The sequence below is a fragment of the Procambarus clarkii genome, chromosome 75 (assembly GCF_040958095.1).
Source record: "Procambarus clarkii isolate CNS0578487 chromosome 75, FALCON_Pclarkii_2.0, whole genome shotgun sequence".
Lineage (NCBI taxonomy): Eukaryota > Metazoa > Arthropoda > Malacostraca > Decapoda > Cambaridae > Procambarus > Procambarus clarkii.
The window spans coordinates 26,483,480-26,598,790 of record NC_091224.1 but is presented as its reverse complement, the minus strand read 5'-3'; the positions used below and the strand labels follow the sequence as shown (position 1 = coordinate 26,598,790).

The 115,311-nt window shown below is 43.1% G+C and overlaps 3 protein-coding genes across 8 annotated transcripts in view; 2 read left to right on the top strand and 1 right to left on the bottom strand.

Annotated features, from left to right (window-relative positions):
- Positions 1-8,968: 8,968 nt before the first annotated feature.
- Positions 8,969-71,828, top strand: LOC123771614 (retinol dehydrogenase 13). Of its 4 annotated transcripts, XM_045764204.2 has the most exons (9): positions 12,626-12,763; positions 24,738-24,924; positions 35,415-35,530; positions 42,984-43,139; positions 52,612-52,716; positions 57,358-57,588; positions 70,565-70,751; positions 71,037-71,217; positions 71,690-71,828. In XM_045764204.2, exons 2-8 carry the CDS (start codon positions 24,818-24,820, stop codon positions 71,176-71,178), a joined length of 1,044 nt encoding a protein of 347 aa, XP_045620160.2. In that variant the 5' UTR covers positions 12,626-12,763; positions 24,738-24,817; the 3' UTR covers positions 71,179-71,217; positions 71,690-71,828. The 4 variants fall into 4 exon arrangements, with proteins under 4 accessions (XP_069169512.1, XP_045620160.2, XP_045620159.2 ...); XM_069313411.1 differs by lacking the exons at positions 12,626-12,763; positions 71,690-71,828 and adding an exon at positions 8,969-9,532 and having other exon boundaries at positions 71,037-71,183; XM_045764203.2 differs by lacking the exons at positions 12,626-12,763; positions 71,690-71,828 and adding an exon at positions 12,773-13,065 and having other exon boundaries at positions 71,037-71,183.
- LOC123771615 (uncharacterized) lies at positions 71,657-76,196 on the top strand. The gene has a single exon (XM_069313412.1). It carries the CDS (start codon positions 71,657-71,659, stop codon positions 72,524-72,526), a length of 870 nt encoding a protein of 289 aa, XP_069169513.1. The 3' UTR covers positions 72,527-76,196.
- Positions 76,197-89,535: 13,339 nt separating this feature from the next.
- Positions 89,536-115,311, bottom strand: part of arr (low-density lipoprotein receptor-related protein 6) — a 125,484-nt gene continuing 99,708 nt past the window's right edge. The window contains exons 23-24 of one of the 3 annotated variants that reach the window (XM_069313409.1): positions 112,297-113,327; positions 89,536-89,554 (exon numbers count right to left, since the gene is read on the bottom strand). In XM_069313409.1, the coding sequence (XP_069169510.1) occupies positions 112,312-113,327 (1,016 nt within the window). In that variant the 3' untranslated portion in view covers positions 89,536-89,554; positions 112,297-112,311. Of the gene's footprint in view, positions 89,555-103,584; positions 103,714-110,308; positions 113,328-115,311 lie in introns of those variants that run through there. The other 2 variants (XM_069313408.1, XM_045764209.2) reach the window with 2 other exon arrangements.

Here is a 115,311-nt window from a genome sequence, read left to right as displayed (position 1 = left end):
ATAATATATGCGTTTTGTTTTTAGTGCCAAATTATCTGGCAAATATACATTTGGGGATGTAGCCCAATCCTGCCTGTAGCCCAATCCTTCCTGTAGCCCAATCCTTCCTGTAGCCCAATCCTTCCTGTAGCCCAATCCTTCCTGTAGCCCAATCTTTCCTGTAACGAGAAATCTTGTGTAGTGGAGTCCTTCCACGCAAGTTAACTGCCAAAGTTGTGCTAAAGTATGTTCAAAACGACTCTATAGCTGGAAATGACCTACAAATTGTACCAGACCATTGGAGGGCAAATGTGTGACATTGGTAATAAACTAAGAAGTGTTCCTGGACTTATACCGTAGTGCAATAGATAATATGTATATAGATAATATATATTAAGTGGACTAATAATATCAATATATAATGCTGACTTTAAATGCACAATTAACTAAGTTATCCGTCCTTAGCTGGAACATTGCGTCCCTGAAAAAAGGTTCTCAGATTTACATCACAAAGTAACAACTGAACACATCGATATTGTATGTCTCCAGGAGTGCAGAGTTCCCGCAAGATCCTCACCCCCGAAATTGCCCTCATTTGTTTCTTACAACCTCAGATCCAGTAACTCTTGCATTCTATACATCAAACAATCCCTACCCCATCAACTTCTGCTAGAAAAACAAACTGTCGGTCAACAGTATCATGGAGTGAGGATCTATGTGGGCAACTCTGTTCTCAATGTATTTAATCTATATGCTCCAACAGGAAAGTTAAATTATATTGATCTTCCGGCCTGCGCTCAAGCAGAGCCAACCATCATTCTTGGTGACTACAATGCTAGACACAAGGACATTGGTGGCTCTCGCTTCAGTAACGGTAATGGGAATCAACTGCTGTCGCTACTAAATAGTCACCAAGATGTGCAGATTGTGGGTGACCTTGAACCCACGCATATTTGTGGAGGCATTCTAGACCTCTGTGTTGGTTTCAACGTCTCTCACGTCTGCTGCACATCATCTATTGTAACAGATTTGTTGTCAGATCATCACCCTAGATTGACTACTCTATGTATAGGAAATACCATCCTGTCCGGTGGGACTTTCAAACGCAAACGGGTCAGTGTTCCTCCTGCTCGACGTGAAGACTTTGTTGCTCATGTGTCAGAGTGGTACAGCACTTATGATCCCTCCACAGTCCAGACATTTAACGACGGTCTAGTACAGAGCATTCAGATGTTTGCTGACCCTTTAGGTCGGCCCCCTGCACCATCCAATAGTCGGGACGATATGAAAAGTAATAAACGCCATGCCTATTACAATGACCCCAAACTGCGTACTTTGAAACGCACTGCCAGACGAGTTGGGCTTGCATATAGGGAAACACGTACGCCAGCAATGCTCAAGCTCTTTCACAAAGCCCTAGCCAAGGCGAGGGAGCGCATGACAGAGCTCAGGCAAGATAACTGGGAAACTTTTGTTAACAGTCTCAACTCTCACACCCCCCCCCCCCTCAGCCAGGTATGGAAGGATATTAAAAGAATTAAAGGCGATAAGATCGGCCAAGTAGCACACCCTCACCCTCTACACAGAGCAAACGAGTTAGTCGATGCTTGGGCAACCACCTCTAGCTTCAATAATCTTCCCCCAGACATACAGTTCAGAGTAAATGCTGGTTAGGGAGATCGAGAAAGGCTCGTTGACTTCATGCTCCACAAGGAAGATGAATGCAACGTGCCATTTACTGAGTTTGAATTACTCGCGACCCTAAACAAAGGCAAAGCCACATCCCCCGGTGAAGATGGTATCACTTATGACATATTGCGTCTGCTCCCTTTAGTACCAGGGAATCCCCTGCTTGAGCTGTATAATATGAGCTATGTTACTGGGGAGCTTCCTAACTCTTGGACCAACAGTATAATCATTCCAATTCCCAAGCCAAATCAAGAGAATGCTTTCCGCCCAATTTCCCTTACTAGCTGCATTTGCAAAACATTCGAGAGAATGATCCTAAACCGTCTCCTCCATAGAATAAGAACCATGCTATCCCCCCAGATATATGGCTTCATGCATGGAAGGAGTGTGCATCATTGCATCACCACCTTTCTTACCCTGCACATTGAAAAGTCATATACCACCTTCCTAGATCTTAAGTCTGCCTCTGATATTGCAAATAGACATGTTATCTTGAGTGAGCTTGCAAGAATGAATATTGGTGGTCGGCTTCTTTGTTGGATCAGGGGTTACTTATCCAACAGGAAGTCATCTGTATTTTTCCAGGGGCATAGGAGTGTAACAAGAGACTTTGAACTAGGTACCCCGCAGGGTGGTGTCCTCAGTCCTACCTTATTTAATATCTTAATAAACACGCTGTTAAACTCTATACCGAGCAAACCCAACGTCCACATCATTAGCTATGCTGATGATATACACCACTGGGTATGCTGATGATATAATGATACACACCACTGGGTATGCTAACACGCAGAACACTCTTAACTCTGTATTAGACTCATGTCAGGACCTAGGTTTAATTATCTCAGCAGAGAAAACAAAGATACACAATCGGCGCCCACCCAGGCAAGGAGGAGCTGTTCGCAAGATGCAACTGTCTGATGGCTCCCAGCTTGACTATGTAAACAGATTCAAATACCTTGGCCTTGAGGTGCCACTGTATGGTCCTGTTGTATTCAGACTCTGTCGTCAGTATAAAGAGAGGCTCCGAGCTCTCAAGGCTGTTGCAGGTTATCACTCAGACTATGGGGCCAATGTCAGAATTGTCAAAATGATGTACCTTGCATACATCAGATCTTTAGTGGATTATGCTGCACCTCTCCTTGCTTTGATGCCTGACAGAAAGCTTGGAGGGCTTGAAAAATTGCAGAACGAAGCCTTGAGGATAATCCTTGGGTGCCCTCGTACCACAAAGATACTTAATATAAGAAAGGAACTTAATATTCTGAGCGTTGTTGATCGTGTTACTGAAATTAACTGTCAAATTGGTATAAAAATGCCTAGGCTAACTCATCCTAATCCTTGCACAGAAGCCCTCCAGAATTTCTTTATTGAAGATCAGCATTGTTCCAAATGGATAACAAAAACTGGAACTCAACTCAGAATGTATCAGGTTCATGATTTGTACCAAGAGAAACAACAACGGCACTTTCCTGCACCGTGGGAGGTTACACCCTTTCCAGTTTTAATCCCTCCCTTTCCACCCAAGAAGCAAATTAGAGATCAGCCCAAGCTTCGTCTTGAGGCAAAGCTCAACCCCTTAAGCCATATTGATGCTCTGTCCACAGAGCATTCTCTCTCTCAAATCATATACACTGATGGTTCCCTACACCGCACCACGGGTGCAGCTGGAAGTGCAGTTGTTCTGACAATGGGCGATGGCCTATACTTTGAGTGGGGAGTCCGTATAAACAACTGGGCCTCTACCCTTCAGACTGAACTATTTGCCTTGATCCTTGCACTGAAATGTGTACAAGTCTCCAAACTTGATACATTAATTGTAAGTGACTCCTTATCATCCTTAAATGCTCTCAACTCTTTAAGACATAACTGTAACATGCTCGTGTCTGAAGCTAGACACAAATACAACAAAATTATTAAGGATGGTAACAGAGTCCATTTCATGCGGTCTCCATCTCATGTTGGCCTCCGAATGCATGATAGAGCTGATAAGTTAGCCAAAGAATCTGCCTTTTAAGGAGCCGTTGAGTGTAACCTTGGATTGTCAATGAGCAATCTGAGAGCAGCAGTACACCGAGAACTTCAACAAGATCTTGAAGATCTGAGGTAAAGTGAAATTGACACCAGTAATTCCATCTATCATCATACTATCATGCAAGAGGAGCCACACATCTATGGATCATCCAATAAAATCAGCAGACTTCTAGATGTTACTACTGCTCGGCTTAGACTCGGTTACAAGTATCTCTGGGAATTCTCATTATCTGCTGATGTAGACCTGACCAAATGTAAACTGTGTCAACAAAATTATTCGCACACCCTCCGTCACTATGTGATGGAGTGCGAAAAGATACGTGATTTTAGAGACAATTCTATAACCAATGTTCCAGCGATGTGTAAATATTTCATTCAAAATGATCTGCTACCAGAAATTTTAGCCAAATATCCCCAGTTTGCTAACTGTAGGTAGTAACTAAGTGATTGTAACCTATCCACTGCTGCCCACTGGATGGGGGGCGGTGTGCAGGACAAACATATAAATTGTGACACTAGCTCTCCACATATGTCAGTTGCTTAATCTAGAACCTGTACTTGAGGTCGATCTCGAACCCATTGTTGATGTGACGACTTATATTAAAGTTTGTAACTAGCTTAGATTGTAACTTGCTTAGCTAAATGAATTGTGGGGTTCAGTCCCTGAGCCCATTATGTGCCTCTGTAATCCTTTCCACTACCGCCCACAAGATGGGTATGGGGTGCATAATAAATGAACTAAACTAAAACTAACTCCCACCCTACCCATCAACATTGGTGTTCCTCAGGGCAGCATACTTGGCCCTCTCCTCTTTCTCATCTACATTAATGACCTTCCAAATGCCTCCCAACACCTCAAACCAATTCTATTTGCTGACGACACAGCCTTCATTTACTCCAGTCCTGACCCCCTTGCTCTAAATGCCACAGTAAATACAGAGCTAAATAAAGTCCATCTTTGGCTAACTGCCATCAAACTCACCCTCAATATTGACAAAACTTTCTATATTTTGTTTGGCAATAAATCCTCAAATCAAATAAATCTCAGGATAAACAATACCCAAATTTGTAACAAAGTAGATGGCAAATTCCTTGGGGTTCTCATCGACCACAAGCTGAATTTCCAGGGACACATTCTAAATATATAAAAAAAAGTTTCAAAAACTGTTGGCATTCTTTCTAAGATCAGATATTATGTACCTCGCCCTGCCCTGGTGACACTCTATTACTCTCTCATCTATCCTTATCTCAACTATGGTATTTGTGCTTGGGGTTCTACTACCCAAAATCATTTACGTCCTCTAATTACTCAACACAAAGCTGCTATTAGGACAATATCCAACTCTGGCCCCAGACAGCACTCGGTACGCCTACTCAAATCTCTGAATATGTTAGATATTAAGTCACTGCACATCCTCTCATGTGTATGGGAGTGAATATATATATATATATATATATATATATATATATATATATATATATATATATATATATATATATATATATATATAATGTGCCTAAATGCCAACAGCGACTGCCCAGACAGGTACAAGAGGAGTGTTGTTAACGCATATGTCGACCGTGCTCTCAGCCACAGCTCAGAATGGAAGGAAGTCGACGAAGAACTCTGTAGGGTAAGGCAGGTCCTAGTCAATAACGGCTTCTCCAATGGTTTCGTCGAAGACATCATAAGAAGGAAAGTGAAAAGCCATGCAACCTCTGAAGAGACAACTAACACAACACCTATACCCCCTGTTAGACTATTTTACAGGAACTTCTTTTCCACAGCTCATAAAATGGAGGAAAGGGTCCTGAAAGATATTGTTAATAGAAACGTTATCCCTACAGACAAAAATCAGAGGATACAACTGACGATTTACTATAAAACCAGAAAAATGGCCAGCCTACTCATGAGAAACTCTCCAGACACAAAACAGAACGCTTTAAAAGAGACTAACGTCGTCTATGCCTTCAAATGCCCTCTTGGGGACTGTAAGCTCCAAAAAAAACAGTATATAGGCAAGACAACAACATCTCTTTCTAGGCGTTTAACGATGCATAAGCAACAGGGCTCCATTAAGGAACATATAATCTCTTCCCACAACCAAACCATCGCCAGAGAAATCCTAGTAAACAACACAGAAATCATCGATAGATACAGCTATAGCAGGCGGCTTGACGTTTGCGAGGCACTACACATCAAGAAGTCAACACCAGCAATCAACAGCCAATTATTGCACAACTATATTCTACCCACCTCAAGACTCCGCTCCAATATAGAAGCATCAAGAAATATGGACCAATAGGCTTTCTACAAACACTTCTATTCAATATCCATATATATATATATGTTTCATTGAATATGACCGCATATTCTGTATTTATTATTTTCTGGTTTAGGGCTTCTATCCCTCTAACTATTTTCTTAGCATCAGGGCTTAATTGAAATAGGAGTTCTCCAAAACTCATTTTCGTACTTTTAAGGTGAAGAAAAGAAGTGATTTACTATAGAGTGTATTACACTTATTTGTATAATTTGCACGACGTTTCGAACCTCCATGGTTCATTCTCAAGTGAACAGATCTTACAATACTAGTTGATTTTATACCCGCATTAGGTCAGGTGATAATACAATGAAGGTGAAAACATGGGGGGATACATAAGGGATAAACATAGGGGCTGCAGAAGGCTTATTGGCCCATACGAGGCATCTCCTATCTAAACACAAAGATTAATCCAGTGTAATTGGCCTGTTATGTTGGACATTGTCTTCTGTGTTGGCATCGATATGTTCTTGTCTTGTCCTTACTTACATATGCTGCTGTTTTGTCGGCTTTTCTTATTGTTACGTCTTTCAGATTTTTTAGTTGTTTCGCTGCTTCTTTGAGTCGTGGGGTTAAGATTGTAGATGAATATGTTCCTCGTTTTTTCCCTGTTTCTGCAAGTAGTTCAGCTTGAAGTGTGTCAGTGGTGATGACTTTTTTGTTGTCTTCTAGCTTATGGATATCGTCCAGAAGCATTTCGATTTCCAGGCGTTTTTGATGCATCTTTGGTTTAGATAAGAATTGACAATTTAGACCAAGATTTAAGAGGTCTCGTTGGTCCTGGGTAAGATCATAAGAAGTCAGGTTAAAGTAGCCATCTTTAGGACGAGGGATTTTTAGCTGTCCACCGTTTAGGGCTGTTAACTTACGGAGTGTCTTTGTTTCTACAAGAGTTTTATGTTGTTGTTTCAGGTTAAATAGTTCACTGTTGATGGTTTGCTTGAGTTGGATAGGGATGTCGTACTGGGTCCATTTGTTTAACAGATGCTCCGCCTGCTCTATAAAGGTTTGGAGGGCTTCCTTCTTCTTGTTTAGTTGATGCCGAATGAGCTCTTGCCTATACCTATAGGTAAACTCTGTATTGCGGACTGCTGGGTCATGTGGGTTTATATTGGTGTATACTGGCAGCAGGTTTTCTTTCAAACATGTTTCATTGAATATGACCGCATATTCTGTATTTATTATTTTCTGGTTTAGGACTTCTATCCCTCTAACTATTTTCTTAGCATCAGGGCTTAATTGAAATAGTAACGACAAGACAAGAACATATCGATGCCAACACAGAAGACAATGTCCAACATAACAGGCCAATTACACGGGATTAATCTTTGTGTTTAGATAGGAGATGCCTCGTATGGGCCAATAAGCCTTCTGCAGCCCCTATGTTTATCCCTTATGTATCCCCCCATGTTTTCACCTTCATTGTATTATCACCTGACCTAATGCGGGTATAAAATCAACTAGTATTGTAAGATCTGTTCACTTGAGAATGAACCATGGAGGTTCGAAACGTCGTGCAAATTATACAAATAAGTGTAATACACTCTATAGTAAATCACTTCTTTTCTTCACCTTAAAAGTACGAAAATGAGTTTTGGAGAACTCCTATTTCAATTAAGCCCTGATGCTAAGAAAATAGTTAGAGATTCAGATTCAGATTCAGATTCAGATGTTTATTCAGGTAAGGTATATACATACAAGTGATGTTACATTAATGGATTGATATATAGATAGAGCTAGTACATACAATGCCTAAAGCCACTATTACGCTATGCGTTTCGGGCAAGAAAACATTAATATCTAGAACTTAATACTAATTGAGCATAAAGAATAAAAGATGTTGAGAACAAATACAAATAAAGATAAAAAAAAAGGGGGAAACATGACTGAAAAAGCAGCACAAATACAATAGGTTGACAAACAGTGTTGATTAAAAAAAAAAAAAAAAAGAAAATAACAGACATGGGTTGACAATAGAGGAGTGAGGTAGATTACAGGGATAGAAGGGATAGAAGCCCTAAACCAGAAAATAATAAATACAGAATATGCGGTCATATTCAATGAAACATGTTTGAAAGAAAACCTGCTGCCAGTATACACCAATATATATATATATATATATATATATATATATATATATATATATATATATATATATATATATATATGTCGTACCTAGTAGCCAGAACGCACTTCTCAGCCTACTATGCAAGGCCCGATTTGCCTAATAAGCCAAGTTTTCCTGAATTAATATATTTTTTCTAATTTTTTCTTATGAAATGATAAAGCTACCCATTTCATTATGCATGAGGTCAATTTTTTTTATTGGAGTTAAAATTAACGTAGATATATGACCGAACCTAACCCTACCTAACCTATCTTTATAGGTTAGGTTAGGTAGCCGAAAAAGTTAGGTTAGGTCAGGTTAGGTAGACGAAAAACAATTTATGAAAACTTGGCTTATTAGGCAAATCGGGCCTTGCATAGTAGGCTGAGAAGTGCGTTCTGGCTACTATGTACGACATATATATATATATATATATATATATATATATATATATATATATATATATATATATATATATATTGTGACGGAGTTCCCCCCCTTATAATTCTCCCACGCCTGCAGTAAGAGTCATGTCTACTTTTCCCAAGCGTTCTCTACGTTGCAGGCTACAATTTGATATATGGGAGAGAGTGAAGTGTTCTCGGAGAGCCGAGAAATTTGTGAAATAGTGATATTTTGGCCTGTGGTTTAGGCCCTTTAGGGAGCCAAGATGGCGCTGGCCTCTCTGATCTCCCGCCAAAACCGTGTGACGTCAGTGGCACCGGATTGGTCACCGACAGCAATGTGGCACCGGGAGCCAATGAAAACTTCCCGTAGTAAAAGTGACGTCACGAAGGAAGGGGGTCCGGCCAGCGCGCCGGGCTGGCGCCATCAGTCAAACACGACACGTCATAGAGGTCGGACGTGCGACGAGTGGTCCTGTCTGTAGGACAGCTGTTTCCCACTACCGTGGATTTACGCGTCATCGGAAGTTCGCCAGTACTCTGAGAAGTCTTCCCTAGTTCATGTGTTGAACCAGAAGAGGGAATTGACGGTTATTTGAGCAACAAGTGCTCCAGTCAGGTACTGTGCCAGTAGCAGTGAAGCCGTGCAGTGACGTATATTGACGTCTGTGGCAATTCACCAGTTCGTGACAGCGTAGTGGCTGACAGAGCCACTGGGTAGCTGAGGAAGAGAGGACTATTTGGGGAAACCGGACGACTGTAGCTGAGACGTAGGCGACAGCCGTTGCTGGGAGAAGACGACGGCCAGGAGACCGGCTCCAACCTTCAAGAAGTCAAGGAGGAGGACGGACCTGCAGTGAGGAGGCACGGAGACGACGCGCTAAACGGTGGGACGACGAGAGGCTCTGGTAGGACACGACGACGTGTAGTGTGGGGGCGTTCCCGACACGAGGACCAGGAGCTACATCTCGACTCTCATCGGAGGATAGGGTGAAGTAGGTGGTTCTAGTTCCCTCCCCATTCCCCTTTAGTTAGCTATATTATTTGGCTATATTATCTAGCCTGAAGATTTTATATGTCGTGAGCAAGTCTCACCTATGTCACGGTAAAGCACCAGTGTACTAGACAGTACTATCAAGAGTACTTGTAATATTCATGTTGATTATTGGTGTGTACAGGCACCAGGAACCAGTGATAAATTTACTGTGTTGTGTATATCTTTCTATAGATTTTGATATGAACATTAGGTGGTAAATTACATATAAGATTATGCCAGTATTTGGAGGTTAGGCTATGTGCCCAGAAACTAATTATTTTCCATGTATTGATGATTGATTTATATACCATATATATGTCTATGTTCATTCAGTGAATAATCATTTGTGAGTACAGTGAATTATTGCGTTATCGCCCACGAGAGAAAGTACTGAAAACTCCAGTGTTAATATTTCATAATATATTGTTGGATAAATAACAATGTGAAGCCATTACAGTGAATCATTATAGCATTGATTGTAGAAAAGACTGTTTGAGCCTGAGTACAGTGTAACTGAGTAATACGGTTTATTTGTGCCAATATCGAGTGTGCGAGTTTCTAGTAATATTGGAAATTTTAAAGAAACAGCGCGCGTGAATCTAGAAAACAAGCCAAGTTCGCGCGGAGAGGCCATTGCAATCAGCTGTTCTTGACACTTGATGAGGAGGGGGAGAGTGTTGCCCTCTAGTGATCGCATAATATCCGTGGGAATTACCGGCCGAGTCAGGATCAGTTGATTTATGATTATTGTGTGGCCTTGTGACATCTTTCATACATTTTAAGTAAAATACAAAACTATCTTAGTGTTTTTATCATTCCCTCCATTGATCTTGTGGCTATATTATACTGGTAAGCATAGAGTGATAACAATAAGTACCTGCCTGATTCCTGATCTTTGAGTGTGACCTTGCCAAGGCTGCCACTGAATACACCAGTCCACTGAGGGTGTTACTGGCCACCTTAAACACCAGTTGGCGACCTTGTGATTAACCGTAGAGCCCTATTGTTGGGGAGGGCACACGACAGTCGATGTGAAGGAGTCGTGTTCTCACTCTTTCTTAATAAGAGGCCGTTAAGATTGACTAGGAGACTCTCCTGGCGTGCAGTGGCGCTGTGAGGATCGAGGGAAGACCCGCAGGGCTACGGTGAGTTACCTTGAGCATAACTATTGCTCACCCCAGAGTAAGGGTAGAGAATAATAGAGAGGTGAAACCCCCAACAATATATATATATATATATATATATATATATATATATATATATATATATATATATATATATATATATATATATAGAGAGAGAGAGAGAGATATATATATATATATATATATATATATATATATATATATATATATATATATATATATATATATATATATATATATATATATATATAGAGAGAGAGAGAGAGGGGGGGGGGGTACCACCTCTGGTGCAATTATAGGGACCCTCAGTCTCAGAGAAGGGAACACAGAGCATTCAGGGAAAAACTTGCCATTTAACTCTGATTACGTAAGATCAAAATCAAATCAAATCAAATGTTTATTTAGGTAAGGTACATACATACAAGAGATTTTACAAAGAGTGATGGATTTATAGATAGGGCTAGTACATACAATGCCTAAAGCCACTATTACGCAAAGCGTTTCGGGCATGAAAAACTTAAATGACTAAAGCTTAATACTAATTGAGCATAAAGAATAAAATGAGTTGAGAACAAATAAAAAAAGATATAAAAAAGGGGGGAACATGGCTGAAAAAGCAACACAAATACAATTCGGTCGTCAAACAGTGCCATTTAAAAAAAAAAACAGACATTGGTTGACAATAGAGGGGTAAGGCAGGTTACAGGGAATTTATTAGGTATAGCTTCGTTTTTATCTTAAACTGGTTGAGAGAGGTACAGTCTTTAACATGGTTGGGAAGGTCATTCCACATTCTGGGTCCCTTGATTTGTAGAGCATTTCTAGTTTGATTAAGTCGTACTCTAGGAATATCAAAACTATTTCTGGTGTGGTGCTCATGGGTTCTGTTTTGATTTGATATTTTTATTTGTTCTCAACACATTTTATTCTTTATACTCAATTAGTATTAAGTTTTAGTCATTAATGTTTTTCCTGCCCGAAACGCTTTGCGTAATAGTGGCTTTAGGCATTGTATGCATTTGTTACTGTTAAGTGCCTTGTATAGTGACTGTTGTGAGCCTCTTGTAATGTCACTTGTGACACCTCTTTGTGTCACTTGTGACACAAAGATTATTGATTTGTGTATTTGTGTGGGTGATTAGATATGTATGTGTATGTATATGTGTATACGTATATATATATATGTACATGTATGTATGAGGGTGTGTACATGTGTATACAACATTGATAATTTTGTAACTAGCGTCAAACATTGTTATTTGCTTAGCTAAACGAACTAGAGGGTTCAGTTCCTGAACCAATTCAATTTCTTTCTTTATTATGCACCCCATACCCATCCCGTGGGCGGTGGTGTAAAGGATTACAGAGGCACATAATCGGTTCAGGAACTGAACCCTCTAGTTCGTTTAGCTAAGCAAATAACAATGTTTGACGCTAGTTACAAAATTATCAATGTTGTATACACATGTACACACCCTCATACATACATGTACATATATATATACATATACACATATACATACACATACATATCTAATCACCTAAACCGATTATGTGTAATGTAATGTACCATTCACGCTGTCATTGCAATCAATCTGAGCTACCTATGTGCTTTAATTATACCTACAATTTTTTATCATCTTTTATTTTTTTTCTTGCCTTGTAACTGTTATCATTTTATATAAATTTTGCAAGTATTTACCTACTTAAAATTTTCTTAGATTAAGGACCTGCCCGAAACGCTGCGCGTACTAGTGGCTTTACAAGATTGTAATTACCAAATTATATATCCTCACATTCCCAATATACCTTCTTGTATATGCATAAATAAATAAATAAATAAATAAATGATGAAGTGTCATGTATATATTGAGACGAGACCAGCAGCGAACACACACCAGCGCATATACGAACGGAAGTGTTTGTATGTACGAACTTCTCAGTGAACCAAGTTGTTACTGGTGCGGTGGACGAAACTGCAGTAGACGACGTGACCCCAGTGAACCCTGACTTGACCCCGAGTGAACCCGCGTACCGACCCCGAGGTAGATGAGTTGACCAGCTAACACCATAAACACAACACACAGGGTGGCAAGTCTCCCTCTGGTCCCCAGCTGACACCATAAACACAACACACAGGGTGGCAAGTCTCCCTCTGGTCCCCAGCTGACACCATAAACACAACACACAGGGTGGCAAGTCTCCCTCTGGTCCCCAGCTGACACCATAAACACAACACAGTGTGGTAAGTTTCCCTCTGGTCCCCAGCTGACACCATAAACACAACACACAGGGTGGCAAGTCTCCCTCTGGTCCCCAGCTGACACCATAAACACAACACAGTGTGGTAAGTTTCCCTCTGGTCCCCAGCTGACACCATAAACACAACACACAAGGTGGTAAGTCTTCCTCTAACACACGCAACAAACACTTGAAACTTTATAATTTTCAACATAAACGCGTCTCCCAACATTTGTACTGGTGCAGTGTGTGATCTGAGGGTGAGTACATCTTGCCTCACCCTACCTGTGACACTAGTGTGTGTGTGATTACCTAAGTGTAGTTACAGGATGAGAGCTACGCTCATCGTGTCCCGTCGCTTCACCACTGTCGTATAACGCTTTGAAATTACTGACGGTTTTGGCCTCCACCACCTTCTCATTTAACTTGTTCCAACTGTCTACAAATCTGTTTACAAAAGTGAATTTTCTTATATTTCTCTGGTAGCTTTGTTTCGTTAGTTTAAATCTATGACCTCTTGTTCTTGAAGTTCCGGGTCTGGAATTCTTCCCTATCAATTTTATCGATTCCTGTTACTATTTTGTATGTAGTGATCATATCGTCTTTTTCTTCTGTCTTCTAGTTTTTGCATATTTAATGCCTCTAACCTCTCCTCGTAGCTCTTGTCCTTCAGTTCTGGGAGCCACTTAGTGGCATGTCTTTGCACCTTTTCCAGTTTGTTGATGTGCTTCTTTAGATATGGGCACCACACAACCGCTGCATATTCCAACTTTGGTCTAACAAAAGTTGTGAACAGTTTCTTTAGTATTTCTCCATCCATGAGTCAGTCTCCGTGGTGTAGTGGTAAGACACTCGCCTGGCGTACCGCGAGCGCTTTGTCCTGGGTTCGTATCCTGGCCGGGGAGGATTTATTGGGTGCAAATCCTTAACTGTAGCCTCTGTTTAACTCAACAGTAAAATGGGTACTTGGTTGTAAAAATGATTCTTTGTAGGGGTTGTATTACAGGGACCATAGGATTAAGAAATTGCCCGAAATGCTATGCGTACTAGTGGCTGTACAAGAATGTAACAGCTCTTGTATATATCTAAAAAAAAAAAAAAAAATGTATTTAAAAGTAATTCTGAAAATAGAAAGTGTAGCATAGGCTTCTCGCACAATGTTCTTAATGTGGTCCTCAGGTGACAGGTTTCTATCTAGAACCACCCCTAGATTTTTCTTGATCAGAATTCTTTAAAGATTTCTCATAATTTATAGGTTGTGTGGGGGCTATGTTCTCCAATTCCACATTCCATAACATGGCATTTATTCACATTAAATTTCATTTGCCAAGTAGTATTCCATATACATATTTTGTCCAGGTCTTCCTGAAGGGCATGACAATCATCTAAGTTACTTATCATCCCTATTATCTTAGTATCATCAGCAAACATGTTCATATAATTCTGTATTCCATCTGGTAGATCGTTTATGTAGACAATGAACATTACCAAGAACTGAACCCTGTTGTACTCCACTTGTGACGTTCCTCCAATCAGGTACATTGCCTCTGATTACGACCCTCATTTTTCTATTTGTTAGGAAATTTTTTCATCCATGTTAGAAGCGTACCTGTCACTCCTCCAATATTTTCCAGTTTCCAGAACAACCTCTTATGTGGAACTCTGTCTAAAGCCTTTTTTAGGTCCAGATAGATGCAGTCAACCCAACCATCTCTTTCCTGTAAAATCTCTGTGGCTCGATCATAGAAACTGAGTAAATTTGTTACACAGGATCTTCCAGATCGAAAACCATACTGTCTGTCTGATATTATATCGTTTTTCTCCAGGTATTCTACCCATTTAGTTTTAATTATTTGTTCCAATATTTTGAGTGTTACACTTGTCAATGATACAGGTCTATAATTAAGGGAATCTTCCCTGCTGCCACTTTTGTAGATAGGAACTATGTTATTCTTTTTTCCATACATCAGCTACAACTCCTGTACACAGGGATGACTGAAAAATCAGTTGAAGTGAAATGCTTAGCTCAGGTGCACATTCTCTCAGAACCCGTGGTGAAACTTCATCTGGACCAACTGCTTTGTTCTTACTTAGCTTTTTGAGCATTTGTTTCACTTCGTCTCTAGACACCTCTATGTGCTCTATGTTGTTCTCTGGAATTCTCATTGTGTCTGGTTTCCTGAATATCTCATTTTGTACAAACACACTTTGGAACTTTTTGTTTAATGTTTCACACATTTCCTTTTCATTTTCCGTGAATCTGTTTCCCATTTCCAACCTCTGAATATTATCCTTTACCTACAAATTGTTGTTTATGAATTTATAGAATAGGCCTGGTTCTGTTTTACATTTGTCTGCAATCCCTTTTTCAAAATTTCTTTCTGCCTCTCCTCACTGCCGTGTACAGTAGTTGTTTCTCGCATCTTTGTATCGCTGGTATGTTTGGGGGTTTGGCCTCTTCCTATATTGATTCCATTTTTGCGTCTTTTGGTTTCTGGCTCTCTTGCAATTTCTGTTGAACCAATCATGTTTCCTAGTTCTGCATCTCTGTTTTGATATAAATTCTGTTATATTTCCCATTGCATGCTTGTAAGGTCCCTGTTTATTTTCTCCATCTATCCTTTTATTATTAAAATTGAATTTACTGACTAACCCTTCTCGATTGTTGTTTCTCTTGGGCCTACTACCGTTATTAATGTTAGTTTGCACTTCAATGATCTTGTGGTCGGAGTATGTAATCTCTCTGATTAGCTCATCATTGTTGGTGAATATCAGTTCCAGCGTGTTTTTGTTCATAGTTGGTTCTGTAATCTGCTGATTGAGCAAGAATTTGTCACAGAATCTCGATACAGTGGTACCTCAGCTTACAAATTTATTCCGTTCCCAGAAACAGTTCGGAAGCCGAAAATTTGTAAACCAAAGCGAATTTTCCCATATGAAATTATGTACATAAACTTATTCTGTCCCACACACCCAAAAAAATAAACTTCATAGTAAATTTTATACTTACAGTAATTCACCCAAATATTCAGTACTAAAGTATGTACAAGTTATTACTTACCTTTATTGATGACTCTTATTGGCATATGGAAGAAGGTGAGGAAGGGGCGGGGGAAGGAGGAGGAGGTATTAGTGTTTGGAAGGGGCGTCCCCTTCCATTATAACATCAGGCAATGATGACTTCTCTGGGGGTGCACTCTCTGGCACATTTTGCCTGCATACCACTAGGTCCTGCCTGTGGCTCACTGCTTGATTTTCTCACTTAAAATCGATCCATAGAGGATTGTTTTCCCCTTTGTTGTAACACTTGTCTGTAGTGAGGCATCACATTGTCATTACTACATTGCCTACTACAGCATGCTCTGGGTGAGTCGTTTCAACAAAGTTTGCATTTCTTCCCATCGTCTACACAACTTCCTAATTGTTGAGGAAGGGACATTCTATACTGCCTCCTCCTTTCCTGAAGACATTTCTTCAGCTGCCTCTTATTGCTGCTCATTGTGAAGGGCTAGGAGTTCTTCGGTGGTCAGTTCTTCGCTGTGTTCCTCTGCCAATTCCTCCACATCAATACCATCCGACTCCAAACCTAATTTCCAGGCCAGAGTAACAATTTCCTCAACAATAGGCACTTCAGGTCCAGGCTCAAACACCTCAAAGTCTAGTTCTGAAACACATTCAGGCCACAATTTTCTCCAGCCAGAGACCAGAGATTTGAGTCACTTCTTGCCAGGCTTTGTCAATGAGTTTTAAAGCACTACAAATATTAAAATAGTTTTTCCAGAACTCTTTGAGGGTGAGGTGTGTAGAATGTCACTTTGAAACATATCCAGAAAAGTGCCCTTTCATAAAGTTTCTTAAAATTTTCCTAAAATTGGATATGATTTTTTGGTCCATAGGCTGAATTAGAGGAGTGGTGTTAGGAGGAAGGAACTTTATTGTAACAAAATTAAATTTGTCTAACACTGCATCTTCCAAGCCTGGAGGAGAAGCAGAGCCTTGAGTGGCAAACTTTTCTTTAGATGGAAGGGCAAACCACCTCATTTACCCACACAGTAAAAAATTGCCTTGTCACCCATGCCTTACCATTAGCCCTCCACATCACACACATTTGACTTTTCTGCACATTATTTTTTTTTTAAAACCCTTGGATTTTCAGAATGATACACAAGCAAGGGTTTAATTTTCAAATCGCCACTCGCATTTCCACACAACACAAGAGTTAGCCTATCTTTCATAGGGTTGTGTCTGGGCAATGACTTCTCTTCCTGGGTAATGTATGTCCTCTTAGGCAATCTTTCCCAGAATAGTCCTGTCTCATTACAATTAAACACTTGTTGTCGTAGGTATCCCTCACTCTCTACAAAGTCTTTAAATTCATCGATAAATCTTTCGGCCTCTGGCTTGTCTGAGCTGGCAGCCTCCCCATGCCTCATTACACTATGAATACCACTTGTTGACCAGACCACACACTAGACGATGAAGGGACGATGACATTTCGGTCCATCCTGGACCATTCTCAAGTCAATTGAGATTCTTCAGAATCCGTGGCGATTCTTGAGCCACGTTATTGAGACTCATCGCCTGCACATGAATACCACGTCTTTTTCTAAATTTCTCAAATCATCCCCTGCTTGCTTTAAAAGCTTTCGTATCTGCATCACTCGTTCCAGGGGTTTTCTTTAAAAGGTCTTCATGCAGTTGCCTTGCTTTCTCACAAATGATGGCCTCTGAAATGCTATCACCTGCTAACTCCTTGTGTATCCAAATTAATAACAACTTTTCAACATCCTCAAGTGTTTGTGTTCTTTGTTTCGTGATTGTTGATATGCCTTTTGCCAAATTAGCATTCATAATGTCCTTTTCTTAGCAATTACAGTGCATATCATTGACAGATTTCTTGTACTGCCTAGCTAGTTCAACAACCCGAGTACCATTTTTATGTTTACCAATAATCTCTTGTTTTTCCTCTATGGTCATTCTCACATGTGTTTTATTGGCTTGAACCTTACCACTGGCTTTTTTGGGACCCATGATGAGATATGTAATAATAACTTTTATGTTCAAATATACAAAAATCCGAAAAAACTTAAATTCTTTAAAAAGAATTCAGGTGCGATTGTCACTAGGCGGGAGGAATACACTACAGGAATGTAACGGTGTTACATCTTCCCTTCTCCCCGATAATAAAGTTTTTGCAACACTGCTAAAGCAAGCTAGCTGTGTGTGACAACTTTATTAACTTAAAAAATACATCCTAGCTAAACCAATATACATCATCCTACTCTAAAAATGAAATATGTAGAGAGACGTCCATTGTCTCTGGCTGGGCAACATCACTGCTTGGTCTTGTAGATAGTCCTGTGACACGTCCCTCAACACAACTGCCTCCGTCATTAATGCACCGGAACCCGCGGCCAACCAGGAAGCCGTTACTTCTTGAACTGCACACAGGACCATGGAATTCAGTTGTCCCAGCTGATCTGTAATTGGCCCTACGTCAGTCACCATGAGAGACGTACATTGGGGTTCTTCCCAGCTATAGGGACTACAAGTTTCGAGACCTCCATATAGTTGGCACCGTACAAATCCCATCCTACTTTTTTCCTCCCTGTTGCTCCAGTATGCCTCCTTCGGAGAGCCACTTCTGACAGCCACATCAAGTCCACACGACACTGGAGGAATCACTCAACAGAGCAACATGCTTGCGGGAGCGGCGGCCAGTTAAGGCAAATGGTCCTGTCTTGCAATTACGCTCCATGCAATGATGCTGACACCAGCAAGGGACACTAGAAATACACACACTAATCTCTCCCTATCTTACATACAGTATCTGTGCATGGGGTTCAACCACTGCAAATTACCTCAAACCTATCATCACTCGGCAAAAATCTGCTATTAGAACTATAACAAACTCTGTCTTCAGACAACACACAGCCCCTATAAGTCCTTTAACATGCTAAACATACACTCCACACATTCTCATGTGCTATCTACATGTACAAAACCTTGTTCCTAAATGAAAATCTTGATCTGCAGCTTTTCCTTGATAGGTGTAATAGAACCCATGAGCACCACACCACAAATAAGTCTCTGATATCCCCAGAGTCAGGCTAACTCTGTGCAAACACTCCATGCAAATAAAAGTGCCCAGTCTTTGGAACTCACTCCCTGATGACTTAAAAAATTGTCCAACCCATGCCCTGTTCAAAAGTAAACCCAAAAAGTACCTAATTTCATCCACATAGTTTCCTACCTTGTGCTTCAAACTCTCACTGTATCTTGTACTACCCACTTTCCCATTATTAGTACTCAAGTCTAATTAAGTACTTAATCTTTATCAGTGTAATCACCTCTGTCAATTTATATTGTTATATAAAACCTTGCTACAATGTACCTTTCATCTTACCTGATATGTTAGATTAAGTATCTGCCTGAAACGATGTGTTAGTGGCTTTGCAAGAATGTAAAAATATCACTAATGTAATCTCACAACCCATTGTACCTTCTTGTAAATAAAATACTATTATTGTTTTTATTATTGTTTTTATTATTATTATTAAATTTAAATGTAAAGTGTTCATTGGTCACTGCTCCCTGCACCTCCCTGAGGGGGCCAGGTTCTGGCTCATGTTCTTCGGTAGGCCAATAAAACTCCGCGACTGATGACACCTAGTAGCATGGCACTGAATCAGTATGATAACTTCAGGGAGCTTCTGGGGCTCCCTGAAGCAGAAATAAAGAAATAGAAGAAAGAAAGAAAGAAAGGGGGTAGAAATAAACTGCTACTGGGTTCAGAGAGACCTAAACCTCGAAGCTGCCAAACAAAACTATATAAACAAATTATCAAGTCTCACAATTAGAATGAGCTCGTTAGCAATACCATCCCCTCACCAGTGGAGGGGTCCTGGATCTTCAGGTCTTCCCCAACCCTCCAAGCCAGTTCTGTCACTGATGTGCATATGATTAAATGTCCAGTGTAGGGTTCCCAGGTTGTCATCAAGCCATGTAAGTCCTGCTGCTTCTAATCTAATTGCTGGCCATCTTTGGATTTTCCCCAGCAGGGGCCAATTGCCCAAGCTATATATACTATACTCATGGTCTGGGAGATGATTGCAATGTTCTACTCTGGCCATCTCACATGTCGACAGGCTGTGTTGGCCCTGTTGTTAGATTCGCCTTTATCCTTGGCTCTTCCAAAGGATGTTGCACAAATTTTATCCTCAGTTGCAGCTTTGTGCCGGCCATATTCTCATCTGTTATGTACTCGGGATTCTCTTCCTCACTGTCGGAGGTTGTCTGGTAGGGCCAGGGCTTTGCCTGCTAATGGTCAGGGTATGTACTCATTGGAGACTGCTTTTGGGTTGTATGTGCTACCAGCTGTAAGTTTTTCTACTCGTCAGCGCTGCTCTTATGCCTCTCGGAAAGACAGCTGTTCATGGTTTGCTCTTTCATGGGGCAATTGGGGACGGGTGGCTCACCTATTTAGCCGACTCCTGGTCCCACAATTTGTGGGCTTTTCAGGTTGTTTCTTGAGGCCTTTGCTGGAGTTGGTCAGTCCTTCCCTCGTCCCAGGGATTGGAGCTCACTTCATTCCATCCCAGGTTTGGACTTGGCTGGGCCTAGTGTGCAGGTCTTGGTCAGCATCGCTTTTCCTTTTTTTTTTTTTTTTTTTTATTATTTTCTACCACAGACGTGGCCACACATTTACAATGCTAACCAGCATATATACATTTTCTTCTGTCCTCCATGGACAGGGTTAGAGAAATGTTAAACATAGAGTTCAGGGGTTTATTGAACACTCAACCACAGAAGGTGATTCGGTGTTTTTAAAATGCTAAGCTAACCTACATACGTAAATACATAGATACACAGATTTACGTATGCCCTACATAAAGTGTTTGATGTGTCTTTTACATAGTGTCATTAATGTACATTCACAAAGGTGAAATGTAATTCTGATCAGCTTCCATATATACTTTATACCCATACATATACATACATATACACACACATGCATTCACATACATCTGTCTCATTTACTCTGACAGGGTGAGATAGCTGATAAAGAAACTAGTGTGCAATTAAGCACTTAATCACTGAAGGTGATGAAGGTGCTTTTACAAGCTCAGGTTATATAGTTACATCATATAACATTGAATAAATGATATATTGAATATATCGTTTTTCCTTCTTTGGCAACTTTGCTCCAGCTACAGCATCACCGTCTTCTGGTGTTGACACAGCCCTGGGTGACTCAGCAGTTATTTGAGCAGTTCTGCAGGAGTCTGAACTTTGCCTGCATGATCTTCCCACTGGGCAAGGTGTGGCTTTGGGGGTTGTTCTGGTTTCTCAGTTTTGCTGTAGCTGCAGTTGTTGAGTTTGGGGACCTGATTGCCATTTGTCAGCCTCTGACTCGCCAGCTTTCTTTTCAGGGTTCAGTTCCTTGGCACCTTTCTCCACTGTCGCTCATTATGTTTACAAACAAGTCTGCTCCGTGCTAGAGTTTCATGTCCAGCGCTCATCACACCACCCAAGGTCATTAGTTAGGACCATTACATCAGGCGCACAGTATGGTGTGCAATTTTTTGGCAGTGCAGCATGCTCTGAGAAGGGTTCAGATTCCTCCGAGCTCTGTGCTTTGGCTTCATTTGGACTGTTCCATCAGTGGTTCATTGCCTGAACTGGGGAAGGGGGGGGGGGGGCTTTCTTCGGTTCATTGCCCTTTGGAGCTGGATGCTGCGGGTAGCTTGTCTCCTGAATTCTCAGTGTTTGGTTCTTCACACTGTTGACATTCAGGGAATATCCAATGTTTTCATGAATGTTCTCAGTGAACAAATCCACAAGGGCCGTGACGAGGATTCGAACCTGCGTCCGGGAGCATCCCAGACACTGCCTTAATCGACTGAGCTACGACAGGGTTAAAAGGGTTGAAACCGAAGTTCTACTGAACTTACTGGATCCCATAGCCTCTCCGAGGCACAAACCAGGCTTTTACACAACCCCCCCTGCACCCGAGCTAAAGTTTAAAAGCCTGGTTTGTGCCTCGGAGAGGCTACGGGATCCAGTAAGTTCAGTAGAACTTCGGTTTCAACCCTTTTAACCCTGTCGTAGCTCAGTCGATTAAGGCAGTGTCTGGGATGCTCCCGGACGCAGGTTCGAATCCTCGTCACGGCCCTTGTGGATTTGTTCATTTGATGCATCACGTTAGTGTGATCTCTGTGTGTGATGAATGTTCTCTCTCACTTCCTTCCCAGTCATCATGTAGTAGCTTGTAAATGTCACCTCCTTCCAGTGTCTTTGCGAGATGTTCTGGTGTCCCGACATGAATGTCTTTGTGTCGGCTTTGAATCATCATCCGCTCTATGTAGCTTCATTTCCCAAACGTGATGCCCCCGCAGTGGATATCTGTCAACTGGACTGGTCATAGTGGGGTTTCTTTACCTCTTTTTTTTTCCCTGGTCCAGCCGTTGCTATGGGTTCTGGCTATGTTGGAGTCTTTCCAGGGACAGGTGGTCCTTCTGGCTCCTGGGTGGCTGGTTCAGCCTTGGTTTCAAATGCTGCTTGCACGGTGATGGATCTGGATCTTTTTCTGCAGCTCTATCTCTTTCAGAAGATTGGTCAGGTATGTTCCTCTCCTTTTCTGGTAAAGAATGAGTTGATGGGCTTCTAGAAAGGTCATTTGGTTGTTGATGCTTGGTTGGTTTGGTCAGGGGTGCATCATGTAATGTGCCAAGTAACAGCTCTTTGCTGCTACCCTTGTGCTACCAATTTTGCCTTAGTGGATGCCTTTTGGGTTGATCCTTCTTTCTTGGTTCTCTATTCTAGGCTCGCATTTATCAGGTCATCCACAGTTTTATTATGTCCAGTCAGCCTGTGGTCTACCCTTGTGCCCATGATGATTATAAATACAGTATAATGCTCTCGCAACTAACTTTGCTAACATATCCTGGGCTAATATTCAGGCATTGGGGTTTTGGCAGTCTAACGGTCTTGGTGGCCCAGTATTTAGTTAACGTTCCTGGGCCTCGTCATGTCTGTGTTGGCTTCTCTCTCTCGGGTGAATATTTCTTCCACTCAAATACTTGCAGTCTCTTCTCCTCTTCATTAAGTTCCTTGTCTTTCTTCTCCATTGGCAGTTAACTTTAGGAAGCCACAAGGGGCTCCTTCATTCCCTTCCTCCCATTCAGGATCATTGGAGGGTGAGTATCATCTTCACATCTGTTCCTGAACTGGCTTGGAGGGCTGAAACCCTGGGCCCTCTATTGGTGGTGGGGGGGTTAGTAATTACTTAAGTGTATTGTTGACCAGACCACACACTAGAAATTGAAGGGACGACGACGTTTCGGTCCGTCCTGGACCATTCTCAAGTCGATTGTGATGAGGACAGGTAGGGACAGGCATTAAATAGGCAAGAGAGAGCTGAGGAGGAAAGTCAGGTGTAGGGGATAGTAGTAATGAGAACTGCAGCAGGCCTATTGGCCCATACGAGGCAGCTCCTATTATAACCACCGAAGGAGATAGTAATAGGAATAAGAAGAGGATAGCAAGGGTGCGTAGAAGACAATGAACAGAAAAAGGGAGAAGAGAGAAAGAAAGGGAAAGAGAAAGAAAGAAATGGAAGGGGGAAAGCTTATGTTAAGTCACGTTTGTTAGAAAGATTAGAGCATTTGAGTATATACTGTGAAAGGGAAGAGTCCACAGCAACAAAGCCAGGACTCAAGTTCATGTTGGGTACAACATGTATTGGATTCTAATCATCCCATTGATTGGTCTTCCTCCAAAATAATCTTTCCTGCCTCTACTCTACACAGACGCCGTCTTGTAGAATCGGCTCTTATACACAATGTACCCAACATGAACTTGAGTCCTGGCTTTGTTGCTGTGGACTCTTCCCTTTCACAGTATATACTCAAATGCTCTAATCTTTCTAACAAACGTGACTTAACATAAGCTTTCCCCCTTCCATTTCTTTCTTTCTCTTTCCCTTTCTTTCTCTCTTCTCCCTTTTTCTGTTCATTGTCTTCTACGCACCCTTGCTATCCTCTTCTTATTCCTATTACTATCTCCTTCGGTGGTTATAATAGGAGCTGCCTCGTATGGGCCAATAGGCCTGCTGCAGTTCTCATTACTACTATCCCCTACACCTGACTTTCCTCCTCAGCTCTCTCTTGCCTATTTAATGCCTGTCCCTACCTGTCCTCATCACAATCGACTTGAGAATGGTCCAGGACGGACCAAAACGTCGTCGTCCCTTCAATTTCTAGTGTGTGGTCTGGTCAACATACTTCAGCCACGTTATTGTGACTCATCGCCTACTTAAGTGTAGTTTTAGATAAGAGCTACGCTCGTGGTATCCTGTCTTCCCAGTACTCTTTGTCATATAATGCTTTGAAACTGCTGACTGTTTTGGCCTCCACCACCTTCTCACTTACCACTCTGTTTGCAAAAGAGTGCTAATGAAATGCTAATTTAGAGTAATTTGATAATTTGTTTACTTTGTGGTAATTTGGCGGTTTCAAGGCTTCAGTCTCTTTGAAATCAGCAGTGGTCTGTATTGGTTCACTGCCTTTCTGGATGCTTTTCCAGTGGAGTGGCTGCTCTCTGTACCTCTATGAAGAAAGTATGGTTCTAATTCTAGTCCTTGGAAGGCAAAACAGAACTCTGCAGCTGATGTGACCTAGCAATTGGGAGGCATCTCAGCAAGATAGCTTCAGGGAGCCACCAGGGCTGATCCAGAAAGAGGTGTTACATTACATTCAAAGCTGTTATTTTTTTCAGTAACTTGGCTTTATGTTGAATGAGCCTATTAAAAGAAACCAACTAGGGCTACTGTGCTGGAATCTAGGAAGTCTTGAGCCATGGCAGTGGTTACAATCAAGATGATTAAACTTTTTGTGGCTTACTTGGAATCTGGAATCCGCTTCACAGTTGATGCTGGAGTTGCTCTTCTGAAGCAGTGGTTGAAGTGAGTTAAAAAATGTGATATGAAAATGTTTTGCCGTACTAGCTTAAAACCATGAAGGCATATTGATTTACTTTACTAAAGTTATTTACTTTAGGTTTTATCATTGTAAAGGTAGTTTTCTGTATGCAACTTAAGAGTGTCTAAAAAGTATATACTTTTACAGTTGTATTGATTAAATATCAGCATTTCTGGTGGGTGTTTCACCTGGTTAGCTCGAAGCTTACAGAACCCGACCAGGCCCTTTGAGTCATTTAGTAGTTTCAACGTATTATACAACAAAGAGTACTGGGAAGACAGGACATCATGAGCATAGCTCTCATCCTGTAACTACACGTACGTAATTATTCAGATAATTACACACACACACACACAAGGAGCACATAAAGAACATTGTGAGAGGAGTTTTTTTTTTATTATTATTTTCTACCAGAAACGTGGCCACACATTTACAATGCTAACCAGCATAAATACATTGTCTTCTGTCCTCCATAGACAGGGTTAGAGATCAGTTAAACATATAGTTCAGGGATTTATTGAACAATCAACCACAGAAGGTGATTGATTGAAGGTGATTTAAAATGCTAAGCTAACCTACATACGTAAATACATAGATACGCAGATTTACGTATGCCCTACATAAAGTGTTCGAAGTGTCATTAATGTGCATTTACAAAGGTGAAATGCAATTCTGATCAGCTTCCATATGTACTTTATACACATAAATATACATACACACACATATATACGTACATATACATGTATACATGCATATATACACACACATGCATTCACATACATTTGTCTCTTTTTTTTACTCTGACAGGGTGAGATAGCTGACAGAGAAACTAGTGTGCAATTAAGCACTTAATCACTGAAGGTGATTAAGGTGCTTTTACAAGCTCAGGTTATATAGTTACATCACATACATACATTGTATAAATGATACATTACATGGTCAATCTTGGATACAAGTCCAATATATCGTCAAGTGTTCCAGTACTCATATAGTAATTACACAGTTCAGCATACCTCAGCCCAGGAGGGCGAAAGTAAGACAATATGGGACATTCTACAATATAATGTTCAAGAGAGTGCATGTTTTCTCTTTCACAAAGTTGACACATTGTGTACTCGACATTTAGGTTTTGAGAAAGCTGCCAGATATGTCTATATCTAAGAGGAGAGGAGTGTATATCTGTGAGAGGAGTGTATGCATCGCTTTCCAACTTCAGAATTGCTTTTACATACATGGATGGAGAAATACTAAAGAAATTGTTCATGGCTTTTGTTAGACCAAAGCTGGAAAATGCAGTGGTTGTATGGTGCCCATATCTTAAGAAGCAAACTGGAAAAGGTGTAAAGACATGATACTAAGTGGCTCCCAGAACTGAAGGACAAGAGCTATGAGGAGAGGTTAGAGGCATTAAATATGCAAAAACTAGAAGACAAGAAAAAGAGGCGATATGATCACTATGTACAAAATAGTAACAGGAATCGATAAAATTGATAGGGAAGAATTCCAGAGACCTGGAACTTCAACAACAAGAGGTCATAGATTTAAACTAATGAAACAAAGCTGCCAGAGAAACATAAGAAAATTCACTTTCGCAAATAGAGTGGTAGACGGAACAAGTTGGGTGAGAAGGTGGTGGAGGCCAAAACCGTCAGTAATTTCAAAGCTTTATATGACAAAGAGTGCTGGGAAGATGGGACACCACGAGCATAGCTCTCATAATGTAACTACACTTAGATAATTACACACACAACCCCCCCCAAGAAGCAGCTTGCAACAGCTGTCTAACTCCCCAGGTACCTATTTACTGCTAGGTATCAGGGACATCAGGGTGAAAGAAACTGCCCATTTTGTTTCTGCCATTACCGGAAATTGAACTCAGACCCAAGGATTACGAGTCAAGAGCACTGTCTACTTAACCATTAGGTTCCCTACATGTGGTGCTTCCTAGCGTTCCCGCACTGGTTCTCGTAAATTCTCGGACGCCTCCGAGGACAGTACAGTACGTTGTATACATTAACCCTTAAGTTGCACAACACATCATATGAAGGGTTGAGTGACTTGCTATAAATTAAATTGCGCATCCCATTATGTTTTTTTTTTTTTTTTTTTTTTTTTTAAGATATATACTGTACAGGCATACCTCAGAATACGAGTTTAATCTGTTCCTGGAGACGCCTCGCCTTCCGAAAACTCGCATTCCGAAGTTAATTTCCCCATAAGAAATAAAGGGAAATGAATTAATCCGTTCCTGACTACCCCAAAAACCCCACATCAAACTAAATTTTTATACCTAATTTACCTAATTCATCTAAATAAACCTACAAAACTGTGTTCCAGTTATTACTTACCTTGCTGTCGAGTGCTGTAGGCGTATGGAAGATGGTGAGGAGGGGGGAGGAGGAGAGGAGTTACTGTTTGGAAGGGGAGTCCCCTTCCATAATCACATCACATAACCCCATGCCTTGTAACACTATGGATACCACTTCTCTTTCTAAATTTTTCAAACCAGCCCCTGCTTGCCTTAAACTCTTTATCTGCATCACTCGTTGCAGGGGTATTCTTTAGAAGGTCTTCGTGCAACACCCTGGCTTTCTCACAAATAATGGCCTCCGAAACACTATCACCCCTCAACTCCTTGTCGTGTATCCAAATTAATAACAACTTTTCCACTTCTTCAAGTATTTGTGGTCTTTGTGCCGTTAATGTTCTTACTCCTTTTGCCACTTTAGCACCCATAATCTTATTTTTCTTCTTAAGTATAGTGCATATTGTTGATGTGGCTTTGTTGTACTGCCTACAAAGTTCAGCAACACGTGTACCGTTCTCATGCTTCCGAATGATCTCTTGTTTCTCCTCTATTGTCATCCTCACATGAGCTTTCTGGCCTTTATCCTTACCACTGGCTTTCTTGGGACCCATGGTGAGATATATAATAACAAATTGTATAGACAAATCACCAAAAATCCAACAAAACACTGAAAATCCGCGAGAAGAATTGATGTGGGGGTAGTCACTGAGCGCGAGACAATGGTAAACTGAGGGGCGGAGGGGCGACGATCGCCGAACCACCACGCGCTAGGTCGGCCTGTACGCGTATCAACAAACTCGCGTCCCGAAGTAACCCTCGCCTTCTGAGACAAATTTTTGGAGTAAATACTGCTCGCCTTCCGAAAACCTCGCATACAGGGACAATCGCATTCCGAGGTACCACTGTACAAGAGTTGTTACGTTCTTGTACAGCCACTAGTACGCGTAGCGTTTCGGGCAGGTCCCTGGAGTACGATCCCTGCTGCGAAGAGTCGTTTGTACAACCAAGTACCCATTTTACTAGTGAGTTAAACAGAGGCTACAGTTAAGGATTTGCGCCCAGTAAATCCTTAATTCTAGCCAGGATACAAACTCATGACAAAGCTCTCGCGGAACACCAGGCGAGTGTCTTACCACTACACCACGGAGACTGGTAAAACCGGAGTATTGGTAAAGTATTGGAGTACTATGCGAGATTTAAACGGCCCGCGGATACACGGGGTTCACCTCACCTTCATTGGGGCTCTTGTAAACAGACGCCATTTAAAAAAAAATCGTGGGCCAAATTCCCGGGTGTGAGGGCCTCAGTATTGAGTGAGCCACCAAGCCTGACACATGCAGCATGAGCTCACAGCACTGCTGTTCAGCTTGTGACCACAGCATTGCCTAAAAATGCCATAATATACATGTTTATGCTATTATTTAGCGAAGATATTATTACAGAAGACCCCTGACTGTGATAAAAATAACCAGGATTCTGATAATAGCAGGATTGTTGTGATAATTAGCGCTGTAGTGGGAGGAGTAATCTTGGTAGGGATGGCGGTAGCATTGTCTGCTGACTGTGTGTGACCACCTTTTACTGTCTAGACTCGCTATACCAGCTTAGTTGTTCGCTATGGTAAACAAAACATGCAGATACTTATACAGTAAAATATATTTGGAACTGTGTGCAAAAAATGAACAAAAATATATTCGCGGCAACTCGTGCGCCCCGCCCCGGGCGCCCCACTGGCCCCGGGAGCTTACGGCATGGGTGCACAGGGAATGATGACGTCACGCGCCACCTTACGGACTCCATAGGAGCCAAAGTAACTACAATTTCGAAATTCCATTGCTATACCCATATACAGGGAGGGGTTTTTGACACTTTCAGGACAAAAAATAATTTTTTCCTGAGAATTTATTTCTTGCGCACTGGGGGGGGTGTCATATTTATAGGCCACGCAGTCAAAGGGTTAAACACTATATTATTTTCTGTAGTCCATAGAGAGACCTGATTTACATCTGATTGTAGATCCATCTGCCTATTTTTCCGGTAATTCCTTTTGAACGCATTTTATGTGCAATAACACCATGGTCACATTTATCAAATGCGAAATCTGTGTAAATTACTTCAGTGTTTTGTTTGTCTTCCATAGCATCTAATGCCATATCATAGTGGTCCAGCAACTGCGACAGGCAAGAGCGTCCTGTTCTGAAACCATGTTGTCCGGGGTTATGGAGATGCTATGATTCCATGTATTTTGCGATCTTACTTCTTAGCATTCTCTCAAAAATTTTATGATATGCGATGTTAGTGCTATCGGTCTGTAATTTTTTGCCTCTGCCTTATTTCCCAGAGATACCACCACTTCTTTATGGAGTGGTGCTATCTCTGCTGTTTTTAGTATGTCAGGGATAACACCAGTATCTAGGCTTTGTCTCTACAGAATGTGAAGGGCCTGTGATAGTGTTTTTTTACAGTTCTTGATGAATATGGAGTTCCAAGAATCCGGGCCTGGTGCAGAGTGCATAGGCATACTGTTTATGGCTTCTTCAAAATCCAGTGGGGATAGGGTGACGTCTGATATATGATTTGATGTTGGTATCATATCCATGAAAAATTCTTTTTTGGGTTATCAATCTTTAGTGTGTTTAATGGCTCACTGAAAACAGAGTCGTACTGCTTCCTCAGTAACTCGCTCATTTCCTTGATGTCATCGGTGAAAGTTCCATCTCCCTTTCGCAGGGGCCCGATACTAGATGTGGTTTTTGATCTTGATTTTGAATAGGAGAAAAAATATTTCGGATTTCTCTCTATTTCACTGATGGCCTTTTGCTCTCTTAGCCTCTCCTGGGTTTAGTATGATTCTTGTAGCTTGAATTCATTTGTTTCTATTTCTCTACCTAACCTTCTTCGCCGTTCTTGAGATAGGGTGCGACTCTCGAGTTGTTCTGCGATTCGTTTTCTTCGCCTATAGAGGGAACGACGTTCCCGTTCCAATCTGCATCTCTTTCTCTTTTTTTTCTTAGGGGTATGCAGTTTGAACATATTTCTAGTGCTACTGAGCTTATTTTTTCCAGGCACTGGTTCAGGTTTGCATTTTCTAGCTGTTCTTCCCAGTTTATTTTTGTGAAGTCCTGGTTTATTTGCTCCCAGTTTATCTGTTTATTAATTGAAGTTGAATTTGCTGAAATCTCGTTGAGTTGAAATCAACTTAATTTGCAATTAAGTTGTGATCTGAGTAACAGGTATTTGTAATCATACTCCTCTGGGGCTTCCCCCCAGAAAACCAGCGTTGAATGTAATGAAACGCCATTTTCTGGGTAAGACCCGGAGGCTCCCCGGCAACCCTCCCTCCCTCCGGTCGGTGGTTTTTCGCATGTTTTGACATCCAGCCTCAGAACTGATGGGTGGATAGCCGGCGTGAGAGGTCTGGGGCTCCCCCTTCCCCCTCCCGGGGAGGGGGGAGCTGCGCAGACAGCGGCGCGGTGACGTGTGATGTCATACTAGTTTGCTTGTTTTCTGTTGGGGAGTTCTATCCAATAGTTCGGCTTTTGGTAGCAATTTTAACCAGAATAGGGGTTTGTTTTGGAATGCTAACCTTTCTGGATGGTTGACCCGGTCGATGGCAAACATAGAATGCTTCCAACCACATGGGGGTTTCTATAGGCCATTGCTTCCCTTGCCTCTCTGAGGGGGCCAGGTTCTGGCCATGGTCCCTGGTAGGTCCTAAAACTCCATACACATGACTGATGCCAAAGTCTGACATTAGCATATCAGCCTGGTAAAGCTCCGGGGAGCGTCTGGGTCTCACCTAGAAAATGGCATTTCATTACATTCAACGCTGGTTTTTTAGGCGATGCTGTGGTCACAAGTTGAATGGCAGTGCTGTGAGTTTGTGCTGCATGCCTCAGGCTTGGTGGCTCACTCAATACTGAGGCCCTCACACCCGGGAATTTCGCCCACAATTTTTTTTTTAAATGGCGTCTGTTTACAAGAGCCCTGATGAAGGCGAGGTGAACCCCGTGTATCCGCGGTCCATTTAAATCTTGCGTAGTACTCCAATACTTCATATAATGGGATGCGCAATTTATAGCAAGTCACTCGACCCATCATATGATGTGTTGCACAACTAAGGGTTAAATAAAAAAAAAAATAAAAAAAAAGTGGTTGAAAAAAATTGAAAAATGGACAAATGCCATAAAGGTTTGTTCAGTGTTTGTCGGGTAGGCTGCTCCATTATAGCAATCTTTCTTTGTTTCAAATGTGTTCCATTTTTGTATTTTTCATTTACATCTCAATAATGGAGCAGCCTACCCGACAAACACTGAACAAACCTGTATGGCATTTGTCCATTTTTCAAATTTTTTCAACCTTTTTTTTTTATTCGTTTTTTTTTTATTTATTTAAAAAACATAGAGCAGCCTACCTGGTGACCACTGAACGAACCTTTTTGACACTTGTTCTGTTTTTCAAAATTTTTAATTTCTTTTGTTTTACAAAAAAGTCATTGCTTTGCAACATCTCAGCAGTCACCCCTTTATATTCCAGCATCATTAGCATCTTTAAACAAAAACAACAATTTATTTGCATTGTCGGAGGCGTCCGAGAATGTGCAAGAAACAGCGCGACCCCATCATGTGGTGTCGTCGTTATTCAAACGAGCGGTCACCATACGAGTTGAATTGTCAGCGATCGGGCAGTTCATTACCCAAAATGTTCGCCATTTGAGGCAGTTGTTATTCGAGGTACCACTGTATATATTTTAACATTATTTGGTGATGCTGTGGTCACAATGCTGAACAGCGGTGCTGTAAGCTCATGCTGTAATTACCTAAGTGTAATTGTGCCAACTTTGGTTGCCAACCTTGGTTGCTCACTCAGTACTGAGGCTCTTACACCCGGGAATGTAGCCCATGATTTTTTTTAAAGATGGCATCTGTTTACAAGAGCCCGAGGAAGCTGATGTGAACCCCATGTAGCCGCGGGAGTTTTGAATGGAATGCTAAAAATATAAATACCCAGAGGTCCGTTGCGCACCCCTGTCAAGGGCTTGCAGGCACGTTGCACAGTTAAGGGGTTAATGTCCAACAGGACATGATCACTCTTTCCCAAGGGAGGAAGGTACTGGATTTCAAATATCTCTCCTTCTTTCCTGGTGAATATTAAATCCAGTACTGACGGAACATTCCCTTCCCTCTTTCTTGTGGTCTGCTTGATGTGTTGATACAAGAATGTCTCCAGAATAAGGTTTACAAATCTGCCTGTCCAAATGTCCTCTGTTCTTGTTTCATAGGCCTCCCAGGCTATTGCTTTAACCCTTAAGCTGCTAAGGGCTCCTGAGGAGATTTGCACCCCTGTGCGCAAGAAAAAAAAATTCTAAAAAATTATTCCGTCTTCTAAAAATGTTAATTTGTGTTCCCTGAGCACGGGAAAAATATAAAAAATCATAGGTGACATATTTTGGGTGCAATACGCCGAGGAAGTCTGGCAAAATGTGGGCGTTGACAGAGCGGTCATCAGAGTCGGTCAGCGTCACCCGAGCTGACAGGTGGGAGTTGCCACAGAGATATTATTACTTAATTATTTCAATGTCTTATTTTTTCTTAGTTTTTTGCAGTAATATTATTCAATAGTGTGTATTGTGATATATAATAAAAGGGGTGAATCATATCTATACTCAAAAGTATGGTGTGCATATTAATGATTCAATTATTATGTTCATAAAACAATAAACAAATAGTTTTGCTGTTATTACACTATATACACAGGTTATATATAAGTATCACATGCTTTGTTCACCATAACAAACCACTAAGTTGGTATTGCGAGTCGAAAAGCAACGAGGAATGACCGCCACACACAGCCAGTCACTCATTGCCACTCCCTCAACAACGCCTTACTCACCCACTTTCTCCTCCCACCATCCTGTTTTTTATTTTATTCACTGTATACAGACGTTATATATATATATATTTTTTTTTTTGAGATACATACAAGAGTTGTTACATTCTTGTACAGCCACTAGTACGCGTAGCGTTTCGGGCAAGTCCTTAATCCTATGGTCCCTGGAATACGATCCCCTGCCGCGAAGAATCGTTTTTTCATCCAAGTACACATTTTACTGTTGCGTTAAACAGAGGCTACAGTTAAGGAATTGCGCCCAGTAAATCCTCCCCGGCCAGGATACGAACCCATGACATAGCGCTCGCGGAACGCCAGGCGAGTGTCTTACCACTACACCACGGAGACTGGTGTAGTGGTAAGCGGATATATAAGTATCTACATGTTTTGTTCAACACAACTGTACAACTAAGCTGATATAGTTAGTTCAGGCACTAAGAGACGTCGCCACACAGTCAGCTGGCGACTGCCTCCCTCACACATTCAAGGTGATACGTACTAAATTTCTCCCCCAACAATACTGTTTGCAGTGTTATTATACTATATACACACATTATAATATAAGTATCTACATGCTGTATGCACCGTAACTGTACACCTAAGCTTGTAGAGTGCCCAAAGAGCATAGTGGCCACCCTCTACACAGCTAGACAAGTCATGCAGATGACACCAACTCCGTCACCCAAATGGCTCCTCCCAACATAATTCTTTTGCTGTTATTACACTAATACACACATTATATATAAGTATCTACCTTTGTGTTCACCATAGAGAACCACTGAGCTGGTATGGTGAATGCAGACAATAACAGGTGGCCACAGTCAGTAAACGATGCTGTCTCCCTCCGTCCCTCAGCATCACTCCTTCCACAGCGCTAATTATCACAACAATCCTGCTATTATCACAATCCTGGTCATTTTTATCACAGTCAGGGGTCATCTGTAATACTGTCATCACTAAATAATAGCAGTTATATACTTATTTTGACATTTTTCGGCGATGCTGTGGTCACATGCTGCGTGCGCCAGCCTTGGTTGCTCCAACAGTACTGTGGCTCTCACACCGAAGAATATTGCCCGTGATTTAAAAAAAAAAAAAATTGACGTTTGTTTACAAGAGCCCTGAGGAAGCTAATGTGAACCCTGTGTAGCCGCGGGCCATTTGAATCATGCCTAGCACCCAATGGCATATATATACGCCATGCGCACAGTGGGACATGTTACTCATGGCGTATATATACGCCATGCGCAGTTTAAGGGTTAAAGTTGAAGTCCCCTAGTATCAACAGTCGTGATTTATCTTTATCTGCTTGTACCATAATTTCTCTCATGACCATTATGAGGCCCTCTTGTTTGCCATCCAGTTCTTCCTCTGTCCATGTATTGCTTGCTGGTGGGCTGTAGGCATTTACAATTATCAGTTTATCATCCTGGTTCCAGACCTGTAATGCCATTATGTCAACTTCTCAAGGATTTTTAAGTATTAACTTTATTAACTTTAGGTGTTCTTTCACCACCACAGCCACTCTTTCACCCCTTCCTAGTTTTCCTGTCACATGTCCAAACTGAGCCCCTTGGGTATGTGACTTAATTTAAAATATTTTCTGCAAGTTTTGTCTCTGATACTGTGACAATATTTGGGACCTTAAGCTGAATTATATCCTGCAACTCCAATATTTTTTTTTTTTATCTAACTCCATCTATGTTGGAATATACAATTTTCAGGAACATGTTCCCTTCCCCTTGGTTCTTTACTTCCACTAATGATTTTGTTGCCTTGTTTTTATGTACCATTTCACTAGATTTCCAGTCCCTGACTCTTTGTAGAAACAAATAATTTCTTTCTTTTTCATTTCTATCCCCATGTAGACATTTTGCTTCAGTGAGGTTCATTTTCAGCTTTTCTCTATCCTCCTTTGAGAGGTCTTGTCTTATTGACCAAAGTTTGCCAGCCTCATCACTTTGCAATTTCCTGTCATTTCTAAGCACTTCCATCATGTGTTTCACTCCATTAATCACCCTCCTTAAAGGGCAGTTCTTGTCTTTCTCATATTTTCCTGCATTACGTGTGGAGCTCTGTCCAAGTGCTTCCAAGAGGGAGCCGCCAAGAACCCACCAGAATGAGGCATTCATTATATTTAATGTTTTTTCGAGGCATAGTCATGCATGGGGCCCCCAAGACTCTGGATGGCCCACTTTGGGTATGATAATCTTTATTGTAATATGCTACATAATATTCAAAGTTCTTATAGTTTGACCTGTATTGACTTCCTGACAGACTGGATACACCCATAAAGTGTCACTGCCAAAACAGAGTGAGGGGGAAAGTGGTGATCGTGACAGGATCTAACAGTGGTATTGGCAACTCCACAGCACTTGATCTAGCCAGGAAAGGTAAGCTTTCTCATAATTAGCTAACTTTCCCTTTAAATGATGCCATATAGATGCCACTTTCTGGGGGGGGGGCCCTTTGTGGCTCCCAGAAGCTACTATCTGTGATGGTGTCTGGTACTACAGTACCAGGTCCCATCAGTTAGAGTTGTGTGGCCTATCTGGGACCAAGAGCCAAAACTTGGCTCCCCTCACAGAGGTGCAGGGAGCAGTGGCATCTTATATATAAAGTTAGTTGTTTATGCCATCACTGAGAAAGGCACCCAGAAAGTCAGCAAAACAAAATAAACCACTACTGGCCTTAAACAAAACTGCAGCCTCAAGAAACTGCTATAGCTCTTCCCCAGCAATGTAAATGAATCAAATTTTCATGAAACTAGCACCCGCCTGTTTGCCCCCCCCCCCCCTCCTTGTTTGTGGGGAGGAGGGAGGCAGCCGTGGGTCAGCCAGCTACTCCACCTTCATTTCTACCCCTGATGGTAGTGTGTGTCAGGTCTCCTCTCTCTCGCTCTGGCTCCAGTATTTGCTTTCTGCTTAGTGGTGGTTTTTGCCTTTAAGGCTGTTCCTGTACACTATGGTGTAGTTTGAACCAACAATTAGGAGCACTTAGAGTTGCATGTGCTTAGGGTTATCTTCACTGTGTGCTCCCCAGTGCTGACACTGCACTGCCAGGGGCCATCTTCCTTGGAGTGTTTGGACGATGCTCCCTTAGTCGTCCTTGCTTATGGTGGCTTTTGTCTTGGAGTAAGTTCATTATCTTTGGCTTGTCTTCTCCCAGGTCAGAGTGTCCTGGCCGGTGGGGTGCATTAGTTACACATGTGCTGCACATCAGCGCTCCGAGTTCGACCTTCACAGCTGCCTTAACTATGCTTTGTCGGCTTACATATCACTTTCTGAAGGTACTGTACTAGCGTAGTGTCCCAGTATCCTGGTGCCCTGTTGGATTGTCCCTTGCATTCATTACATTCAACGCTGGTTTTCTGGGAAGAGCCCTGTCTGCTCCCCAGAAGTAATTACCCATAAACAAGGAAAAATACAGGGACTTGCCCTGGAGGCAGTCAGTCCTCACTCCTCAACAGGAAGTAGAAAAAACTGGCTGCAACCAATGACCCAATGGAAAGCAGGCCCTACCAGGTCCAGGGACAGTAACAAGGTAGCGAGCGGCCAGACCCTGTTTGACCTCCAAAAACCCCGTGCCCGAATGTCAATCCAAGACATGTTGCCAAAGACGGTAGCCAAAGCAGCAAACTTACGAACATCGTGGGCACGGGGATAGACCACAGGCTGGCTGACCTAATAACCCTGCGGACGACCTGAGACCCTAACCCAACCCAACCTGCTCCTCTAGTCCTGGAGCCCGATCTCAGGTCAGGCTTGACCTGTGATAACTTAGTCAAACAGGCTGTTGCCTGGAGTGGCCCACAGGCCCACATGTCTACTACAGCCTGGTTGGTCCATCACTTCTTGCGAGAACTTATTATGCCTCTTGAATACATCCACCTTTGTTTCGGCAATATTTCTAATGCTTGCTGGAAGGGTGTTAAACATCTGTGGACCTCTGATGTTCTGACAGTGTTTTCTGATTGTACCTATGACACCTCTACTCTTCACTGGTACAATTCTGCATTTCCTTTCATATCTTTCACTCCAGTATGTTGTTATTCTGCTGTGAAAATTTGGAATGTGGCCTTCAAGCATTCTTCCATGTGTATATTATTTGATACCTTTCTCATCTCCTTTCCAAAGAGTATATTTTGAGAGCTTTAAGATGGTCTCGATAATTTAGATGTTTTATCATTTCTATGCATGCCATATATGTTCTTTGTATTCCCTCTTAATTCAGAGCTCTCTTGCTCTCAAAGGGAATCTGAATACAGTACCGAGCAATACCTAAAATGGGACAGCAACAGTGATTCAAATAGTATTAGCAATGCTGTTGGGTCTCTGAATTTGAATGTTTCCATAATCCATCCTATCATTTTTCTGGCCTGCTATATTTTCTTCGTTATGTTCACTAAATGTCAGATTGTCAGACAACATAATTCCCTGATCTTTTACATGCTGCTTGTCTTCTATGAGTAGGTCTGATTGTAATGACTGGTATATAAAGTATAGCTTTTGTGGTTGTTAACCCCTAAGCTGCTCTGGGCTATTTCACTTTCAACACCCACAGGCGCAAAAAAAAAAAAAAATCATCCTATAAAAGTGTTCCCTGATCACGGGAAAAATAATAAAAAAATCGTAAGTGGCATATTTTGGCCGCAATAGGGGGGGGGGAAGTCTGGCAAAAAAGAGGCGTTGACAGAGCAAATGCCGGAGGCAGTCTGCTTCACCCCAGCTGTCAGGTGGGAGTTGCCACAAAGATATTGGAGTGCATCCTCACTGTTACGACCCTGGGGTTCCTCAATTGGAAACCAGAGGTCAAATTGAGCTAAATAAACTACTTTATATTATGTGGGACACTTGTAGATGTGTGTCTGTTCGTATCTGCCTTGCGAGACATAAGACGAATCTTGTTTCTCACAGAGCATTTAAAGACTGAGCGTGTGATTGATTATTAATTAATAAAATAGGCATCAACTATGTTTACAAATGATTAGAAAGTATTAGTAAAGTAGATCTGAGTAAACTTGGATATAGGGCTGCTGTACGATTAGCCGAGTAGTCGGCCGGCAGCGAGTGAGCTGGAGAAAGCTGAGCATCGAGGCTGGCTTCCTTCTCTGGGCTGGCGTCGTGGTGTTAAGATCTCTGCATCCCTCTCCCCTTCCTTCTGCTTCTCTCCCTTACCTATTTCTGTGTCTAGTTTTTACCAAGATAAGTACTGAGTTGTGTTCACATTTTCTGGCATAAGAATGTTCTAATGTGTAAAGTATTACTGTGTAATAATTAATTAGGTGATCACTAGTGTTTATATTGCTAAGTTACTCTAAGGGGGTCTCAGTGGAACCACGTGGGCTCCAGTAGTACCAGTAAGCTACCTAGAGTCCTTGCTAGTGTCCCTTGCCTAGTAGACTTTACCCTAGCTTGTGCTCATTATAAAACCTTGTATCCTGCTTATGTGGACCAAGGCTTTTAACGTAAGATAGTGTGGTAAAGTAATTATTGTTATTGGTGTGAATGTATATGGGGGTTGTTAAGGGGGTTAATAAATAAGTTAGTTAGTTTTAAAGGAGTATCCATTCTTCCTGTGTAGGAGATCTATGATCTACCTCTAGGCTGACATTTTCAGTAAGCCACTATAAGTATTACTCTTATATTTTTATTGGGGGCCGGGCCTTTAAGATCTCCAATACTTGATACATCTGAATTCTAACTGCTGACCCTACTCCATAATACTAGCCCCCACATAGCAGACACATAATCCTTAACACTCACTCTAACAAACCCCGCTCTATCGAATTCCCGGATGACCCGAACAAATTAAATTCGGTACTAAATGTTCCACTGAACATACAAATGTTCGATTAAATTAGGATTGTTCGTTCAAGCGATCACCAAGACCGAGCTGTGATAGTTGATGACAGCCACTGTCATCAACTATGATTTACCAAAGTGTAAACAGTTGTACAGTATTTTATTTTGCTTATCCATTGTTTCCAGTGAGAAATGGTTGATGGATGATAAAATGGTGTCAGGGGAGGCAGGTGGTGTCATTGGTGAGGGTTGGAGTCTGGGGGCAAGTGGTGTCAGGGGAGGCAGGTGGTGTCATTGGTGAGGGTTGGAGTCTGGGGGCAAGTGGTGTCAGTAGTTGGGGGTTTAGTGCCAGGAGGCAGGAGGTGGAAGTTATTCTCATTGGGGGTTGTCAGAAAAGACTGGTGTCAGTGGTGGAAGTTGTTAGGGGAGACAGGTGGTGTCAGTGGTGGAAGAGGGGAGGCAGGTGGTGTCAGTGGTGGAAGTTGTTAGGGGAGGCAGGTGGTGTCAGTGGTGGAAGTTGTTAGGGGAGACAGGTGGTGTCAGTGGTGGAAGTTGTTAGGGGAGGCAGGTGGTGTCAGTGGTGGAAGTTGTTAGGGGAGACAGGTGGTGTCAGTGGTGGAAGTTGTCAGGGGAGGCAGGTGGTGTCAGTGGAGGCAGGTGGTGTCAGGGGAGGCAGGTGGTGTCAGGTGTTGTCAGGGGAGGCAGGTGGTGTCAGGGGAGGCAGGTGGTGTCAGGTGTTGTCAGGGGAGGCAGGTGGTGTCAGGGGAGGCAGGTGGTGTCAGTGTTGTCAGGGGAGGCAGGTGGTATCAGGTGTTGTCAGGGGAGGCAGGTGGTGTCAGGGGAGGCAGGTGGTGTCAGGTGTTGTCAGGGGAGGCAGGTGGTATCAGGTGTTGTCAGGGGAGGCAGGTGGTGTCAGGTGTTGTCAGGGGAGGCAGGTGGTGTCAGTGGTGTCAGGTGTTGTCAGGGGAGGCAGGTGGTGTCAGGTGTTGTCAGGGGAGGCAGGTGTTGTCAGGGGAGGCAGGTGGTGTCAGGTGTTGTCAGGGGAGGCAGGTGGTGTCAGGTGTTGTCAGGGGAGGCAGGTGGTGTCAGGTGTTGTCAGGGGAGGCAGGTGGTGTCAGGTGTTGTCAGGGGAGGCAGGTGGTGTCAGGTGTTGTCAGGGGAGGCAGGTGGTGTCAGTGGTGTCAGGTGTTGTCAGGGGAGGCAGGTGGTGTCAGGTGTTGTCAGGGGAGGCAGGTGGTGTCAGTGGTGTCAGGTGTTGTCAGGGGAGGCAGGTGGTGGAAGGTGTTGTCAGGGGAGGCAGGTGGTGTCAGGTGTTGTCAGGGGAGGCAGGTGGTGTCAGTGGTATCAGGTGTTGTCAGGGGAGGCAGGTGGTGTCAGTCAGGTGTTGTCAGGGGAGGCAGGTGGTGTCAGGTGTTGTCAGGGGAGGCAGGTGGTGTCAGGTGTTGTCAGGGGAGGCAGGTGTTGTCAGGGGAGGCAGGTGTTGTCAGGGGAGTCAGGTGAGGCAGGTGTTGTCAGGGGAGTCAGGTGGTGTCAGGTGTTGTCAGGGGAGGCAGGTGGTGTCAGTGGAGGCAGGTGTTGTCAGGAGAGGCAGGTGGTGTCAGGGGAGGCAGGTGGTGTCAGGGGAGGCAGGTGGTGTCAGGGGAGGCAGGTGGTGTCAGGGGAGGCAGGTGGTGGAAGGTGTTGTCAGGGGAGGCAGGTAGTGTCAGTGGAGGCAGGTGTTGTCAGGGGAGGCAGGTGGTGTCAGGTGTTGTCAGGGGAGGCAGGTGGTGGAAGGTGTTGTCAGGGGAGGCAGGTGGTGGAAGGTGTTGTCAGGGGGAGGCAGGTGGTGGAAGGTGTTGTCAGGGGAGGCAGGTGGTGGAAGGTGTTGTCAGGAGAGGCAGGTGGTGTCAGGTGTTGTCAGGGGAGGCAGGTGGTGTCAGGTGTTGTCAGGGGAGGCAGGTGGTGTCAGGTGTTGTCAGGGGAGGCAGGTGGTGGAAGGTGTTGTCAGGGGAGGCAGGTGGTGGAAGGTGTTGTCAGGGGAGGCAGGTGGTGTCAGGTGTTGTCAGGGGAGGCAGGTGGTGTCAGGTGTTGTCAGGGGAGGCAGGTGGTGTCAGGTGTTGTCAGGGGAGGCAGGTGGTGTCAGGTGTTGTCAGGGGAGGCAGGTGGTGTCAGGTGGTGTCAGGGGAGGCATGTAGTGTCAGGTGTTGTCAGGGGAGGCAGGTGGTGGAAGGTGTTGTCAGGGGAGGCAGGTGGTGTCAGGTGTTGTCAGGGGAGGCAGGTGGTGTCAGGTGTTGTCAGGGGAGGCAGGTGGTGGAAGGAGAGGCAGGTGGTGGAAGGTGTTGTCAGGGGAGGCAGGTGATGGACGTTGTTGTCAGGGGAGGCAGGTGGCGTCATGTGTTGTCAGGGGAGGCAGGTGGTGTCAGGTGTTGTCAGGGGAGGCAGGTGGTGTCAGGTGTTGTCAGGGGAGGCAGGTGGTGTCAGGTGTTGTCAGGGGAGGCAGGTGGTGTCAGGTGTTGTCAGGGAGGCAGGTGGTGTCAGGTGTTGTCAGGGGAGGCAGGTGGTGTCAGGGGAGGCAGGTGGTGTCAGGTGTTGTCAGGGGAGGCAGGTGGTGTCAGGTGTTGTCAGGGGAGGCAGGTGGTGTCAGGGGAGGCAGGTGGTGTCAGGTGTTGTCAGTGGATGCAGGTGGTGGAAGGTGTTGTCAGGGGAGGCAGGTGGTGGACGTTGTTGTCAGTGGATGCAGGTGGGGTCAATGGTGAGCGCTGGTTATTAGTTATCAGGTAGTTAACAACACGTGGCTGGCGCCTCCATGCTCCACCTCGATAGTTCACTCACTCTCTGCTTTTCGCCAAATTAGCTGAGAAAATGTTACCATTTCAGTTGTTTGTAACAACGTTCTATCATATTCCATGGTCAAAATGAAGAATTCATAATAAATGGTGGTGTCAGTGGTGAGGGGATGTATTGGGGGGTGGAAAGGCATCAGGGAAGGAGGGCGGGACGATCATAAGTTTGCTGCCGTTGCAGCTGTCTTCGGTAACATGTCCTGGTCTGACATTCGGGCACTAGGTTTTTGGCGATCGACAGGGTCCTGGCTGTATGCTGCCTCGTAAGTGTTCTTGGGCCTAGTCGGGCCTGTGTCGCTTTGGGTCGGCGGTTGCACCCTGTTGTCTCGACTTCGAGTTGAGATGTGAGAACCAATTGGGTCCCGGGTAAGACCGCTCTAGTTTTCGTCTTTGGTGAAGCAGCTCTGGGGAATCTTAGGGGCTTTCCGCAGAAAACGACCGTAGAATGTAATGAAACGCCATTTTCTGGGTGAGTCCCAGAGGCTCCTGGCATCCCTCCTCCTCCCTCCCTTCCCTTCCGGCCGGCGTTTTTTCATGTGTTTTTTATATCCAGCCTCAGAACTGCGGTGTGGATCTCTGGCACGTGGGTCTGGGGCTCCCCCTTTCCCCCTCCCAGGAAAAGGGGGGCTGTGCAGACATGTGGCGCGGGTGATGTCATGCTTGTTTGCTCATTTTCATTTAGTGAGTTCTGTCCACTCGTTTGTCTATTTTTGTTGTTTTAACCAGAATAGGAGTTTGTTTTGTGGCACTCACCTTTCCTGTCCTGGTCGATGGCAGATATAGAATGCTCCAAATCACATGTGCATTTCTATGAGGCCATTGCTCCTCGTGCCTCTGTGAGGGGGGGGGGGCAGATTCTGGCTCGTGGTCCACAGTAGGCCTACACCCACACTGACTGATGTCAAAGTTTAGGTACATTCATATCAGCCTGGATAGCTCCAGGGAGCCTCTGTGACTCACCTAGAAAATGGCGTTTCATTACATTCAATGCTGGTTTTTTGTTTTCAAATTTTTATAATGGAAATTTTCAACTTTTATTATAAGATCCTTGTTTTACTGGTTAAAAAAAATTTACACTAGAAGTTTTAAAATCCTGATTTTCAAATTTTTAAGCCTTAGGAAAATTTAATGTAAGAATTAAAAAGAATTAAAATAATAATTAAATCTTAAGATTTCATAAACTGAATAATCTTGTATTCAGGAAGTTAATTTACTTGCAGGTGCAACTGTGTACCTGGCATGCCGTAGCTGTAAGGCTGGAGAAGCTGCTGCAAGAACTCTCTCTAAAGCAACTGGAAATCTACATGTTCATTTCTTGCATCTTGATCTAACAGATTTCTCCTCAATACAGTTATTTGCTCAGGAATTCATGAAATGTAAGTTGAATGCTTATACATACAGGCATGTATGTATACATACATACCTGTACATACATACATACCTGTACATACATACATACATGTATGTATCCCATAGACTGGGAGGCATATGAAGCTAGAACAGAAGATTTTTGGACTTGTAGATTCGTAAATCTTATCCTGGAAGCATTCATGTTTCAACATGTTAAACAAGCTATGAGGATGAGGTAAGGGGATGTTCCCTCCATGCTGGATTTGATATTTACCAGGAAAGAGGAAGAGATATTTGACATTCAGTACCTTCCTCATTTGGTTAAAAGTGACCATGTCTTTCTGTGGGAAGCCCCTATGGTTCCCTGGAGCTTATCGGGCTAATGCATGTTATATTAGACCGGGACATTTGCTAAGGAGTTCAGACCTACCAGGGACCAGCGCCAGAACCTGGCCCCTTCAGAAAGGTTTCGGGGAGCAATGGCCCTGGAAAACCCCCTTGTGGTTGGGGTTTTCGTTATCTGCCATCGACCGAGGTTAGGCACCCAGAAAGGTAGGCATAACAAAACAAACCCCACATGGTAAAAAACTAAAACAAAAAACTGAACAGAGAGGTAGAAACTCCCTACAATCCCAAGGAAACGAGCAAACATCACACTTTACTGCAGCGTCAATCGTCCACGCAGCTCTCCCCGCCCCGAGAGGGGGAGGTGGGAGCCCCGGACCTACCGCGCCAGCTGCCTAGCATCAGTTTGTAAGGTAATGTCAACCGGGATAGACGCTTCTCTGGCCTCAGTTTCCTAGGCGGTGTTTGCCTTGTGTGGCGTTCACTGCCGTGTGTTGTGTTGTGCGGTGGCCACGAGTACCTCATCAGTGCCAGGGCTGCATGCGCTTATGGACTTCCTTCCCTAACCTTCCCCTGCGTGACAGGGTTATCTTTCCTGAGGCATTCGGGAACCATTCCCGTAGAGGTTCTTGCTTCTCGGCATTTGCCTCACCCTTGGGGCTAGCTGGGACTTGGGACCCTTGTTTAGCCCTGGGAAGGGATTGGTATTGTGCTGGTTAGAGCGTCAAGGTATTGCACAGCCTGCCACCTAAGCGGCGACCGGTTCCTGTTGCCTCTGGAGACGGTGTACTTTTGCGGGGTTTTTCTTTTGTTTTTATTTTCATTTGCCTGGTGGGGGTCTGCCTAGTGTGGCTATAGTTCCACTGGTAGTGTTTGGTGACCCTCTGCTAGGCCCGCGTGATTGTACATGTCGCAGAGGTTTTCAGTGTTGTCCTCTACCCCCTTTTTATTTTTGGGTTTTTTAACCAGTTAGCAACGCCTTTCCCCGGCTTCCCATCGCAGTCAGCCTACAGGTCCTGGGAACCCCTGTCGGGGCTCGGTGGACCATTGAATGTGTCTTCCGGGTTCCAACCTGTCTTGTACGGGATTGTTGGTTGCTGTGCCCTTGTCTCCGGGTGACGGTCGCCACTTTTACCTCCGTGATGTTGCCTGTTGGGTCACCGACACCTTGACCCGGAGTCTTGCGAGAGAGATTCTCTGCTTGTTCTCCAGTACCCTCCTCATATTATTACTGTTCAGAGTACAGGCGGCATCCGAATTGCAAGCTAGGTTAGGTTGCTGCAACACGCTAGGTTGGTTTCCCACTCGGATGCCCCGAGGCCGCCCCCATTTTGGTTAGGTGCTGTTCGCCCCTTTCCCTCCCTGTTCCCGTCTCTGGACCATCTGCGGGTTTCGGGGTTTAGTTGGGGCCGAGACTCGGGCGGTTTTCGGGGGCTGCCCCGTTCGGGTTGGGGACGGAGGTTTTTGAGCCTGTTCCTTCTGCCAAGGCTTCTGGATCTTATCAGCAGCCCTTTCTTGCTGCCTTTCCCATGGACTCTTCCTTTTCTTTAAGGGCGGAGGGCTTGGAGGATGGCTCTGCCCCGGGGCCTCTGTTGCGGGTTCCCGGGGCTGTGGGGGATGCCTGCTGGCAGTTCTGGGGCAGTTTGCCCCTGCCTAGGTTTTCTGCTTCTGGGCGGAGTTTTTCGTCCATTCAGTCTGCTTGCTTCCCACTTTTACTGGCATGTTTTTGTATCTTTTGCGTCGGTCACAGCCCTCTGTTCTGGTGGCCATTTTCTTCTGCTGGTTTCCCAGCGTGGCCACCAGGGCAGCGTTGCGGTTTGTTTACATGCGCCTGGGTGTGCAAGCAAGCGTATTGGGCGAGTTTTTCACCTTTTTCAGGGGTTTTATTCTCCTGTTGTCGTTTCTTTGCTTTTCTGGTGTTTTCTGCCCGTTTCCTGTTCCTCTGGGAACATTTGAGTGTTGATTTTACACTGGGTTTTCTGTTTTGTCTGTTTTGGGTCTGGACCCTTGGGTTTGGGCTCAGTGTCCCTGTCTGTTATGCTTGCTCCCACACCTTGTCCCTCGTTTTTCGGTCTGTTTTGACCGTTTCCCTAGGAGTTCTGTCTGGGGGCTGTGCTTTGCCTTTCTGTGGTGTATCTACGCCGGCAAATGTGGTGGTTTGGGCTCCCCCTAGTTCGATTCCGCATTCCTTTGGGTTTTTTGGTTTTGTTCCGGAGGTTTCTTCCTCTTGGGGCCCCTTTGTGGGTTCAGGGGGCTTTGTTTCCTCGTGTGTGACCCGCTTCTGCCTTCTGCCCCAGAAGGCAGAACCAGGTCACACGAGGCAAGCCAGGAAGATCCCTCTGGGGTCTTCCTGGCTTGCCGACTGATCTTTCTGGGTCTTGGCACGTGTTGTAGTCGTGCTGGGACTTTGGGGTTTTGTTGTCGAGGTGGGCCTTTTGATGCAGTTCTGTACCTTTTTCGCCTGGTCGGCGTGGTGCTCTCTGCCCACTGGTCGGCGGCTTGTAATTTTCTTTTCACGTAATTACCTAAGTGTAGTTACAGGATGAGAGCTACGCTTGTGGTGTTTCGTCTTCCCAGCAATCTTTGTCATATAACGCTTTGAAACTACTGACGGTCTTGGCCTCCACCACCTTCTCCCCTAACTTGTTCCAACCATCTACCACTCTGTTTGCGAAAGTGAATTTTCTTATATTTCTTCGGCATCTGTGTTTAGCTAGTTTAAATCTATGACCTCATGTTCTTAAAGTTCCAGGTCTCGGGAAATCTTCCCTATCGATTTTATCAATTCCTGTTACTATTTTGTATGTAGTGATCATATCACCTCTTTTTCTTCTGTCTTCTAGTTTTGGCATATTTAATACCTCTAACCTCTCCTCGTAGCTCTTGCCCTTCAGTTCTGGGAGCCACTTAGTAGCATGTCTTTGCACCTTTTCCAGTTTGTTGATGTGCTTCTTAAGATATGGGCACCACAACCGCTGCATATTCTAGCTTTGGCCTAACAAAAGTCGTGAACAATTTCTTTAGTATATCGCCATCCATGTATTTAAAAGCAATTCTGAAGTTAGAAAGCGTGGCATAGGCTCCTCGCACAATATTCTTTATGTGGTCCTCAGGTGATAGTTTTCTATCTAGAACCACCCCTAGATCTCTTTCTTTATCAGAATTCTTTAAAGATTTCTCACATAATATATAGGTTGTGTGGGGTCTATGTTCTCCTATTCCACATTCCATAACATGGCATTTATTAACATTAAATTCCATTTGCCAAGTGGTGCTCCGTTGCAACCTGTTCTCGCAAATTTAATAAGTCAATATTGACTTATTTGTTGCGTGCATAGGTGACATACTAAACATAATAGTTTCCCTTGAAAAGCTTCATAGAAAACACCGACCTTACCTAACCTACTTAGTATGTTAAAATAAGCATCTTATAGCTTCGTAATTGCAATTGTTACTTAACCTATTATAGGTATAGGTTAGGTAATAATTGTAATTACGAAGCAATAAGATGCTTATCTTAACATACTAAGTAGGTTAGGTAAGGTCGGTGTTTTCTATGAAGCTTCTCAAGGGAAACTATTATGTTAAGTATGTCACCTATGCACATATTTAATAAGTCAATATTGACTTATTAAATTTGCGAGAACGGGTTGGTGCTCCATATAATTATTTTGTCCAGGTCATCTTGAAGGGCATGACAATCATCTAAGTTTCTTATCCTTCCTATTATCTTAGCATCATCAGCAAACATGTTCATATAATTCTGTATACCAACTAGTAGATCATTTATGTAGACAATAAACATCACTGGTGCAAGAACTGAACCCTGTGGTACTCCACTTGTGACATTTCTCCAGTCCGATACATTGCCTCTGATTACTGCCCTCATTTTTCTATCGAAGCTTTTTTTTCTAAACAATCTACGAGATGGAATACAGAATTATATGAATTTAACAAATATTTTAACTTTTGGACACTTTTTGACACTCATCACCACAAAATTATTTATATCTTTCCAGTGTTCTGACATCAATTTTCGTGTTATGTCGTTCATTTTGGTATCAAATTGTGCGTAATCTAAGGGCACTCATTTTTACAACACTCCCAGATTGATCGGATAAAATTTGAATTTTTTACAAATATTTTAATTCATGACACGAGCAATAGTCACTCGCTCAGTAATAGGGAGAAAAATGAGTGACGACGGGTCGAGGCAACGGAGTGCAATAGTATTAAGAAGCCCATCAACAAACTGGAAAAAATGCAAAGACATGCCACTAAGTGGCTCCCAGAACTGAAGGACGAGAGGTACGCGGAGAGATTAGAGGCATTAAATATGCAAAAACTAGAAGCTAGAAGAAAGAAGGTGATAAAATCACTACATACAATATAGTAACTGGAATCGATAAAATTGAGAGAGAAGAATTCCTGAGACCTGGAACTTCAAGAACATGAGGTCATAGATTTAAACTAACTAAACAAGATGCTGAAGAAATATAAGAAAATTCACCTTTTGCAGACAGAATTGTAGACAGGGTGGAACAAGTTAGGTGAGAGTGGTGGTGGAGGCCAAAACCATCAGTAGTTTCAAAGCGTTATATGACAAGAGTGCTGGGAAGACGGGACACCACGAGCTTAGCGCTCATCCTGTAACTACACTTAAGTATTTACACAGAGAACCACGTGCTTTGCAAACCCCTTGAGGATGAGACCCGTCGGTTACTGTGTAAGTTCGTAAACAAGAAATGTTGGAAAAATGAGAAAAAAAATACTGTACTGTACCTGTATATGTAAAAAAATCTATAGGGAAAAATTAACAGGTTCATGGCATAAATGCGACAGTATTTCATTTGTACTCGCTAATAAGAGAAGTCCTGATCCACTTATGTTGATGATCATTGTTGATGGAGCATAGTTATTTACATGGTTGGTTGATACCTGGTTGATGGGGTTCTGGGAGTTCTTCTACTCCCCAAGCCCGGCCCAAGGCCACGCTTGACTTGTGAGAGTTTCGTCCTCTAGGCTGTTGCTTGCAGTGGCCCGTAGTCCCACATGTCCACCACAGCCCGGTTGGTCCGGCACTCCTTAGAGAAAATGATCTAGTTTCTCTTGAAAATGTCCACGATTGTTCCGGCTATATTTCTTATGGTCGCTGGGAAGATGTTGAACAACCGCGGACCTCTGATGTTTATACAGTGTTCTCTGATTGTGCCTATGGCACTCCTGCTCTTCACTGGTTCTGTTCTGCATTTTCTTCCATATCGTTCACCCCAGTACGCTGTTATTTACTGTGTAGATTTGGTACCTGGCCCTCTAGTATCTTCCATGTGATTATTATTTTATATCTCTCTCTCTCGTCTTCATTCTAGTGAGTACATTTGGAGAGCTTTGAGACGATCTCAATAATTTAGGTGCTTTATTGCATCTATGTATGCCATATATATATATATTATCTGTATTCACTCTATTTCAGCAATCTCTCCTGCTCTGAAGGGGAAGTGAGTACTTAGCAGTACTCTAGACGGGACAGTACAAGTGATTTGTATAATACAGTACAGGCATACCTCAGTTTAATTGGTTCCTGGAGACGCCTCGTATTCCGAAAACTCGCATTCCGAAGCTAATTTCCCCATAAGAAATAAAGGGAAATGAATTAATCCGTTCCTGACTACCCCAAAAACCCCACATCAAACTAAATTTTTATACCTAATTCATCTAAATAAACCTACAAAACTATGTTCAAGTTATTACTTACCTTGCTGTTGAATGCTGTAGGCGTATGGAAGATGGTGAGGAGGTGGGAGGAAGAGAGGAGTTACTGTTTGGAAGGGGAGTCCCCTTCCATTATCACATCAGGCAGTGAGGACTTCACTGGTATGCACACTCTGGCACATTTTGCCTGCATACCACTAGGACTTGCTTGTTTTACTAAGAATTTATCTAATGACACTTGTTTTTCCCTACATTTTAACACTTGTCTGTAGTAAGACATCACATTATCATTTAAAAGGTCAATTCAACGGCCTGCTACAGCTTTATCTGGGTGAGTTTTTCAACAAAACTTTGCAGTTCTTCCCATACTTCACACATTTTCTTAATCAAGAAGGGACATCCTCTACTGCCTCTACTCACAGCTATTTTCTTAGGTTGAACCTTACCAATGGCTTTCTTGAGACCCATGGCAAGATATATAATGACAACTTTTATGCTCAAATGGCCAAAAAAACGATAAAAAACTGTAAATTCTTGTGAAGAATTCAGGTGGGATAGTCACTGGACACGAGACACTGGTAAACTGAGGCGCGATCGCCATGCCACCACGCGCCAGTCGGCCTGTACACGTATCAACAAACTCGCGTCCCGAGGTAACCCTCGCCTTCCGAGACATATTTTTGGAGTAAATCCTGCTCGTCTTCCGAAAAACTCGCATACAGGGACACTCGCATTCCGAGGTACCACTGTACAACCATTGTGATGGGATCCCTGGATTTGAAAGTTTTCGTAATCCATCCAATCATTTTTCTCGCTGACGCAATATTTGCTTGGTTATGCTCCCTAAACGTTAGGGCATCAGACATCATTATTCCCAAATCCTTTACATGCTGCTTTCCCACTATGAGCACATTTGATTGTGTTTTGTACCCTGTATTATGTTTAAGGTCCTCATTTTTACTGTACCTGAGTACAGTACCTGGAACTTATCACTGTTAAACATCATGTTATTTTCTGTTGCCCATTCAAAAATTTTATTAATACAATGGGGCCTCGACTTACGATGCTAATCCGTTCCCAGAGACAGATTGTAAGTCAAAATATCGTAAATCGAAGCGATTTTTCCCATAAGAAATAAAGGGATTTGAATTAATCCGTTCCCCACCCTCCAAAATATTAACATACAAATACATTTTATACTGAATACAATGTTTTTTTCTAACTACAATAAAGTACCAAAGTTTATCTTACCTTTATGGAGGGCTCTTGATGGCATATGGAAGATGGTGGTGAGGGGAGGAGAGTTGTTACTGTTTGGAAGGGAAGTCCCCTTCCATTATCACATCAGGCAGTGATGTTTTCTCTGGGGTACTCTCTCTCTCTCCTACGTTTTGCCTGAATATCACTAGGACCTGGTTGTGGTTCAGTGCTTGTTTGTCTCACTTCAAATTTCTCAAGAGACATTTGTTTTTCCCTTCGTTTTAACATTTGTCTGTAATGATGCATCACAGTGTCATTGAATAGCTTAAGGCAACGACCTACTGCAGCTTGATTTGGGTGAGTCGTTTCAGCAAAGGTTTGCAATTCTTCCCATGCTGCACACATTTTCTTAATTGTTCAGGAAGTGATATTCTGTACTGGCACATCCTCCTCTGAAGAAATTTCCTCAGCTGTCAAATCGCCACTCGCATTACCACACAACACAAGAGTAAACCGATCTTTCATAGGCTTGTGTCCAGGCAATGACTTCTCCTCCTTGGTAATGTATGTTTTCTTTGGCAATCTTTTCCAGTCTCGTCACAATTAAACACTTGTTGTGGTAGGTATGCCTCACTCTGCACAAAATCTTTAAATTCTCCAATGAATCTTTCAGCCGCTGGTTTGTCTGCGCTGGCAGCCTCCCATGCCTCACAACACTATGAATTCCACTTATTTTTCTAAATTTCTCAAACCATCCCCTGTTCGCCTTAAACTCTCTCACTTCTGCATCACTCGTTCCAGGGGTTTTCTTTAAAAGGTCTTCGTGCAATTTTCTTGTCTTTTCACAAATGATGGCCTCTGAAACGCTATCACCCGCTAACTCCTTGTTGTGAATCCAAATTAATAACAACTGTTCAACATCCTCAAGTGTTTGTGTTTTATGTTTCATGATTATTGATACGCCTTTTGCCACTTTAGCACCCATAATGTCCTTTTTCTTAGCCAGTATGGTGGATATCGTTGACTGAGATTTGTTGTACTACCTAGCCAGTCCAACAACCCGCACACCATCTTCATATTTACGAATGATCTCTTGTTTCTCCTCTATGGTCATTCTTACATGGGATCTCATATGTTGAGCCTTACCACTGACTTTCCTGGGACTCATGGCGTGATATATAATAATTACTTTAATGTTCAAAATGCAAAAATTCACCACAAAAGCAGAATTTCTTATAGGCGCGATCGTCACTAAGCGGGCAGCTGTAGTAAACTGAGGCAGGTTGGCCGCGTGACCGGGAACCACGCGCTCGGTCGACCCGAACGTGTACCAACAAATATCGGAAGTCAACGACCCATCGGATGTCGAGTCGCATTTTTCGGTTAAATTTACATCGTAACTCGAAATTATCATAAGTAGGGGCAATCGTATGTCGAGGTGCCACTGTATCTGCTTGAAGTTTTTCAATGTCTTCTAGGTAATTTTCATGCTGATTTTTGTGTCATCTGCAAAGGATGATACAAAGTTGTGACTTGTATTTTTGTCTATATCTGATATGAGAATAAGGAAAAGCAGTGGTGCAAGGACTGTATCTTGAGGTACAGAGCTTTTAACTGCGCTTGGACTCGATTTTATTTGATTGACTGGTGGTGGTAGATGTTGGTGTTGGGTTGACGAAAGTGGAGATTAATGGCGATAAGGTAACCTCAGATGTAGATACATTTGGGTCAACATGTGATGAGTCCGATGCAGGTGAGGCAAGGCGCGCTTTCTTGGAAGCATCCCTACAACCCTCACTGCTGCTCCCCCCCCCCACCCTCACTGCTGCTCCCCCCCCCCCACCCTCACTGCTGCTCCCCCCCCCCACACCCTCACTGTTGCTCCCCCCCCCCCCACACCCTCACCAGGGAGGGGGTGGGGGTGCATTAGTCTTGGCTGCCAGGCTGAGTAGCTCAGGGAACCACTGAGGGACCACCAGAAAAATGCATTTCATTATATGGAATACTAGATTTTTAATTTTTAATTGTAACTTCTTTAAGTGGAAGAATTGGAAAATTAGGGACTTTAGCCCATTTGCAATATTTTAGTTTTGGTCATCTTCCCAGCTTGAGTAACAATAGTGACGTATGACCTCAGTCCCCAGTACATTGGCCAGAGTCTAAATTGCCGCCTACCTATTCTACAATGTTTGTTTGGATAATATTATCGATGTACAGCATGTTTTCTTCTCTGATTCCTAGGTGAACAAAGGCTGGATGTGCTTGTTAACAATGCTGCCATCTTTCATCATCCTCCAATCTTGACATGTGATGAACTTGACATTACTTACCAGACCAACTACCTTGGTGAGTGTATTAATTAATCAGCATTATGAACACATACCAACATCACCGCATCGCCCATGCACTCTTTGCTTTTTGTGATGACTACTTTATAGTGTGACTTGCAAGTATCTGTAAATTAAAATGCAAATAGTTGAATCATATTTTTATGCTACATGTTGTGTATTATACAGCAAACTCTGTAAATATAATGTGTAACTGAAGTATAGAACCTGAACAAGATTTGTGACTTCAATGGGAGCATATAAAAGTGAAACACGTTCTTGATCAAGAAACCTGAAAAAATCTTATTTTTCTGTGGGGAGCCCCTTCGGCTCCCTGGCGCTATCGGACTGATATATGATATATTAGTCTTGGTCTTCGGTCAATTAAAGTTCAGCCTACCGGGGACCAACAACCAGAACCTGGCCCCTCATAGGGGCACAGGATGCAATGGCCTATAGAAACCCTCCATGTGGTTGGGAGCATTTCGTGTCTGCCATCAACCGGGGTTAGGCACCCAGAAAGGTAGGTAGACATAACAAAACAGACCCCACTTGGTAAGAAATTACAACCAAAGACCGAACAGTGAGTCAGAACTCCCCCAAATTCTAAAGAAACTAGCAAACGTCATACACTGCTGCTGCACTGCTCGTCCACACAGCCCTCCCCTTCCCAGAAGGGGAAGGGGGAAGCCCTGGACCCCCCCCCCCCCCACGCCAGCTACTCACACTTTCAGTTCGTTGACTAATGCGATCTGGAGCGGACGTCAACTGTGACCTTGATTTCTTGGCATTCTTTGTGCCATTGCGGTGTTAACTGCTACTTGTGATGCGGTGGCCAAGTGTAACTACAGTGTCGTGAGGTTGCATGCGCTTAGGGCTATTTTCCCTAGGCGCTCTGTAAGTATTGCCCTTGGGTTCTAGGGTTACCTTCCATAGAGCCTTCACGGTTCCACTTCCATAGGGGTTCTTGCTACTCGGCATTTACCCCACCCTTGGAGCCAGATGGGGTTTCATGGCCCTTCGTTTGGCCTTGGGTAGGAAGTGGTGGTGTTGCTGGTTGGGGCACAAGGTGCTGGGCCGTCTGCTTACCTATGTGGCGGCCATGTTCCTGTTCCCTCTGGTATCGTTGTACTTTTGCGGGGGGTTTTCTTTTATTTCTGTTTTCTTTGCCAGGAGGGGGTCTGCCTTGTTTGGCTATTAGTCCACATAGGGGTATATTGGTGGCCCTCCTCTAGGCCCCTGTGCTTGTACACATCACAGGGTCCAGTTCTTTGCTCATTCCCCTTGTTAGCTTTTAAGTTAACCAGCTAGCAGTACCTTGCCTGGGCTTTCTGTAGATGACGACCAAAGGGCCCTGGAAACCCCTTGGTCGGGGCTCAGTTGACTGATGGATGTGTCCTCTGAGTTCCACCTTACCTTGTGCGAGTATGAAGGTTGTTCTGTGCCCATGTCTGGGTGACAGTCACCAGTTTTGCCTCCATCATGCTGCCTGTTGGGTCAATGACACCTTTGACCCTGAGTCTTGCTAGACGTGTTCTCTGCTCGTGCTCCAGTTTACCCATTCTATTGTCACTAAGGTTCGGGTACAAGCGGCATCCGCGTTGCATGCCAGGATTATGTTGCTGCAACCCGCTAGGTTGGTTGCCTGCTTGGATGCCCTGAGGCTGCCCCATTTTGGTTATAGGAACCTGGACTTGGGGGGAGGGGGTTCTTCCCCCCTCCCCCTTCCCTGTATGAGTGTGAATTGGGGTCGGCTCCTCCCCAGATTCGGTTCCGAGTTCCCTTGGGTTCCTCGGCTCCTTCCTTCTAGAGGTTTTCTACTTCTCACATCCTGCCTAAAGAGGTACGGGAGGCTCTTGTTGCTTACCTCCTGCGTGACCCGGATTTTGCCTCTGTGATGGATCCGTCCTCGTTTGAGTACAGTTGTTCTTCCCCCATATTGAGTGCGTTATAAGGTTCCAGAGTCCTCATGGCTTGCAGACTGCCCTTTCTTTTCTCAGGGAGCATGGCACGGGTTTTGTTGGACCCACCTTGAGGTTACCTTGAGGCGTTTCCGGGGCTCAGTGACCCTGCGGCCCGGGCGTCGACCAGACCTCCTCGTTGCTGGACTAGTCAACCAGGCTGTTGGACGCGGCTGCTCGCAGCCTGATGTATGAGTCACAGCCTGGTTGATCAGGTATGCTTTGGAGATGTTTGTCAAGTTCTCTCTTGAACACTGTGAGGGGTCGGCCAGTTATGCCCCTTATGTGTAGCGGAAGCGTGTTGAACAGTCTCGGGCCTCTGATGTTGATAGAGCTCTCTCTCAGAGTACCTGTTGCACCTCTGCTCTTCAACGGGGGTATTCTGCACATCCTGCCATGCCTTCTGGTCTCATGTGCTGTTATTTCTGTGTGCAGGTTTGGGACCACACGCTCAAATGGCAGGAGGCTGCTACTGTTCTGCAGGTTTACCTGGGGGGGGGGACAAGTTTGCGCATTTTAATGTGTGCTTATTGGCCCCTGTGCTTCCTCAAGATGTTGGCCTTGTTCAGCTGTTCCTCTGCCGCTGTCGTTGCGCAGACAGCGGCACGGTGACGTGTGACGTAATGCTCGTTTGCTTGTTTCTTTTTTGGGAACTGTATCCACTTGTTCGGCTTTTGGTAGCAATTTTCACCAGAATAGGGGTTTTGTTTTGGGACGCTTGCCGTTTTGGGTGCCTGACTCGGTCGATGGCAGACATAGAATGCTTCCAACCACACGAGGGTTTCTATAGGCCATTCCTCCCCATGCCTCTCTGGGGGAGCCAGGTTCTGGCCGTGGTTCCCGGGAGGCCCACAGAACTCCATACACATGACTGATGCCAAAGTCTGACATTAGCATATCAGCCTGGTAGAGCTCCGGGGAGCCTCCGGGTCTTGCCCAGAAACGGTGTTTCATTACATTCAAAGTCTTTTTTTTCTTCTTCTTTGTTTATTATCCGATTTTGTTGTAACTTCTACATCCCAGAGAATGCATACCCTTCCATAACTATGTGAAGAATTAAATTGGTCGACAAATAAATCAGTCATAACGGGCAAAACTTGGGACTTTGAATTTTTTTTTTCACAGATTTCAAACTATTTTCCTTGTTTGTTTAGATTGTTTTGATGATTAGGGACTGGATTAGGTCTTTTTGACTAATATAAAGTATACCCTAAATACATCCCCTAAATCATCTTTATTATAATTATCCCTATGTATTTTTTTTGGGGGGGGGGTATTTTTCCTTGACTTCATTTCAACACACATTGACCTACTACTTTCACATATTCGAGTACGAATGCCAAACAATGTTTATTAAAACATACAAGTAAATTAATGAATTAGAACTACCTTATACATTGTCAATAACTTCAACTTCAGTTATCTCTAAAACTAGAGTTTCAACATTGAGTCAGCTTCAAAAAATCCGTTTTCTGACCAATTCTCACCATTTGTACATATAGTGTGCACCTCTGTCTGTTCTACAATCCTATTAGAATGGATTTTTCATAACCTCTAAACATTTTGAGTTATAAATTTTGCTAATCTGAATTTGGTGCATATTTCAAATGCCATATTGACGATTTTTTTTTTTTTACAGTAAACCAAACTGAAAATCTATATTCTAAATCTGTTAAAATTAATATCATATAATATTCTGAGAGCACAATAACACTTAATGAACAATTGGTGATATTTAATATTTTTGCAGCTGATCTGAAAATCTGAAATTTTCAATATTAAATTTTTATTTTTTTTAATTTTTTTTTGTTTTTCAAGTTATGTTGGTGATCATTTAGACGAAGTTGGAGTGTTTGCCTAGTAGATTATGCATAAAAAATTTGAAAGCGTTAGAACAAGTTTGAAAAAATTTACTTGGTACCATATGGTACCATCGGTCCCTGTCATATATATACGCCATGCTCAGGTTAAGGGTTAAACGCTTTCTAGAAAGTTGTAACAGAACCCATGGATACCACATTAAAAACAAACACCTATTTGATATTCCAAGAGTGCACCTTAACCAAACTAGAAATGCTCTACAAATCAAGGGACCCAGAATGTGGAATGACCTTCCCAATCATGTCAAAGGCTGTACCACTCAACCAGTTTAAAACAAAAACTAAGTACTACCTAATAAACTCCAGGTAACCTACCTTACCTCCTAAATGTCAACAACATATGTCTTGCTATTTTCAAACAATATTGATTATTGACCAATTTCTTTAACTGCTGATATCCGTCATGTATATACTTAAAGAAAATTATAGTCGTCTGCTTATTTAGTTAAAATTCCTTCTGCTGTTGTGTTGCATTTTCTGCTGTTCCATCCATCATGTAATTATTATCATTCACTCTTTCTTTTTTCCTTTTTTTTTTCAGTTCAGTTTATGCTTTTGATCTCGATTAGTATTAAGTTTTAGTCTAAGTGTTTTCCCCCCACACCTTACTCAAAATGCTGTCGCATATTAGTGGCTTCTGGCATTATATCTACTAGCACTATCTAGAAATCCAACATTGTGTTTGTAACTCATTTCAATGTATGTACCTTTACCTGAATAAACATCTTGTACTTCTTCAGGCGGTGAATGAAAAATTATCCTTTTAAGTATTCAGTATCTTATAAAGATATATTACTTAATAATTTTGTGTAATTTCAGGTGTTTTCCTTCTCACCACCTTACTTCTCAATGTCATACAGCGTTCAACAACGCCCAAGATCATATTTGTCTCATCAGAGTCTCATAAGCTTGTATCCTTGGAGGATTTAAGCCTCTTCAGTCCAAGACAGTCAAGAGAATTGAAGACATTTGCTGACCATGTGAAGATCTATGGTCTCTCTAAACTGGCCCTTCACCTCTTTGCTCAGTATCTTACACTAACTCAACCAGGTAATTTGTTTTTTAACTAATGATTTTATAAAACCAGAAATTGGGCTCACCCAATTTCTGGTTGAGCCCTGATGGCTCCCTAAAGCTTCCATCTCTGATGTAGGTGTCATCTACTAGGTGCTATCAGTCGCGGAGTTCTTCGACTTACCGGGCATCAGGAACTAGAACCTGGCCCCATTCACAGAGGTGCAGAGAGCCATGGCATTCATATATCAAGTTATTTATGTCACCACAAAGGTAGGTACCCAGAAAGTCAGCAAATGAAAACAAACCACAGCTGGGTGCCTCTGAGATCTGTAGCCTCAAAAACTGCCATAGTATTCCCCAATTATGTAAACAATGAGCGAAAATGTCATAAATTTAGCATCCGCTCGTTCTCTCCACCCTCCATCTTGTTTGGGGGGGGGGGGAAGGCTCTGGGGCCAGATTCACGAAACAGTTACACAAGTACTTACGAACCTGTCTTCTCAGACAGGAAGAAGATCTTTTCTCAATCTTTTGCGGCTTTGTTTACAATTATTAAACCGTTAATGAGCTCCGAAGCACTAGGAGGCTGTTTATAACAATAACAGTTGATTGGGAAGTTTTCATGCTTGTAAACTGTTTATTAAATGTAACCAAAGCCATCATAGATTGAGAAAAGATGTACACGTTCGTAAGTACAGTGGTACCTCGCATAACGAATTTAATCCGTTCCATGTTCATCATGTGAAACAGACGTCATACAAAACGAGTGTCCCCATGTAACCAGTGTGATGCACTGTGTTTATTGTGAAATTCCCCCAGAATGCATGACATCAAATGTTCCCCAAAATATCATTTTTCTTTGCATAATGATAAATTACCGTCCCTGAACATGTCTATGTAAAAATAATTACCAAATTCCACTTACTTTGACTGTGAGGGCGTGGACAAGGTGCGCTGTGACGTCATCAGGGGCTGGTGGCCCGTGTGTAAAGCTCCCAGACACGGTCGCGCAGGCCATTCAAGCACCGCGTGTTGCCACAAATATATTTTCAAATATTTTTTCTATGCATTTCCAATGCGGTTTTATTTGTTTCTTTTATCGTATATGATGCATATTTGTGACTTTTACAATATGTATACAGTAGAATGTTCATAATTTTCCATGGAACTGTGATACATGTGTCAGTAATGTGTCTACAATAAATGTTTATTGTCACAATATTACGTGGTAAAATTCACTAAAATTACAATATGTACAGTTTCACATACTATTTACACAGTAACACACTGTATTACACACTCAGTACTTTGGAGGTGCGTAATAATCAACGAAGTAGTCCATGGTACACAGCGCGACTTTGCTCTCCTTGCACCAGCTACAGATAGATTTTCGATCCTGTTTCATCGTTCTGCGTGCTTGCAAATAAACACCTCGTGTGCACCCTTGGCTTTAGTACTTGTAGGTGGTATGTAGCCAAGCTTGTAAAGCATAAGGTAGTATTGAAACGATTATAGGAAAAGCTCAATTTGTAAGGTAGTCTTGAAAAGATCGCTTTGTAAGGTCCCACACAGGAAGAGATTCAGCTAGCCTCAAAGAGTGTCCATCAGTCACGAAGAGATTCAGGTATTCTTGAAAATATCAATGAACAACACCACCATGGAAGCCGCTAACACTTCATCTATGCTACTTGTATCAGATGCATCATCACTGAACGCAGAAAACGATTCATCTATGTATCATCTATATATATTCAAGATGGCAAGGGTGGGGCTCAGAGCTACACCTGGATACGCTCGCTGTATCATCCTCATAGGTGCTGTATCACTGGCATCCGACCGTTGTGTTAAGCCCTTATTGCGCCTAGCTTCACCAATGTTATGACCCTTATGTTCTTCAAACAATAGGGTCTGAATTGCACCGACTGAGCACAGTCTTTCAACACCGTGTGGGACAGGTGTTTGAGAGCCAGAGGCGCGTGTGCCACAAATGGTTGCTCACGCAGTACTAACCCAGCCAGCAGCCCTTGTCTTTCATATTCGTTATAGCAAAAGGTTCGTTCAGTGTTTGTTGGGTAGGCTGCTCCATTATGACAATCTTTCTTTGTTTCAAATGTGTTAAATTTGTTTTGTATTTGTCACTTACGTCTCAATAATGGAGCAGCCTACCCGACAAACACTAAACGAACCTTTATGGCATTTGTCCATTTTTCAAATTGTTTCAACAGTTCTTTTATTTTTGTTTTTTGTTTTTTTATTTAAGAAACATGGAGCAGCCGACCTGTAGACCACCGAACGAACCTTTTTGACATTTGTACTGGTTTTCAAAATTCTTCATTTTTTTTATTATTTACGTTTTTTGTATGTAAGAAACATGGAGCAGCCTACCTGCCGAACACCGAACGAACCTTTTTGACATTTGTTGTATATCAGACATTTCATTTCTTTTTTCCTACAAAAACGTCAATGCTTTGCAACATCTCAGCAGTCACCCTTTTATATCCCAGCATCATTAGCATCTTTAAACAAGAACAACATAATTTATGTGCATCGTCGGAGGCGTCTAAGAATGTGCAAGAAGCAGCGCGCCCCCACCGCGTGGTGCTGACGTTACTCAAACCAGTGTTCGTCATGCGGGACGATTTGACGCCGATCGGGCCGTTCGTTACCCAAAATGTTCGTCTTTTGGGGCGATCGTTATGCGAGGTACCACTGTACTTGTGTAACTGCTTCGTGAATCAGGCCCCTGGATTGCAAGCCACTTCGCCATCAGTTCGACAAATGATGTAATAGGCCCAATTCCCTTAGGGAGGAGGGAGTTAGGGAAGGACTGGGACTCACTCAGAAATGGTATTTCATTACATTCAGTGCTGGCTTTCTAGGGGGGGGGAGCCCTCTCTGGCTTCTTGAAGCTAATTACCCATGAAGGAGGAAACAAATGGGCATGCACCAGGAAGGAGGGAGTACCACAGGAATCAGAACGAAGATGAGACAACCGGCTGTGAGAGCTGACCCAAGGGCGCCGAGGTCCAGAATTTTTCCGTTCTTAGAGATGTTGGCTAACAATAACTCATTCACATCTGCCCAGTCATCCTCTGCCTCAAGTTTCTAGGACAGAATTTACGGTAAAGCAGTTGATTATCCTAAGTTGGGAAATCTGGGATGGAATCATTCTTGAGATGAGCTTGAAAAAACAAGGTTTTAACCCCTCAACTGCTCGGCTTCCAAATATGCACCCTCCATAGTGCCGCAGGAAATAAATTCTCTGGAAAAAATTCTTTTTTTTTTTTTAAAGTGTCAAAAACCCTTCCCTGAGTATGGATATGTTAACAAAAATTCAAAATTGTACTTATTTTGGCTGCTATGGGCTCCGTAAGTTTGCGCGGGACGTCATCAATCCCTGGTCGCCCGTGGCGTACGCTCTCGGGGCAAGATGCGCGAGTTGCCATGAATATATTTTTGTTCTTTTGCGCACAGTTCCAAATACATTTTATTAGTTTTTCATGCCAATCCTATGTATAATGAACACATACACTATATTATAACAGTAGAACATCCGTTCTGTCTGAAGACATTGTGTTACGTGCATGACACGTGTGTACACATATCCGGCACATATTTCCATTGCATCATGCTAATTTATGTATATATACAATCTATTACACACTGTACAGTATCACACACTATATACATTCACCATCAATACACTCGGAACACCGCGAGAGTGAGCTGCCACAACCAAGCCAGTCCTCCCTCACTCAAACATCTTACTCGCAAACAGTGCTCCTCCCACCATACTGTTATTGTTTTTATTACACTATTACACATGTTATGTATACGTATCTACATGTTTTATTCACCAGAACTATGCAAGTAAGCCGGTATTGTGTGTTCACAGTAACCACCATACACTGCATTGAGAAATCACACAGCAGCCAGCAGACCGCTATGATTACGATGTCACCTTCCTCACCAAATAGCTCCTCCCAATATACTTCTGTTGCTGTTATTGCACTATATACACACACATTGTATATACCCATGTACATGTGTATGTACAATAGCAAACCACTAGGCTAGTATGGTGAGTAAAACAAGAGTGGCTGCCACACAGTGACGCTATCTGGAGTCTCTCCCTCCCTCGCCAAACCACCTCCTCCCACAATACTACGCACAGCGCTAATATCACTAAATCTTGCTATTATCACAATCCGGATCACTAATTCCTGTAAATGAATAATTGACCACCAGTTTATTTTGTAAAGAAACCTACGAAGTTGTTTGACGATTCCTAGATGGACGAAATAATGCTGTGGCTAGAGCTGTGAACATCGTGAACAGCAATGCATCACTGATATTTGAACATTGTACACAGTCATTATCACACTTGGGCTCCTTTGTAATACTATCATGGCTAAATAATACACATTATATATACATTTTAACATTAGACGATGCTGTGGTCACAATGCTGAGCAGTGGTGCTGTGAGCTCATGCTGCGTGCGCCAACCTTGGTTGCTCACTCAGTACTGTGGCTCACACCCAGGATTGTAGCCCACGATTTTTTTTAAAGATGGCATCTGTTTACAAGAGCCCTGAGAAAGCTGATGTGAACCCCATGTAGCCGCGGGAGTTTTGAATGAATACTAAAAATATAAATACCCGGAGGCGAGTTGCGCACCCCCATCGAGGGCCTGCAGGTGCGTTGCGCAGCTAAAGGGTTAAAGAAATATCAGAATGTTGTAACTCTCAGAACTCCAAAAGGTTGAGATTCGGTGAGAGGTCTTGCAAGTCTTGAGGGACAGCTGCTGGTACTGGTGGTGTTTTTTTTTTTTTTGTTTTTTTGAATAATAATAATAATATAAAAAACTGGTGGTTGCTGGGCGACTTGGGCACGTGTGGTCAATAGGACCGGCTTGGAGGTGCCTGCTAGTTCTTCCATCACCTTGACCTCTTCTTCTGCCGCATGTCGTGGCAGGATCTTCCTCTTCTATGGCTGGGAAACATACCTTGGACTTGTCTTAGATGATGAGGTTGGTGGAGTTTTTCTGTTTGGCCAAGTCCTTGCCCAGGAGAAGTTGAATTCCAGGCAGAGAAAAAGGTTGTTCCCAAATGGCGACTTTAACCACACCATGAATATAAGGACAATCCAGGTAGATTTTGGCTAGCGGGTAAGGTGTGGTTGCGGTGAGGTCGGTGATTAGAACAGTTCTCCAGTATTGGTAACTTTGATGCCATGTTCTTCAGAGGAATGGTTTGCAGCGAAGCTGTCTCTCTCAAGATGTGTATTGGGATTGTCCAGCAGAGTCTCTACAGTTGCTAGAGACAGTTTCTTGTCAAACATGTCTGTCAAATAAAGAAAGATCAGTGAATTGAACATTTACAGTATTTACAGTGAAGATCAGGACACTTCTCTGTGGTGTACCCATAAGTTTTGCAGTACTGCAGTAAAGTACATACAGTAGTTAGTGTCCTTTGAGTTGACTTTAGGTGGAGGGTAGTTGGACCAAGAAGATGGTTTGGTAGAATAGGAATCAAATGCATGCCAATTTGATTCATCATCCCGGGTCACGTGGCAGTTGCTCGAGAGTTTGTGTGAAAGCCTGAACTTTGCCATGATGGTCTACCTGCTGGGTCGGGTGTGGCTTCGTCAGCTGTTCTGGTTTCTTCGGGGATGTCCCTTCTGCCTCTTTCGCGACTGCTAGGTTCCGCCTCCAGGGGCTTAGTGTCGGTTGCTGCATTTCCGGCCTCCTCTTCGGGTTTTTCAGGGTTCAGTGCCTTGGCGCCTACCCAAGACCTCGCTCGATGTGTTTACGGACGCGTCGCCTCTTGGCTGGGGCTTTGTGACCAGTGCTCACCAGGCCAGCCAGGGTCGATAGGATCCATCCTTCCGTTGGCTCACAGCATGGTGCGGGAGTTCGCGGCTGTGTGGATGTCGCTCAGGAGAATTCGGTTCACTCGCGGATCGACATTCAGGCTCCAATCGGACTGTTCCCTGGTGGTTCATTGCTGGAACCGACAGGGTTCCATGCGGTCCTTGGCACTTTGGGGCTGGTCGCTTTCGGGTGACTCGTCTGCTGAATTCTCGGGGATTTGGCTCTTCTGGCCTCTTACGTCTGGGGTGTCCAATGTGTTGGCGGACTGCCTGTCCTGGTTCATTCCCCTGTCCACGGAATGGCCGGTCTACGCCAACTCGTTCAGTTGGCTCTGCCAGATGTTCGGGCCTCCGGAAGCGGATCACTTTGTGTCGGCATGGTCGAGGCATCTCCTAGTATACGTTGCGCCCTTTCCTGACTGCGAGGCTGTTGGGGTCGATGCCTTTAGGCTGGACTGGGCAAGGTGGGGTTACGGGGGGGGGGGGTCACAGGTCACTCGGCAGTTGCTTGAGATGTTGGGCGGTGGTCTGAACTTCGCCATGCTGGTTTACCCGCCGGGTCGGGTCTGGCTTCGGCATCTGTTCTGGTTCGTTCGGGGACGTCCCTTCCGCCTCTCTCATGATCACTGGTTCGGCCACTGTTGGTCTGCGTTGATTACTGCATTGCCTCTGTTACCAGTGCTCACCATACCGGCCAGTTGCGGTCGGCTCTGTCCTTCCATCAGGCTCACAGCATGGTGCAGGAGTTTGCAGCGATTTGGCTGTTACTTCGGAGGATTCAGGTCACTCGAGGATCACCGATCAAGCTTCATTCGGACTGCTCTCTGGTGGTTAATTGTCTGAACTGTGGGGGTTCTCCTCAGTCCTTGGCTCTTTGGGGCTGGTCACTTCGAGTGACTTGTCTGCTGGATTCTTGGGGTATGGGTCTTCTTGCGGTTCATTTATGGGAGTGTCCAGCATACTGACGGATGGCCTGTCTTGATTCATTCCCCTGTCCATGGAATAAATGATCGATGCCGACTCCTTCAGTTGGCTCTGCCGGACGTTCGGGCTCCCAGAGGTGGACCTCTTCGCGTCGGCGTGGTCTTGTCATCTGCCGATATATGTGGTACATTTCCTTGACTGCGGAGCCATCGCGGTTGATGCCTTCGGGCAGAACTGGTCTAGGTGGGGTTACCTGTACCTCTTTCCCCAGTCCAGTTGCTGCTTCGGGTTCTGGCTCGTTTGGAGTTCTACCACGGGAAAGTCGTCCTTCTGGCCCCTTGGTGGCCGGCCCAGCCTTGGTTTCAGGTGCTTCTTGCTTGGTGTCTGAACCTAGTGCTTTTTCCGAAGCCCCGCCTCTTTCAGCAGATCACACCGGCCCAATACTATGCTGGTGCGATCTCTTTGTGTCTGATCTTTTTGACACTGGTGTATCACCACTTGAATGGTGATCAGATGGCTTCTTTGATGGTGTCCCACCTGCAAGCTTCGTCTCGGCAACAGTATGAAGTTTCCTGGTGTTCTTTTCGCCATTTTTTGTCTCTTCATAGGTTGTCTTCTATTTCTGATTTGGTTGTTTTGTCCTTTCTTTCTTGGCTTTTTTCAAGAACGTCATTTGATGCCGAATACTCTCGCCTCGCCTCGTATCGTGCAGTGCTGGTCAAGCCGCTTCAGCTTGTGCTCTGGGTAGATGTCACTTCCGTCCCATTCTGTAAGCTTTCTTGTGCTTTGTTTCCACCTCCGGCCTGCTCATGCACAGCCTGAGCTGTCCTGGTCCTTGGACAGGGTGCTCTCTTTTTTTTCTCTTCCCCTCGGTTTGTGGTGGCCTTTTTGGTTCAGATTGTTTTTCCAAAGTTCTGTTTCTGTTGACATTGGTCTCTGGGGTTGGGTTGGTGAGCTTCATGCTCTCCTCTGGCGCAGAGGTTTTCTGCTCCTTCGGTCCTCGTAATCGGGTTGTTCAATTGAAGTCGTCTCCTTTTTTTTCTGGTGAAGAATGAGACGGCAGCTTTCTGGAGGGTATTCTTCTCCGTTTTCTCACCCTTCTTCTCTGGGACATGGCTTCTCCGTCGTGTCGAGGTCATGTTCTCCTTGTTTCGGGGTCTTGCATGACCGTTGGTCTTGGGTGCGACTGTACCTTTATGACCCTTCAGGATTTTGTGCTTGCTTCTGTTGGATCTCGAAGGTTCGGGAAGGTCTTTGATACTTCCCGTATCAAAGGGCTTCCCGTGATTTGGGAATAATGATGTCCGACGACCTAACGTTTAGGGAGCATAATCAAGCAAGTATTGCATCAGCCAGAAAAATGATAGGATGGATTACGAGAACCTTCAAGTCCAGAGATCCCATCACAATGGGTGTACTCTTCAAATCACTTGTGTTGTCCCGTCTTGAGTACTGCTCAGTACTCACTTTCCCCTTCAGAGCAGGAGAGATTGCTGAAATAGAGGGAATACAGAGAACATATACAGCACACATAGACGAGATAAAGCACCTAAATTATTGGGATCGTCTCAAAGCTCTCCAAATGTACTCACTAGAAAGAAGACGAGAGAGATACCAAATAATATACACATGGAAAATACTGGAGGGACAGGTCCCAAATCTGCACAGTAAAATAACAATGTACTGGAGTGAACGACATGGAAGAAAATGCAGAATAGAACCAGTGAAGAGCAGAGGTGCCATAGGCACAATCAGAGAACACTGTATAAACATCAGGACTGTTTCCTGGAGTGAAGGCCTGGTCAAGGACCGGGCCGCGGGGACATTAAGCCCCAAAATCATGTCAAGATAACTTTAAGATCCTGAGTTACTTTACAATTTATTTAAATATTTTAGTTTTGTTTTATAAAACTGTAATATCAATACAGTATAGCTATAGGTTAAGTAGTAATTGTAATTAAGAAGCAATAAAATGCTTATCTTAAAAAACTAAGACTGTTAGGTTAGTCGTGGTTTCTATTCAGCTTTTCGGGTAAACTCAAATATTCACAATATATTTGACAGTACGATTTAATACTAAGTGTAAATAAGTACAATTCCTGACTGTCATACATAGTACATAATTGCACTTATGGGACTGTTACAGTTACCTCCCCATTTTTGGAGGAAGGGCTGGGGTTATTCAGTATTTGCAAGCAGCTTCTATTAGTTGTGCTGGTTTACCAACCTGGTTGGTCTGACTTTGACGGTTGTTCTGTTTTTTTTCGGGGACTGCATCCCTTCCGCCGCTCTCGCAATCGTTGGGTTCGGCCTCCGGGGCCTTGTGTCTATTGCTGCGTTGCCGGCTTCCTCTTCGGGATTCATTGCCGTTGTACCTCCCTGAGCCCTCTCTCAGTGTGTTTACGGATGCGTCGTCTCTTGGCTGGGGTTTTGTGACCAGTGTTCACCAGACCGGCCAGGGGCGGTGGGGTCCGTTCTTTTGTTGGGCTCACAGAACAGTACACGAATTCACGATGGTGTGGATGTTGCTTTGGAGGGTTCGTGTCGCTCGCAGATCGACGATCTGGCTCTATTCGGACTGCTCCCTGGTGGCTCATTGCCTGAATCGAGGGGGTTTGATGTGGTCCTTGGCTTTTTGGGGCTGGTTGCTTTGAGTGACTCATCTGCTGAGTTCTCAGGGTTTGGCTCTCCTGGTGGTTCACATCCAGGGGGTGTCCAATATCCTAGCGGATGACTTGTTCCGGTTCATTCCCCTGTCCATGGAATGGACGGTCGACACCGACTCGTTCAGGTGGCTCTGCCGGACGTACGGGCACCCAGAGGTAGACCTCTTCGTATCGGCATGGTCGCGGCGTCTCCCGGTATGGGAGACCCCTGCACCCCTTCACCCCTTCTTGCAGGCATGAGTCACAAAAATGTGGCTGAAGTATGTTGACCAGACCTCACACTAGAAAGTGAAGGGACGACGACGTTTCAGTCTTTCCTGGACCATTCTCAAGTCAATTGTGAATGGTTCTGAAACACCCCTTCTTCTTCACCCCTTCTGCAGTGAAGAGCAGAGGTGCCATAGGCACAATCAGAGAGAACTGTATGAACATCAGAGGTCCACGGTTGTTCAACATCCTCCCAGCGAGCATAAGAAATATGGCAGGAACAACCATGGACATCATCAAGAGGTAACTAGACTGTTTCCTCAAAGGAGTGCTGGACTAACCAGGCTGTGGTGGGTATGTGGGCCTGCGGGCCGCTCCAAGCAACAGCCTAGTGGACCAAACTCTCACAAGTCAAGCCTGGCCTCGGGCCGGGCTAGGGGAGTAGATGAACTCCCAGAACAAGCAACTCCCTATCAAGCAGGTATCAAGCAAGTATATGTGGCACCCTTCCCTGACAGTGAGGCTTCACAGTGGATGCCTTTCAGCAGGACTGGTCGAGGTGGGGTTACCTGTGCCTTTTCCCCAGTCGAGCTGTTGCTTCGGGGTTCTGGCTCATTTGGTGACTTACTAGGGAAAAGTAGTCCTGTTGACCCTTTGGTGGCTGGCCCAGCCTTGATTTCTGGTGCTGCTTGGTTGGTGTCTTAACCCGGGGACTTTTTTGCGGGTCTGCCTCTTTCAGCAGGTTGGTCCGGTACATGGCTGGTTTGATCTCCTCCAATCTTGGCTTCTGGTCTTTCTGACGTGGGTTTATCACCTTTTGTATGGTGATCAGGTGGCTTCTTTGATGGTGTCCCACCTGCGAGTTTCGTCTCGGCGGCAATACAGGCATACCTCAGAATACGAGTTTAATCCGTTCCTGGAGACGCCTCGCCTTCCGAAAACTCGCATTCCGAAGTTAATTTCCCCATAAGAAATAAAGGGAAATGAATTAATCCGTTCCTGACTACCCCAAAAACCCCACATCAAACTAAATTTTTATACCTAATTTACCTAATTCATCTAAATAAACCTACAAAACTGTGTTCCAGTTATTACTTACCTTGCTGTCGAGTGCTGTAGGCGTATGGAAGATGGTGAGGAGGGGGGAGGAGGAGAGGAGTTACTGTTTGGAAGGGGAGTCCCCTTCCATAATCACATCACATAACCCCATGCCTTGTAACACTATGGATACCACTTCTCTTTCTAAATTTTTCAAACCAGCCCCTGCTTGCCTTAAACTCTTTCTTATCTGCATCACTCGTTGCAGGGGTATTCTTTAGAAGGTCTTCGTGCAACACCCTGGCTTTCTCACAAATAATGGCCTCCGAAACACTATCACCCCTCAACTCCTTGTCGTGTATCCAAATTAATAACAACTTTTCCACTTCTTCAAGTATTTGTGGTCTTTGTGCCGTTAATGTTCTTACTCCTTTTGCCACTTTAGCACCCATAATCTTATTTTTCTTCTTAAGTATAGTGCATATTGTTGATGTGGCTTTGTTGTACTGCCTACAAAGTTCAACAACACGTGTACCGTTCTCATGCTTCCGAATGATCTCTTGTTTCTCCTCTATTGTCATCCTCACATGAGCTTTCTGCCCTTTATCCTTACCACTGGCTTTCTTGGGACCCATGGTGAGATATATAATAACAAATTGTATAGACAAATCACCAAAAATCCAACAAAACACTGAAAATCCGCGAGAAGAATTGATGTGGGGGTAGTCACTGAGCGCGAGACAATGGTAAACTGAGGGGCGGAGGGGCGACGATCGCCGAACCACCACGCGCTAGGTCGGCCTGTATGCGTATCAACAAACTCGCGTCCCGAAATAACCCTCGCCTTCTGAGACAAATTTTTGGAGTAAATACTGCTCGCCTTCTGAAAACCTCGCATACAGGGACCGAGGTACCACTGTATGAAGTCTCCTGGCGGTCATTTCGTTACTTTTTGTCTCTTCGTAGATTGTCTTCAGTTCCGGATCGGGTTGGCATGTCCTTTCTCTCTTGGTTGTTTCATGACCGTCATCTTATGCCTAATACTGTCGCCTTGTATTGTGCGGCTCTGGCGAAGCCTGCTTGCGTTCGGGGTGGATGTCACTTCCACCCCATTTTGCAAAGGTGCTCTCTTTTCTCTTTTCTCCTAGGTTTGTGGTAGCCCTTCGGTTCGGATGAAGAATGAGACGGCGGCTTTCCGGGGTGTCCTTGGGTGGTTGGTTCCGCCGGGGATGCATCATGTGTTGTGTCCGGTTGCGGCTCTTCGCCATTATTTGTGCACCACAGCCTCTATGACTGACCAGGGACATGCTTCGAATTGACCCTGTTTCCCTTCTTCACTGTTCCTGAACTCAGGTCTCCCAGGTCGTCCCCAGGGGGTAATTCGGTCCAGCCAGTCTGCAGGCTATCCTCATTTGGTAATATGTTTTGGGCTGACATTCGGGCACGGGTTTTTTTGAGATCGAACAGGATCCTGGCCGCCAGTTACCTCGTTGATGTTACTGGCTGTCGTTGGGCGTGTGTCGCTTTGGGTCGCAAGTTGCAGCCAGTTGTTTCGACTTCGAGTCGAGATGCAAGTGGCGGCCGCCTCCCGGGTAAGTCCCTCTACTTGTTCTGTGGTTAAGTAGCTCCGGGAAGCTGGAGGGGTTCGCCACAGAAAACCAGCGTTGAACCTAATGAAATGCCATTTTCTGGGCGAGTCCTGGAGGCACCCCGGCAACCCTCCCTTCATCTGGTCGACGGTTTTTGCGTTTTGATTTTCAGCCTCTGAACTGGGGTTAGGTAGCCGGCGTGAGGGGTCTTTGGGCTCCTCCTTCCCCTCCCAGAGAGGGGGTGGAGCTGCACAGACAGCAACGCAGCAGCAGTTGTGATGTCATACTTGTTTGCTTGTTTTCAGATTTGTGGAGTTCTGCTTGATAGTTTGGTTTTCGGTAGCAATTTTCACCAGGTGGAGTCTATTTTGGGACGCCTACCTTCCTGGGTACCTAACTTGGTAGATGGTATACATAGAATGCTTTCAATCACATGGGGGTTTCTACAGGTCATTGCTCCTCGTGCCTCTCTGAGGGGACCAGGTTCTGGCTCGTGGTCCCCAGTAGGCTAGAACTCCAATCAAATTGACTGGTGCTACGGTCTAATATATGCATATCAGCCCAGTATAGCTCCGGGGAGCCTCCAGGACTTACCCAGAAATTGGAGTTTCATTACATTCAATGCTGTTTTTCTTAGTAAATTTCTTCAGTCTAAATGTTATAATCTTGAATGTTTTAAATCTTGATAAAACAAAAATATCTTTAATTTTAGGAGTGCAGGTTACACTAGTAGACCCAGGAAATGTTTGGACCAAAATTTATCGTCACTCTTGGCAGTTGTGGAGTGAAATCTTCACCCGTTTAAAGTGCTACATTTACATGAGAAGTCCAGAGGAGGGAGCAGAGTCAACCATACATGCTCTTAATGCTCCACACATTGCAAGTGGGCAGTACATTGAGTAAGTATGTTACTTCAGATGTTTATATATTTCTATAATCACTGTGCTTTATGTTAGTGTGTTCATCTTTTGTTCCATTTTCTTCCTCAAATTTTGATGTGTGTAAATACTGAAACATTTATTAGGTAGAAAGAAGACTTAACTATGGGCGATTAAAAAAAAAAGATAATGCACACACTGTAATAAGCCTTATGCTAACATGCCCTTGGCTCTAAGAAATATTTGAAGTTATCATCGATATTCTATATTCCATGTTTGCTAACTTTAATGTAAATGTTCTTGCAGCAGCAACTTGAACATAGAGATTAAGGAGAACTATGATTGTGAAGTAGTCAATCAGTTCATAGCCAAGTGTGCAGCACTGGTCGACCTGCCTCGCATCTCTCCGTCATTCCACCTGCAGCAGCTGACACCATCTGACTGTTAACATTACTGAATGATGTGCTATTGTTTTGTTTTATATAAGGTACAGCAAACAATGTATTATTTTATATATTAAAGTATGTATTGTGTCAAATATACAGTACAGTATTGTGTCAAATATACAGTACAGTATTGTTGTAATACTACAAAACTTATTTCAATAGATTTAGGTGAAACTAATTTTCAGTACTATTTTTGTATTTTAATAATTATTGTACATGTATTTCAAATATGTAACTGAATTAGAAACAATTCTATACACTGTATATGTATAATTTTATCTTCTGATTTATTGTTTAGACCTATTTTTGCTTATTCATATATGTATATGTATAGTAAACTAACACATTCAAGAGCCTTGAATATTTAAAAGATAAATTTGTCTTGATAATATCAATTTTGAGAATATTTCATAAATACAGTGTATGTATATTTTTGTTTCTATTTCTTCATTGTACACACAATTCAGGTAAATCTTAACAATGAGAAAAATTAGTATTAATTGTTGGGGACAGGTAGATGTGGAGGAAAGGCGTCATTATAGAGGTAAAGCTGGGCCGAGAGAGCAGGCCAAGATACACGTAGATGTTCGAGATGTTGTGTGTTCATGTGATGTGGCACTGTTGGCCTCCCAGTACTTGAGAGGTGAAGGTGTAGACACACGGGTGTTTGGAGATGCTGTCACTGCTGTAGACCGGGCTCTGGAGCTGGCCCTCTCACTTATGGTTGATGAAGAGACAGCAATATTAAATATCAGTATTCCAGGAAAACATGTCAGTGATGATCATACTGAGATGGTTGTACTCTCATGTACTGTGTCATTAAGCATTGTTGAGAATGGGAAATTAATGTTTGAATTCACTCCCAAGGAAAAACTAGCAATTGCTGTCAAATATAAGACTATGGGCAGTGGTCTTTACAAAGAAGGTAGTAAAGAAGGTTGTGTTTCAAAGCAAATATCTGCTTTTTTTTTCTTTAGAAATGCAGTAAAGTGGATCACTATGATAAATGCAGATAAATCTGAGGATATTTTAGGAGAAATAAGTGAAATAAAATCTCAATGTTACAATAATCTAGCCTTGTATCATCTACATCGGCACCATTACAAACTTTCTGTTGCTGCAGCTACAACTGTCCTCATTATGGATAATAAAAATGTCAAAGCCTTGTATAGACGGGCAGTGGCCAACACTGCACTTCAGAATTATGAAATAGCTATTGATGATATTGAAGCAGCCTTAGCCATTGATCCTAATAATGGACCAGTTAAAAAACAGTGTGATATAATAAGAAGAAAACAGAGAGCAATGTCAGTGAAATATGCTAATGCACTGAAGAAACTTTTCAGTTGAGGATGGAGTGTTACCAGTACAGGACGTTATTCAAGCTTAAGAAAAATCATTAGTTATGTAAGGAACTCTGAAGTGTGTTATAGAATTTTTGTATAAATGTTTGAAGTTAAAATTTACATACACATACCTGTTTTGTTAATCTATTATGGCATAACTTGAAGTATAAATCACTTTCATATCCATGCACTGGTCTTTTCTGTGGAGAGCCGCTCCGCCTCCCCAGAGCTATACTGGGCTGATATGCATGTATTGGTCCATGGCATCAGTCAATTCGATTGAAGTTCTAGCCTACCAGGCCCCCTCAGAGAGGCACACAAGGAGCAATGGCCTATAGAAACCCCCACATGGTTGGAAGCATTCTATGCTGCCATCTACTGGGTTTGCCACCCAGAAAGGTGGGCATCTCAAAACAAACTTCATCTGGTTAGAATTGCTACCGAAGACTAAACTTGAAGCAGAACTCCACAATCTGGAAGCAAGCATGACGTCACAACCGGCACCATGCCGCTGTCTGCACAGCTCCCCTTTCCCAGGAAGGGGGAGCCCCAGACCCCTCGCACCGGTCATCCAATCCCAGTTCTGAGGCTGATATACTCACCTAGTTGAGCAGGCAATGAGTCACAATAATGTGGCTAAAGCATGTTGACCAGACCACTAGAAGGTGAAGGGATGATGACGTTTCGGTCCGTCCTGGACCATTCTCAAGTCGATTGTGTCGATTGTCAGAATCGACTTGAGAATGGTCCAGGACGGACCGAAACGTCGTCGTCCCTTCACCTTCTAGTGTGTGGTCTGGTCAACAAAAATCACCTAGTTGAGCTTTGGCTCTTTGGTCCCACCTCTCAACCGTCAATCTACTGGTGTACAGATTCCTGAGCTACAGCTACATCATATCTACATTTGAAACTGTGAATGGAGTCAGCCTCCACCACATCACTTCCTAGTACATTCCATTTACTAACTACCTTGACACTGAAAAAGTTCTTTCTAATGTCTCTGTGACTCATTTGAGTACTCAGCTTCCACCTGTGTCCTCTTGTGTATGTACCATCCATGTTAAATAATCCATCCTTGTTTATCCTGTCAATTCCCCTGAGAATTTTGTATGTGGTGATCATGTCTTCCCGAGCTCTTCTGTCTTCCAGCAACATGAGGTACAGTTCACGCAGCCTTTCCTCATAACTCATGCCTCTTAGTTCTGGGACTAGCCTAGTGGTATACCTCTGAACTTTTTCCAGCTCCACCTTGTGCTTAACAAAGTATGGGCTCCATGCTGGGGCTGCATGTGTGATATAAAAAGTTCTGAAGGATTCCTGACACAGGTTTCTGAGGGCATTTCTGATGTAAGCCAGTCTTGCATACACCACTGATGTTATTATTTTGATGTGGGCTTCAGGAGACAGGTTTGGCGTGATATCAACTCCTAGATCTTTCTCTTTCTGTCCGTTTTGTGAAGGACTTCATTTCCCATTCTGTATCCAGTGTCTGGCCTCCTATTTCCTCCGCCTAGTTTCATCACCATACATTTACTTGGGTTGAACTTTAGTAGTTATTTGTTGGACCATTCCTTCAGTTTGTTTAGATCATCTTCTAACCTTATAATATCTTCTTCTGTCTTAACACTTTCAGTGACCCGGCGCGTGCTTCCCACACCCTCCCAAGGTGGGCCTAGCATTTCCCGTGAGCTCGCGCCCAAACTAAAATGTGTATACTCTGTTTAAGTTTTCGCACCTAAATTATTGTGCTACATTATTCATTTTGGTATCAAATTGTTTATAATAGAATTCCCTAAAGGGATATAGGTATATAAGAACATTACCAATACATTGGCCCAGCGTGCCACCCACAAATTGGCCGAGCATTGCCCATGAGTGAGCAACCAGACTAAAATGTGACTAAAACCAGACTCTTTTCAATTTTTATCACAGAAATTCTTGTGCTATGTCTTACATTTTGGTATCAAATTGTTTGCAATAGAATTCGCTACTGGGATATATCAATATAAGGTAAAAAAAAGCTCGGCGCTTCACCTCCCGCAAAGCCGATATTTAGCCGAGCGATACCCTTGAGCGAGCACCCATTGTCACCCGCAATACCCCCCACACAAATGCATATATAATATTTTGATAACATAAATTTTTGTGTTACATCATTCATTTTGTTATCAAATTGTTCGCAATAGAATGCTCTAAAGGGCTATATGTATATACTGTATAAGGTCAAATGGAAGAACAACATTACCAATACATTATTTGTGACACAGTATCATTCTTTTTTGTTACTTTCTTCACATAAGTGTTTTTCCCACATTATCATATGTATAAATAAAAAAAATGTGTGTACTTACCACCCAATGATGATTGTAGAGCATGAGTCGAGTATTAATTAGATTGAATCATTCCACCTGCTCCAGGAAAAGGTTTCCTGAAGTTTCTTAAGCCATGTTTAACAGGTGGATTGGTGGGGAGTAAGCACTACTGCTTAGCCACCCAGTATGTCCTCTTGTTATGGTATGTGCTGTAGCACGGTGCAGCACCGTGACACACCACACGACTTGCACTTATACTTGGTGTCCTTCCTTTTACTAAATGTGTAGCAAACATGACATTTCAGACTTCTCTCGATGCGAATTTGGGAATGGTTCAAGTTCCTGTTCAGACATTCTGGTTTATCCACAATATGAGGGTTTCTCCTAGCAGCACCACCAGGAGGAGTAATCTGACTCTCCTCTTCTGGGGTCAAATGATGAATTTTCATCTCGAGGCGAAGATGGGAATAGTGGCCGCCTCACACGTGATGGTCCAGGTGTTGCAACATTTTCACCAGTAGATCTGCTCTCATGTACATCACGAGCATGTATGACGATGATGTCATTTTGGAGAGGCCAATTCTTAGACTCAAAATTCAGTAGTGACGAAATGATCACTTAGTGGAAATTGAGCAATGTGAGTTTCTTTGTATCCATTGTGTAGTAATTGTATAACACAAAGCATTATGGATAGCTATTTGCACAAAGTAGAATGTGATTTTCTTCGTCCACTTGTGACTTTTCCGTGTGAAATAATATTTTAACATTTGGTCGAAGTGATCAACACCTTTCCATGTAGTTACTGTGGGCACAGATTTTGTGTGTTCACAGTGACTTGTTGCAATGAGGATGTTCCGTCAGGTGTGCGTACTTGTTTAATTCGTTCCACTTCTTGTGTATCTGCTTTGTGGCAAGTTGTGAGGAGTGAAGCAACACTCTTAACTTTCCACAGAATTGTAAAAGTATTATTACACACAGAGATCACACTAACGTGATGCATCAAATGAACAAATCCACAAGGGGATTTGTGTATCAAATGAACAAATCCCTTGTGGATTTGTTCATTTGATGCATCACATTATTGTGATCTCTGTGTGTAATGATGTAAGGGCGAAGAGGGAGAACGGCCTATTGACATGGCTCGAGTGCAGGGGGGAGTTGTGTAAAACCCTGGTTTGTGCCTCGGAGAGGCTGCGAAAGTAAGTTCAGAAGAACTTCGGTTTCAACTCTTTTAACCCTGTCGTAGCTCAGTCGATTAAGGCAGTGTTTGGGATGCTCCCGGACGCAAGTTCGAATCCTCGTCATGGCCCTTGTGGATTTGTAAAAGTATTGTCCTTCTATTGGAATACAGTTTTATCTACAGTACTGCTAATTTACCCTTTACTTGTAGCTAAAGATCTTTTGGTGGACCAAACTGCAATCTGAGAGTACCGCAGCTGTATACACCTTTTTCAAGCAGCTCTTCACACAGTTGAACAGAATTATAGTAGTTATCCATATATAAATGGTAACATTTGTTTGTCAGTGGATCAATCAAGCCCATAGCCGTCTGAATCGTTGTCTTCCCAATTCCTGCATACACTTCAAAATTATAGATGTAACCAGTATGGGATTGAGCTAACATATACAGCTTCACTCCAGACTTACCAGCTTTATTTGGATTATAATCCTTGAAAGCTAGATGGCCCCTCCATGACATTGTGCCTTCATCCAAACACATTTGTCTAAGGAATGTCTAATGTTTTGGGTTTATGTGCGAGATATTCCATGAATGTTCGAACTCTTATTAGTCAGTCTTGATTGTCTTTTGGAATAGCTTTATTGTTATAAGTATGAAAATACTTTTAAATCAATTCATATCATTTTGAGTTGATATGTATGTATGTATGTATGTATGTGTGTGTGTATGTATATATATATATATATATATATATATATATATATATATATATATATATATATATATATATATATATATATATATATAATATATATATATATATATATTATTAAATATGACCGAAAAAGTAAGATTAATAATTCTAACACGAATTTTCTCAATCTTTCGTACATTATGCTTCACTGTTGGAGGTAAATCAAAAATCACTTCTCCAAAATTCATTTTTATTTCTAGTCTGACGCGACACGGGCGCGTTTCGTAAAACTTATTACATTTTCAAAGACTTCACAAATACACAACTGATTAGAACGTATCTCTGATTTTATATCTACATTTGAGTGAGGTGGGAAGGGTGATGTGGCATTAACACAAGACAGAACAAGAGGGGATATTAATAGGGTATTAAAAGTATCAACACAAGACAGAACAGAAACAATGGGTATTGAATAGAAGTGTTTGTAGAAAGCCTATTGGTCCATATTTCTTGATGCTTCTATATTGGAGCGGAGTCTTGAGGTGGGTAGAATATAGTTGTGCAATAATTGGCTGTTGATTGCTGGTGTTGACTTCTTGATGTGTAGTGCCTCGCAAACGTCAAGCCGCCTGCTATCGCTGTATCTATCGATGATTTCTGTGTTGTTTACTAGGATTTCTCTGGCGATGGTTTGGTTATGGGAAGAGATTATATGTTCCTTAATGGAGCCCTGTTGCTTATGCATCGTTAAACGCCTAGAAAGAGATGTTGTTGTCTTGCCTATATACTGGGTTTTTTGGAGCTTACAGTCCCCAAGTGGGCATTTGAAGGCATAGACGACATTAGTCTCTTTTAAAGCGTTCTGTTTTGTGTCTGGAGAGTTTCTCATGAGTAGGCTGGCCGTTTTTCTGGTTTTATAGTAAATTGTCAGTTGTATCCTCTGATTTTTGTCTGTAGGGATAACATTTCTATTAACAATATCTTTCAGGACCCTTTCCTCCGTTTTATGAGCTGTGGAAAAGAAGTTCCTGTAAAATAGTCTAATAGGGGGTATAGGTGTTGTGTTAGTTGTCTCTTCAGAGGTTGCATGGCTTTTCACTTTCCTTCTTATGATGTCTTCGATGAAACCATTGGAGAAGCCGTTATTGACTAGGACCTGCCTTACCCTACAGAGTTCTTCGTCGACTTGCTTCCATTCTGAGCTGTGGCCGAGAGCACGGTCGACGTATGCGTTAACAACACTCCTCTTGTACCTGTCGGGGCAGTCGCTGTTGGCACTTAGGCACATTCCTATGTTTGTTTCCTTAGTGTAGACTGCAGTGTGGAAACCTCCGCCCTTTTCCATGACTGTTACATCTAGAAAAGGCAGCTTCCCATCCTTTTCCATTGGCTTCTCCAATGGTTTCATCGAAGACATCATAAGAAGGAAAGTGAAAAGCCATGCAACCTCTGAAGAGACAACTAACACAACACCTATACCCCCTATTAGACTATTTTACAGGAACTTCTTTTCCACAGCTCATAAAACGGAGGAAAGGGTCCTGAAAGATATTGTTAATAGAAATGTTATCCCTACAGACAAAAATCAGAGGATACAACTGACGATTTACTATAAAACCAGAAAAACGGCCAGCCTACTCATGAGAAACTCTCCAGACACAAAACAGAACGCTTTAAAAGAGACCAACGTCGTCTATGCCTTCAAATGCCCACTTGGGGACTGTAAGCTCCAAAAAACCCAGTATATAGGCAAGACAACAACATCTCTTTCTAGGCGTTTAACGATGCATAAGCAACAGGGCTCCATTAAGGAACATATAATCTCTTCCCATAACCAAACCATCGCCAGAGAAATCCTAGTAAACAACACAGAAATCATCGATAGATACAGCGATAGCAGGCGGCTTGACGTTTGCGAGGCACTACACATCAAGAAGTCAACACCAGCAATCAACAGCCAATTATTGCACAACTATATTCTACCCACCTCAAGACTCCGCTCCAATATAGAAGCATCAAGAAATATGGACCAATAGGCTTTCTACAAACACTTCTATTCAATACCCATTGTTTCTGTTCTGTCTTGTGTTGATACTTTTAATACCCTATTAATATCCCCTCCTGTTCTGTCTTGTGTTAATGCCACATCACCCTTCCCACCTCACTCAAATGTAGATATAATATCAGAGAGACGTAAGTTCTAATCAGTTGTGTATTTGTGAAGTCTTTGAAAATGTAATAAGTTTTACGAAACGCGCCCGTGTCGCGTCAGACTAGAAATAAGAATGAATTTTGGAGAAGTGATTTTTGATTTACCTCCAACAGTGAAGCGTAATGTACGAAAGATTGAGAAAATTCGTGTTAGAATTATTAATCTTACTTTTTCGGTCATATTTAATAATATATATACAGTATATATATAAATAAAAAATATATGTCGTACCTAGTAGCCAGAACGCACTTCTCGGCCTACTATGCAAGGTTCGATTTGCCTAATAGGCAGAGTGATTTTGTTTATTTCCAATAAATTGTTTCCTATTGGTTTGTTTTTAATATTATTTTCATATTATATTAAGAACATAAATTATTGATTTAGTTATGTTAGGTTAGGTTAAGATAGGTTAGGTAGGGTTGGTTAAGTTTGGTCATATATCTACGTTGGTTTTAACTAAAATTAAAAAAAAATTAACTCATACATAATGAAATGAATAGCTTTATCATTTCATAAGAAAAAATGAGAAAAATATTGAAATTCTGGAAAACTTGGCTTATTATGCAAATCGGTCCTTGCATAGTAGGCAAAGAACTGTGTTCTGGCTACTAGGTACGACATATAAATATATATACAGTATATATATATATATATATATAAAATATGCGAACAAGCCTGAATGGTCCCCAGGCATACATGCAACTGAAAACTCACACCCCAGAAGTGACTCGAACCCATACTGCTTGGAGCATTTTGCAACATTTGTTTTTCTTTTGCAACAAATTTTTTTGCAACATTTTGCACCATGGTTGGGAGAACCGGTCGGCCGAGCGGACAGCACGCTGGACTTGTGATCCTGTGGTCCCGGGTTCGATCCCGAGCGCCGGCGAGAAACAATGGGCAGAGTTTCTTTCACCCTATGCCCCTGTTACCTAGCAGTAAAATAGGTATCTGGGTGTTAGTCAGCTGTCACGGGCTGCTTCCTAGGGGTGGAGGCTTGGTCGAGGACCGGGCCGCGGGGGACACTAAAGCCCCGAAATCATCTCAAGATATCTCAAGATGGTCATATTTGTTGAAAGCTTCTGCAAATATGTACATCGGTGTTCACTGATGCTGTGATAAATCATTGTTTTGCTAGTCTTCCATGATATCTAATGGAAGAATATATGTGCATATATACTTGGTAGATACATAGCATTTGGATATCATCCCAAGCAGTGGTCCCCCTTTTTAACAGGAGAGTCCTTTTGCATTGTACATTTTCCCACACCAGTTCAAAGACTTTTTCTCCATCTTTGCTCTACATTTGTTTAATCTCACATGTGCAATGCCCAGAGAGGGATCCGAGTTAACCCCCCACCGACCCCTAAGAGTCATATGTGAGCCTCGCCACAATAAGGCAAAACTCTCAGGGTGGTAGGAAGAATTATCAAAAGAAGCCGCCAAGCCGTGAAGGCTATGTAGTACCATCAAATGTGTGAGATAATCATAGGACGCTAAATATCACTACGGATGCCAATACAAGAACAAAAACTCACAAGGCGAACGATATCAAAGATATCCGATTCACCAAGAATTTTATCGAGGGACAAGTGACCACGAGGGACGGTCGGAAAGCAAGACACACGCTCGTTCTGGAAGTCAGGATATTCAAAAAGGATATGGACGACGGTAAGAGGGACAATACAGTTTGGACAATAAGGAGCAGGGTGGCACTCTATTAAGTGCCCGTGAGTTAAGTAAGTAATTATCAAAGCATAGCACCATCAATTGTGCGGAATAATAAGAGGGTGCTAAATATCGCCAAGGATACCAATACGAGAACAGAAATGCATAAGGCAAACAATATCAAAAGTATCGGACTCGCCAAGAATTCTATCGAGGGACAAGTGACCGCGAGGGACGATCGGAAAGCAAGAGAGACACTCGTCCTGGAAGTCGGGACATTCAACAAGGATATGAACGACTAAGACGGACAATGCAATTTGGACAATAAGGAGCAGGGCGGCACTCAATTAAGTGACCGTAATTTAAGCGTGTATGGTCAGTACGCAACCTTGCCAGAGCCATTTCCCACCGCCGGTTATGGAGGAAGGAAGAACGCCATGGGGACACACTACTCTTTTGAGTACGCAGTTTCTTGAGGTTATCTTGAGATGATTTCGGGGCTTTTTAGTATCCCCGCGGCCCAGTCCTCGACCATGCCTCCACCCCCAGGAAGCAGCCCGTGACAGCTGACTAACACCCAGGTACCTATTTTACTGCTAGGTAACAGGGGCATAGGGTGAAAGAAACTCTGCCCATTGTTTCTCGCCGGCACCTGGGATCGAACCCAGGACCACTGGATCACAAGTCCAGCGTGCTGTCCGCTCGGCCGACCGGCTCCCTAGTTTGTTACCAGGAAAAGAAGACCAACAACCCTGCCAACAGGCAAGGATGGAGGAATGAATAACTGGGTAAAAGTTGGAATAAGGAATACCTTTACGGGAGATGGGACAAGAGTGGATAGCTTCTGTAGCGGCTGCATCCGCACGCTCATTTAAAAAGAGACCATATGGCTGGGAACCCAGCAAAACTCCACCGACTTAAATTTACTGGAGATAAACAACCAATGTTGAATCTCTACGACCACCGGATGGACTGGATTAAAAGACTCTAGAGCCATGAGGGCACTACGAGAGTCAACTACAACCACAAAGAAGGATTGACAACGAGAAAGCAGGAGATGAAGAGCATAGAGAATAATATAAAGTTCTGCCATGAAAATGCTAGTCTCGGGAGGTAGGCGACACATATACGTCAGGAAAAACAACAGAGTAGCCCACACCGTCTGCAGACTTAGACCCATCGGTGAAGATGGAAATGGAGCGGGAATGTGAAGAAAAGTGTTCAAGGAAAAGTCGTTTCAGAACAGGAGGGGTAAAAGCTTTAGTGATGCAGGTCAGGGATGTACAAAATTTTCAAAGGGGGACCCTCCAGAGGGGCAAGGACGGAACAATACAAAGAGAAATATTGGTAATATGAACCGAAAGAGAATCCTGCAAGGGAGACAACCTGACAAAGAGGGAGGTGGTGAAGAGGAACAGGAACTACAGGAGGGGTAAAAGTCAAAGCACGACAGAGGTGAAAGTGAGGATGTTGTAAGGACCGCGCAAGGTAGCGAAGACAGTAGTGATCACGGGGGTCCTGGAGAGATAGGAAGCCAGAGTCAACATACAAGCTGAGGGCAGGAGTCGAACGGAAGGTACCAGAGCTGAGACAACCCAGTATGGTGCAAAGCATCAAGACGGCGAAGAGTAGGAGCAGCAGACGAGTAAGCAGGGCAACCATAATCAAGTTTAGACAGTATGAGAGGGAAGTGTAAAGAGCACTACACTTTACACTAAAGAGTGTAAAGAGAGGAGCATGCGCCTATCCGCTCCCCAAGAAGTATGGGACAAAACCTTAAGGAGGTTAAGGGCCTTAGAGCATTCAACTCGGAGGTAAGAGATATGGGACGACCAAGACAAACGAGTGTGAAAGATCAACCCCAAAAGCTTAGCGGAATCCTTGTACACAAGGGGATGACCATAAAGCGACAAAGAAGAACGACATGCTTCCGAGTAAAGGTCATAGCTCAAGTCTTAGATGTAGAGAACTTGAAACCATGATCGGTGGCCTAAGACGACACAGCATCAATCGCAAGTTGAAGCCACCATTGAAGGAGAGGTGAATCATCACCCCGACAGCAAAGGGTAAGATCGTCGACAGAGGGTGGAGAGGACCATTGAAAGCAACCAGAAAGAGTAGTGCTCATAACACTACCTTGGGGTCCACCTTCATACTGCCTAAAAGAAGCAGAGAGAGTGTGGCACCAAATCTCATTCGAAAGAAACGACGAGAGAGGAAACTTTGAAGGAAGAGAGGAAGATTACCACAAAGGCTAAAAGAGCGAAGTTGGGACAGAATACGGTATCTCCAGGCGGTGTTGTAAGTCTTTTCAAAGACAAAAAGGACGGCAACAATGGAGGTCGAGGTCGTCGCAGCACAAGCAGTACTAATATAGACCACCAAGTTCACCAGGACATCGGTTGTGTTATGACACTTGCAAAAACCAAATTGAGAAGGGAAGAGGTGGTGATAATGTTCCAAGAACCACACCAGATGAACATTTACCATACGTTCAAAGAGTTGGCAGACAACTCGTGAGGGCAATAGGGCAAAAATCCTGAGATGTCCAGAGAGAAAGATTGTTTTCCAAACAGGGAGGGCAATGGCATCCAGCCAGTCCTCAGGGACTAATGCAGACTCCCAGATGTAACACCCATGACCCCTCCCCCCCCCCCCCCCAAGAGCTCACACCCAGGAAAGCCTTCTCTAAGAGGTCACCCCAGATGACCTCTGGATCGTCTTGCAAAGTTAATTAAAAATATTCTTGTGCTAGTCTTAACTAATTTCAAGTAGAGGATATTTTATGATAATCTTGTCAAACATTGTAATGGAATTAGACCTCCAGATTCTTATGTGTAAACACCCAGGGATCTACCCCTTTCGGCCTGGTCAGAGGTCAACCACCTGCAGGGGGAGTATGGGCTGTGTAAACATTCGGGTGAGGAAGACGTTCTTTCCCTCTTGCACCCCCCCATAACTAATAATTCCCATCCTTGAAGAGGTGTATGGTGGCTGTCAAACATCTTAATGGCAAATTCTTGAGTGTTTGTGCATGTGTGAGCAGCCTCAATATAGGTTAGCAACAGCAAATCTCTCCCCCCCCCCCTTCCCTTCCTCAGCTGATAGTGGGTGTGGCAGTTTTGTGGGGCTGTGTGTATATATGCCCCTGTAGGGGAGTTAGAGATAGAGAGAGAGTGCTGGGTACCAGAGTTAAGGGATGCAGTCTGTAAGAACATCACAGCCAAGGAGAGATGAGTGCATCCACCAGATCGAGAGGGAGTGGTCTTAAGGTAATGTGTGATCTCTGACAGTATTTTTTCATGTCTAAATTACTTAACATTTGCCAGTGTTAGAGTAAGTTTTTATAGTTGGTGAACAATATATTTTTGTTCTCAATAAACTCATGTTAAACTGTCCATCTGTCTCAATTGTTGTATCCTCTTATCCTCTGTGTATAGTTTTGTTAACACCCGGCCCGTAATTAATGACAGTTAAGAAAAGACGACTTTCCAAGTCAAGCAATGTTTCTTGCCCCATTGCTTGATATAGTTACTGGACAGGCAGGATGGTGGCAGCGTAGTTAATTAATTGGTTCCCTGTATAGCATTTTCTTGGAAGGGTACCTTTGGTTCCAGTTTACCATCAGTGGTACATCATATGTCAGTTTATATTACGTTAAATATAAATACCCAGTGTTCAATAACAAAGTGTTACCAAGTGCAACCAATAGGAAGTGTTACTCAGTATATATTAGTATTAATCAGAATAATCTAGTTTACAATTTTAGTGTACAATACAATAGGATGCAGTATTACTATGCATATTACAATCTAGTAGTATAGTGTTACACAGACCTGATTATACAGACTGTTGATTGACGGTTGAGAGGCGGGACCAAAGAGCCAGAGCTCAACCCCCGCAAACACAACTAGGTGAGTACAGACTCAGTAAATACCGAGATGTGCATGGAGGGAGATGGTGAAGCATCTCATAATGAATGCCATCGGAGCCCGCCACCATAGAACCGCAGAGGGCCAGGGCAGACTGAAGTTCAGAGAGAGAGAAGGGATCATTACAGGAAAGTCGGAGATGGGTGCAGAAGTCTAAAGGGTGAGATTCAAGAACAGGTTTACGAAGGAAAGAAAGATTGAGGAAGATGAAAATCACAGCTAACAGACGAAAAGTGAGAACCTAGTTCAGTCGCGGCCATCACTGGATCCCCACAAGAGACCATGGAGTTGAAGGACTGGTGAGACATCTGGAAAAAACTTACCTGCTATCCTGTGAATTTTCTTCCAGATCTGTGACAGAGGAGTATCGGACATAATGGTTTCAACTCTCACATTTAGCTGTACGGATGGTCCTACGGGCCACCGCACTCGTGTTCTGAAACAAAATAAAAGAATTGGCCGTCTGCCAGTGTCCGTGTTTCTTCCAGGCTGCACGCTTACAGCGGACAGCCAGAGCACAGTCGGCATTCCACCAGGGAACGCACTTCCCCGTGCCCTGGGAGGTAGAGCAAGGAATAGAGTGGAGGGCAGCATCGAATACGGTGTCATGTCAAAGGAGGAGGGCTCGAGGGAGACCCAGAGCAGAGAGGTCAGAACGAGAAGCACGGAGGGTGAATAGATTGCAATCAGCCTTGGCAAATAGCCACATAGGGAAGGAGAGGAGAGGATGAAAAGAAAAAAGGTGACAAGGATGGGGAAATGGTCACTGTTATGGAGGTCACGTCATATAAAATTTAAGTAAAGGGAAGACAAGCAGAGAGAAAGATCAAGATGGGAAAGGGTGCGAGTGTGGGAGTCCACATGATTGGGTTCACCAGAATTCAGAAGAGACAAGAAGACGCGAGAACAAATGGTTCGAAAAGGTGGCCCGGGTGTTTGTTAGAGCATCACCCTTCAAAGCAGGAGAGATTGCTGAAATAGAGGGAATACAGAGAACATATACGGCACGCATAGACGCAATAAAGCACCTAAATTATTGGGATCGTCTCAAAGCCCTCCAAATGTACTCACTAGAAAGAAGACGAGAGAGATATCAAATAATATACACCTGGAAGATACTGGAGGGCCAAGTACCAAATCTACACAGTAAAATAACAACGTACTGGAGTGAACGACATGGAAGAAAATGTAGAATAGAACCAATGAAGAGCAGAGGTGCCATAGGCACAATCAGAGAACACTGTATAAACATCAGAGGTCCGCGGTTGTTCAACGTCCTCCCAGCAAGCATAAGAAATATTGCCGGAACAACCGTGGACATTTTCAAGAGGAAACTAGATTTATTCCTCCAAGGAGTGCCGGACCAACCGGGCTGTGGTGGGTATGTGGGCCTGCGGGCCGCTCCAAGCAACAGCCTGGTGGACCAAACTCTCACAAGTCGAGCCTGGCCTCGGGCCGGGCTTGGGGAGTAGAAGAACTCCCAGAACCCCATCAACCAGGTATCAACCAGGTAACCCCAGAGGGTCTCTCAACAGGACCACAGGCCCTGGAAAGGAGTCCAGCACATGCTTAAGATCAGAAAGAGAAAGTGGAACATTTGGGGGAAGATAAATGGAACAGACTGTATACCTGCTTGATACCTGCTTGATGGGGTTCTGGGAGTTGTTCTACTCCCCAAGCCTGGCCCGAGGCCAGGCTTGACTTGTCAGAGTTTGGTCCACCAGGCTGTTGCTTGGAGTGGCCCACAGGCCCACATACCCACCACAGCCCGGTTGGCCCGGTACGTTTTTTAGAAAACAGTCTAGTTTTCTCTTGAAGATTTCCACGGTTGTTCCGGCAATATTTCTCCCGCGTCCTCCCAGCTATATTTTTTATGCTCGCTGGGAGGACGTTGAACAACCGCGGACCTCTGATCTTTATACAGTGTTCTCTGATTGTGCCTATGGCACCCCTGCTCTTCCCTGGTTCTATATTCACTCAAGTATGTTGTTATTTTACTGTGTAGATTTGGGACTTGGCCCTCCATTATTTTCCATGTGTATATTATTTGGTATCTCTCTCTTCTCCTTTCTAGTGAGTACATTTGGAGAGCTTTGAGACGATCCCAGGAATTTAGGTGCTTTATTGTGTCAATGCGTGTCGTAAATGTTCTCTGTATTTCCCCCTATTTCAGCAATCTCTCCTGCTCTGAAGGGGGAAGTGAGTACTGAGCAGTACTCAAGACAGAACAACACAAGTGACTTGAAGACTACAACCACTGTGATGGGATCCCTGGATTTGAGAGTTCTCGTAATCCATCCTATCATTTTTCTGGCTGACGCAATATTTGCTTGGTTATGCTCCCTAAACGTTAGATCGTCGGACATCATTATTCTCAAATCCTCGACATGCTGTTTTCCTACTATGGGCAGATTCGATTGTGTTTTGTACCCTGTATTATGTTTTGGATCCTTTCAGATCCAGAGATCCCATCACAATGGTTGTACTCTTCAAATCATTTTTGTTGTCCTGTCTTGAGTACTGCTCAGTACTCACTTCCCCCTTCAGAGCAGGAGAAATTGCTGAAATAGAGGGAATAGAGAGAACATATACGGCATGCATAGACGAGATAAAGCACCTAAATTATTGGAATCATCTCAAAGCTCTCCAAATGTACTCACTAGAAAGAAGATGAGAGAGATACCAAATAATATATACATAGAAAATACTGGAGGGACAGGTCCCAAATCTGCACAGTAAAATAACAATGTACTGGAGTGAACGATATGGAAGAAAATGCAGAATAGAACCAGTGAAGAGCAGAGGTGCCATAGGCACAATCGGAAAACACTGTATAAACATCAGAGGTCCACGGTTGTTCAACGTCCTACCAGCGAGCATCAGAAATATTGCCGGAAGAACCGTGGACATCTCCAAGAGAAAACTAGATTGTTTTCTTCAAGGAGTGCCGGACCAACAGGGCTGTGATGAGTATGTGGGCCTGTGGGCCGCTCCAAACGACAGCCTGGTGGACCAAGCTCTGACAAGTCAAGCCTGACCTTGGGCCGGGCTTGGGGAGTAGAAGAATTCCCAGAACCCCATCAAGCAGGTATATGAGAATAAGGAAAAGCAGTAGTGCAAGGACTGTACCTTGAGGTACAGAGCTTTTAACTGTGCTTGTACTCGATTTTGTTTGATTGTTACTCTTTGTGTTCTGTTCGATAGGAAATTGAGTATCCAACGTCCTACTTTACCAGTTATTCCCATCGACTTCATTTTGTGTGCGATCACTTCATGATCACATTTGTCGAATGCCTTTGCAAAGTCTGTGTATACTACATCTGCATTTTGCTTTTCTTCTAAAGCTTCTGTGATTTTGTCATAGTGGTTGAGTAACTGTGGCAGACAGGATCTTCCCCCCCCCCTAAATCCATGTTGTCCTGGGTTGTGTAGTAGTTCATTATTTTCCATAAAACTAGAAATTTGATTCCTAATCACTCTTTCAAAAACTTTTATTATGTGTGATGTTAGTGCAACTGGTCTATAATTTTTTGCCAAGGCTTTACTACCCCCCCCCCCTTGTGCAGTAGAGCTATATTTGCTGATTCAAGTGCAGCTGGTATCTCCCCTGTATCCAGGCTCTTTCTCCATATTATGCCGAGTGCTCTCGCTACTGGTACTTTACATTTCTTAATGAATATTGAGTTCCAGGAGTCCGGCCAAGGAGCTGAGTGCATGGGCATATTGTCAATTTCTCTTTCAAAGTCTTCAGAGTTTGTCTTAATATTCGTTATATTATCTGCAGCCTAAATGTCATTCATAAAGAAGCTGTCTGGATCATCAACTTTCATGTTGTTAATTGGTGTGCTAAACATAGCCTAATACTGGCTTCTTAGAATTTCACCAATTTCTTTGCTGTCCTCCTTGTACGTACCTTCAGTTGCGATTAAAGGTCCAATACTGGTGGAGGTTTTTGATTTTGATTTTGCGTATGTGAAAAAATATTTCGGATTCTTCTTTATCTCTTGTATAGCTTTCTGTTCCAATTCCATTTCCTCAGACTCATATGATCGCTTCGACGTTTGTTCTATTTCTTCAATCTCCCTGTTTAGGTTTATTTTCCTTTCTTGTGATAGTCGTGTATGCCTAAGCATTTCCGTTATTTTTTTCCTTCTCCTGTACAGTCGTCTGCGTTCTCTTTCTAGAGTGGTCCTCTTTCTGACCCTCCTCTCAGGCACGTACTTCAAGCAGACCTTGTATGCTTCAGCCCTCAGTTGAGCTATTCCCCTGTAATTACCTAAGTGTAGTTACAGGATGAGAGCTATGCTCGTGGTGTCCCGTCTTCCCAGCACTCTGTCATATAACGCTTTGAAACTACTGACGGTCTTGGCCTCCACCACCTTCTCGAGGACATAATGGCCTTGGATTTCAAGGATGTGTTTAATATTCTCACGGCAGTCTTTCAGGGCCCTAACACCAGTCACAACATGGTGCAGGAGTATAACAGTGCCAATACTGGGATTTAGCCGCGCATTCTTCGAGTCCCTAACAGGGGTCTCCCCAATGCGGCTAAGCGGGCAACTGCATCCCGAGGAGCAGCCACGACATGTGTACCAAAACAGGTGGGGTTAAAAGTAAGAGGCATCCACTGAATCAACGAGGTGTTTATTAAAGAAATCGTCAGGACATGTAGAATACCTATGGTTGCGATCAAAGTAATCAAAGTATTCCATGTAGCAGGACCAAACAAGACTGGGAACGTATTAGCACTGGAAGGAATCATGCAAGTGCATCTGGGGGGGGGGAGTGTTGGCGCCAAGCACCCCTAGTGGGAGTAAAAGGCGCAGTTGTCACAATGAAAGTAGCCGCTCCAGGTGATGAGGTGGTCACCACTAGGGGCTTGGGGCTCAACCCTACCACAGAGGAGGGAGCAGTGGGGGGTAGTTGGGAGGGTAAAAGGAGCAGCTTGGTCTGGGCCCAATGTAGCAGGGGGCTACAGAGCCCAGTCTTCCAACACAGTCCGACTCGGGGGCCCTGGTCGCCCACCCCATGAGCCTGGAAAATTATAAGAGGATCATTCAGTGGCATAGAAACGAGTAGGTAATAACTCACGAATAAGCCCCCATATCCACCATGGAGCCACAATTAGAGGATAGGACACCTGATAAGTTCCTTGCCAGACTGATTGCGGGGGCGTATACTCATGATGCCCCGTGGGGTGCATCATGAGAGTACGCCCACACAATCGCCACCTTAAGAACCGTCAGTTCCTCGAGATCAGGTTCAGCAACAAAGACGAGGTTTGACAATAAAAGGGTCCCTTGCTCGCAACGTCGGGTACAACAGTTCTATGGGTGGGAGTGCACCTTCTCAAACACCAGGGCGTCAAAACTGAAGATGTCTGAAAGAATAATCAGCTGACTTTTATTATCATACATTAATGTCATAAGTTTGAAGCCAATGTGATGTAGCATTCTCAAGGTATCACCCTAAAACTTTGCCTAACAAATAGATACAATTTAAATGACAATACAGTACTACCATAAGGTATCTCCAGAGGGGTTCAGTTAAGCTTGTATATAAATAAAGAAGAGTTTTATTTGTATATTTTATTCATTTGGCTGAACATATAGAGCCACAAATATGTATGGCTAGTAACACACATTACAGGATGCAAGAAGAGAGCAGCCCAGTTTATTAATGATTTAAGTAAGGTTTTGTGAGCCTTCATTTATGAGATAATGAGGTAGCTTCAATGTGTAGCTAAAGAAATATCTTAGAAGATAAAAGCAAATCAAAACTAAGTAAGTATTAATACAGCAACACTCTCCGAGCTGCCAATTTCACCTCAACAGTTTCCTTGTCATTCAGTCCATGCATCATTCACTATGAAGCTAAGGTCACAAACTATTTATACTGTATATTCAAAGTATTCCAAAAGTCTCTTTAATGAGGATTACACTGTGGGCTTGCATATATTATCGTTGCCCATTTTCACACAAAGAAGGCCTCTAGCGATTGTCTAATAAATGTGTGAAAGCTAGTTGCATGGTCTGTCTATAGAATAGCTGTAGTTGACTATCTCATACATTAAAGTTTTATTTATTTAATACTGTATACTGTGTGTGTAATTACCCAAGTGTAGTTATAGGATGAGAGCTACGCTTGTGTTGCATCTTCCCAGCACTATCATAAGTAAATACTCTTTTATGCTTTGAAACTACTGTATTGACGGTTTTGGCCACCATCATCTTCTCACACAACATTTTCATTCGGGAGGGAAGTACATGACGTTCACAATTATCTCTGCGGATGTGTGGGAGGGACGTAGCTGATGTCCAAATTTAATATATTTGTTAAAATTACATTTTTTATCCGATCATTTTGGGACGTGTTTTAAACTTTGCACCAGTGTCTTCCCGTTTTCTGTTAGGGGCCATGTGGCATCAAGGCACGGATCAAACTAAAAAGATTATACATATTTGTGTGCAGGTGTAGCAGGTATGCAAATGCGTGCTCGCTCACGGCTAACGCTTGGCTGAATTTTACCTTTGCTGCGGGGAAAAAGGGAGGACGCACTGGGATTTTGGACTTTACGTGTATGCATATAACCCTGTAGGGAATTTTATTGCGAACAAATTGATACCAAAATGAACGACATAGCACAAGAATTGAGGTGAGAATCCCAAAAGAGTAGACACATTTTGGAGGGGTTGTGTGCTCACGGGTAACCCTCACCCGATTTGTGGGTTTTGTGCTGGTGGCACGCCAGACTTTTGGTCTTCATATGTATATATCCCTATAGGGAAGTCTATTACAAACAAAAAGATACCAAAATGAATGCCACAACACGAAAATGGAGGTGAGAAAAGCTGAAGAGTACAGTGGTACCTCGGCTTACGAATTTAATCCGTTCCCAGAGATGGCTCGAAAGCCGAATATTCGTAAACTGAAGCGAATTTTCCCACAAGAAATAATGGTAATTGAATTTATCCGTTCCAGACTTCCCAAAAAATTTGCTTCAAAGTAAATTTTATGCCTAATTCACCCAAATCTTCAGTCCTAAAGTACGCACAAATTATTACTTATCTTTACTAACAACTCTTGTTGGTGACTGGAAGACGGTGAGGAGGGTGGGAAGGTGTATGGAGACAGGGAGGAGGGGGGAGGTGTATGGGAGACAGGGAGGAGGGGGGAGGTGTATGGGAGACAGGGAGGAGGGGGGAGGTGTATGGGAGACAGGGAGGAGGGGGGAGGTGTATGGGAGACAGGGAGGAGGGGGGAGGTGTATGGGAGACAGGGAGGAGGGGGGAGGTGTATGGGAGACAGGGAGGAGGGGGGAGGTGTATGGGAGACAGGGAGGAGGGGGGTTGGATAAAAGGGGGGATATAATAACTTATGTTCAAATACCAAAAAATCCGAAAAAAATAATTATTTACAAAGAATTCAGGCGCCGTGCCACCACGCGCTAGGTCAGCTATATGCGTATCAACAAACTTCATTTCCCGAGGCAAAGCTCATAACCCAATTTGGATTTTATGAAGAAATTGGGTTCATAACCCAAAATGTTCGTAAATAGGGGCATTCATTAGCCGAGGTGTCACTATACATATTTGAGTCTAGCCGCGAGCTCCCAGGAAACGCTCGGTGCACCTAGAGGTAGGCTAGGGAGCGCGCGCTGGGGACAGAAAAGTGTTAACTTGTTCTGTCTACCGTTCTGTTTGCAAAAGATAACTTTCTAATTTGTTTTCAGCATCTTTGTTTCTCTAGCTTGAATCTAACGCCTCTTGTTCTTGAGGTTTCCAGTTTTAAGAATTCCTCTGTCAATTTGGTTAATTCCCGTTATTATTATTTTGCAAGTGGTGATCACATTGCCTCTTGTGTTCTAGCTTTGGCATATTTAATGCTTCTAGCCTTTCTTCATTACTCTCGTTTTTCAGTTCTGGAAGCCATTTTGTAGTATGCTGTTGCACCTTTCAGTTTACTGATGTGCTTCTTCAGTTATTGGCACCATACAACTGCTGCATATTCCAATTCTGGTCTCACAAAAGTCATGAACAGTTTCTTTAGGATTTCACCAACCATGTAATTAAAAGAAATTCTGAAGATGGAGAGTGCAGCATATGCACCTCAAAACAATGTCCTGTGTGTGTGTTTCTCTGGTGACATTCTATCCAGAATCATCCCAATATCTTTTTAAGTTCTTTCCACATAATTTGTAGGTTGTGTGGTCTTTTTTTTTTTTCTGTTCCACATTCTATAACATGGCATTTATTCACACTGAATTCCATTTGCCACATGGTGCTCCACTTATTTTATCTAGATTAATTTGAAGGGCACGACAACCATATACGTCTCCTATCTTCTCCAGTATCTTTGCTTTATCTGCTAACATATTCACATAATTCTCTACTCCCTCTGGTAGATCGTTTATGTAGACGAACATTACTGGGGCAGGAACTGAACCCTGTGGTACTCCGCTAGTAACACTCCTCCAGTTAGATACACTGCCTCTGATTACCGCTCTCATCTTTGTCAGAATTTTTTTTTATCTATGTCAGTTGTCGTCCTATCACCCCTCCAGCATGTTTGTTTCCAAAAACAATCTTTTGAGTGGGACTGTCAAAAGCCATTTTTTAGGTCCAGATTCACATTCAACCCAACCTTCTCTTTCCTGTAGAATCTCTGTGGCTCTTATCATAAAAACAAAGTAGATTTGCTACACAGGACCTTCATGTTTGAAGACTATATTGTCTTATTATGTTATTACTTTCCAAGAAATTAATGACATTTGGTTTAAAAAAAAAAATTCTAGTGTTTTGACTAACACGCTTGTTAATGACACAGGTCTATAATTTAGAGGGGTCTTCTTGGCTACCATTTTTGTAGATTGGAACTGTTTGCCCTTTTCCAAATATCTGCCAATATTCCTGTGGACAAAGAGGTCTGGAATATCAATTGGAGTGGGATGCTCAGCTAAGTTGCACATTCTCTCAGCACCCAAGATGAAACTCCATCTGGTTCAACAGCTTTATTTTTTTCCTAGCCCCATGACTAAACATTCCACTTTGTCTCAAGACACCTTTATGTACTGTATGGTATGTTCTAGAATTGGCAGTATATCCACCTCTCTGAAATCCTTTTGCATGAACAATTTTGAACTGTTCAATTAGTGTTTCACACATTTCTTTTTCATTCTAATTAAACCTGTTCCCCATTCTCAATCTCCTGATTTTATCCTTTACATGCAGCTTGCTTTTAATGAAATTATATTAAAGTCCTGGATTGTTTTACACTTGTTCACTACACCTTTCTCAGAGTTTCTTTCTGCCTCTCTCCTCACTGCTGTGTATTTGAGTCTTGACTGTAGTGCTGAGGGTTAGGCCTCTTCCTATAGTGTACCATTTCCTCTCTGGCCCCCCTTGCAATTTCTATTGAACCAATCCTATTTTCTGGTTCTGCATTTTTATTGTGGTATACACTGGTACCTCAGTTTTCAAATTTAATTCGTTCCTGGAGACGATTTGAAAACCAAAACAAATTTTCCCATAAGAAATAATGTCAATTGAATTAATCCATTCTCCACCCCCAAAAATATTAACTAAAAATAAACATTTTATACAGAATAATACTCAGAGGTACCTTACCTATATTGAGGACTCTTGTTGGCATATGGAAGACAGTGAGGAAGGTGGAGAGGAGGAGAGGTGTTAGTGTTTGGAAGGAGATCCCTTCCATTATAACAGCAGTGATGGTATTTCTGGGGAACTCACTAACTCTCTTTCACACACACTCTCTCTCACACACTCTCTCTCTCTCAAACACACACACCCTCGTAGGGTGTGTGTGTGTGGCCCCCCACCCTTTTGGGGGCCTCGTAGCCTGGTGGATAGCGCGCAGGACTCGTAATTCTGTGGTGCGGGTTCGATTCCCGCACGAGGCAGAAACAAATGGGCAAAGTTTCTTTCACCCTAAGTGCCCCTGTTACCTAGCAGTAAATAGGTACCTGGGAGTTAGTCAGCTGTCACGGGCTGCTTCCTGGGGTGTGTGTGGTGTGGGAAAAAAAAAAGAAAAAAAAAAAGCAGTTAGTAAACAGTTGATTGACAGTTGAGAGGCGGGCCGAAAGAGCAAAGCTCAACCCCCGCAAAAACACAATTAGTAAACACACACACGCCGAAAGAGGCCGAACCCCCAAACATACCAGCGATACAAAGATGCGAGAAACAACTACATGGCAGTGAGGAGAGAGGCAGAAAGAAATTTTGAAAAAGGGATTGCAGACAAATGTAAAACAAAACCAGGTCTATTCTATAAATTCATAAACAACAAATTGCAGGTAAAGGATAATATTCAGAGGTTGAAAATGGGAAATAGATTCACGGAAGATGAAAAGGAAATGTGTGAAACACTAAACGAAAAGTTCCAAAGTGTGTTTGTACAAAATGAAATCTTTAGGGAACCAGATACAATAAGAATTCCAGAGAACAACATAGAGCACATAGAGATGACTAGAGACGAAGTGGAAAAAATGCTCAAGGAGCTCTGTAAGAACAAAGCAGCTGGCCCAGATGGCGTTTCACCATGGGTTCTGAGAGAATGTGCATCTGAGCTCAGCATTCCACTTCACCTGATCTTTCAGGCATCCCTGTGTACAGGAATCGTAGCAGACGTGTGGAAACAGGCTAACATAGTTCCAATCTACAAAAGTGGCAGCAGGGAAGACCCCCTCAATTATAGACCTGTATCATTGACAAGTGTAATAGTGAAAGTACTGTATTGGAAAAACTAATCAAAACTAAATGGGTAGAACACCTAGAGAAAAATGATATAATATCAGACAGACTGTATGGTTTTCGATCTGGAAGATCCTGTGTATCGAATTTACTCAGTTTCTATGATCGAGCCACAGAGATATTACAGGAAAGAGATGGTTGGGTTGACTGCATCTATCTGGACCTAAAAAAGGCTTTCGACAGAGTTCCACATAAGAGGTTGTTCTGGAAACTGGAAAATATTGGAGGGGTGACAGGTAAGCTTCTATCATGGATGAAAAATTTTCTGACCGATAGAAAAATGAGGGCAGTAATCAGAGGCAATGTATCGGAATGGAGAAATGTCACAAGTGGAGTACCACAGGGTTCAGTTCTTGCACCAGTGATGTTTATTGTGTACATAAATGATCTACCAGTTGGTATACAGAATTATATGAACATGTTTGCTGATGATGCTAAGATAATAGGAAGGATAAGAAATTTAGATGATTGTCATGCCCTTCAAGAAGACCTGGACAAAATAAGTAGATGGAGCACCACTTGGCAAATGGAATTTAATGTTAATAAATGTCATGTTATGGAATGTGGAATAGGAGAACATAGACCTCACACAACCTATATATTATGTGAGAAATCTTTAAGGAATTCTGATAAAGAAAAAGATCTAGGGGTGGTTCTAGATAGAAAACTATCACCTGAGGACCACATAAAGAATATTGTGCAAGGAGCCTATGCTATGCTTTCTAACTTCAGAATTGCATTTAAATACATGGATGGTGATATACTAAAGAAATTGTTCATGACTTTTGTTAGGCCAAAGCTAGAATATGCAGCTGTTGTGTGGTGCCCATATCTTAAGAAGCACATCAACAAACTGGAAAAGGTGCAAAGACATGCTACTAAGTGGCTCCCAGAACTGAAAGGTAAGAGCTACGAGGAGAGGTTAGAAGCATTAAACATGCCAAAACTAGAAGACAGAAGAAAAAGAGGTGATATGATCACTACATACAAAATAGTAACAGGAATTGATAAAATCGACAGGGAAGATTTCCTGAGACCTGGCACTTCAAGAACAAGAGGTCATAGATTTAAACTAGCTAAACACAGATGCCGAAGAAATATAAGAAAATTCACCTTCGCAAACAGAGTGGTAGACGGTTGGAACAAGTTAGGTGAGAAGGTGGTGGAGGCCAAGACCGTCAGTAGTTTCAAAGCGTTATATGACAGAGTGCTGGGAAGACGGGACACCACGAGCGTAGCTCTCATCCTGTAACTACACTTAGGTAATTACACTTAGGTAATTACACACACACACACACCACGCAATAAAATTTCAGATTCTCCATAAGCGATAGAAAACATTAAGTAAAAAGATAAAATAAATATTGATTATGGCACATAAATTAACTATTAAAATACACTGCAAAGTACATTTGGAGCCAATAATATCTAAGGCAGCTGGATTTTGCTTTTATTGGTGTCATATTTATCAGGTAAATGCCCATATAAATTACTCAAAGTTATAACTTGAGGATAGGGTTCTTATCAGCATACTAGCCAGTACAACTTAACTCCTTAGTGTTTCTTAATGTGAATACATCACAAGATGTACACAACGTGAATACTGTCACCACGAGATGCACACGACATGAATACTGTCACCACGAGATGCACATACAGTGTGAATACTGTGATCATGGAATACATACACACAATGTTAATGCAATAATCACGAGATGCCAACAATGTCAATACAGTGATCAAAACATGCACACAGTGTGAATGCAACGATCATGAGATGCATACACAATATGAATACTGTAATCACGAGATGCACACAATGTGAATACAATACAGCACTGTGATCATGAGATGTACACAATTGCTACCAGCACACTCAACCTCTCCTCAGCTGTTCTACAAGTTTCCAGAGTATTAACCGAGACAATATAGTTAGTACTCTGAAGCTTTAACATCACTTACAATAAGGCTCAGTAGACAGCTCTCTCACTGCTGCAAGGCAGGTTAATGCCATATTTTATTCTGCACTCACATTGCATGTGCAATTTGCCTCTGATATGTCTGTACACATGTATCTTTTTCAAATATGAACCAATATGATGCATTCAATGCATCTGAGGTAGCACTCATATATAATTAAAAATTACCAATTTTCTACCTGATGACAGGCCAATAATTTTCTCAACCACCACCTTCATAACTAAATTTTTGTTTTCATTGAAGAATAAATACGATATGATACTATTGTGTGTTTGTAATTACCTAAGTGTAGTTACAGGACGAGAGCTACACTCATGGTGTCCTGTCTTCCCAGTACTCTTTGTCGTATAATGCTTTGAAGCTACTGACGGTTTGTATACAAACTAAGTGAGGTGGTGTTGGCCTCCAACACCTTCTCACTTAGTTTGTTCCAACCGTCTACCACTGTTTGCGAAAGAAAATGTTCTAATTTTTGGCACCTCTGTTTTCTTAGCTTGAATGTGTGTCCTCTTGTTCTTTAAGTTGCTGGTTTCAGGAATTCCTTTTTGTCAATTTGGTCTATTCTTGTTAGTATTTTGTAAGTTATGATCATTGTGTAACCACTTTTGGCATGGCAACCCACTACTAAGTTTATATGATGAGCTCCTGAAGTCAATATTCAGGAAGGCACTCAACCTAGACTTGGATAACAGTCAGGGAGACCAAGCAACACTACCAGTTAGATTTTGGGGAATAGGTTTACGGTAGGCAACTGAGGTAGCACTTCCAGCATTCTTATCCTCATTCACAGCACCAAACGAATTAGTAGGGAAGAGCACGAGGCTCTGTAGGAACTCACGATCCAAAGTTCATCAAAACAGCCAGTCAGTAGGAAACCATTCCAAACCCTTTACCTCTGACCACAGACAGGCTCACTGGGATGGTCCCCATAATGGAAAAGACTGCCACAATGATGCTTGAAAATGCATCTGCTAAGAACAAAGCCTGCCTTCTAGCAGTAACTTTTTTATTTGCTGTATCCAATGCAGCCCTGGTAACTCGCCTTAATCTCAACGCTCTCCGTATTGGAGTTGCCCTTCGCCTTGCCATCCACATCCTCACCGAACACAGGTGTATCTGTGGGAGCACAACAATCATACCAATATGGTCATCATGGTCTGGTATGTTGTAAATCATAGGGTAAGATTGCACGACATGAAAAATTCAAGGGCATCATCAAGAGGAGCCTTGCCACAGCTCATTGCCTGGCACAAAGAGAACCACACCTATACAGACCCAATGAACCTCAGAAGCGTTCAGATGGAGTCGCCATGTTTCATTGGAAGGATGGCAAACTAGTGGTGTGGAACTATGCGTGCACTTCCACACTGGCCAATACCCAACTCCAACATAGCACAAGCTAAGGAAATGGTGCTACTTTGTTCAGGGAATGCAGAAAGCCATCAATACAGAGGTCTGGCACACTGCTACAGCTGTGTTCCAATCAGCTCAGAGACCCTTGGTTCATGAGAAAAATGTGCACTGAAGTTCCTGAAGGAGTAGTCCACATGGTGCAGGGGGTATCTTCTTGAGATGATTTCGGGGCTTTAGTGTCCCCACGGCCCGGTCCTCGACCAGACCTTCACCCCCAGGAAGCAGCCCGTAACAGCTGACTAACTTCCAGGTACCTATTTACTGCTAGGTAACAGGCGCATCAGAGTGAAAGAAACTCTGCTCATCGTTTCTCGCCGGCACCCGGGACCATAGGATCACGCATCCAGTGTTCTGTCCACTCAGCCACCAGCCCTGGGTAACACACACATTCCCCGCGTTTCACGAGCGATTTTGCCTGGATTCATATCCTGGCTGGGAAGCCTCTGTTCTCCCAGCAGTATTTGGGTACCTGCTTGTTAAAATGATTTGGCAGGTCGTATTCCAGGGAAAATTAAGATTACGGACCTGCCCGAAATGCTATTTGTGCTAGTGGCTTTGCAAGAATGTAAAAACTCTTGTACATTTATATATAAATAAATAAATAAATAAAAAACTAGGCAACAAACTAATCAGTGTTACAAAAGACCAAAGAGCAAAAAGCTTTTTGTTCTAGTGCCTAAGTGTCGCAGTTCAAAGGGCAAACACCTGGTGCATCTTGGGCATGTGTCCAACCTCTAAAAAGTTTGAGGTGTCTGACTTGCGATAGTGATAGAATCTGTTTATGTCATTCATTATTAATGTATCCCGTTGGTGTGTTTTTCATTTCACTTCTAATAGTTATGTTAGTGTCACACATATTTTGTAATCATACACAATAAAGTTGACAATCAAATAGGGGTGGTAAGAGAAGCCCCACAACATGCGGTTGACTGTAAACCTTCTTTCTTGCTACTTCCATGCTAGTTTGAATAATCCTCATGGCTCCTACTGATTTTCTCATTGTACGTCATGTAATGTGATTTCATTGTGCAGTTGACAAGAAGTTTTAGAGAACTACTGAACCATTAGCAAATGTGTATGGGAACAATGCTTAAAATCTTGATTGGGATTCAATTGTAAGCCTCTTATTGATACATCACGTTAATGCAGCCCGTCCTCATAAACAAAGGCAAACGTCTATTCCATGCACCCCCAAACCCCGTTTATGAATGAAAAACGGTTGACACATGACTCGCAACTGATGACGTCTGAACACTTCTGGAACAAGTGCTTCGCTGACAATTTTTGTTCGAACCACAATGCCGTAAATGCTTCACCCAAAGTACAGTGACACTTCGGCTTAAGAATACCCCTATTTACGAACTTTTTGGGTTATGAACTTTGCCTCGGGAAATAAGTTTCTTGATACGCGTATGGCCAACCTAGTGCGTGGTGGCATGGCGATCGCGCTTCAGTTTACCAGTGCCTCCTGCCTAGTGACAATCGCGCCCGAATTCTTTGTAAAGAATTAGTTTATTTTATTTTATTTTTTATTTTTGGGTATTTGAACATAAAAGTTGTTATTATATATCTCGCCATGGGTCCCAAGAGAGACAGTGGTAAGATTCAAGCCAAGAAAACGGATCTTGTGACGGATCCCGTCACAATGGTTGTACTGTATTATACAAATCACTTGTACTGTCCTGTCTGGAGTACTCACTTCCCCCTTCTGAGCAGGAGAGATTGCTGAAATAGAGGGAATAGAGAACATATATGGCATACATAGATGCAATAAAGCACCTAAATTATTGGGATCGTCTCAAAGCTCTCCAAATGTACTCACTAGAAAGAAGACGAGAGATATCAAATAATATACACATGGAAGATACTGGAGGGCCAGGTACCAAATCTACACAGTAAAATAACAACATACTGGAGTGAACAATATGGAAGAAAATGCAGAAAAGAACCAGTGAAGAACAGGGATGCAATAGGCACAATCAGAGAACACTGTATAAACATCAGAGGTCCATGATTGTTCAACATCCTCCCAGCAAGCATGAGAAATATTGCCGGAACAACCGTGGACATACATCTTCAGGAGAAAACTAGGTCATTTTCTCCAAGGAGTTACGGACCAACCAGGCTGTGGTGGATATGTGGGCCTGCGGGCCGCTGCAAGCAACAGCCTAGTGAACCAAACTCTCACAAGTCAAGCCTGGCCTCGGGCCGTGCTTGGGGAGTAGAACTCCCAGAACCCCATCAACCAGGTATCAACCAGGTGAAACACATGCGAGGATGACCATAGAGAAAAAACAAGAGCTCATTAATAAACGTAAAAATGGTGCACGGGTTGTTGAACTAGATAGGCAGTACAACTAATCTGTCAATGCTATGCACTGTACTTGCTAAGAAAAATTACATTATGAGTGCTAAAGTGGCAAAAGGTGCATCAACAATCACGAAACAAAGAACACAAACACTTGAGGATGATGAAAAGTTTTTATTAATTCCCTCAGAGTAGTAGGCTGTAGTAGGCCGTTGTGTTAAATCTTTTTAATGACATGTGTTGACTATGTGATGTCTCACTTCAGACAAGTGTTACAACATAGGGAAAAACAAGTGTCACTAGACAGGTTTTTAGTGAGATAAACAAACAGTGAGCCCCAAGCAGGTCCTAGTGGTATGCAGGTTAAACATGTCAGAGTGTGTACCCCTGAGAAGTCATCACTGCCTCATGTTATAATGGAAGGGCATTCCTCTTCCAAATAGTAACACCTCTCCTCCTCCTCCTCACTGTCTTCCATATGCCAACAAGAGTCATCATTAAAGGTAACTAATAACTTGTACATACTTTAGTACTGAAGATTTGGGTAAATTATGTATAAAATTTACTTTGAAGTTAATTTTTTGGGGAGTCCGGAAGGGATTAATTCAATTTCCATTATTTCTTATGAGGAAATTTGCTTCAGTTTATGAATATTCGGCTTATGAGCCATCTCTGGGAACGGATTAAAGTAAGCCGAGGTACCACTGTACTACAAGTACACATAATGGCCAACAGAATTTAAGACTCCTAACCTAAACTAATCAATGCCTAAATATGCACAATATGCTAATATATAATAATATTAATTTATATTTGAGAAAATTCCTGTTTTTAATGAGCAGCATGTTAAAAATGATGAACGCGTCTTTGGGGGTCGACTGCTGGAAGTAGTGGACTTGGTCTGAGGACGGGTTATGTTAATGTGATTTCATTGTAAATAATACATACAAATATTATATATATTATATTATGCATGTATGTGTGTGTGTATTATTATATTATATATATATTATATTATATTATATATATATATATATATATATATATATATATATATATATATATATATATATATATATATATATATATATATATATATATATTATATATATATATATATATATATATATATATATATATATATATTATATATATATATATATATATATATATATATATATATATATATATGTCGTACCTAATAGCATAATATATATATATATATATATATATATATATATATATATATATATATATATATATATATATATATATATATATATATATATATACACACATACATACTGTATGTATGTTAGTTTTAGAGTATTGTGCAAGATTTACAAATACTGCAACTACACAGAGGTTCACATCAGCTTCCTCAGGGCTCCAGTAAAACAGACACGATTTAAAAAAAAAAATTGTGGGCACCATTCCCGGGTATGTACTGTAGTGACTGTTACATAAAGTTTAGCTTTTGTGGTTGTTAATGTAATGTTTATCTTAGCTAAAATACCAGTTTGTTTTATTTGTATTAATTTTTGTATCATTTGTGTTTGAGCATATGTATTAGTACATGAGTATGATTCTGTGTGTATAAAAGTTATCCCGCACGTTTTGAGAGGAGCGTTCCTGCATCCCGTGTGAGAGAGAAAGGGCCGAGACTCCACACACACAGGTTGTGTGGTGTGTGTTCGTGAGGTACTCGCCTCACTGTGTGGGGGTATTGACCTCTATTTATATCCAAGTGAAGAGAACTGTATTTGTTACCCTGGTGATTAAGATTTTTCCTTTTGTGTATTATCCCTTTTTCCTGTGATTAAATAATCACAGTACAGTATAATAATACAGTACCGGTTCCACGTGCTCATTCTTGTGTTTAAAGTGTGTCTAAATGCTCATTGGTTCTACATCCCTAGTTTGTTAGAGTAACATACCGATACTGTAAATAAGTAAGGAAGGACGGTTTCGTGAGCTCGTCGTACTCTAGGGTATGGCTTATAAGTTCGTGATCTTACACAAACTTACGAAACCCGTCCTTCCTTACTTATTTACAGTATAGGTACGTTACTATAAACTAGGGAGGTAGAACCAATGGGCATTTAGACACACTTCAAACGCAAGAATGACCACGTGGAACCGGTACCATATTTTTGCATTGCGGGACTCGAGAAGCAACCAAAGTGCACGCATTACATTTACTTTACCACAGGAAAAGGAGTAATACACAGAAGGAAAAATCTTACTCACCAGGTTAACGAATAGTTCTCTGTATTCGTTACTCCTCCCACAGCACAGCGCAAATTGTCACAACAATCATGCTATTATCAGAATCCTGGTAATTTATATCAGTCAGGGGTCTTCTGTAATACTATCATCGTTAAATAATACCAGTAATACCAGTAATCTTTGACATTATTAGGCGATGCTGTGGTCACAAGCTCAACAGCAGTGCTGTGAGCGCCATGCTGCGTGCACCAGCCTTGGTGACTCTCTCAGTACCGAGACTCACATCTAGAAATATTGCCCACAATTTAAAAACAAAAAAAAATTGCATCTGTTTACAAGAGTCCTGAGGAAGGTGATATGAACTCCATGTATTCGCAGGTTGTTTAAATCTTGCGTAGCACTCCACAACTTCATATGCAGCGATGTGCACTTTTGCGTCAGTTACTCAAAACTTCATATGCAGTGTTGTGCAGTTTAAGGGTTAGGCAACTCTGTAACAAAGCACAGTATTATACACCATATATACAGTATATATACAATATACATAATATATGCAACAAACCATTGTTGTTTGTAGCTCTGGATACGGGTAATTGGCAGCATTATAAATAACTTCATTGTTTTCATTTAAAATATTTTAATTTTATATATTAACAAATAAATAAATGAACAGCACTAATTAAAAATATACCACTATTAAATATACACTGTAAAATAGAGCTGTGGCCACATCCATGCATAGTGACGACCCTAAATGATTCCTAAATGATCTGTTCTATATGTACTCTAGTTACTGGGATAACAATGTACACACACACATACACGCCCACAGCTACAAGAAGTCAGCATCACTATCATGCCAGGTGATGGAGAGGACAATGAGAAGCTAATATAGCAACTAGAGAAAAGGATCATTGGAATAATGCAACACCAGCATGGGTTGAGGAACAGTAAACTCTACCAAACAAACTTGATAAAAGTTGTATGTCTCGGTGACAGACCAGACAAGACAGATGGGTAGCTGGATTATATATCATTTTAAGACTGCTGGAAAGTCACCAACTCGGCCACCTACTCAGATGACCAATTCTTTGAAGTACAAACTAACATTAATACTTGTAATATGTCAAAAAGACTTGACAAGCTATTCAATAAATTAAATTTTAACAATATGAGGATTGACTGGGAAAAATAAACATAGAACTCGCAAACATTTAACAGAAAACTGTCTTAAGTATTGAAACTCCAACGCAAGGTATAGAGTACTTGACTGTGGAAGCGTACAAAGTCTTCTTGAAATACATTCCCCTGTGGAAGATAAGAGCACCACCTTAGAAAAAATGCAAACTGCACTAAGAAGGAAAATATTACTGAAATGCGTAGATATAAATATCCCAACAAAGAAAAGGTAAGAAAATTATCTTTTGCCAACCAAGTGGTAGGCAGTTGGAACAATTAAGAAGGTTGTGGATGTCAAAACCATCAGTAGTTTCAAAGCTTCATATGATAGAGTACTGAGAAGACACTGTACACCACACACACTTGTCTGTCTGTGTGTGTACTTACCTAATTGTGCTTGCGGGGGTTGAGCTCTGGCTCTTTGGTCCCGCCTCTCAACCGTCAATCAACTGGTGTACAGATTCCTGAGCCTATTGGGCTCTATCATATCTACATTTGAAAGTGTGTGTGTGTGTGTGTGTGTGTTTGCTTTCTAACCGTCTACCAGTAAACAGAGTGGTAGACGGTTAGAACAAGTTAAGTGAGGTGGTGGTGGAGGCCAAAACCGTCAATAGTTTCAAAGCGTTATATGACAAAGTGGTGGGTAGACAGAACACCACAAGCGTAGCCCTCATCCTGTAACTACACTTGGGTAATTCCTGTACATCACTGTCTCCTCAAAGCTCCAATAATGTTGTATCAATATGCTACTACTCCTCTCACTGTTTATCCTTCTTTACACCAGTTAGTCAAGTTGTTATTACTTTGTCTGTCTGGAACCTGGAGGTGTGGGGCTTGGAAATCCATCTCCTGGGGCTCGTGCGGCCCAAGCTCTGCTTTGGGAGGCTGGGGTTGTTCTAGCCCTTGCTGGGGTGGTTCTTCTCTGGCCCAACCACGACGGTCTCTGGGTTTGGGGTCCCTGTGCCTTCTTTCACCAACTTTGAGGTTAACTCCGGAACTGGAGCCCCTGGGCAGTTCGTTGTTGCCTTCAATCTCGTTCTGACAGTTCCTGCGATGGCACTGGAACCAATCAAATTGGCAATTGCCTTTCCATTGGAGACTTTTGGCACAGTGGAGAAAGGAGGGGGGGGGGGACGGGAACTGCTGCTTGGGTGACAGTTTCTCCTCCATATCGACCTAACCTGGCTTTGCGCCCTGGAGAGGCCACTCCAAACTGACAACCAGAGCGCAACTCCATAGTCTCTTATGACTGATGGATGCCTACTATTACACACACACTAATAAGAAAGGATAAACGATGGAAAGAGGGGTAGCACTACTGACTCAACATCATTGGAGCACTGATGAGACAGATTCCAACTAGCAGGACTTCATGCTAGGTAAGTTAACCGTGAGGATATTAAGATAGTGGTGTATGCTATTTACAATCCACCATTCACAACAGGAAGATCAGAGGTGGATTATGGTAAATGTAGCAAAATGTGCCAAAAGATAATAGAAAAGGTGGCCACAGTGGCAATGAGAGTCAGAGTAAAGATCCTAATACTTGGGGATTTTAACCACAGGGAAATAGACTGGTGAATAAAGGATCTTCATGGTAAAGATGAAACATGGAGAGCATGATGTGTGGACACTACAAACACTTCCTGTAGCAGCATATTAAGTAACCAACAAGAGAAAAGGCAACTCTAGCAGCTACCCAAAATGATGATGATGTAAGGAACTTAAAAATACTGAGGTACCACTAAGCGCCAGTGACCACTGTGTTATGTTTGAGGTTATTTACAACTGTGTGTGTTAGACCAGACAACAGGATAAAGAGCATGAGAGAACATAAGAGGGCACTACAGGAGGGTTAGGGATTACCTGCAGGAGGTTCAATGGCAGACAAAAATGGGAGGAAGGTCAGCAAATGAGATATGGAACATAATACAAATTCAAAGAAACGACAAAAAAGTTCTCAGGAGGGAAGTGGTCAAAAAGGAGATCAAACCCATAGTTCAACAGAGTAAGGAATAAAATACAGCACAATAAAAACGCATGGAAAAAACCAGCATTGAATGTAATGAAACGCCATTTTCTGGACAAGCCTCAGAGACTTCCTGAAGCTATAAAAACTGACACGTGCAATATTTGTTTGGGGGTCATCAGTCACAGGAGTTCTTAGTGTCTATTGGGAACCACAAGCCAGAACCTGGTCCCCTCAGAGAGGTGCAAGGAGCAATGGCCTATGAGCACTCTACATTTAGAGTATGTCATACTTGCCATCGACCGGGGAGGGCACCCAGAAAGATAGGTGAAACAAAACAAACCACAAGCTAGTAAAAATTGCAACCATCTGAACAGAGTAAAATAACTCCTCCCAAAAGTCCAAACAGAGTAAAATAAAATAACTCCTCCCAAAAGAAAACAAACAAACCATCATCCAACAAGCATGCCCACTCAGGGCGAGCCAGCTGCTCACCACTCCAGTTCGAAGAAAGCTGAAAACCGCCGACAGGGTGAGGAAGGGTGTCAGGGAGCCTCCAGAGCTCGCCCAGAAAATGGCGTTTCATTACATTCAACGCTGGTTTTTTGGGGGAAGCCCCGAAGCTAATTACCCACAGATAAGTAAAAATAGCGACTTACCCGGGAGGCAGCAGTACCACAGGTCTTAAGACGAGGAGGAGACATTCGACGGCAACAGACAGCACAATGTAACACAAGGCTGTATAGGGCTCGGGACGTTCATGTCCCGATAGAGAGATATCTAGTGGTCAGGACCCTGTTCGACCTTCAAAACCCATGTCCGAATGTAGACCCCAAGACATATTACCAAAAATAGCAGCCAGAGAAGCATAAGGGTAGACCACAGGCTGACTAAGACTGGATGACCCCTGCAGACAATTTGAGACACACGAGCTCTGGAACAGGGAACCAGGGGAAACTGGATCCACCCAGAGCATGTCCACTGTCATGGAACCAGTGGCCCATAGGTAGTCATGCAAAACCACCACCGGACATAAGACACTATGCACCCGCGGCCTAACCCTGGAAACACAAACAAAAACTGTCTATTTTCCGCTTGTTACAACTTGTAATAAAGTTGTTACTGTCTTGGCTTAACGTGTTTATGACGTATTAGAATGTTGTTACAACTTGCTATATTGGTTGTTATAACTGGTTAGGTGGTGTTAAAACTTGCTCGAACGTCGTAATTTCGGTGTGTTTGGCGGGTAACCAACCAAGCATCCACCACCAACGGACGCCTCCGGAAGCCCGCCGTCTCTTTCTTTGCCAAAAAAGAAGGAGAGCGCAACAAACGAACAAAATGACATCCAGGACTAAAAGAGCAAAACCCCTGGCTGCCAGAGAAGAGCATGAAGCTCCCCAACCTGATCATCAGGTTGCCCCCTGATGATCAGAAGCGGCAGCGTGCCCAGTAGTGCAAAATGGCCGCCAAAACAAACAACTAAACTACTGCAAAACATCCAAGCCAAAGATGGATGCGCCCGATGCGAGGGTTCATAAGTCCATGCTGGTAAATAGTGGTAAAACCCATGCAGAAAGGAAGGCAGGGATGAAAACCCCCTCCTCAGCAGCAACAACCCCAGCCCAGAAGGCACAAAGACCCAAGCAGGGGCAACAGGAGCCCAAGCACTCCCAGCGGACTCCCCCCAAGCCCTGGGAACCCCCGAAAGAGGCCCCCAGGGCAGAGCCCACATCCACGCCCACCGCCCCTGAAGAAAAGACGGAGTCTAGGAGAAAAACTTCAAAAGGAGGGAGTCTGCTGGGTCGCCGCAGAAGCTTCGGCGGGAAAATCGCGATCAACCACCTCCACACCTGAATCAGAAGGGAAAATCCCCGAAGCCACCCCTGAGCTAAACCCAGGCCTGGCTCGGAAACCCTGACGTTTGGGAGCCGGAAGCAGGCAAAGAGGAGCAGGGCAAACCATGCCCACTTGGTAAGTGGGAGCGAGGCCAGAATCAAAGTCGAAGGGACCAACACCCCCCAAATCCTGGTTCCTTAATTTAAATCCAAGCAGGGCAACTCCGGGACTTCCAAACGGGCAACCAACCTGGCTCGTTGCAACAGCTGCTGCCTAGCCCCTGAGATCTTCAAACAAAGAATGGGTCAACTGGAGCACAAGCGGGGAACAAATCTCGCAAGACTCCGGTTCGTCGGTGTCACCGACCCAACAGGCAGCATGACAGAGGCAGTACTGATGATCGTCACCCAGAGGCAGGGGCAACAAACAACCTTCAACATCGCACAAGGCCAAAGTGAGTACATTTTGAGGGCCCAAAGCACTAAAGAGGGGCCCAAAATGAGTACATTTTGAGGGCCCCAAAGCACTAAAGAGGGGCCCAAAATGAGTACATTTTGAGGGCCCCAAAGCACTAAAGAGGGGCCCAAAATGAGTACAAGAGAATCAGGAGGGGAGCAGAGCAGCAGCAGTTTGAAAATGATATTGCAATAATAGCAAAGAACCAACCCAAATTTGCATAGCTATATGCGGAGGAAAACTACAGTATGATACCACGATTTAGACTGGTGGTAGAGAGAGGAACACTCTAGAGAATGACAAGAGAAGTGTGTGAAAACTCAATAAGAGGTTCCAGGTCTACAAGCTGGAAGCAGATTAATGTCCAAGCACAGGTGACAACTTCCAACCAGAAACACTAAACTATAGAACAGTGTCACTAACAAGCAAAATGCATGGAAAAATCATCAAAAAAAGAATTGTAGAACATTTGGAGAGAGTAAATTCTTCAACAGATGCACGAGATGGCTTCAGAGAGAAAATCATGCTTAAATTGAATGAATTTCATGACGGGGTTACCAGCATAATACAAGAGAGAAAGAAGGCTGGATAGTTCAGCTTCCTACAATGCCAGAAAGCTTTCGATACATGCACAAAATACTATTACACAACATGGAGAGACAAGCAGGGATACGAGAAAATGCACTGGACGGACCGAAACGTCGTTTCATAATTTTCTGATGTGTGGTTTGGACAGCATATGTAATGCTATCCTGACAGACAGGATGGCATTACAAATGCTATCCAGGTTTGTTTCCTGACAGACAGAAAATGAAGGGGTCATGCAAACAATGAGTCACAATAATGTGGCTGAAGACTATAATGACCAAACCACACACCACAAGATGGAGAAACGACAACGTTTTTGTCAGCCCTGGCCATTTCAAGACATATGTGATGATGGTCCACGACAGACCGAAACGTCATCGTTTCTTCATCTTGTGGCGTGTGGTTTGGTCAACAAAGGGGTCATAATCAGAGAGCATATCAGGATGGAGAGGACTGGAAAGTGGTGTTCTATAGGGCTCTGTCTTAGAACCATTTCTCTTTATAACTTATGTAAATAATTTTCCAGAGGGGGCTCATACATATCGATGTTCACAGAAGATAAAAGGTTAATGAGAGTAAGAACCCAAGAGGACTGTAGGGTGCTGCAAGAACAACTTGACACACTTCAGGAAAAGGGCAGAAATTTAATCCAAATAAGTGTGAAGTAATGAAGAGAGGTAAGGGATGTATGAGACTTGTTGGTAACATACTATAGGGGGGAAGGCAACTACAACAAATACATAAAGAGGGAAAAAGTCTTGAGAGTCAATAATCCCAGCACTATCACCAGAGGCTGATAAGAGCCATTGCTTCATTATGCAACACTGGCATGGAACCCACACCTTGTGAAGTCCAAAAACTTTTTTTGAAAGTTCAGAAATTTGCAATAAGATTAGTACAATAATTGAGAGGGCTCAGCTATGACGACAGGTTGAAGAATCAGGAGATATGATTAGTGCATACATGATCCTGGGGGAACACACAATGTGGATAAAGAGCAACTAAAGTTAAAGAAGGTAGAACAAGAGGACACCCATTCAGGGAATCGCACATTCCTTGTATGGTAATTCTACCCACAACTTTATATGTGATGAAAGCTTTCATGCCGAGTGATAATTAATATGTCGAGTAAAGATGGGCGAGTGGTAGTGCATACAGAGCTACATCTCACTCCCCCCATAGTCACTGATAAGTAAACACCCATTGTACACCACACACAATCATTGCTTGTTTCTTCTATTAACACAATTATTCTTTCCAAAACACTTTGTGGTATGTGCGTGTGTGAAAGCAAAGCTACTCCACCTTCCTCAATACCCTTTGTCTTGGTATTCATGTCTCTTATATAAATGTATCATCCACGAGTTATGATGGTTTAAGTATAAACATTACCCGCATGCACACAATGAGTCACAATTTCATGGCTCAAGATATGATGACCAAACCACACATCATACACACTGCTTCATAATGGTCCAGGACGGACACAAACATCATTTCTTCACTTTCTGATGTGTGTTTTGGCCATCACATCACACACACACACAGGGATAGGTAATTACACACTTAGGTAATTACACACACACACATTGTGTATATATATTAGTGTGTAATTTTCAAATTCCACTATGTAGTAATATTACTTCTGGGAGGGTTAAATTACTTCATTATAGGTATAATAATAATAATTCTTACCATGCATCTCCAATCCTAATAATATTGTGCCGCAAAAATATATCTGCTAGTAATGCCACTTGCAATTATGAGCAGTAACCTACATACAATGCTAAGCTTCATCTTGTGTTTTGATCAAAATTATCACTTACACAACAAAATTGACATGAAATACAACTTAAAAACATTATAAAATATTTATAGAATTTAAGACAATTTTCTAGGGATCATTTAAATTGAGTAGATATGTAATTTGAGGAGTGAAAGACAGAAATGACACTTGATTAACTTCAAGTTTGCTCCCACGTATAATGTTTCCATGCCTGCTTACAACTAAACATTCATAAACTACACTATTATCATCTCTATATAAACAAAATAAACAACTTATTAACCGATAAAAAGGAACATAGAAACCTGGAGCATTATACACTACTACACTTGCATCCTCCATCACTTGTCAACACTTGACTAGGGTCACATGCCCATTTCACTATCATATACAAATGTGTACAAAACAAGTCTACAAAATGATAATTGATGATGCATTCCAGCTATGCTTCTTAAGTTAAAATATTATATGAAAGAATATAAAATATAAGACACTTGTGGCATTTGTCTTACAAAAGTGAGCAAATGGGTATGGATACAAAACAACGCTGGAGAGAGAGTATCATGCCACCAACTGCTGCCGCTGGCTAGTTGATAACCGTGCTAAGTAGGAGTAGAGTCTTCCCATCACCAGTCCTCGATCCTAAACGCACAATTTTTGAAAGCCAAGATTGCTGACAAATGACTATTTCTTATTATAAATATGATGCATCCTATAAAACCAGACTGTATGAAGCATCCATTGCCCAATTTGTCCACAGTTAAAAATATGACTCAAGGGCAGGGAAGGATCTTGGGAGAGGAAATTACTAATTTGCCAAAAAATAAACATGTTAAGTTTCAAATGTCAATGTAAATGAGTTGGCAGTGAGGAACCTCCACCACAATGACCCTTTCCTTGCCATGCTAATAATTTGCAAAAGACACCTAACATTTTGCTTTCAAAGTTAAAATCTGGCAATCCATCCAAGCTGCCAGGTGGAAGCCAAGTATCACATTAAAAAGGCAAGTAGCAGTAACTGAACTACATATGTTAATTGCTTTGTACTTTCCATGTACTTAATAAATGAATGATTTACAATAAAAATTACAGTTTACGCTCCCTGACTCAGTCAATCACAAACAGGAGGCTTGTCTAACAATTCCCCTGAGTGAAGGTAACAACTCCAATAGAAAATAATTGAGGACATTAAACAGGTATAACAATAATATAAATTGTTTTAACAGTGTGAAGCAGTTGTTATTTACAGGTACATACTGCGGATGAGGTACTTCAGTCAGATGCTATCGGTGAAGGCGGAGGAGGACAGGGGGCACGAGCACAGTACGAACGCTCGGTGGATGGAGAGGGAGGGCAGGAGGAGGTTGGGGGGCATGAAGTGAAGTCACACATATACTGCATCTGTGGAGTAGGAGGAGGAGGGTGAGGATCTGAATCATAGTCTGTCATGGGTGGAGAGGAGTAGTAGGTGGTAGAGCCTGGAGTGTAACAATGGCTTCTACGTGGTGACACTGCTGACGAATAAACATCTGAATCACAAACATCTGTAGAGCAAGGGGTGGGAGGGGGAGGCCTGTTACGGGTCTTGTAGTGCCGATACGAGTGGAGAGTCGACGTCGGTATTTGATGTGAATTACAACAACAGTGGGTTTCCTGATTCCGACCTCTGTTCTCTGCTACGGGAGTAGGCGGAGGATTCAGTGTTTCTCTGGGGTAATGAGTCATGGAAGAGGACGATGATGATGCTCCCGTTACTGGTGCAGGATCAAACATTCCTCGAGCTATTGCACCTCTATTAATAATGCCTCTGCATATCCCAGGTGCCGACGAACCACCAACACCAATGGGCATATGGGGATCTCTCGGCGGAGGTTCACCCGGTACTGATGTGTAGCTTTTACCCCAGGAAGTCACCACAATATTATATGATCTCGGCTGGGGAGGCTTGGGATGAGGTTCCAATTCATGATCGTCCAAGAGTGATGGCCTCCTTCGGTAATATACCACTAATGCAGCCACGCACACTAGCACTACAACTGATACCACAACACCCACAATATATGGAGCTTTACTAGCTGTTCCATTTACATCTGGAGGATCTATAACCCAGGTGGAACACAGAGCATGATCAGGGTTATCGGGACAAGGACGACGACCTCCGGCACAGTGTACAGCAGTATCCACACATCGTCCTGTTGAAACGCACATAACTTGCCCTTCATCACAGCATCCTACCTCATCAGTTCCATCACTGCATTGCCTCTTGCCATCACAAACCTCAGATTTATCTGAAACAAAAACACACAGCACTTAATTTTTTTTTTTTTTTTTTTTTTTTTTTTTGCAGGTAAATTCCTGTGCGGACCCTAAGCCTCTGCACTTGACACTATTGTGCTCCCGGCAGAAGGCTCTTTAACTTTTCCCTTGTGCGCTGAGCATTTCGGGTGACTACACAGCGACACTGAAAAATGTATACTCTTTTCGGTCTGCTCACCTTAATTTTTCATGTATGTATTTAAATTTAGTATCAATTTGTTTGCAAGAGAATGCTCTAGAGAAACATACATATAAAATTTCACCACAGTCGACATGAGACCCGCACCAAATAAAAAACCAGCATTGAATGTAATGAAATGCCATTTTCTGGGTGAGACCCGGAGGCTCCCCGGAGCTATACCAGGCTGATATGCTAATGTCAGTCTTTGGCATCAGTCATGTGTATGGAGTTCTTAGGAGTACTGGGGACCATGGCCAGAACCTGGCCCCCTCAGAGAGGCAACGGGAGCAATGGCCTATAGAAACCGTGTGGTTGGAAGCATTCTATGTCTGCCATTGACCGGGTCAAGCATCCAGAAAGGTAAGCCTCCCAAAACAAACCCCTATTCTGGTGAAAATAGCTACCAAAAGCCGAACTAGTGGATAGAACTCCAACAGAAAACAAGCAAACTAGTATGACATCACACGTCACCGTGCCGCTGTCTGCGCAGCTCCCCCCCTCCCCGGGAGGGGGAAGGGGGACTCCCAGATCTCACACGCCGGCTATCCACCCTTCAGTTCTGAGGCTGGATGTCAAAACACGCGAAAACCGCTGACCGGAGGGAGGGAGGGAGGGTTGCCAGGGAGACTTCGGGTCTCATCCAGAAAATGGCATTCCATTACATTCAATGATGGTTTTCTGGGGGAAGCCCCGTCGGCTCCCCGGAGCTAACTACCCACAGAGGAAGGTTTAAGGGAAGTATCCAGGAGGCGGCCACCACACACACCTCAACACAAAGCGAGACAACCGGCAGCAACTGCCAACCCAAAGCGACACAGGCCCGACCAGGCCTAAGGACGTGAACAAGGCAACGAGCAGCCAGGACCCAGTTTGACTGCCAAAATCCCCACACTCGAAAGTCCGCCCAAGACAGTCCCAAGGAATGGCAGCAAGAGCCGCGAACCTGTGAACGTCACAGGCACGGGGTGAGGCCATAAGCCGGCCAGCCTTAATAACCCCGCGGACGACCCGGGAGACCCGCACCCGCGAACAGGGAAGAAGGGAAACCGGATCAACCCGAAGCGCATCCACGGACACACAAGCCATGGCACACCAAAAACGGCGGAGCACACTAGAGAAAATGAACACAGAACACCAGCACATGTGCACACCACCCCGAACCAAAACAAACTCCCAGGGCGCATGCGCAGGACACGAAAGAAAAGTAGCCCAACAGGTTGGGCTACTCTGTTCAACAACAGAGCAGAAAAGTAGCCCCAACGGTCGTATCCTGAGAGATTCGCTGAAGAAACAGGCCAACTCATGGGAACAGAAGCCAAAAAGAAGTAAGCAACGACCCACACAGCCAGCTCATATAAGGAAAACAATGAACCGAATCAGAACCCAAGCGGCTACCAGTAGTCCAACTGAGCTACAAGGAGCCCAATCTGGCATCCCGGACCAGGATAACGGAAGGAAAACCAGCAGTGCCGAGACACAACACTGAGAGAAGAGACATGAACAAAAGAACAAGACAGGGCCAAAAACCCAGAAGCAGCCCGGAAGAGGACCAACAAGCCCTAGAAAGGACCAAAGGGAAGCTTCATCGAAAGACAACAAACGTTCCAATAATACGGAAAGGAGCAAAAACCGTCCCCAACCTTCGAGAACACACAGAAGCAAGCACAAATGACAAAAGCACAGAAAAGCCCAGTTGCACCAGAGACCAAAAGTCATGCAGAACCCCAAGAAGAGGGGAACATGACAGAGAAGTCCCATCCCAAGAAAAAAAAGGG

Bases quoted from the DNA above. Each gene is read 5' to 3' on its own strand.
- LOC123771614 (XM_045764204.2), top strand. From the start codon at position 24,818: ATGGCAGTGGTTACAATCAAGATGATTAAACTTTTTGTGGCTTACTTG. The intron at 24,925-35,414 runs GTGAGTTAAAAA...ACTTCCTGACAG, and splicing joins CTTCTGAAGCAGTGGTTGAA to ACTGGATACACCCATAAAGT. The intron at 70,752-71,036 runs GTAAGTATGTTA...ATGTTCTTGCAG, and splicing joins GCAAGTGGGCAGTACATTGA to CAGCAACTTGAACATAGAGA.
- LOC123771615 (XM_069313412.1), top strand. From the start codon at position 71,657: ATGAGAAAAATTAGTATTAATTGTTGGGGACAGGTAGATGTGGAGGAA.